General features: G+C 49.4%; 4 protein-coding genes across 7 annotated transcripts in view; 3 read left to right on the plus strand and 1 right to left on the minus strand.

Moving 5' to 3' along the window:
- Positions 1–2,696: 2,696 nt before the first annotated feature.
- Positions 2,697–37,065, minus strand: SAFB (scaffold attachment factor B). Of its 4 annotated transcripts, none has more exons than XM_065874602.1 (21): positions 36,823–37,065; positions 33,636–33,720; positions 23,806–23,870; positions 23,518–23,724; positions 20,480–20,542; positions 17,895–17,922; positions 16,442–16,952; positions 15,969–16,018; positions 15,098–15,192; positions 13,202–13,351; positions 13,042–13,124; positions 12,587–12,726; positions 12,343–12,431; positions 10,648–10,754; positions 8,478–8,765; positions 7,192–7,329; positions 6,706–6,748; positions 4,028–4,146; positions 3,612–3,712; positions 3,162–3,228; positions 2,697–2,992 (listed from the first exon to the last, which is right to left on the minus strand). In XM_065874602.1, the coding sequence occupies exons 1-21, from the start codon at positions 37,009–37,011 to the stop codon at positions 2,875–2,877; spliced, it is 2,736 nt and encodes a 911-aa protein (XP_065730674.1). In that variant the 5' UTR covers positions 37,012–37,065; the 3' UTR covers positions 2,697–2,874. The 4 variants fall into 4 exon arrangements, with proteins under 4 accessions (XP_065730674.1, XP_065730673.1, XP_065730672.1 ...); XM_065874601.1 differs by having other exon boundaries at positions 3,612–3,718; XM_065874600.1 differs by having other exon boundaries at positions 3,612–3,718; positions 12,988–13,124; positions 15,098–15,185; positions 15,956–16,018; positions 36,823–37,011.
- A 328-nt stretch (positions 37,066–37,393) lies between these two features.
- Positions 37,394–70,875, plus strand: SAFB2 (scaffold attachment factor B2). Its single transcript, XM_065874267.1, has 21 exons — positions 37,394–37,707; positions 38,856–38,943; positions 43,155–43,219; positions 43,305–43,508; positions 45,480–45,542; positions 46,390–46,417; positions 47,326–47,836; positions 48,259–48,308; positions 48,838–48,938; positions 53,686–53,835; positions 53,924–54,036; positions 58,080–58,210; positions 59,499–59,590; positions 62,345–62,481; positions 64,120–64,410; positions 65,396–65,536; positions 66,736–66,778; positions 68,124–68,254; positions 69,875–69,987; positions 70,113–70,179; positions 70,471–70,875. The coding sequence occupies exons 1-21, from the start codon at positions 37,522–37,524 to the stop codon at positions 70,619–70,621; spliced, it is 2,856 nt and encodes a 951-aa protein (XP_065730339.1). The 5' UTR covers positions 37,394–37,521; the 3' UTR covers positions 70,622–70,875.
- A 14,458-nt stretch (positions 70,876–85,333) lies between these two features.
- TINCR (TINCR ubiquitin domain containing) lies at positions 85,334–85,657 on the plus strand. The gene has a single exon (XM_065873848.1). It carries the CDS (start codon positions 85,334–85,336, stop codon positions 85,655–85,657), a length of 324 nt encoding a protein of 107 aa, XP_065729920.1.
- Positions 85,658–99,360: 13,703 nt separating this feature from the next.
- Positions 99,361–141,293, plus strand: part of ZNRF4 (zinc and ring finger 4) — a 66,097-nt gene continuing 24,164 nt past the window's right edge. The window contains 1 exon segment of the mRNA XM_065873849.1: positions 99,361–99,471. Within this exon segment, the coding sequence (XP_065729921.1) occupies positions 99,361–99,471 (111 nt within the window).

Raw genomic sequence — 141,293 nt, forward strand, 5'->3', positions numbered from 1 at the left:
GGTCTCCAGGAATGGTCTCCAGGTGGGGTCTCCCATGTCCTGTGTGTCACCTGAAAGCCACCTGGGCCCCTGTGGAGGTGGGAGCGGGTCTATGATGAGGGTGGGATGGGTGGGGCCTGGGGCCATCTTTGATGCTCTGCTGCCGAGGAGGGAGCTGGTGCTGGCCATTTCGGAGGCTGAGGGCACATCCCGAGTTCAAGGACAAGCCCTGTGAGCTGTCCCAGCCTGACTCTCGGTCCACAGAGCCCTTCCAGCAGCCTCATGGGCCCATTTTTTACAGATGGAGAATACAGGAGGGGTTTGTGCTCAGGGCGCAGGGAGCTGGGGTGGTGCCATGTGCTCCACGAGGCTCCCTAAAGCCTCACGACCCTCCCAGAAAAGCGCACAGGAAAGGAAGCCAGTCTTTGAGCTGCCCTGGGGACGTGTGTGTGTGTGTGTGTGTGTGTGTGTGTGTGTGTGTGTGCGCACGCGCGCACGTGTTTTCTAGCACTGAAACCAGCCTATGGTCACTGGCCCAGGGTTAGCCATGGGCTCTGCTTGACCCCATGGCTTTCCCACTGTCCACACAGACCAAGCTGACAGCCTGGAGACCAGTGCTGCTCTTGCCTCTGTCTCCTCATCCAGTTAGACCCCTATTCCTCTCCATCGACTTGTATTTGTTGCCAGTGATCACCTCCCTGCTGACCCCACCTCCAGGCCTGCCCCCTTCCATCTGTTCCCTAGACCATGTCTGATGACGTCACCCCCTGTTCAAACACCTGCAGCTCCCCGCCCTCCCTGTGAGCCCAGACTCCTCAGGGGCCCTGCCTCCCCTCAGTCCTTCTTGGATATGCCAGCCCAGCGGCCCTCAGTTCCCAGAACACAGCTGGCTTTCCCGCCAGCTTTTGCCCACAACTTTGCAGCCCCTCATTAGGCCATCCTTCCTCCTGGCTGACCCCTGTTCATCCTGCCCCCAGCTGAGATGCCCCCTCATTTGGGAAGCCTCCCCTGTCCCCTTCCTCGAGTGCCCTCTCTGGGCTTCCTCAGTGCCCTGTGGGTGCCCCATCACAGCGCCCAACACCTTGGGGCAGATTTCCACAGCTTGGCATCGCTGATATTGGGAAGGATAAATCCGTGTTGGGGCCACCCCAGGGACGGGGTGTTGAGCAGCATCCCTGCCTCCAACCCCCAAAATGCCAGCGGTGCCTCCTTACCCACCACGTATGACAACTGCAAATGTCTCCTGGTGCTGCCAGTTGTCTTCGCGGGACAGAATCACCTCGTGGTTGGACGTCCAACATGGGTCTCAGTGGGCTGAAACCCAGGTGTGGCCATGGCTGGTTCCTTCTGGACTCTGGGAAGAATCCGTTTCCTGCCTTTCCCAGCTCCTAGAGGCCACTGTGATCCTTGGCTGGCGTCCCTTCCTCTGTCCTTACAGCCAGCAGTGCGGTCTTCCACTGTCGTGTCCCCTTCTTGCCCTTCTCCCTATTTCCCTTACAAGGACCCACCTGGGTAACCCCAGATACCATATGAAGGTTCTTAATTTAATCCTGTCTGCAGGTCCCTCTTGCCACGTGCGGTATAAATTTACAGGGATTAGGAGGGGGATGTGCCTGGCCTGGTGGAGGAGGTGTGTTCAGCCAACAGGTGGAAAGGCCTGGTCCTGTGTCTGTCTTCCCTTGTCTGGGCCCTGGGGGGACAGGGGCCCGGTTAGCCTTGGTTGTTGGTACATCTCAGCCTTCAGACAGGGCCAGACCCTTCTTGAGTGTGAGATGGAGCCAAGAGGCAGGCCTCTGAGCACTATTCCCCTAATAGGGGGGCCTGCCCCCAGCCCCATCCATACAGACCCAGGGCCCCTAGAGACAAGGAACACAGCTGACCTGGGGAGGTGGCACTGTCCCACCGAGCCACCCCTGGAGTCCAGGCAGCCCTTGAACCCTGAACACATCTGCACCTTATGTGGGGTGAGACCCCCCGCCCCGACTCGGACTCCTCTGTCCCGGCTCCTCTTTCCTCTCCGGCCCCTGCCACTCCCCAAGGTGGACTTCATCACCTGGTGGACTTCATCACCTGGTGTCCAACAGCTCTTCTGCTCCTCTCACGGCACACGTGGTCATCTCTCCTCCCCGCGAGGATGCAGTCCCACTCACGAGGTCCCTAGAGGAGTCAGATTCAAAGACAGAAAGTAGGTGGTGGGGGCCAGGGGGCTGGGGACTGAGTGTTTGATGGGGACAGAGTTTTAGTTTGGGAAGAAAGAAAAGTTCTGGAGATGGACGGTGGGGATGGTTGTATGACGCTGAGAATGTACATAATGCCACTGAACTCTACCCTTAAATGGTTAAAATGGTCAATTTCATGTTACGTGTATTTTACCACACAAAACCCACAAAACAGCCCGTTCAGCAAGGGTGTCATACATGGAGGCAAAATGTGGGCGATTGGAACAAACATCTGAGGTATGTCACAAGGCCCCTGAGGAAGGCCAGACGGCTGAGACACACGACCCAGACGGTCCTATGAACTCTGGGCCCAGGCTCACGCAGGCTGGAAGGTGTGTGCTGCTGGCAAAGTGCTTCTGGAAAACCCAACAGTCCCCGAAAGCTGCCCCTTTCCATCCTCTTTCCCTGAAAGAAGGGCTGTGGCTTAGCACTTATGAGTATGATTTCATTTTACTTAAAGACGTGAAAATAAAAAGACACGACGCTTTAAATAAAGGGTATGTGAACAGAAACACATTTATTACAAAAAACCAAAAAAAAAACAAAAAACAAATTCACATTGTATTGAGCTACAATATGGCAGCAGATAAAAAAAAAATTATTGTACACAGTTTAAGGGAACTCTTAACAGAACATATTCTTGTTGCCACGTGACATAACACAGGAGCCCAAGCACTTAGTAGCGGCGAGTGAAGCGGGCGTCGTTGGGTCGGCTCCCCCGGTTCTGGCCCCCGAAGCCGCCACGAGGGATCACATGGCCCCGAGAGGCCCCCCCGGGGGCAAAGCTGCCACGCCTGAAACAAAGGCAAAATATTTTTATTTTTCACTCAGTGGGCTCTGCCCTGTGCCTGTGCTCTCTGAGGCCTCCTTCCTTTTAGCAGCAGTGACACCCACCCAAGCACACAGCACCTTCACTGATGCGAGCCCACAAGCAAAGACAAGACCGGTGACAATGCGCCTTACCCCGACATGCCTCCCCGGTTCATCATGTGACCTGGCCCCGAGTGACCAGACATACTTCTCTCACCGCCTGGAAAACAAGGAACAGTTTTCACACAGTGCCTCCAGGCACAGGACGTCAAGTTCAGAGGACACGGGGCTCAGACAACTCCAGTCCCTTTCTTGAGCCACAGGTCAGTCCGTGGAGGATGTGTGAGCACACGGATTGCCCACACCCACTCTCCTTGCTAAGTCACGGTGAAGAGGAGCTACGGCACCTGTGGCACACCTCCTGTGCCAGACCTCACCCATTCACCCACCCAGGCCGTAAGGAGCAAGGCCACACGCTAGGGAGAGCAGAGAAAGCTGCTCCCGCCCTCACGAGCAGTGCCCGACGTACAGCAGGGGCAACCCCAGCTTCCCGGATGCTTCTCCACCGAGACAGATGCGCCTTGGCCAAGGGCCAGTCCTCACCTTGCCACCTCCTATGGTCCCTGTCCATCATGCCTCCGTCAGCAGCGCCCTGCCACGCACGGTCATCCTCCATTCTTCGGCTGTGGTCCCCCCACTCACGTCTGCCCCTTGGAGAAAGACATCTCTGATTTGGATTGCCCCCACCTCTGCCCTCCAGGAGAGCAATGGCACTGGGTTTGAGAGGGTGCGTTTAGCACTTTGTGACCTCAGCCCTTTGAGCAACGGGTGCTGCGGGGGAACGGAAATGGCATTCGATCCGATGTTGCTCAGAGAACTCAGAGGCAGCCTGGGCCGTGGCGAGTGCACTGGGCCCGCACTCAGCTTATGCCCAAGACCAGGGGTCCTCAGCCAGACACACCAATCCTGCCAGCTGGGTGAGAGGCCCCGGCGGGCACCATGGGACGTGAGACACAAACCTGGGGGGAGGAGGCAGCCCCCGGCCCTCGCTCATCCTCTTGTCAGAGCTGTATCCGCCCCACCCATCACGGGAATCCCGTCCGTGGCGCTCTGGTCCTCCGTGGCGTTCGGGGTAATGCTGGACGTTAAAGGGTCAAAACGAAAGAAGGCCTCAGTACAACCCTGGATCCCAGGGCCTTTGGAGCAACAAGTTAATAATGACAAGGACAATGACTCAGACAGGAGCCCCTGCAGGCCCAAGACAGTGCCCGCAGGCCTTCTTTACACTGTCTGGGGCCACACAGGACCCTTCAGCTGGCACAACACAGCCGCACCCCCGAAGTCTGCTCAAGGCCTGGGGAGGAGCAGTGCTCATGGAGCCCAAGACCAAATTAGGTTCTCCCTAATCAGAAGGCAGAGATTCAGGCACCAATGAACTGAAGCGTGCTGGGGCTGAGCGACTGCCCCACACCAGGAATGGACCACGCTGTGCCAGGTGCTTGTGCGCTCAGAATATAATCAGGGAGCCACCAGAGCAGAAGAGCCACCAGGGATCCTTTGACATGATTCACTCCGGGGCCTGGCATCCTGTCCTGCTTTGTCCAGACACGACTCCTTGGCAGCCCAGCGGCTTACTCAGTGGCATGGCCACGTGAACTGCTTGGCCGGCACAGACCCCAGGAGGATGAAAGAGGACACCTCATACTCTAGCCCCTTTCCCTTCAACCCAAGCCCGTCCCTGCCGGCTGCAAGAAGGCCCAGGCTGACTTTCACGGAGCTGGCGAGGTGGCTCTGGCTCCACAGCCCTGTTCTCTTGTTCCACAAACCTGGTCTGTGGCTTTGGGGCTTTTGCCCCAGGACTATGGTCTAACTGAGAAGGAAGGAGAAAGGCGTCCTGGTAACGAAGCTCCTTGGGGTCCCGCCCCAGCGGCCCTGTCCCCGTCTGCATCCATGGGAATCTCCCGGGCCAGGGCAGGTACACGGTGGCTCCACATGGGAGCCCTGACTTCATGGCCCTCGGCGCACTAGGCAGCACCACTGCCTGCTCCCCACGGCCGCTCGTCCCCAAATGTGTGCCCACACCGCCCTAAACACAACAAAAGGGGGTCAATCTTACAAGATAGACAAAATAGAACATTGTTCCTTCAAGGGGCAAAATCACAAGCCAACGTGTCCAGGAAAGTCAGTGCTGACAAATGTAACAAGGGCTCTCAAATGGGATTCCGCAAGTCGTTCTACGAACAACCTTCAAAGTGCACTGACTTAAAAAAAATTATAGCTCATGCTTTACACAGCTTCATTTCATTTTGGACAAACATTTAAGAATGACCTTTTATCAATAGCCTTCTGAAGACTAATCAGACAAACATTTAAAGGATGGAAGTTCATCTCAGCAAGACCTAGTTATTTAAAGCCCATTCCCATCTCTCCCTGGTGTTTTAAAATTTAACCAACCTTCTCCTGTCTAACAACCCACCCACCCACGGACCAGTCCAACAAGGCCCTGAGGCCTGTGCTGGTTTTCCCTTTCTGTGTCAGATGTCACCATTTGCTGTTCGGGGCAGCAGTTGTGTCTTACTTGTGATTATGGATGTGAGAACACAAACACTCCTCTCAGTCAGGAGAGCACTATCTAATCAGATGAGAATAGCTATCCATGATCAAGAGCAACACGGCAGGACTGGGCAAACACTTGCCGCAGACACGTATGTCATCTCATTTAACCCCCCACTCCACCTCACCCTCCCTCCCCTCCTTTCACAGCTGGAGAAACAGCCTCAGCAGAAGTGGTGGCATGGCGATGTGACCCTGGTCCTGATTCTGGAGCCTGGACATTTAACCACTGTGCTCAACGTCTCCGCCAAAGGAAACCCATGACACTAGGGGTACATTTAGCTGCATGGGAGATTTATGCCTGGGAGCAGAGAAACAGGAATCCCGTGAGGGTCATGGAATTGCTCCTGAGGTGGCAGCGAACTCCTCAGATGCAGTCAAGGAGCTTAGCCATTCCCAGCCATGTTCTCAGGCATGGAGGGAGGATAGGACTGAACGTCTGTGCTGTAGTCAGGGAGAAGACCGACCCACGGGGCAGCGATTCTGCCAGAATGATGCCCTGACCACAACTTTCCCTCATCCCTCTGATTCTCCAAGGAAACCCACTAAGAAGTCAAGGCTCTTTGGGGAAGTTCTCAATCTAAATGTAAGATAGGAAAAAAGGAGAAAACTGAGCTTGTTTTCTAATGTGTTCATCCTGCAAAGAGAAAACATGTGGGCCTGACTCAGTTGTTTCCAGAGGCTCAGCGGGGGCGGGTTAACCCTGCGACCACTGACACTCCAGGTGCACTCGGGCTCCGTGACACGAGGCATCGTGTCTAGTCAGTGCTGTGGGTCACAAGGCACATCCCAACAGAGCCTGCCAGCCTCATGCAAGGCTCTCCAGCACTTTACTACCGGTGTAGTCACTAAGGTGTATAGAACCTTAGGGTCAAAGCCAAACAAGGCTTCAGAATACTTGTTTGAATTTTGGGCCAGCACAAAGCACAAGCTATTCACACGGTCATCCCACAGAACGTTGCAGGTGCCGCACTCCCTTACTCGTTCTTCCTCTAACTCAGGTGGAGGAGGAAGAAGGCAGGCAAAGGGAAGAGAACCAACTGTACAGGGAAAACTGTGGCTACAATCACAGCTTCTGACTTACCTGTCCTTCTCTTTCTCCCATGATTGACCTTGAACCTTCTCTCCTGAAAAAAGCAATTTAAATGAAAGCATAAGGAGAAAGATAGGTTGGTTAAGTCCCCGAACGGAATACATTTCCACTTGAACCCAGGTAATTCACACACACTCTGCTGGTTCAAGTGGGCTGGCTACCTAGAAGCCTAGAACCTAGAAGAGCCACTTGAGCTCTTTGTCATTAAGAATGAACCAGGACAGGGACTTCCCTGGTGGTCCAGTGGTTAAGACTTTGCCTTCCAACGAAGGGGCCTAGGGTTTGATCCTTGGTTGCGGAGCTAAGAAAGATCCCATGGCTCGGGGCCAAAAAACGAAAACGTAAAACAGAAGCAATATTGTAACAAATTCAATAAAGATTTTTAAAATGGTCCACATTAAAAAAAATTAAAAAAAAAGAAAAGAATGAACCAAGACAAAGAAAACATGCATCAAGCAAGCAGGGTCAGTGGCTGACCTGTCGACTGAGTGGTCAGGGTAGCGGCCCCGGTCCCTGTGGTCAAAGTCGTGGAAGCGGTCCTGGCGGTTGAAGTCAGAATGATAACGCTCATCCAGGGCGGCCCGCTTAGCTTCTGGCCAGTAAGCATCATCTCGCCTAGGAGAGGAAGCAAGAAAGAGGACATGCATTTCCCCCTCCAAATAGATTACCTTCGCGGAAGCTGGTAAACTTGACCCTCCCACTGCCCCTATCACTTCACAGAACGAGAAGGAACTTTATCATTAGCGCCCACATGAGCTGATAGTGCCTGGAGGGGTGACGTGGGATGTGACTGAAGGGCTCCATTCTCTCTTACCCCACATGCCCCTTGTCCCCCACAGAAAAGCTCAGGTCTCCCTGTAGGAGGGGATCAGTGAAGTGGGTGTCAGCAGATCCCCTCTGGGAACCTCTCACGGCCATGAGGGTCGGCCAGTCTACCAGGACAATTATTAGTACACTGCTGTCCTTCTATCCCAATGCAGACTTGACCCAGCAGACACCAGGTGGGGAGGACTTTCAGTAGCACTTGAAATGTACTGGTTCAAAAACATTTCTGACCATAACAGACTCTCCCCTCAGTATCTTGTAAAATGCATGAAAAGTCCTAAGACACCTTAAAGGCACTTTACAGAAGTCTCCCTGTTACATTACACAGGGACCTCTCTAACCCATGCCAGCAGAAAGATTAAAGCAAAGGAACAAGCACACACCACCAGGCAGTCTGCCCCAAGACACCACGCATGTGGAAAAGTGGACAGGGTCATTGCTAGGATTATCACCCCAGACTCCTGACAGCAAGCTCTGAGACAGGCCTGTCACTGGTGGTTAGCGTTTTACTATTTGTATGGCACATCAGCGTGTCTGGGGAATTAAAACCGATCTCATTAACAGAATGAACCAACACAAATTACTGCAATGATTACAAAACCTGGAAGGTGCCCAGAAGGAGGTGCTGGCCGCGTGCCCAGCCCCATGTGTTATGTGCTGCTCTGGGTGTCTGAACTCCTTCCTGGGGGAGGGGGCGGTGGTCTGTGCTGGGACCTGAACCTAATGATTTAATAAGCACCACTTTATCCAACCATTTCTCCATGGATTTCAAACTATCTCAGGTTCCCAGATGAAGTAATACCAAATTTGACCGTAACAAGTACCTGTGCTTCCTTTTAAGTAAAAATCGTTTTGTTAACAGGACTCTGGGGACCACAGCACAATTCTAAACACCAGGGACCACCTCAGGGGCGGCGGCTAGGAGTGGCGTGGCTTACCGCCCGTCGTCGTAGGGCCTCCGCACGGCGGGCCGCCGCTCCTGCTCATAGCGCAGCTCCTGTTGGCGCCGCAGCTCCTCGCGCTCGTGGTGGATGCGCTCCTGCTCGCGCCTGCGCTCGTGCTCCACGCGCATGCGCTCGCGCTCCAGCCGCTCCCGCTCCAGCCGCTCCCGCTCCAGGCGATGTCTGTGGAAAGCCAGCCTCTCGCGGGCGATGAGCAGCCGCTTGCGCTCCTCCCGCTCCAGCTGCGCTTGCATGCACTGCTCTCGCTCACTGCGCTCGCGCACCCTGGAGGCAAAGAGTAGAGGCTGCAAGGGCCTAGGAGCCGCAGCAGCGCCCAGTGCTGAGGGCCTCTCCCAGCAGGGGGAGCTATGGATGGAGCCACGGCTCCGCCCTGGGGTGGGATGGGGGGCCCGGGCTGCAGATACACTTAGCAACAAGGGCCAGCGGCCGCTGGGTGGTGGACGCAGCCCGGCTGTGCAGGACCCCGCCAAGGCTGAGGGCACTGACAGCCTGCTTTTGCAGGTGATACTGATGGTGCCCAGCGCGCTTCCCTCCAGTCTCCGTGTACAGCTGCCAGGTTGTCTCCTGTCTATCCTCTGCTCTGTGTTTAGACACATAATCATACCAGCAGAAATGTCTAATCTTGCCTTACTTTGTGTCTGCGTCTTAGAAAAAAATGGCTGCAGCTTCCTTGCTTTCAGGCACCATGTCCTGGACCCTGTGTGTCCCCACCTCGACAGATGTACGGCATGCTTTTGGGAAGGAGCCCACGGAGTGAGAGGCCACAGTTTACATGACCACTCGCAGACATGGGCCTTCTGGTTGTACCCAGCCTCAGGAAAATGGCCACCCCGCCCCATTTTCTTAGCACAGGTTCCTCTCAGGCAAGTTGGGGGAAGTGGCATTGCTCGGTCTGGAACACCAGGATTCAGAAGCCCATGCTACCTCGGGACCGCTCTCCAGGCTGCTGTGCCCCCGGACAGGTCACTCCCACCACTACAAGCATCCATCTCCCCCCACTGTATTTCAGATCAAAATAATGGATGGAAAACCAGTCTCACTGCAGTTTTCACCTGCATGTCGCTGATGCCTGGTGAGGCTGAACGACGTTTCATGTTTCATGACCATATGTACACAGCCCCTTCTGTCCATCTTCTATCAGGTTATTTTTTATCTATTTCAAAAACACCTTTACTACCATCTGTCACACATCTCTGCACTTTCTCTTTGGTCTTTCATTGTATAGAAATTTTAATTTAGTCTACCTCTCCTTTATAAGTTTTCAGTCCTTTCAAAAGTTCAAACTCATAAATATATTTACTTTTGCATTACACGGATAACTAATTTTTATGTTTATGTTCAGCCAGCAGTTTATGTTGACAATTTGTAGTGATGTGAGCCAGAGATCCAAAGGACTGTCCGAAGGCACAGCCAAGTGACCTGAAGCCATTCTGGGGCGAGCCCGTCCTTTTCTCACTAGTGGGAAATGTCACTTTTATCATGTTAAACTCCCACACGCACACGGGTCAGTTCTACTCATTTGCTAATTACTTCATCAAAACCGCACTTTTTCTCTGCCCACTGCCTTTCCCTTTCCAGCACAAAGTTCTGTACGGCGTACTACAGAAAACAGTGCTCCTGCCCCCTTTCTCAGTCTCATTCTGCTAGCCTTTTTACTAATGGTTCTTACTTTTTAAACTACAGTTAAAATTTTTTTTCTTGATAGGAAACATTAACTGTCACTCAACGTGATCGACGTCATTTCTGTTTAGTTTTTAAAAATTATGAGGACCTTGTCTTGGGCTTATTTAAGGATGAGGACCTCTCAGCTCTCTCACTGGGTCTGTCCTACTGTTTTTCCCTATTCACAGCTTCTGGAGCAAATTTGCTATGTTCTGTTAACTAGCACTACCGTCCCAGGAAAGCATTCCATCTCCCTGCCATTGCTACCTCCCAGAATCTTCAAAATATCTGTCTGAGAAAACAGTTTGAAAAAAGTCACAGAAGGAAGCCAGTGCACAGGAAGTCTGTGAACTAAAAGCCAAAGGAGCAGAAGTTTAAAGCAATATTCCACCCACAGGGGACTTGAAAATATCCTCCCAGGACAGAGTTATCACCAGTCAACGGCAACACCCAAACCAGTCCACATTCCTGGATTCTGACTCACCTGCGGGACTCTGAGTCTCGTGACTTCCTCGACTCTTTGACTTTATCAAAGGACACAACAGACCGCTTCTCCCTGCTAGCCGATTTGCGATCCTGGCTCTTGGAAACCTGGTTCACCAAGAAACATTGAAAAGTTAAGGTAGAAACAACAACAGGAAGAATCAGGTGTGTCCAGGTCCAAGCATCCAAGATCAGAAGAGAAGATGAACGTTTAACGAAACAATCAGATAACAAAGCCTTCTCTCCTAAGGAACTTCATGTTTGCTTATCGTAATTCAGAGTCACAGACTGTCATTACCATTTAATGCTAAAATATGACTCATCGAGTTCTTTCACTAGTCAAATGGAAACGAGTATCTTACCAGAAACTTTTTGTAAGATAAAAAAGTATTTTTTTTCACTTTGTCTTTTGCGTCCCAAACACATTCTTTAATATTAAACATGCAGCGATGCCCAATTGAGGCTGCTTCTGGTATGTTTGAGGATTCCTTATTTGTGCCAACTGCATTATTTTTTGAGATCTACCCGCCTCAGCCCTCAAATTCACACTTCCAATTTGCCATTCTACATCATTTATTATAAAGTAAGGGGAAACCGCCCTAACACAGTAAAATATTTGCACAAACACAGGCAGACTGAAATGCCATAATAGAAATGTCAGCTTGCAAATGGTCCACAACATTCAGAAGCTTAAACGGTTTATCTTCTGGGCAGCACAGGTTAACATGGCAGGCCTGAGGCTGGTGTTAGAGAACTTGGCTTTCAGAGTGTCCCTAGTCAAGAGTTAACTGGCAAAGGTGGTTCACTGTGCCCAGACCATGCAAACGATGATTTCTGCTGAAAACCTGCTCTCCTTCGGTACTTGCCTGGAGAGGGGCCTACGTGACCAGCCCCAGTAAAAACCCTGGGAGCTGAGGCTACAACGGGCCTCCCTGGGCAGAAGTATCATCCTCAAGCGGCTGCACTGTCGCTGTTGCGGGAGCCATCACGGGAGGGAGAACACAAAGGAGCCGGCAGTGTCCCCTCCAGACTCCCCACACCTGTCTTTCCCCACTTGCCCAGCTGTGTATCCTCTCTGCCATCACTGAAGCCAATCTTGACTGTGACTACAACTATGTGCTGAGTCCAGGGGGGCCCCCAGTGGATCTCAGAATGTGGGTAGCCTTGGGGACCTGGACCCACATCCATCAAAGTTGTAAGCCTGTCAAAAGTTGAACGTATGAATATCAACAGCTACCCATGACCCCAGTGGCAGGCAGAGTGAAGTGGTAAGAACCTAAGACTGGCACTCTGTGGATTCCGTGTTCTGTGGAGCATCTGCAAGTAGTTAGAGTATGGACTGGCTGTAAAGGTGGGCCGGAAGGCTGGCTGGGTCACACGGGGGTTTAGGAATGCACGATGAGAGCTGCTGAAACTTCCAGGCTGGCAAGGAAAATGGACTACTGTACCCTGATTCAGGCAAACATAGCCAACCACTCCCATAACTGAATTTGAAAATTAGTTATAAAAGATGAAAAAGCAACAATTCTTATCATACAAACTATGAAGCAAAGCTTTTAAACTTTCCCATTTTTAAAGTTCAAAAAAACCTACATTTTGAAAAGGCTGACAACTTTTCTCAAGCTCAAGAAGCCCCTAAAACACACATAGGAACGTCAGAGGAAATAAATACCCTAGGTGGGAAAGGAACACTCACTCTGTCTTTGGATCCTGATGTTTTGACACTGATAACAGGTACACCTTTAGATTTATCCATCACCACAGTCCGCTCAGTTCCTCGACTTCCTACAGGAAGAAAGGAGCAAGATAAGAAGCAGCACCTCCAAATGAGGAACAACAATCAACTCCATAGGCAACAAATGTAGTTTGTGTTGCCAACTAACCACACCAGCTAGGAACAGAACACAAGGTGAAATCTCCCATACCCATCGGTCAGCTACCTGATTTTGTGGTTCGAGATCGTTCTGAAGGGCCAGGTTTCTGATCATCCTGATCTTTGCTCTTTTCTCCACTTCCATCTTCACTCTTTTTAGCATCATCTTTTCTGTCGGGCTTCTCTTCTCTCTTAAGGTTTGCAGATCTAAAAATAACACCCCAGACACAAGTGGGTGAGAAGAGATATCGAGGGAAAAAAGCCAGTGACGATGACAGGACTCTTGCAATGAGCACCAAGTGATGAGGAGGCTGCCTCAAAGGCATCAATAGGATGGAGAACAAGGAGCCTGCAGAGGGACTGGAGTCATCTCCCAGGACTAGTGGTGAAACCGTCCTCAACGAATGCAGAAAAGTAAAGGGGGTGAGGGCCTCACAGCCTTCCCCATCCGTGGAAAACGTGAAGGACGTGAAATGAAGAAAAGGGTCACCTTGGCCACAATCCCCTCGGGAAGAGTAATACCTGTCAGCATTGCTAGACTTCTCTTTTTTCCCCTCCCCTTCTCTTTTGTCAGAAGTTTTCTTCCCAGCAGGTTCATTTTTTGCCTGAAAAAGAGAATCAGGTGGAAGTATTACCTTATTTCCTAACATGGTCACATCCCGGGAAGAAAACAGCCCCTTACTTTTTCTACTGAGATCATCTTCCCGTGGAGCTCTGTTTTGTGCAGGTGGTTAATGCATTTTGTGGCCTCTTCCGCGGTGGACATGGTAACAAAGCCGTAGCAGCGAGCTCCAGGACTCCGGGCGTTGGTCACAACCTTGGCGCCCACCACCTTGAAGGAAAGCACACAAATATGGCTCGGACACGAAGCCCGCCCACAGATCCCGACACTGCAGTTCATGCTGCGCCCCCCCCGCCCCCCACCAGAGACCCTGAGGACAGGTGGACAAGTAGCAGGTAGAGGCTGGGGAGGGTAATGCTCCTGTCTGGCTGCTCCTCCTCCATCCTGCCTGCTCCTCTAGGCACCAGGATGACAGCGTGGACGACAGAGAAAGTGAAGCAGAAGGCAGAGTCCGGCCAGCATGCCGTTAACACTATGTAAAATTTGCAAAGCAATGTTTCTGAATATGCAGTTATCTACGTGGCCAATGAAGTAGGAAAACATATCTACAGAAGGAGCGACGGGACAGGTTCATAAAGAGCGCTCTGTAATGAAGAGCCCATCCTACTACTAACAAAACAAATTCAAAGAGATGTTTCAGGCACTACAGATACATCCTTATATGCTATTTAACTCTCCCAACCACCTCAGTAAGCTGAAGTTAGGAACACCCTTTTATGGCAGAAGACACCACAGCTCAGGAGAGGTCCCACTGGAACCAGTGGCCATGGCCAGTATTCAGATTCACTGTGCCACATGGAGTCTTACCCCCAAAGGAAGGTTTCAGAGTGGTCTGGTCCCTTATTCGAGCCAGCAGTGATCCCAAGACACTGCAGGCTCCAGGCTGACACTTCCCTGCTGAGAGCAGCCATCTACTTTGAGGGCCACAGCAGAATCAAGAAAAGGGTCCCACCTTATATTATTGAGGCCCAGGGAGTTGTGAGTCATTTTGAGAAACATGTCAAGTTTAGTTTTCCTTGTTAGTTCCTGAATGTCAACAACCAAGGTAAATGACGTTGGTTTTCTCAGTTATCATTGCTGAACCCTTACTACGAACACGAGCCTGTGCTAAGTCTCACTTGGCCAAGGCTGACTGAGAGACAAGGAGGCACAGGTGCAGCGGTTTATCTGGAAGCGAGTCCAGGAAGCATAGGGAGGAAGGGGGAGAGGAAGGGGGAGAAAGAGGAGGAACTAAAGGCAACACACGGGGGACTGCAGTTGGCACTCAGGCGGGGAGGTGGCCCACCTGGGCGTCACGGCCACCCCTGCTGGGCTGAGGATGGAGGGAGACAGGCAGGGGTGGCAGAGAAGAGGGGGCCAGAGCTACCCAGCTGGGGGTGAAAGCAGGTGGGCAGAGGCAGGGCACCATCAGCTCTGCTCCAGTTACACACGCCATCGGAAGGAGGCAGCAACTTTGAGGGCCCCCAGGTGACGAGATGAGGTTCACACGGGAGAGGCGACATGCCCTGGCCACACAACTCTGAGCGGCAGAGCTGGGGCCCATAGCTGTCCACACCGGCCAGGCTCCCCAGATCTTGTTTGTAACCGTATCTACAGCTTCATTCTGTAATCACCACCATCTCACGAAAATGCTACCAGCACCTTCCCACCCTGCCCTCTGCTCCACCCTCCACAGCCCTCCCTGGATTTAAGGCCTAAAGCCAGAGAAATGGATTCAGAAAGGTATCAAGTCGTGTGGTGGCTTGGGGGCCGGGGAAAGGTGAGAAATACAAAGTGGACGTGGGCTCTGGGAACTCCCACTGGGCTTGCATCTCTCCCCGTGGAGGGGCGGACCTGCCACGAGCAATGTGAAGTCAAAGAGCGGCACGGTCACTCAAAGTCCTCACTGCATGGGGACAATAATCTGCGCGTAGAAGCCATACTGCATGGGCTTAAAAATATCATCCCCGGTCTTACCTTCCCATACTTGCTGAAAAGATTCTTCAAATCTGTAGCTCTGGTGGTAGAAGAAAGTCCACTAACCCAGAAATTCCTACCACAACTGCTACGACCTATCACAAAAAAAGTTCAGGTAAAAAACACGACAGCAACAAAATCCTGAGTCTCATTCCAAACCAGACACTTTCCCTTCTTGTCCCAGATGCCAGCAGTACCCAAAGCCGGCTGGGGTGTGGGGCCCCGCCCACTGTCCTTACACAAGCTCTGCGCACTAGGCAGACGGGACCACTGGCAACGCCATTACTATGGCGAGTCGGGGGCTGCTCAGCCCGTGGGAGAGTCCCTTAGCTACCACATGGCATCATCCAATCCAGTGAGGCGACTTTGGAATGTAAGACAGGTGCTATCAGTGTGGAACCACAGAGCACAACCTACCCCTGGTTTTTGTTCTTCTTAGAACACTGATTAAGGAGGAATCTGGACCAGCAAAACTACTTCTCAATCAGTGAATCAATAAAGGGCTCTGGTGTTGATAAATCTGTAATACCAGGGAAACTGCCCCCCACAGCCCCAAGGTATCTGAAACTCGAAGCATTTTCTCCATCTGCAAGTGTCACCATGGCTAAGGAGGTTGCAAATCAGAGGGTCAGTCAGGATGGAGGAGCTCAAAGCCCTCTGGCAAAATCAAGCATGAGCATCAAATCGATGTGTCAACTCTGCCCTGCAACCCAGAATCTGCAGTGAGGAGCAGGGGACAGAGTGGAGAAAAGGCTTCAAGACGGGCTCACAGGCACATGTGAGGCAGAAATGGGTGTGGACAGCCCAGAACCAAACACCCGCCACCGTGGGGACCAAACATGCTCTCGGGGACGATGCCACGCTGACCTACCCTTTTCCTCTTTGGAAAGCCTTTTGGTATCCAAGTCATCTTCGACAGAACTAGAGACAAAAGACAATGTCACTCCAGAAGGAAGAAGCAGACAGGAAACAAACTCAAAATTATAAAATACGTGCTGAGGTTGCATACCTACCCGAAATTTAGTTCTGAAAAAATGATACCCCGACAAACGTGTATTGGAAATCTGACCTAACCATAAGATTTCAGACCCACAGGAGTTAATTAATTCTGCTGGGCTAAAGATAATTAGGAAGAATTAAAGAAAACAACCATGATAGGTTGAGAAAAGAAAAAAGATTATGTAATCAGCTTAAAATAAACAAAGAGAAATAAAACATTCTTTAGAAGTAAACTACAATTGCATCAGTCTGGCTGGCCAATTGCAGAAACAACAGCTTATGTGTGTCATTAAACGACCAATGAAAAGGAGATAGCGTCTGGTCTAAAACTGAGAAAAAACAAACCTCATTTTCTGATCAGCGCCCTCACTGGCTGAGGACTCTTTAGGAGCCGGAGGGACTTCATTACAAGCTTCAAAAGCAAACTTCTTCACGTCTTCTTTGCTATCCCTGGGGTCTGGGCTTGAGGCTTCCGGGGGCGCTTCCGAGGCCTCCTCGCTACAGGCTTCCGTGTGCTCTGAGGCTTTACTACTCTGCTCAACTGGCTTCTCTAGCCCTACAGGCTCACAGTCCGTCCTCTCGCCATCGCCTGTCTGCTCCACGGGCTCCCTTTTCACTACCGCTAACAGGGTGTCTGCCTTGCTCGACTGAGCTTGTGCTGTTGACTCGCTGGCCAAATCTAAATCACCCTCCTCCGGATGGGCGCTGTCAAAAAGGTCCTCTTCCTCCGCAAGCTTTCTGTCTGGCCCCACGCTACTTGTTTCCTGTGCAAATGGCTGCTCCAGCTCGGAACCTTCTTCTTTTACTGGCTCAGATTTACAAGTTTCCCCCAAAATGTCGAGTATTTTCTCATTTTCTACGGATTTAACAGGAATAGAATGGCACAAGGTTTAATTACCAGGGAAATAAAGCAATCACAAATGTGGAACTGGCACGGCTGCCACACTAACACGAAGAGAACTGCTAGCTACACAGAGATTGGAAAACCCGCGGGTACACAAAGTTACACTGGTTACACTACCTGCGCTCCAACCGCCTGCGAGAGCAAGCCTCTATGCTACATGGAAGAGAAAAGCATCCCAGAGATTTAACCCCCATAACCTTCTGGCTGATTCTTGACAGTCTTCATTCTGTCGTCGTTTATATATGACTCTTCCAAATTTAGCTTCCAAAGTCCAAGTTGCTTAACTGAATGTATCACCATTCACTGAACAGCTCAATTTCCAAATTTCTTTGAATTTCTTTTAACAGAACAGTCCAACATGAAAACCAGAATCTCTTCCATCGGTGCTCTGAGATATTTGCAGTCCAGAAAGTGAACAGTTATTTGTTTGGAATTCTCATGAAGAAACTCTTTCCTCTTCTGGAATCCAGTTACGTCTCAATGTTTTAAACCGTATCTCCCTACCACTGCCTGCACTGCCTGAATTAAAAACCACAAAGTTATGATACTGCCCAATATCACAAGATCTGTTCTGTGGGGTACAGAGGTATTTGCTCTCGAGAGGCATGCAAACTCTCTCTACATACGTTTAAGTGCCATGTACATTTAAAAAGGCATGAGACAGTTTCATCTCACCAATACATTTTGCGAAATGAGAAGTTAGCCACTTTCACAGATCTGGTGATATGGCTGGGTTTCCAATCTCTATGATCCTGGTATGTTCTGGATCGTAAACCTTTAGAACAATGTATACTACAGTAAGGTAACTTTTTAAAATTAAAGAATTCAAATTAGAGAAGGTGGAAAACTAGAATGATTCCAAACCCCGCTGCTAAGTTTTTCATTTAACAGTACCTGGCTCCAAGGATGGCTCTTCAATTTCCTGCAACAAAAAATATAAATAAGATTGTGCCAGATGGATGAAACCCAGAATTTATTTACACCAAAAACTGTAATAACTAAAAAGGGAATTTTAAAAACACAGACAAGGGACCTCACAAATACAGCAGGTGGAGAACCTGCTCGTTCTGGGCAAGAGCCCACACAGCTGGCATCCCACCTCATTCACCTTGGCCCCAAGCCCCACAGCCCAGGACCCTCTCAAAGGGCCTGGTTTATTCCTGTGTTGTTTGCTTTGCTGCACTTCCCAGCTCCTGGCAACATTTTATCACTTTTAATGGTGATGAACCCATCACATGCTTGTCTGTCCCTCTAAATCGTCTTAAACACTGCCCTGGAGGGCAGTGTTTTCATTTTTTCTATCTTTAGTGCCTAGTAGAATGCCTGACACATATCAGATAATCAATTTTCACTTAATTAATATAGCATTAGTTTCCAAAAATTAAAAAGATCGAGGGAAAGAAGGCACAGGTGGCTTGACCCCTGCTCTTTGAATGGTCATACCACCCCTGCCCACCTGGTCAACTGAGCCCTCTCCAGTGTTACGGATACCTGCTTCTTTATCTCTTCTAAACAACAACCCACCAGGCAGCCCTAATTCCTAAATATCGCTCCAACCCTTCCCAGGAAGCCCTGTCAAGTCACACCATTGTTATTCCTTGCGGACAGTAGCGCTGGTTTTACCACCCCCATTCCCACCTCCCTCTCCAGCAGGGCCATCTGCACCTCACCCCACCCCTGACCAAGTCCTACACATCCCTCGGCATTTAGCTTAGGGGCCACCTCGTCATAGAGAGGCTGCCCAACTAAAGGAAGGGCCTTTTCTCAATATGTGGCCCCTGACCCCTACGTTCCCTCTGCACAAACTACAATATTCTGGAATTCCAGCCAACGCTGATAAGCACTGTCTAGGTTCCAGGCACAAATTCAAGCACCTTACTATATATATATTAACCAATCATCACACAGCCCTAGCAGGTTGGTACTATTAGTATCATCCTTCTTTTCACAGATTAGGAGACAGGCACAGAGTGGCTGACAAACTTCCTCAAGGACACACAGCAAAGCCAAGATTTAAGCAAAGGCTATGTGACTGAGAGTCTGTTTATCAGTCCAGGCCGCAACTCATCGCTCTGTTTACACAGGAAGGATGGACACCAACCTTTCTTCTCATGCATTGACACAGCACAGGTGCTTAGCATATAAGTTACATGGACGTGAATGGTTTGCAACTTCCACTGGGCACTGACCTGCCATTCTGGGGAGCCCTAGGAAACTGTTCACTTTCATAATAGTTTCATTTATTTGTAATCAACTCTTTTTCATTTCATGCTGGGAATTAAAGATTCTACACTGAAGGAAACAATCATTTTAGGCAGAACAATTCTCTCCTGACTTTCCCTAGAGAAAAACGCATATGTTTCTATTTGTCTCTGAGAGGGACTATATATAAGCGTCTGGTTAGGATAATACATACAGGAGTCTTTGACCTACAGAGACACTCAAGAAAATGACAAGACCCGCTCCTCCTTTCCCTTCTGAGTCAGGAACAGGTTGTGTCACTTTGCAGCTGGAGAGAGACATCAGCCCTAAAGATGAATGGGGTTTCACCAAGTTTCCTTGAGATTTGCACCCTCAAGGCCGGGGTTCTGGCTCGCTAATAACAAACCTTGCCCCTGCCTGGCAGAAGCAAGTGAAGATCTTGTCTGAAAGGTGATTTCCAATTAAGCAGCATAGGTGACATTATTAAAACAAACAAAAAACAAGGACTGGCATAAGGTGACTGGCAGCTTGCTTACGACTGGCCTAAGTATTTTCATTTCCTCACAAAACTTTCTACTGAAAATTAGCTACCCAGCTTTATTCCAACAGTTTACATCTATAGGCTGGCAGAAAAAGAAAAAGGAAACTCAAGATCCACATTTATGCAAACCATACCTGAAAGTTAGGCCACATCTCATTTGTTCTCATGTAAGATTTAACTTCTACACAGATGGTCGTCAAACAGCCAAGATGATGTAGTTATCAAAAGAAATCTGTGTACTTTCTGAGAAAAACTTCCCAAAGGCAGAACCAGAACCCCTGAGAATCCATCTTTCTTCCCAGCTGTGAGGTCAGCGCTCTGGTCACCCCCTTGCATCCTCATCTGTGCCCCATTCGTCTCTCCTGAGGAGGGAGTGTCCCCCTTGCTGTCTCATGTCTCATCTAATAGTCTTTCTGCAGAGGATGTCATCCAGAACAGACCCGACAGGCTGCCCTTCTCCCACCAATCAAATTAACAAGAACCCCGCAAACACACCCTCCTCTCTGCTGCAGGGACGCCACAGTGCTTGGAAGGGAAGCCAAGACGATGAGCCCTTTTCAATAGGCATGTCATATTAGGGGAAAGTGGAAAGCAAAACCCCCTCTACAGAAGCCAACAAAGGAAATAAACTTTGCAATGACTTTCAGTTGGGACTGCCATACAATATTGGAAGTGGTTCCCAGAGACTGTGGTCTAATGTTTGATTCTAAAATTACTGAGACATACAACAATTTACCTGTAATATAGTGAAGTCAGATGATGAAGTATCTAAATTGTTTATAGTTTCTTTGTCCTCTACCTGTAAAATAAATGGAGAATAAAATTTGTTACATCACTAATAAGGTAACATATTGGTACATCCGTACAGTGAAAAGCTACAGCCATGAAAAGTCATTTAAGATGAAATTCTAAACACAGTGCAGGAATCAAAAAAGCATTATACTGTGATTCCACCTCAAATAAAAGAAATGTACATAAACATATACCTGCAGACAGACTAGGAGACCCACTAAAATGGTATCAGTTTGGGTTTCAAGATGCAAGCCAAACAAAGAAAAACAAAAGTCTAAGTTAAGCAAAAAAAAAGCACAACTGGGCAGTACATGGGCTCTCCTGGTAGACTGGACCACCAAGTTTGGGGCTGTTCTTTCAGGAACACCATCTAGAATCATGCTGCAGAGTGGGTTCTTGGATTTCCATGGCCACCACAGCTTCCCGAGCCTGGATGCTATTGCCACTGGGACTGCTGCTGCTAGGGAGGCTACTGCCCACATGGGAAGGGCTTCTCCGGGAACCCTGCCACTCAGCATCATCAACTTCCAAACTGAGTGTGGGGACGGGAGCATAGGACTGGCAAAGCCCAGGTGACCCAACATTGCCCCACCTGCAGGGCAAGAGTAACTGGTATGTTGAGCTTCTACTCTATGAGGTGGGCTCTGTCCATAAGGCAAGGGATTCCCCAAATATAGAAAGGGGGTTCATAAAATCATTGTTGTGTGACCTAACATAATTTAGATTGTTTGTTATAAAGCCCTGAATGTTGGTTTATTTTTTGGGGGGGGAGATAGTTTCAAAATATTTTATAATTAGCATGTATTGTTATTAGCTTTACTTGACTAGGAAACTACCTTGCACCACTCCTTCCTTCCCGACACAGCCATCTCAAGACATTCTACACATGCTCACAAGAGCATGGGCACACACGCACGTGAAAGACCGTCTCTCCTTTCTCTGTCTCCATGATTAGTAGCACATTATTCTGTTTCCTGCCTTACTTTTGCTGCCATCTTGGAGATTATTCTAGTTCATATAAATAAGTTTAGTTCATTGAGATTGTATATAAAAGTAGTAACTGTATCACCAGAAGGAGTAATAAATGTTATAGTAACAGTAGCAATAACCTTACTGCCGCTTGCTATACAATAGGTGCTGCTCTAAGCTGGGGTCAAGGGCCAGATAGTGAATATTTTAGGCTTTGTAGGCCAGACTGTCTCTGTCATGACTATTCTACTCTGCTGTTGTATCCAGAAATCAGCCACAGACAATTGTCACAAATAGGTGTGGCTGTGTTCCAATAAATCTTTGGCCAGCTTGATGACTTTTGCTCTAAATTAGCAATAAGCATTCATCTATTTAGTCCTCCTCAAACCTACTAGTTTTGCAAATGAGGCCCAGAAAGATTAAGTAAATTAGCCAAGGTCACACAGCAAGTTAAGTGGCAGACCTCTAGTCAATGCTGTTAACTCTTTTTTTTTTTTTTTTAATGCTGTTAACTCTTAAACAACTGCTTCCACTAAACCATGGTTATTTAACAATTACTGATAGACATTTAGGCGTTTCCAAGCTTTTGTTACTGAATATATTATTTTCTAATCACAGGGAATAAAACAGCCTTAAGGAAAAGCAGCCAATAAGGAAGGGTTTCACTGCTCTTGTGTTTCTGGTACTCCTTTTTAGGAAGCCAGTGAATGAGACTCATCAAAAGATGAAACAATTGCATACCCTATTTGTGTCAAAATGACCCAATCATTTCTCAAAACCACCCCACACCCCTTTCAAAGATGACAATCTGCTACCTCTAAGGGTATCGAGGATCAGTTCCAAAAGAAAATGCAAACACATTCCAAGGAATGGCGTGGGTGGACCAGCAGAGAACAGGGCTTCCTTCCCCCGGGAGTACTGGAGTACTTGGGAGACACTCCACAAAAGATCTGAGGAGGACTACGAAAACAAGGTGCCTCCTAGGACCAAGCCCTAGGATTTCCTACAAAGACGCCTCATGGCTTCTATTTTTCATTGCCTCTTCTGGCTACCCGAGAAACGTTCATCCTCACGGAAATGACACAATCCAGTAAATTTAACGGCACTGAGATAATGTGGTGTATGAGTTAAGTACATGGACTCTGGAATTAGACTGGTCAATTCTTATTCTCATATGACCTATATATTGTCTGGAGATATTACTTTACCTTTTTACTTCCCAATTTCCCCAACTGGAAAATGGGCATAACAGCATCTATATATCACACTGTTGTTCAAAGGATTAAATGAAATAATGCCTAATGTCTGGCAGACAAAGTTCAATAAATAATGCCCACCATAACTGCATCTAACAAGAAAAAAACCCTAAGGCTTTAAAAACATCATCAAAGTTAGTGTTAAAGATTGACTAGGCGAGGGCTTCCCTGGTGGCGCAGAGGTTGAGAGTTCGCCTGCCAATGCAGGGGACACGGGTTCGTGGCCCGGTCCGGGAAGATCCCACATGCCGCAGAGCGGCTGGGCCTGTGAGCCATGGCTGCTGCGCCTGCGCGTCCAGAGCCTGTGCTCTGCAACGGGACAGGCCACAACAGTGAGAGGCCCGCGTACCGCAAAAAAAAAAAAAAAAAGATTGACTAGGCGAGTACCAATTGGTTGACAGCAAAAGACCAACTCTGAACCTCTGTTTTGGTACTTTCAAGGCATCCCAGGTGTTACACCACAGACCAATCTCCTATAATAAACAGGAAGATCTACAATAGTATCCTCAAAAGGCTTAACACCGCATGATACAAATGGAGAGCATATACTCGCGTTCCTCACAAGACACCATTTTTCAATGAAGCAAAGTGTGTTTTTCAGACTCATCTGATTTTTACATGTGAATGGATTAGCCACCATTCTACTCAACTGGCATTAAAAGAACTTAAGTCCAAATATAAAACTTATCATCTATTAAGCTATTTGAGGAATTGTTACGTTTAGGGTACACTGTAGAGACACTGCCGAGTTACCTACAGCATGTTCTTGAAGCGGCTCAGGAAGCTCCTTCATTTCTCCCTCGACTAGCTCTCTACTATCAGACAGGGACTCCGGGAGATTATCAGCATCGTCGTCGTCCACACAATCTGCAACACTTCCATTATCGATTTCTGCTTCATCCAACACACTGATATCCATCATGTCGATGTCCTGCAAGTTCTCCAAAGTGGTCTCAACATCCTCCTGTGACAAACAAAATACCACCATCAGATGACTGTCATGGGTCCACGCACGGAGCTGATTCACTGACAAGGCTGCACATACCTGTCCATCCCCAGAATTTTCCTCTAGCCCGTTATCTTCCACACCCTCTTCTTCTGGTTTGCGCCCTGGAGGAATAATTTACAGCATGAGATCATCGATATGCACTTTCCAGATGTGACAACTTGCACTTTTATAGCCCCTAAGCACTACAGAAATAAGACAACCTAAAACACCCGTGGCACTTCTCCATTTAGGAACACCATAATCCAGGAATGGTAAGGCCATTCTGCAAAAGGCAGTCCCTCTACTACCCCCAAATAGAAGTGGTTCTGTTCTTATCAACTGGCTGTGGAAGTATGAGGAGCCTGAAATGGATTCTTAATAAGATGGAGATAGACTAGACCTTTTCCAGGCCTGCCCTTCTTGTTAAGTGGCTTTGGTTATGGGGAGAAGAGTATCTTATACAAATGTGCTGCTTTGGGGACTTCCCTAGCAGTCAGGTGGTTAGGATTCCGCACTTTCACTGCCACGGCCTGGGTTCAATCCCTGGTCGAGGAACTAAGACCCCGCAAGCTGTGTGCTGTGGCAAAAAGAAAAAAAAAGAAAAAGAAAAAAAAAAGGGGTGGGGAGAGAAAAAGTGCTGCTTAAAAAAAAAAAAATCTATCTATCTATTTACATGGCTGTGTTGGGTCTCAGTTGCAGCACGCAGGACCTTCGTTGCTGCGTGTAGGACCTTCGTTGCAGCATGCAGGATCTTTAGCTGCGGCAGGAGAACTCTTAGTGGCAGCATGTGGGATCTAGTTTCCTGAACAGGGATCGAACCCGGGCCACCTGCATTGGGAGCACGGAGTCTTAGCCACTGCACCACCAGGGACGTTCCTGTGCTGCTTTCTAGTTAAGGAACGTGGAACATGTTTTCCCACAGAGACAATGACATAAAAGGAAAACATAAAAAAAGCAAACAGAAAGTAAAAGCCTTTCACAATTTTACCATCTAGAGTTAGCCCTCGAGCTATCATACAGTGGCATATATTGATAAGATATCCTCCCATACTGTGCTATGTATATACGTGTACTTCGCTTTTAAAAATGGCACTGTACTGTCATTTTATAATCTTTTCACTTAATGTATTGTGAACATCTTTCTATACTTTCGTAGCATTATATGGAGACACCGTCATTGAAGTAAGTAATACCTACGGATGGAGATTTAAGAAAATGCTTATAAAATGAACATTCTGGTAATTCTTTTTTTGCATCCAGGTAATTGTCGTATTAGGACATATTTCTATAAATGGCATAGTTGGGACAAAGAGTATGTACATTTTAAAGTCTTTTATTAAAAAGAAACACCCCACATATTATCGTGATACCCCAGAGGAAGAGTATTACAATCCATAGTTCCATCAACAGTGAATCAAAGTACCAATTTTTCTGAATCTTTATTAAAATCAGCTTTTCTGAATCTTTAATAAAATCAGCTATTTCACACACCAATGTGCTAGGCAAAAAAGGAATACTTGTTTTAACCTGAATTTATCTGATCACTGCTTAGGTTGCATTTTTTGGTCAATCATTCGCACATTTGTAAAAATTTCTCATTTATATCCTTTCCCCAATTAAAAAACCTCTGTTCCATTTCTCCTCATTTTTAATTTGCATGTCATAAACACAACACATTTTCTCCCAGCTCTTCACCAATCTTTTAGTTTTGTTTTTGGGTTCTGGGTAAATTTTACTTTCATGCAGCCAAAGCTATTAATCGGTTTTTATGTGTAAATGGTTTTTACCTTCATGTTTAGAAGCCCATCTCCACACCAAGACCACACAAATATTCACCTATATTTAGTTCTTTTCTGATTTCATTTTAACATTTGATTCTTTCACTTTCCTGCTGAGTAAGACTATTTTACAAATGCCTCTTCCATCTGGAAACTGATTTCCCAACACCATTCACTAATCTTTCCCCCACTAATCTGAAATGTTGGTCTACGGAAAGAGGTGCTAATCAGCCACCTGTCCTTAGCTGCACAACCTCAGGAGGACTCACTTCCTGCGACGACTATTTCCCCAAAGCAAAGATCAATTTCTTAAGACTACCAAGTATTTTTCAAGTAATATAAAAGAACTAGACATTAATTTGCCTATATTTAATGATTAATCTCGTAAGTATATATAGAATCTGTGTGTGCAGGGAGCTCAACCCTAATCATTTATACCATCATTCAGACGTTAAAAAAACCTCTCTCAAGGGTGAGAATTTTCTTATAACATGTGTTACTTAATTCTTCCACATTCTAATTTCACTCATGTTCTCAGGAATATCTTATTTAGGAACACAGGGAATTGTGACACTAATACTAGAATGCAATACATTACGTGCAAGTAGCCTTGGTGGCTGACTGGGAACCCCAATACCATTTTATAATATTCCTATGGCAAAACATGCCTTGAGCTTCAAAAATGTCTGGAACTCAACCCAGTGGTCTTTGTAAATATGCCAGGAAGATACACCAGCAACATTTCCACAGACTTACTGTATTTGATAAAACTGGTTACCATTCTAGAACATGCACATTGGTTTTTGTCCAATTCCACTGAATTACTACTAGGACAAAAAAATCTAAGTAGACTACCACAAACTTGCCACCCTTTATACTGTCTTTCTCCCTTTCACAAGAAAGGCAGCAGGTTTTCGACTGGCAGACTCAGATCTCACAACCTACTGTTCTCCTGAGCAATAAGCACAGTTACACTGCAGCTCAAATCCCTTCCACAGGAGAACTCTCCCAGCTAAATGACCTGACCAGAAACGTCAAGAGAATATGCAGTTCTAAGAACGTTTAATCTTCAATATAGAAAGCACACCTCTACTGGGATGCTTATCAACAATCGCCTACTTTGGGGGGAAGTAGGTTTGGGGAAAGATACCCTACTTTCCAAAGATGAAAAACAGTGTGTCTAAACGAATCCAAAATTAATGCGAATGAAAAATATTACTCTGGCAAAAACTAAAGCGACTGTTTTTGGTACTAAGGGAAAAGGTACCCCTCAAAGCCTTCTTCTGCAGAGTAAAACGCCTCCAATGTTCGCAGTCTCCAAACTACAGGCCTCGCTCAGTGCTTGTCTCCATAACCTGCTCCCAGCCCCCTCGCCTGGGATTCCGGTTTCTTCTCCCTGTTAAGCTTCTGCTTTGGCAATTACGTCCAACTCACCTGTTAGACCACCTCCCTGGACTTCTGCTGGGATATCCCCCCAGTATCCCGTGTGGCCTGCTGCATGTGCAAAGGTCAGTATTTTTTAAAATTTGCTTGACTACATAAATACATCCACACAATTACACAAATACACTCATTAAAAGATTCACACCATTGGGATGTCCTTGGTGGCACAGTGGTTAAGAACCCGCCTGCCAATGCAGGGGACATGGGTTCGAGCCCTGGTCCGGGAAGATCCCACATGCCACGGAGCAGCCAAGCCCGTGCGCCACAACTACTTAGCCTGCGTGCTACAACTACTGAAGCCTGTGTGCCCAGAGCCTGCGCTCTGAAACAAGAGAAGCCACTGCAATGTGAAGGCTGTGCACCACAACGAAGAGTAACCCCTGCTCGACGCAACTAGAGAAAGCCCGTGCGCAACAACGAAGACCCAACGCAGCCAAAAATAAATAAATTCACACCATTTATTAATAAAAGATCCACCCTCATAAATACATGAAAAAAGCTAGTCTCCCTTCTCCCCACTGCACTTCTAAGAGGTAACCATTGTTACCAGCTTGGTGGTCCTTCAAAACATTTTCTTGGGGACTTACACACACATATCATTCAAATGGAAATAAACTTGTTATGTAATGGAATCATATTGTATATACATTCTATAACTTGCTTTTGTTACTCAATAAAGGCCTTGGAATAGTTTCTTGTGCTATATATTGACTCACTTCCATCTTTTATTCCATATTATGGAGTTCCTTGGTTTAGTTAACCTCCCAAAGCAGCTTTATTAATTTACCATCTCCAATAACTACCCATTTCCTCACACCCTTGCCAATGTGGGATATTGAGAATTGTGTAAATTTTTACCAGTGTAACAGGCAAAAATCATATCTCATTATTTTTATTTGCTTTCCTTCAGTTACCAGCAAGGGAATTTTTTTCCCTTGTATATAGGCCTTGTTTGTTTTTTCTTTCATCTGTGAACTGCCTATTCATAATCTCTGTTGTTCTTTGTCAACTGGATTGTCTATTTTATTAATTTGTAGGAATATTTAATGCTTTCTGGATGCTTACATGCTGTAATATTTTCTCCCAGTTGTTGTATCTTACTTATGGTATCTTTTATTAAGAGAGACTTAAAATTTTCAAGTAGCCAAATTTATTTTTCTTTATAGTTTCTGTTTTTTAAGTCTCATTTCAGGCCTTTGTTACCACTATATTACAAAAATACTATTCTAGTTGGAATTTCTATTTTGCATAGAAGAAGGTTAATAGAGATTTTCCCTACCACCAGATAGCCGACTGTTCCAACATTGTTTACTGAAAAATCCTTAGTGCTTCCTTTATAATGAACAAATACTTAAACTCCCCACTCTGTTTCAATGTCTTACCGTTAAAATGAGAGCAAGTATGCAACACTGTTTTTCAATTTTAGCTATTCTTGTGTATTTTCTTTTTTTTTTCTTTTTTTGGTGTATTTTCTTTTTGATTAATTTTAGAACAGACAAATCTCAAAGCTTCTTTTAGGTTACTTTGGGGGGAATTGAGAACTTTATGATATCAAGTCATCACATCTAGGAAAACCTTCTCAAAATTAGTCATGTCACGCTACTAGAATATTTCCTTTTAGCTTTACTTACTATTTAAGAACAGTATATCTATTTTTAATGGCTTCTGGCAATAACTTGCTTAAGTCTTTGACTTGTGGATGATCTATCAATTGCCACCTCAAAAACGCAAGAGAATCAAGTGATGAACAATTATAACTAGCTAGTGAGTTTTTCACATGCACTGTTCATATTAGCCAGAGCTTTATTTTTTTGTGGCCACGTTGTTCAGCGTGCGGGATCTTAGTCCCCCGACCAGGGATCGAACCCCAGCCCTTGGCAGTGAGAGCGCAGAGTCCTAACCACTGGACCGCCAGTGAATTCCCATATTTTTTTCTCATTTCTTAAGCTGTCATTGGCTTATTTCAGATTGCTTTACCATTACTTAATTTCATGAGGCACACTGAGACCAAAAGACCTTACAGACCCAGCACTGGCCAAGGAGTTGACATCCCAGTAGCAAAGAGTACAACAGCATGCTCCACAAAAAGGAAGGAGGGCACCTGGAAGAAATGCCTGATTCCCAGTGTGGGGCAGGGAAAGCAACAAACACTGGAACACTGTCTTGTGCCAGAAAGTAAGTGTTCAAATAATGAAGTGATCATGTCAAAAAGACACAGGAGCCAGCCTGAAGGACTCTCATTGGGACAATCTGAACATCAAAATAAATAATAATCATAAAGGCTTACTTATCACCTACTGAATAAAATAGGAATCTCTAAGTTCACACTGATAAGTGGGGGAGAAGGGTAAGCTACCTCTTATGGCAGAAAACCAACTACCAGAGATGGAATGATAAATTTAGAAAATCACCACTGGACGAGACTCAGTGAATGCTGACACTAGTGGAGGGTGAAACAGATATTTGTAAGTCACAAAGTATGTTCCCCATAGATACAATTACAAAGAGTGAAACAGTTAACTTTCCAGTGGAGAAACCCAACCAATATCACCTCAAGTCACTTACACGAATGGTCAGGATGCGCCTCTAGGGAGGTTAACGGAGAAAAATAACACTTCCGGTGGTATTTCTGACAAAAGTGTATAATTTGAACCTAATCACGAGGGGGAAAAAAAACAAACCAAACCAAAAAAACCTAAATTGAAAAACAGGCTTCAAAATAAGTGGTCTGTGCTCTTCAAAAAATGGTAATGTCACAAATACAAAGAAAGTCTTAGGAACTGTTGCAGATTAAAGGAAACTGAAAAGACGTGACAACTGAAGGCTATGAAAAGACCCTAGATTTTTTCTTCGAGTTATGAAGAACATTATTGGAACAAATGGCTAAATCTAAATAAGGTCTAAGCTTAGATTACAGTATTATATTAACATTAATTTCTTGATTTTGGTAATTATGTATGATTATGTAATGTCCCTGCTTTTAGAAAATACTGCGGTCTCTAGGGGCAAAGGGGCACATACATGCAACTTATTCTCAAACAGTTCAGGGGGAAAAAATATATATATACATATTACATTTATTTTCTCTCTCTCTTTCTTTCTCTCTTTCTCCTTCTTTCTCTCTCTCCCTCTCCACCCCCCTCTTTCTTTCTTTCTCTCTCTCTCCCCGCTCCTTACCTGTCCTGAGAAAGAAAAGGATAAAACAAATGTAATAAAATGCTAACATTTGGGGAATCTGGATGAGGATATATGAGAATTCCTTGTATTATTCTTGCATCTTTTCTAAGTATGAAATTATGTCTCCTAAAAAAAAGATACGTTGTACATTCATTTTCAAGTTTTTGTGTGGATCTATGCTTTCATTTATTTTGGCTAAAGAAACAGGAGTGGAATAATTGGGTTGTATTTTAGTTGAAGTTTCAATTTTGTAAGTATGTGCCGATTTTTTTCCCCAAATAGCATCATTTTACATACTCTACAGCAGTGTATGGGAGTTTGTTTTTCTATCTTTGCTATTTTAATAGTTGTTTTCTAGCATTTCTAGTCATTTTAATTTTATTTTCTTTGATAGCTAATGACAAGTATTTTTTGATGTGGTCACTGGCCATTTATTTATATTCTCTTGTGAAGTATCTGTTCAAAATTTTGCCAACTATGAAAATGCATTTGATGGTTATTCTAAAAAAAAGAAAGAAATTATATCAAAAGAAACAAAGACAACCCAGCAACACAGAATCAGGCAACAGCTTAAAAAGCAAACATGCTGACTTTGCTTTTCTAGTTAAATTATTTTGCTGATAATTATTTTAAAAGATTCTGCTAAACAAAGTATTGGTGTGAAACTACTTTGGAGGGATGCTGAGATTACTTGAGGTATGCTTTCTAGGATTCTGATTAAAATAATCAGATTTCAAACCATTTTGAGTTTGTTCAAACAGGGCAGATGAAAAAACTATTTTCAGTTAAAATCATGATAAAATCTAATAAGATAGTTGTAAATAATTCAGAACTTATAGACTTGCCCTATTAAATATCAATATGTACTGTGTAAAACTCCAGAATAGAATCACACCAAGCATAAGAAACCAGACACAAAAGAGTTTGTATTGGGAATTCCCTGGCAGTCCAGTGGTTATGACTCCATGGTCTCACTGCTGAGGGCCTGGGTTCAATCCCTGGTCAGGGAACTAAGACCCCACAAGCCGTGCGGTGCTGCCAACAAAATAAAAAAATTTGTATTAAATGGGTCTATTTCACTTGAAGCTCTAGAACAGGCAAAACTAATCTATGGTTAAAGTAATCACATATTTTCCCCCCCTTCGAGGGACAGGCAGGGACTATGACTGGGCAAGGGCACGAGGAGTCTGATAGGAATGTTCCATATTTTGATCCCTCATTATCTCACATCATATGCAAAAATAAACTCCAAACGAACTCAAAATAAAACCATAAATACCACTCCAAAATGCAGAATGATTTAAAAAATAATAATTTTAAAGCAAAGGACAGCCTTTTAAAATACAACATAAAATCTAGAACCTGTATAAAATAAGTTGACTGCGTTGCCTGTGTTAAAGATTGAAACTTTAAAGACCAAAACACCACAAACTAGTTAAGTCAAATGAGAGACAGGGAAAAAGCAACTGTGACATTTTATAGAGAGAGCGCCCTCAAGAGTCAATAAGACCAACAACCCAGCAGAAAAACGGGCAAAGGGCATGAAAAGGCAATTCAGAAAATACAGATGGCCAATCATCAGAAACTGTCTAATCTGTGAAGAAATGTAAATGGAAACTTTACCTGTGGAGAAATTCAAATAAATACAATGAAATACTTTTCTTCTATATATAAGACAACATTAAAAAAAAGATAATATTCAGCATTGAGAATTTAAAGAAATTGGCACCCTCTCCCACCCCTATGTTGCCAGATATTAACCAGTACAGCCTGTTGGAGAGCTATTTGTTAGTAGCTATTTTTAAAATAAAATGCACATATCTTTTGACCCCGGAATTCTACTTCCAATAAGTTAACAAAAACATATTCCTTCAGCAGAGATAGCTCTGGTTCATGGCTGTGCTGAAAACTGGAACAAACCCCAACCGTCTAGTAATAAGACTGACGAGCTCAACTGTGGTACAATCATATGAAGGACTACTCAGCTGTTAAAAGAATGAGTTTTTTTTATTTTCAGCACTATTGAAAAATGTCCTCAACGTGCTAAATGAAAAAAAAACAAATTAGAGAATATGGTGTGTAGCAGAACCAATTTTTTTAAAGGAAAGACAAAGGCACACAGGTGTGTGCACATCTTTCTGCATTTTTAGATGACTGCAGACACATAGATAAGTCTGGGAAAATATGCCCACACTTTTAATAACGGGTTGCCTCCTGAATGGAAAGGAATTTCAACACTTTACTTAATGCACATTTGTATTTCCAAAGACCTTAACACAAGCATTTCTTCTTCTGTTAAAAAGAAAAAGAAAGCAAAAAGGATATCCACAGGCTCTACTTTTTCCCAATCTATAATTTTCTTTCTCTGTTGATTTTTCAGCACTCTTTGCCTTGGCAAAAACACTGACTTGGGCAAAACCAAAAATGCTCGATGAACTGTGGACCACAGAGGTGACTTCATTCCAAAGTGAGGTCACTGACTGCTGTTCTCCCAGAGCTTATATACCCCAGAGCATGGTTGATATTGGTGCCAGACATTTCACACCCAATTCTTCACCACTGACCAGGTAAAAATATTTTGTTTTGTTTTGGGGCCTGAGCAATAAAACCTCCAATTACCAAGAGAACTTTCAGGACAGCCCAAATGGCCAGTTTTAGCTAATTCTTTCTTAAAACAGTAGTTGAATGTCACTGAATTCCATTAGTAACTCAATGAATAAATACTAAGCAGGAAGAAAGACAAGGAAGACGCAGCCCCTGTCCTCAACAACCTGATTGTGACACAAGGCAGAATGAGACGTAAGCATTAAAACTCAGGCCATGGCAGCACGGAGGACATAAGGAGAGAAGACCTGCTGTTGGTGGGATCAGAAGCTGTCTCTTGACGAACTAGGACTTGAATGCAGACAAATGGGGAAGAGGAGTGGGTAGAACATATAAGCTAAGGCCCAGAGAGCCAAGAGAGTAAACCACATGTTCGGGACCTGATTAAAGGTATATGTAACAGAGGAAGGTGGTGTGGGAGGAAGCGGGGAAGGGAAGATTTGGGGCAGACGGTGAAGGTCATTAATGCCACGTGGAATCTGGCTTTTATGCGGTATGCAGTTTTCGAAAGCAATGTCTGTAAAAGTGACAACTCTGTTTTGGCCAGGCAGTATTTAAAAGGGAAGTTATTTTGCACAAGTCAGGTCAATAGGAGACTCAAGTAATTCTAAACACTCTCTACTTAAAGAAGGTTAAGAGTCTGGATAAGCAACGGCTGCTGAGAAACCTACAGAGGAAAATAAGTAGAGGTGTAAGTACCTCTTCCACCCTCTGAATTCCCAAGAACCATGGAAACAAAAATACAGTGGAGGGATCTTGAAAGAAAATGCAAACCTTCATTCAAGGTCCTTCTGATTCACAGGGCAGTCCACAAGCACATTAGCAAAAGAAGTCAGTTCTGAAAAACGTTCCTAACATTAGCAATGCTTATAAAATCCTCCATACCTTTGCTGGATCTCTTTGATGTCTTCTTATTTCCTTCAGAGGTAATTTCAATTTCATCAGGATTACCCCCCTCATCTTCAATTGCCTAGAGAGAAGGTAAAAAAAGGTCACCCAAAAAGGCAGCACACAGATTTGACTTTCACAGAAGCTTCAGGGTGCTGATCTGGAAAGGGCCTCTCCCCACCTGTTCATTCGTTCTTTCTTTTTCTACGTTGGAGCAAGCAAGGGCTCCGGATTTAGACGGATTCTACCAGATCTTAGCTGTGTGGTCTCAGGCAGGCTTATTTAATCCCTGTGAGTTTATTTTTTACTCTGGAACAAGGGGCTAATAAATGTTCTTACCCTGGAAAGCTGTCATGAGAATTCGTATTATCCATGTAAAGCAAGCACTCACCAAACATTAGGGTTATTTTTAACATTATCACCAAAATCTGATTGATCCTATTCCTGGGCCCGAAAGAACTCAAAAAAGGGAAAGGCACACTCTCTAGTTACCTATGACTTCACTCAACAATGGGCTGTTCGACCCTCCCTGATCCCCTCTCCACGCCACACCTGTACTAGGCACCGTCTGTACAGAATACTAACACTCACTGCCTGAGTTCCTGCTGTGTGTGGCACGGTATGGGATGTGACACGTACTACCTCATCCCTTCACAATCATCTCTGACTGACTCCAGAGGCCTTGCCGTCAACCACTAGGGGGCCTGCTTCATCGGATACAGAATTATAAGGATCTCTTGGCAAGTCCCGCCCCCCCGTCCCAAGAGCCTGTCCTTCACTTGAGCAGCCCCCACTTATGCTCTGCACTGTGCCAGGCACCAAGGAGGCACTCAGGAGAAAAAACAACAACAACAAAACAAACAGGACTGAGCGTGTCAATACTGATATCCATAGACACTGGGCTTCACGTTTAGGTTTTACTGAAAACCCTGTTTTTACTGGACTCTCAAACTCTGTTTAAACCCATTTCAAATGTTGTTTTATTTGTAAACAGCTTCAGAAGTCTCGAAGATTATGAGGAGTTTCCTAGCTTGGAAAAGTCTAAATTCAGAATGCAGCGTGGAGGCTCCACACCTAACCTGTACCAGGAACAAAGAAATCTCTCTCTCTTCTCTCTGAAGCCAGAACCAGAAGGAAAAATTGGAGTTATGCCCTGGCATCAAGGAAAGCACAAACATAAAGTCTTTCACTCTCTTCCTGGAGACAGAAGATTCTGGAACATCACCAGGAGAATACAAAAACTACCCCAGACAGAAGGTGTACCAGTTTGCCCCTCAGTGTGTCTCCTCTAGGTGCAGTGTTCACAGGGTCATCCCTAGGGGGGACTGTAGGCTACGAGTCACCCTTACAGGCCTTGCCAAATTACACTTTGTGTTTTGCCTCCCCCTTTCCCTCCTTTGCCCTTCCTAAAAAAAAAAAAAACTAGATAACGGAAGTACAAGAGAAGAACATCAGTACTTCCAGACTTGCTTGGGCAGGGTAGCAGATGGGTATATATGCTAATGGTATTTATGTATTTTGAGCACATCACTAAGAAACTGAAAAGAAGGAAGAAGGGATGGGTTTGTCCCCTCAGAGACGTTAGTGATGGAAGTTCACACCAGTCTCAACCCCCGCCTGACGGGAAGGTTCAATACCATCCTATCAGCATTGCAGGCTTGTGGACTATCTGGGGGAAAAAAGGCTAAAGCCCCCCAATTTGACTTTGTTGATAGGAGGCCTTGTGGCTACTAACAACATGGATCACAGGTCCCCGGGTGCCAACCCTCACCCTCCTTGCATCTTCTCCAGGTAAACATCTCAGTGGATGAACCGCCTGCCCCGTCTGGGTCAAGGAAGTTAGTAACCATAGTGAAAGAAAACAGACTCAAGTTAGAAAGGCCCAACTGACTCGGAGCAAATAACTCACTACTCTCAAGCCTGAGTTTCCTCATCCAGATAATAGGAAATAATCCTTACTTCCTCTAAACAGCAATTAATAAGTAAAACTCTGATCCTCTGTTGTTAGGGAGGCCGGAGGGTAGAATGAGTGACAAACCGCACTGTCTCGGGGGTGGGGTGGGGGGGGTGGGGGATAGGTTAACAAGGCTTAGCGAGTACACAGGAGAAGTCCCCATACAAGAGTCACTAGGCAGCAAAAAGAAAGAAGCCACCAGAACAAGGCAAGCACAGGGGAAGCAGAAGAGCACAAACACTTACTTAACTCCCTGCTTTTCGCACAACCCTCGAGGTAGGGGGTTAAAACCCCCTGTTTGCAAATACCAAGCGGTGGCACAGAGAAAAAAGTGAAACGTGACAGCGATCGCACCTCGAGTGTTTACATGCGCTGGGCAACACACCAAGCCCGTTTCATGCCATTTTACTTAATCCTAACGCGAAAACACTATTATTTTCTTCTACTGGACACAAGGAGAAATAGGCCCAGAAGGGATTAAATGTCTTCCACACTCAAGATCATGCAGATCTGACGGAGCCTTTAGAACCTCCCCAAGTCTGTTTCATTTCTGGTGGTTATTACAAATAGCACTTTTCCCTCCAGGCTAAATCCCCAAGCCCGTACTGGCAAATCCCTAAGCCGTTTCCCCATTCCCCCCCCGCCCTTTGAGTATTCCCTCGATATGATTACTTTAAAAATTAATCCCGTATTCAAGACTTCTGGGCCCTAACGGATCAAGCAGCATCTCTCTTCCCAGAGGACGCCCCCGCGGCCGACACGGGCTCAGAAAATCGACCGGCCTCGGTTCAAATCCCGACCTCCTCACCCCGGCCGAGTGACCTTGGCCGAGTCCCCTAACGCGGCGGAGGAAGCGAGGATTTCAGGGTTCCGCGTCCACTTTCAGAGGCCGGAATGCAACCAGCCGAAGAAATCCCTTGAAAAGCAGGAGCTGATGCGGATAACACAAGCACTCGGCCGATGTACCCGTCACCCCCAACCTCCCCCGTTCGCGTCGAGATTTTCTTTTTCTTGTTCTCGCCCCGATGCGGCGCTGGGCTTTGAACCTGGGCCCGGCGGGGCTCGAAGCTCCCGCCGGGGCCTGGGAGGAGCCGGGAGAAGCCCGGGGCGCCAGGCCCGGCGCAGGCCGCAAACGGGGCCGGGGGCGGACCCCGACGCCAGAAGGCCCCCGTCGTGGCCGCGAGGGTCCCCCGACCCACCTCCTGCCCACCCCCAGAGCCCCGGCTCTACCTTTTTAAGCCGCTCCATCAAAACGCTCTTGTTGCCGCTCGAATCCAGGTTCCGTTTCCTCAGCTCCGCCCGCAGATCGATCACCCTCAAGTCGCTGAGGCGCCGCGTCCCGGTCTCCGACGAGGCGGAGCTCAGAGCCGCTGCGCCCGCCACACCCGAATCGCCTAGGCCTGACAGAGTCTCCGCCATTCCAGGGACCCTGGCTCCGCCACCCACTTCACAGAAAACCGGGCCGGATTTATCTCAGCTCCCAGCACAAAATGGCGCCGCTTGCGAAGGAACCGCTCCAGCCGCCCCGGCGCGCCTCGCTTCTGCGCAGGCGTACCTGGCGTGGGTTCGACGCTCCCGGTCGCGTCTGCCCATGCGTGGTGAGAGCCTTGGGCGGGAGGGAGCGGTGTGTGTGGTGAGGGGGGATATGCGCAGGCGCGTGTCGTCTCGCCGGCCTCCCGCCGCGAACTGCCTGGACACATGCGTACTGCGGTTACGGCGCCTGCGCGTTGTGGCTGGACACGTGCGGTTGGTTGGCGCGCGAGCTCGCTTGCTGCTAAGAGCCGTGATCCGGCTGGCGCGCATGCGCGGCCGGAAAACGGGGCGGGAGGAAGGGAGTGCGTTTTCCTCTCAGGCGGCGCCATTTTGTGCTCAGAGAAGCTACAGCCGCCGGCGGTGTGTGGAATAGGTGGCAGAGACGGGAAACCCGGGATGGCGGAGACTCTGGCAGGGTCCGGCGACTCGGGTTCTGGCACAGCCGCTGTCGTCTCGGGCGCCTCAGAGGTCGGGACGCGGCGGCTCAGTGACTTGCGGGTGATCGATTTGCGGGCGGAGCTGAAGAAGCGGAACCTGGACACGGGCGGCAACAAGAGCGTCCTGATGGAGCGGCTGAAGAAGGTGAGGCGGCCCGGGGCCCCGGGGTGGCGCCTGAGGCCGAGGCACGCCCCCGCGCGGGCCTGTCACCATGACTCCCCCGGGCGGGGCGCCCCCGGTCCGCCTCTCTCGTGGCCGATCCCGGCCCGAGCTGTCAGGCCCCTGGGGCTCCGGCTGTGTGACCTTGGCCCGTCACCGCCCCTCGCTGTGCTTCGCCTCCCCCTTTCCCTCCCGTCGGTCGCCTCCGGTGCGCTGAAAGCCCGTTTTAGCCGCAGGGTGGCCCCTGGACTCTTCCCGGGGCTGTGTGACCTTGGACAAGTGCCGTCCCCTCCCCGCGCCTCAGTTTTGTCCCCTGAGGAGCGGATGATTGAAGAGCCTTTGATGTTTCCCAGGAAGGGGGGGGGGCTGTGCTTGTTTTTGCCTCAGGACCTTTGCTCTTAGCGTGCCTTCCACCTGGCTGCTCGTCTCCCAGGTCTCCATCTGGCTGGGGCTTTGTTGTCATTTTGGGTCTGTCTGAGATGTCGCCACCCTGCCCACCCTTCCTAAGTGTTGTTCCACCTCCGTGACTCCCTGTGTCGTACCATTCTCTGTTTCTTGTCTCGCCTCGTAGCACTTAACACAGAGTTGGGTACCGGGAGTTGGGGGGAGGTGTCATCTCCTTGATGGGAACAGGCTCTTGAGGGTAGGGCCCTTGTGAGTTGAGCGCCGAGTCCCCAAGCACGCGAAAGGCACTGTCGCCTGGAACCACCATCTGCCCTCTACCCAGTTCGTTCAGTGTTCTTCCTCCGCCGAGGTCAAAGGTGGCCTGTCGAACAGCACGCAGCCCTCTCTGCCCATGCCAGACCAAGTGCAGCCTCTCTTGTGTGTTACATCGTTGACTTAAAGTGGAGGTAGTTTGGAGGTTAGGGACCATTTCGGGACTCGTCACAGACTCTGTGGAGCCCCATCTCACACATCTCTTTGTCTTTTGGGTGGGGGGGCCTCTGCGGAGAGAACCGAGTGACGCTGGGTTCTTCCTGTGGCTTTGGGGCTGGCAGCCCAGATAACCAAAATCAGAGTTGCTCTTTGCACGAAAAGGTTTGCGCTTGTTCGCCGGGAAGTTGTTACCTAGGAAGAACAGTGTCTGTCCTGCAGCTCTTAGCCACGTTGTAAAATTTGTCTCTTCCCAATAGGCGGTTAAGGAGGAAGGTCAAGATCCTGATGAAATTGGCGTCGCGTTGGAAGCCACAAGCAAGAGGACGACAAAGAAATGCGTTAAAGGTATCCGCTTGAACTTGTTGCTGCTTGAGGCCTCTGCCTTGAGAGGACTTCTGTAGAGGATTGGTGGTTTAGCATTCTTCCTGCCCTCCAGGTCGGGAGAGCGGCCCTTATTGTTCTCCGTCTAACAGTTAGGCTTGCTTTTCCACCACCTAACGTGTAAGGATGTCAGGGTGCTGGGCAGGAGTAAAGAGATTTGTAAGTGCCAGGTAAAATTGAAATACGTACTGAAAACCTCACGGTTCTTGTCGTTGGGATTAAAAAAGAACTAGAGTAAGGCACTCTCTGGAAGCTGCCCCAACTGGACTGAGCAACCAAATGCACCTGCTTGGCTTCCTTCCTAGTTCAAAAAACTACGCCTTAAACCAAGGAAAATGACACCAACCAGAGATGCAACAGAACCCAACTTCTCTGGGGTCCAGAATAGATTGTTGGAGTATTTGCACCCAGCCCATTTTAACACTGATTTTTTTTTTTAATCAAGATATAATTCACATACTATAAAATTCTCATATTATTTAAAGTGTATAATGCTGTGTTTTTCAGTATATTTACAAGGCTATGCAACCATCACCACTCTCTAATTCTAGAATATTTTCATCACCCCAAGAGAAATCCCCCATGCCCATTAGCAGTCAGTTCCCATATCCGCCGCCCCCCCCCCCCCCCCGCCCGCTCCCCCCTGGCAATATCTAATTGAGGTTTTTTCCTCTAAGGATTTGCCTATTCTGGACATTTCATATAAATAGAATCATATAACATGTGGCTTCTTGTGTCTGGTATCTTTCACTGAGCATAATGTTTTTAAGGTTTATCCATGGTGTAATATACATCAGTGCTCCATTATTTATGGCTGATAGCACTTATTTTGGGGAGGTTTACTTCCATAAAACTTCGGAACCTCATTAGCTGTCGCTCTCATTATCAGATTTTATTGTGGTAAGGACAGTGTAATTTGAAACTCCCATATTACAGGCTTATTTTCTTGAAGGTTGCTGCACAAAAATTCTCACAGCTGTATGTGTCCCATTCATCTAAAGAAGTGCTCAATTCAGGCAATGGGAGACAGCTGCTTAGAAAGTAAAACGAAATGACCTTGTAGCATTTTCAACCACTTCAGTTTATGTTTTTAACAGCTGTTTTAGCAGAACAACTTTTCCAGAACTCATCTAACTGTTTAAATCTTGTGCACGTGTTTTGAAAGGTTAAATTTTTGAGTTAGGTTACATAAGGAATTGAAGTCTAAAACATTGGTGTGTGTTTACTGCTTGTGAAACTGTCCGTATTTCAGCTATAAACACTGACCGTCCAAACAAATACAGATTGTGAGGGATGGGTCTGTAGCAGGAAACATACAAATACCTTTTGTACTTTGCCATCAAGTTACCAGTGATCTGAAAGTTTGGTTTTGAATAGTTGACACAACTTGATAATCGTTTAGAACTTTTTTTGTGTAGATGCTCATTTAAAACCGTGAGGTTCAAGCCCTACTAATCAAAACGTTCTTGCCTTCTATGGGGATCTTTGAATCATTAGAAAAACTAAACCTGAGCTGAGTGCTTCAAATAGACGTCTGAATGTCTGGGTTAAAGCATAAGTCAAATCAGAGCTACTTGGAGTTAGCATTTTGTCAGAAAAGCCTCGATAATAGTTACTTCCATTGGTGTAAAGAGAGTGTTTGTACCAGTACAGGTAGCTGTTGCTGGGATTTCAGATTTAAAAGGCACTGGTCCCTTCCCCTTCAAGGAAGAAACAGGTGGGTGAGGTCCTGGGGCAGAGGATAGCTCCTGCAAATTGTAGAGTTGGTGTGTCCTTTGGAGGCGTGTGGGCACATGGTTAATTATATGAAGTGCTAGGTCCTCATGGTGGCCTGGTTGAAATTAGGTCCTTGAGATTAATAGAAATCAACCAGTTGGTTTCCAGAGTCTGCCACAAAGTTGGACTAAATCTGGGAATTCATGAGTAACCACTGCCTTTCAAAAGTGAAAAGTAGCTGAACTTTTTAAGTTTCATTGTAAGTAGGAACAAGGGTCCTTTACCCAGCTCATCTAAATGCGCAAAATTGCTGAAAACTGTGGGTGCGTTTTGAAAGATTAAAATTTTGAATTAGGTTACGTTTGGGGTTAAAATTTGATTTTCTGGTGTCTGTGCCTGTCTGCTGTCCCGTTCCCCTCCACCCTTCAGCTTTTAGTCAGCCAAGAGCAGGCCCTTGGGATTTGGGTGTAGCCTGTCTGCCCAGCATTTGTCTCATTGTCACTCCCACTTAGGGTGCTTTTTGGTGAGGCTTTTTGGGCTGCCTCTCTTCTATTTACATTCTTTGTGGGTACTCCAGGCTACTATTTGAGGCCTAGAAATTGGGTGCAATTATCAAACATTTTTAAACAGCGTATTTTAAAAGGATATTCAGGGTTTAGATATAATGGGAGGTGGTACAGCTGAGTTTTTGAGTCGCAGCTTTGGAGCAGAGCGAAATTCTTGCATCAAATGCAGATAATAAACCTGCTAGCATTGTGGGGAGTATTAAATAATGCGAAGAGCACGGTGCCCAATGTGTAATAAAACTATATTTTTTGAGTAATCACTGATAATAATGGCAAACGAGAGATAACTTAAGTGTAGACATTGCAGTTGGCATCTTTAATCAAAGTTTGAGGTTTCTTCAGACTCACAGAGAGAACAGTCTTGTGGTTGGGGGGGCGGGGGAGGTTACGGGAGGGATGGAATGGGAGTTTGGGGTTAACAGATGCAGTGTATTATATACAGGATGGATGAACAACAAACAGGTCCTACCGTATAGCCCAGGGAGCTGTATGCAATGTCCTGTGATAAACTATAATGGAAAAGAATATGAAAAAGAAGGTATATGTGTAACTGAATCACTTTGCTGTTACAGCAAAATCAATAAATCAACTAAACTTCAGTAAAGTGAAGATTGAGGTTTCTTGCATTTAATTTTCTCTTTTTAAAAAATTATAGAAGTGAAAATGAAAGTAGCTCTTATTGCTCAGTGTTTTAAGCACGGTTGATGGATTGCCTTAGCCATATCCATTTGTATGTTCTACCGCTGCATCTTCACACTTGCGTGTATAAAGTATCCACGTGCATTTTAATGAGTAGATCTATGTGGTAACTTTGTGGACATTTTTCCATATCATTAAATAGTCTTTAAAGGCATAATTTTTTCTTTTTCAAGTTGCAAAGCGTGTGGTATGCCACAGGGTTTTGCAGACTCGGCACTGTTGGCAATTTGAATTGAGTGCTTTGTGGTAGGGTGCTGTCCTGTGTGTTACCGTGTGCTGCACAGCATCCCTGGCCACTGTCCACTACATGCTAGTGGCACTGCCAGTCATAACACCAAAATGTCTTCAAACATTGCCGCATCACAGCCCATGCCCGCCCTGACTCCCCATACTGGCATCCCACATTTGAGCATAACATGCCATAATTTGCTTCCCTTTGGGATATTTAGTCTGTATGCACTCCATAGGATAAGTAACCTTTGTTTTGAGTTCCTTGTCAGACATTTTAGTGCACATCCTAAGGGGAATTCCAGGATAAAGGTATGTATATTTTTAAGGCTGTTGTTACATAGGGAGCCCAAAGATTTTACTTCCTTTCTGAGTCTAGAAGTTTCCACTCTCCTTCCCTTCCAGCCCCATTAAGAATACCTAACATAACTCTCAATAGTCCCTCTGCGTTCACAGAACTCAGGGTGAAAATTGACTTTATGGTAGCCTTTGCCTTTTTGCCTTGAGGAAAAAAAGTTCCTGGGCTGAAGAATGACGGAAGGCAGGGGGCCTGCTTACAGTGGGTGGAGTGAAGGGGAACCAACAGGTCCGTCGTTGGGCTCGCTCTCTTAGGTTGCAGTTCTTTGGGTGCTATATGGACATTACATTTTTTAATTTACTCATTGGGAAATGCCTATGTTTATCCTTTGCTCATTTTTCTTTAGGGATGTTAGTCTTAGTTTGGAGTGGTTTTGATATCTTTTGAAGCTTTTGGATATTTTGTGCAAAGTCAAAATACTTTGATAGTGTTACAGAAATCCTAGATTTTTATGTTCCAGTTGAGACAAAACTACATGATAGAAGAACAGGCACATTTAGCTTCCCTGTAACATGTTCTCACCAAGATTGAGCTGTGTCATCCTGCATAAACTAATTATGAGGCCAGAACCTGAATGTTATCTGATTAAAAAATTATTCTGTAACTAGGACAAAAGACGGAGGAGGAAGGCACAGAAGACAATGGCCTGGAAGAAGATTCCAGAGACGGGCAGGTATGTGGCATCACAGCCGAGATGGCGGCAGGAGCTCCGCATTCTGGTCCACCTGGTCGCTGACACCTTTCGTTCCTCATTACAGGAGGACATGGAAGCAAGTTTGGAGAGTTTGCAGAATATTGACATGATGGACGTTAACGTGTTAGAAGAAACCGAAGTCGAGAATAGCGGTGCTCCAGACTTCGGGGAGGATGGCGCTGACAGCATTCTCGAGTCCCTATGCGAGAGCAAAGACTACGTGGCTGTGCAGCTGAGGGAGCTCCCAGCTCAGTTCACAGGACACTCTGTAGGTAACGCAGATGCGGTACAGCGCGCTGCAGCCCTGGGGCTCCTCGCTGCTTATGTGCTCTTTGTCAGAGCCAGAGTACGCAGCTGAATCACCAGTCACCATAAACAAACACTTAATTCGGTGTCTAAACCTTGAGGTAAATTATATCCATTTAAACTCCACATAGGTCAGATGTTAATTAACAAATAACTTTTCTGTATTGTTGGAGGATATTTTTATAATTGGGTAGGAGACGCTTTTCTTAGCATAAGTTACAGAATGAAAGGTTGACACTGTTGATAAAAAGTATTTTCCTTAAAAAGAAAAAAGGTTTTAAAAAAACTATAGAAAGGTAAGAAAAAAACAGTTCATAATCTCGCCATCCAGATAATCCTGTTGATATTTTAAAGATGTATTCCATGTATAAATTTAGACAGTTATATTAAAAGATGTGAAATACACATCTTCACTGTATGTGAAATACAGTGAAGAAAAGTATTTGTCCCCCCAGAAGAACCCCTCCAATTAAAGGAATCCACTATTAACTTCTTGTGTATAAGGGAGGGCTTTAATTCTGTTGCCGGTGTCGCTTTCCCAGCTTCTCACTTGTCATCTGTTGCCATAGAGCTCTCTCGTAGCCTTCCTAGAACTTATTGCCAGTTTAATCTCACCACCTTGGCGTGCCCAGCCATCTTAGTTTGGTTTTATTTAAGGCATTCTAGCTTTAAACTGGAAGGAAAAGTGCCCTTGTAGGACTGAACTTTAAACCTTAAAGGTCAAAAGTCACAAATTTCACGTTATCACCACAGCTCAGCCTAGGCTAGGCAGTGAGCTTTGATTTGTCCTCTCAGTGAGATTCTGTTGTGTGTGAATTATTTCCATAGAATGGACTTGGCTTCTAACTTCTTGGTTAATGGAAACATCCAAACCTAGAAAAAGAAAAAAGTACGTGGGGAGGAGTATTTTTATATTTCACTTAAAAAGTTAAAAGGTTTTCTAACTTAATAACCTTTAGGATACCAGATTTTTTTGTATAGTAGATAATAAAAAGAGAAAACAGTCAAGTTAAATGTTTGTTTTATACAAAGTACTCTAGAAGAAAGTGCCCAGTTATTGTTACTTTATCTTTTTTTTTTTTTTTTTGGCCAAGCTGCGTGGTTTGCGGGATCTTAGTTCCCTGACCAGGGATCAAACCCGTGCCCTTGGCACTGAAAGTGTGGAGTCCTAACCACTGGACTGCCAGGGAATTCCCTATTGTTATTTGAAAAGCATTGCTACCAAGTGAAATCGGAGGAGTGCAAAAGTTGATTTTCCTTTTGAGTTCAGCTTTGGAAATTCTGTGGCTGGGTGGTGTATGCTGACCACCAGTGTGTGGAAACTGCCTGGGAAATGAATTTGCTCGTTCATTCATTTGGCCAGTGTGGACAGAGCGCCAGCCCTCTGTGAGCCTCTGTCAGAGTTGCTGGTGCCACCTAGTCCTGGAGTGGGCCTGGGGGCCGGGAGGCAGGTGATAAACTGAATACTGTAGCCCCGCCGCCCCCCCCCCGCCCTTACCCATGGATTTGCTTTCTGAGGTTTCAGTTACCCACAGTCAACCAGGTCTAAAAACATTAAATGAAATAAACAATTCCTAAGTTTTTAATCGCATACCGTTCTGAGTAGCATGTGAAACCTTGCGCCATCCTGCCGGGACGGGAATTATCCCTTTGTCCGGTTATCCACGCTATATACGTTACCTGCCTGCCAGTGTAGGAAAAAACACAGTGTATGTGGGGTCTGGTGCTGGCTGAAGTTTTAGACATCCATTGGGGCTTTGGGAGCATATCCCTTGTGGGTAAGGGGGGCTGCTGTGATTCAGCAGTGGGCTTGCAGATGGCGGTAGGCATTGTGCAGGAAATAGATGTGTAGGTGGCCTGGAAACTGGTGAGGTGTAGGCCTTGGCATTCATAATTCTGTCTCCACAAAGTAGTCTTGCATTTTGTCTTTCAGGTAGATGGGGAGGGCTTCGAGAACACTTTGGATGCTTCATCATTGGACTTCAAAGTGCCTCCGGTAGGTTACTACCCGGTTCTGTGGCTGGAAAGCTGACATGAGTGGTTAATTTTCCATAGTGGAAAAGAGTGTGGGTGTGGGTGTGTGAACAAGTCATTGAGCATCGGTCCTGAGCTGGGTGCTGGGGATAAGAGGTTGAGCCAAATTGTCAGTGTCAGGGTTTGCAGCCTAGTGGGCGTGGTGTTTATGACCAGTGAGTGTAACTAGAAAGTAGAAGTTTGGGTGATTGAGTTACAAAACCATGAGAGGGCTTCCCAGAGGAAGTCCTTTGTGTTCAAATTGAGGTCTGACAGGCCAGTCGAGGTAGCCAGGTGAAGGGGAAGAAGACTCTGGGGCAGGAGGGGCTGGTGCGTTGTAGGGATGGAGAACGCAGGGCGGGGGTGGGGCTGCAGAGACAGGTGGGTCTGACTGCCAGAGTCCAGGAGCCTTTGTCTTCCGTCCAGGGGGAGTTAGGGAGAGGTGTTCAGCAGGGTGGAGAAAGTCTTTTGTTGACACAGTTCTGCGTTGGGAGAAATACATTTTTTTCAAATCCGGTGTGATGTGTAAAGCAGCAGCCATGTGTGTGACCTCTGCCTGGACCGTGGGAGTCGTTGCCAGCTGCAGAGCCCAACTCCAAGGGGGGAATAGGACGGGCTAATATTATTGCTACTGTCTGCTTTTGCTGGGGAGAAACCAACACAGTGAACTTGTCATTGAATTATTGTAGAATGGAATACTTTGTTTTGAGTGGAGAAACTTGTTTGGAACAAGCATTTATTCATACTTGATTGAAAGTTGTATCTGCTAGGGGAATCTGTCCGATTTTTAAAGTGCTTTGTGGATTTTCTTTGTCTTTCCTTTTCAATAGGATATTGAAGAACCTCTATTGGAGCCAGGTACTGATAAGAGAGACACAACAGTTATGGTTTGAAAGTTTTCCCACTGTATTTTTTAAGCTATCTATATATTTTAAGTTGTTTATGGTGTCGTAAATTATTTTAATGGTGGACAATCCAGATCGTACAAGGATCAGAGATTGGAAACCCATTCATATCACCAGATCTGTGGAAGTACCGTTCTGGTTTCTGGAGGTCAAATACATTTGGTGAGATGTAGTGATTACTTTCATCTCTCTAACCACGTACAGTGGCATTTAAGTAATTCCCCCCAACCCCATGATTCTTCCATGTGTTTCTACACATGAAACAGATCTTGTGATATTTGCTGCAGTCATTTTGATTAATGCAGTTAAGGCAGGATAAAGCGGTGGTCAGGGCACTTATAGCCTGAGAAGTGACTGGATTCCAGAAGAGGAAACAATTTTCTTCATGAAAATTTCCAACGTGTTGTTCCCCTTCTGGACTGCGTTTATCTCCTGCCGGCGGAAGTTTCTGGTTTTCCTGTTGGACTGTTCCGTTCAAAGAATTTCAAAGAAATTTGGAAATTGAGCTGTCCTTGAATGGTGATTGCGTTCGATTGAACACCTTGGACATTGGAAAAATAAGTCGAAGACCCAGACTTGAACAGAAGCATGAAGACTGTCGAGAAGCAGCCACACGGTTGTAGGTGTTTAAACCTGTGGGGCCTTTTCTCTTCCATGTAGCATAGAGGCTTGCTCTCGCAGGCGGTTGGAGCGCAGGTAGTGTAACCAGTGTAACTTTGTGTACCCGCGGGTTTTCCAATCTCTGTGTAGCTAGCAGTTCTCTTCGTGTTAGTGTGGCAGCCGTGCCAGTTCCACATTTGTGATTGCTTTATTTCCCTGGTAATTAAACCTTGTGCCATTCTATTCCTGTTAAATCCGTAGAAAATGAGAAAATACTCGACATTTTGGGGGAAACTTGTAAATCTGAGCCAGTAAAAGAAGAAGGTTCCGAGCTGGAGCAGCCATTTGCACAGGAAACAAGTAGCGTGGGGCCAGACAGAAAGCTTGCGGAGGAAGAGGACCTTTTTGACAGCGCCCATCCGGAGGAGGGTGATTTAGATTTGGCCAGCGAGTCAACAGCACAAGCTCAGTCGAGCAAGGCAGACACCCTGTTAGCGGTAGTGAAAAGGGAGCCCGTGGAGCAGACAGGCGATGGCGAGAGGACGGACTGTGAGCCTGTAGGGCTAGAGAAGCCAGTTGAGCAGAGTAGTAAAGCCTCAGAGCACACGGAAGCCTGTAGCGAGGAGGCCTCGGAAGCGCCCCCGGAAGCCTCAAGCCCAGACCCCAGGGATAGCAAAGAAGACGTGAAGAAGTTTGCTTTTGAAGCTTGTAATGAAGTCCCTCCGGCTCCTAAAGAGTCCTCAGCCAGTGAGGGCGCTGATCAGAAAATGAGGTTTGTTTTTTCTCAGTTTTAGACCAGACGCTATCTCCTTTTCATTGGTCGTTTAATGACACACATAAGCTGTTGTTTCTGCAATTGGCCAGCCAGACTGATGCAATTGTAGTTTACTTCTAAAGTTTTATTTCTCTTTGTGTATTTTTAATGGGTGATTTCAATTCCTTTTGTTTTTCTCAACCTACTCTGGTTGTGCTCTTAAATTGTTAAGTGTTATCTTCAGCTAAATCGAATTGACTTTTAAGAATCTGCCATTGTATTTGGGGGGTCAGATTTCCAATATAAGCTTGTAAAGGTGCTGTTAAAATTTTATTTCAGACTAATTTTCTGGTAGGTATTCAGTTTTAGCACATATCATACTTTGATTTAGTTGTCTTTCATTTTATTCCTGTACGAGTAACATTAACTTTTGTCTCTAGCTCTTTTAAGGAAGAAAAAGATATAAAGCCAATCATTAAAGATGAAAAAGGTATGATTTAATTTACATGGCAGGGAGCCATCTACGGATCCCTTATTTTGGGAGGGAGGGGCCTGCAAGTATCCACAATTCGGATACAGTAGTTGGTTTTATTATGGATTACTGGAATTAATAATCTAATGGTATCTTGAGAGACTAGTTTTAAATGTTGATGAGCTTCTGTATTTTATGCCTTTGTTGTGATTATTGCTAATGGAATAGTGAAAGTCCTATTACAGGACAGGTCCACCTATGGAATAATAGAATTTTAGAAAATGCTGTCTTGGTTGAGAGCTGATCATTGAAGCCATTTCAGTTTGTAACTGACAAGACGTGATGATTCCTCGAGTAAGAAAACTCAGTTTCTGTGATCCAGATTTTTCGTCTTCTGTCCAGTTTGTTGGTGGTAATTAAATTCTTGACTCAGAGGAGTCGAGACTGGATTTAATCAGGGTTTAAGAGAGGGCTACATCTTAGGAGGAGTGGTCGAGCTTACTGTTATGCCTTGAGGTAAAGCATAATCATCTCCCTCCTGCTTCAGGTCGAATCAGCAGTAGTTCTGGAAGGAATCTGTGGGTCAGTGGACTGTCTTCCACAACTCGAGCGACAGATCTGAAGAACCTTTTCAGCAAATATGGAAAGGTACACTCCCTTTGACCTTCTGTCATTGTGCCTTGATTTGGCATTAAAATATAATAAATTTAAGAGTTTAGAAACTTCATACTCGCTGTTAATTGTATTGGTTCTTGTTTCTGGTTGGGGGAAAACAAATAAGAACCAAAACTCCAAGGTGGGGGACCCAGCCAGTGGTGGGTAGTAAGCCTTGTTTCCTGGTTGAGAGTGGATGGCAGGCAGAGTAGACAGCTTGTAGAACGCTGCTCAGAGAAGGTATGTAAAAGCTACAGTCTGCATGTCCCTGCTGTGCTTCCAACTTCTCTTGAACAAACTATCTTTTAGCCAATACAAAACTTGAAGCTGGCATGATGAGGTTTATTCCCTTAACAGTAAGTGAAGAGTTGGTCTCCGTGTATCGTCTACCATCTAAAGTATATAGTTTGAGAATTGGAACAGGACAGTGGCTTAAAAATGAATCAACTGGGGACTTCCATGGCGGTCCAGTGGTTAGGACTCCATCGCTTTCACTGCCGTGGGCGTGGGTTTGATCCCTGGCTGGGGAACTAAGATCCCACAAGCCACGTGACCAAAAATTAAAAAAAAATAAAGTTAATTAAAAAAAATTTTTTTAAATATATCAACTGATATATTGGTCACAGGAGCAGGAGGAAAGTAATACAGTTCAGAAGCCTTCTGAGGAACATTTAAGAATGATCCTGTTGTCTTGGAACTAGGTAGTGAAATAGTCTTATCAGAAGCCGTAACGACTGCCCTGGTCTGCTGGGGGCCTGTGGGGAGTGACCCTCGGGAGAGAAGTAGGCGAGGTACCGCTCAGCAGCAGCAAGTTGCAGGGATTCCAGGCAGAGGTTTGGCATCTGTGTCATCCTGGCTGCCCAGGTCATTCCTTGGCTCAGGTCCTTGTTCCCCAATTAAGTGTTAGTGAAGGGGTTAGGGAATGAGCAGACAGGACCCAGAAGAAGCATTCCAAAGGGTGTAGAACACTATTAAGCCCTAACCTATTCACTCACTTATTTAGAATCAGGCACTGATTGTAAAGCCAAAGCAAACAGATACAAGGGCATTGACATCATAGATCTTACATTGGTGGAAGATCGCGTAAGAAATAAATACATAACAACGTGTTATGATAAGTATATTGAAGATTACGGTGTGCCATCAGTGTGTGGTAGGAAGGCCTAATTTAGATTTGGGAAGTAGGTTCGGCAGTCATCACTGAGGAAGTGACATTTAGGCCAAGGGCTGCGTGATTAGTTTGCCTGGCCCTCGGAGCTCAGCTCTGGACCAGAGCAACAGGACCTAGGAAGGCCCCGCAGCGGGACAAGGCTCTGGAAGTGGATGAGCAGACAAAGGCTTCTGTGAGGAGCTTGATAGCAGGGGACGGGAAGCAGGGAAAGGACACAGACAGGAACATGGGAGCTTTTTGTGGTATCTGCTCTCACTTAGGTTTATCTGTCATCGGAAGTGATGCCCTTGTAAGGATAATGGAAAGGTCAAATGACCCCTTGATTAGCTCAGCCCTCTCATTGAGGAGAGGGAAGTAGGCAAAGCTTCGTCTCTGATATGGGAACTGACATCTGTATCCATCTCAGCAGAGGCTCTGGCCCTGTATGGGGTGCTTTGGACAGATCGGGGCTTTCTTCAAGCAGAAGTGCAAATGTCAAGGTCTGCAGGGATCCTAGGGAGCATGTATCCCTCTCACCATCTCACAGTCGGGTACACTGAGGTCCAGAGAGAGGAGAGCACTTGTTCACGTTGACCCACTGAGTTCAGAGGAGGTCACAGCCAGAAGCCATGGCTCCTGTGTCTCAGGCTTTTTGTATATCCCAACTCTCACGTCTTTGAATGTCCTCTGGGAACGTTTACACTTAACGGAAGCACTGGTATGGTAGGGTTTAAATCTGTGCTCTTGCTCTGTGTTTTGTATATGTCCTGTTTCTTCTTGGATTCCTTGTACCTGATTGCTTTTTTCTTTTTGATATGCACCATTTTTAAAGTCTTCACTGAATTTGTTACTGTATTGTTTCTGTTTTATGTTTTGGTTTTTTGGCTGCGAGGCATGTGGGATTTTAGCTCCCTGACCAGGGATCGAACCCACACCCTCGAATTGGAAGGTGAAGTCTTTTTTTTAAAACATTTAAAATTTTTTAAATGTTTTTAAATTTATTTTTGGCTGTGTTGGGTCTTCGTTGCTGCGCGTGGGCTTTTCTCTAGTTGTGGCAAGTGGGGGCTACTCTTCATTGTGGTGTGTGGGCTTATTGTGGTGACTTCTCTTGTTGCAGAGCACAGGCTCTAGGTGCGCAGGCTTCAGTAGTTGCAGCACGCAGGCTTAGTTGCTCCGCGGCTTGTGGGATCTTCTCAGACCAGCAATCAAATCTGTGTCCCCGGCGTTGGCAGGTGGATTCTTAACCACGGAGCCAGCAGGGGAGTCCCTTGAAGGCGAAGTCTTAACCACTGGACTGCCAGGGAAGTCCCTGTTTATCTGCTTGATTTTGCATTGCATAGTTTTTTTTATGATTTGTGCCTTACTAGCTATATCTGGTCTATGTAACTAGTTTCTGTTTTAGCTCCTTGAGGTGTAAACTTGGGTTGTTTATTGGAGATTTTTCTTGTTTCTTGATGTAGGCATTTATTTCTGTGAACTTTCCCCTTAGATTGCTTTTGCTGCATCTCATAAATTTTGGTTATGTTGTATTTCCAGGTTCATTTGTCTCGAGGTGTTGTTTGATTTATCACAGTTTATCTCCCAGTGACTTTATACCAGTTCCCAAGTAGTATGAGAGCCTTACAGCAGTGTGCTGCCATTTTCCCCTCCAGCCTTTGTGACGTTATCTTACGTTTTACTTCTATTTAACAAAGCACACAGTGCATTATTGGCTTTTTTTGGTGAGTTGTTTTGTTTTTAAAGAAAAGTGGGTTTTTAGTTACTCGTGTGTATTTACCATTTTGGGGTGCTCTTTTCTTCCTTTTTGTCCACGTTCCCCCTGGATAGTGTTTTCCTTCCTCCTTAAACATGTCTTGTAGTGTAGCATTGTGGACGGTGAATTCTCATGGCATATGCATGCCTGAGAAAGCTGTTGCTTTGCCTTTGTCTTGCTGGGTATAGAATTCAAGGTTGACTGCTCTCCTCCAGGTGGCACAGCCACTCTGCTCCTTCTTGCTTGCGTCCTCTCCAGCCAGCCGGCTGTCATTCTCACCTTTGCTCCTTAGTGTCCGTGCATCTTGTCTTCCTCTGGCTGCCTTCACGATTTCTCTTTACCACCGGTTAAGTTTGCTGCTGCTGCGCTTCGGTTTCATTGGGGAAGCTTTTTTCCTGTGCTCCGTGCCCATGAGGACATGCTGCTGTTGCTCTGGTTCATTTTTTTTTTTCTATCTTTTTTCTCAGTTTCATTTCAAATGGTTTTTCATACTACCTCTTCAAGTTCCCTCATTTTTTCTTTTGTCATGTCTGTCCTCAGGCCCATCTGGTGTAGTCTTTTTCAGAAATTCGGTTTGGGTATTTTTAAACATCTTCCATGTGCTTACCTGACATGTTCAGTTGTTGCTCTGCCTTCTGGAACATACAGGATATGGCCCTCCTTGTTCACTAGTTCTGTCATTGTGACATTTCTATTGACTTTGTCCTTTTCTGTGCTAGAGCCCTGTTTTCCTGCTCCTTGGCTAGCTAGCCTCGTCTTTGATGCCACGTGATAACTTTCACCTTGTTGGGTGCTGGTCCTTCCTGTGTCCCCATAAATGTCTTTGCGTGTTTGCTGGGTCACAGTTCATTCACTTGCTCCTTCTGAGGCTTGTTGTTAGGCTTCACCAGTCAGGCTAGGGCAGCCTTTAACTCTGGCCAGCTTTGTCCACTCCTGAGGCTGGACCCTTCTGAGTACTCAGTCTCATGTCCCCGGGAATTACAGGCTCTTCCACTCTGGCTGGTGGAGTCTCTCCAGTAACAGTGAACCGTTTATGGTCCTGAGTGAGCCCAGGGGATTGTTCCCTCTGCCCGTTACTGGTGGGTGTCTGTCTAGCCTGGGTGGTCACCTCATACAAGTGCACGGTTGTGGGCAGCCCTCTCCTCTGTGGTATTCTGATTGCTTGCTGCCTTCATCTCCTCTGACTCTGAGCTCTGTCTGTTCAGGGATGCTGCCCCTCACTCCCTCCTCCCTGTTGCTGGCTGGAACTTCTAGGTGGTGTGCCAGGGCAGTCATAGGAGACACCCCTCGGGCGTTACCCCCTCGCAGGGGTCGCCATCCTATGCGGCCTGAAGTCCAGTGTCTGAAAACCCTTGTTGCCCACATTTCCTCCGGGTTTTTAGTTTCAGGTGGCAGGAGGGTAACTGCTTGGTACTCTGTCCTGGCTGGAAGCGGAAGCCCTCTCTGCATCACGTCAGAGCTGTTCTCAGCCCGGACCTGCACGAATTGGGGTGCATTTCTGAGTCAGCATCCCCGTAGCTTTCCATGGGAACAGTCGAATTGGAGAAAAAGGTCTGAGTGGGAAGGACTTTTGATTAATTAACAGGTCGTGGTTAATGAAGTCTAACTGTCTTTAGCTTTTCTTGTTTGTATTTTGTCACTGTGAGGGCTAATCTTAGAAGCAGTTGTATTTTGATAGGTCAGGATTTATTAGAGGCACTTTAATAAAGAAGAACAACAATTTCCAGAGCAGTAAAAACAAGTGGAAATGATTCTGATGATCAGTTAACTGCTAGCAGTTCTTGATACGTAGTGTGGTTATTTGCATGAGAAAATAAGAGTACCCTTTTCTCACAAAGGTTGTTGGAGCCAAAGTGGTGACCAATGCCCGCAGTCCCGGGGCCCGGTGCTACGGGTTTGTCACCATGTCAACGTCCGATGAGGCCACAAAGTGTATCAGCCATCTCCACAGAACTGAGCTTCATGGAAGAATGATCTCTGTTGAGAAGGTGAGGCTGTTCTTGCTGCTGTAACTCACAGAGCTCGCAGGCCAGAAGACCTGGTCCCTAACCTGTTTCTGTCTGTGTTGTATTTTAGGCCAAAAACGAACCTGCTGGGAAAAAGCTGTCTGACAGAAAAGAATGTGAAGTGAAGAAGGAAAAATTGTCTAATGTTGACAGACATCATTCTGTGGAGATCAAAGTTGAAAAGTAAAGTGCTTTTTTAAAACCTTTCTCTTCAGAGGAGGGCAGGTGGCAGCCACAGGGTCACCAGCTCCTTATTTACATCTTGGGCGGTTTTTGGCATCTTGCTGCCGCTTAGTATTTATGTCCAAGCAAGTTAGTAATCTGTTGAAAAAATAACACAGACTGAAAGATGTTTGAACAACACGGGTTTGAACTGCTCAGGTCCGCTCACACGGGCAGTTTTTTTCAGGAGTAAATACTACAGTACTACAGGTGCAGAGTTGGTTGAACCTGCAGGTGTGGAACCGCGGATAGGGAGAGCCAATTATGAAGTTACATGTGGATTTTCGACTGTGGAGGGTCGGCACCCCAATCCCCATGCTTTTCAAGGGTCAGCTGTATTTTTACTTCATTCTTGACATTCTGAGCTCTTGCATGGCCTCTCAAACCTTGGAATCATTTCCTGGTCCACATTGATCCTTGTGCATCTTGTATTTTATCATAGCAACTGCAGAAGCCCAGGTTTGCAAAGACAGTTTCATCCAAAGGAATGTAGCCTGATCTAATATCGAAACGAGTGACCACAAGCTAGTAGTTCACGTGTTATCTGGCAGATAGTATTTCTTTATTTTCCCTCAGAAATCTAAAATATCCCAGGGCAGTTGTGAGTTCACCCGTCCTGGTGTACCTTGGCACCATAGTTTGGGAACCACAGGTCTGAGAGACTACCTTTATAAAGGAGGTGATTTGCATCTTTAATCAAGATGAAAACAGGGACAGATCATTCAAAAGCAAGCATTCCCTATTGATACTTTTATCAAAATTGTCAGTTTATCTTTTTTGAGAAGGTAGACTTTGTTGATGGGCTTGACAGGGTGCTATTCTCAGAATGCACAGTTTATGTTGAGTTTATATTGTCAGCACAGGTTATTTTCATTTCTAGGTCCACTCACACCCTAAAAATTGAATCTTGCTGAGAATGTCAGTCTCACTGTAATTCAGTTTTTCTGTTTTTTTTTTAATGTAAGAAAATTTATAGTTAAATAAACATGACTATGGGCATTACATTCATAAGTTAAACTTGGTTTTTGTTTTTGTTTTTGTTTTGTGCGGTATGTGGGCCTTTCACTGTTGTGGCCTCTCCCACTGCGGAGCACAGGCTCCGGACGCGCAGGCTAAGCGGCCATGGCTCACGGGCCCAGCCGCTCCGCGGCATGTGGGATCGTCCTGGACCGGGGCACGAATCCGTGTCCCCTGCATCGGCAGGGGGACTCTCAACCACTGCGCCATCAGGGAAGCCCTAAACTTGGTTTTTAAAGATGTACTTATCCATCTTCGTTGTAGCCAAATTGGAATTTGTAAACCTAGGAGAAATGCATGTCAGATTAGCTTTTTCGTATTTAGGGGTGAGATCGTAATTTTATTGGCAACTTCTCCAAAGAGACACATCCTGTGGTAGTGCTAAAAACCTGTACTGGGGGAACATGGGGAGCTCTTGGGAGTTCTTGGTATTCTTAGCACCTCGAGATGCATTTCATATGTTGATTTTCTGATCACAAAAGTGAGATATGTTTATGGGGAAAGGAAGGGGGTGTAATCACTAGTTAGCGTGTGTGGTTTCCACAGCCCCTGGAACGATGCTGTGAGGTCTGTGCTCTGTGTGGAAGGAGAGACAGCTCAGAAAGGAGCAGCGCCGGGCCTGAGGCGAGCAGGGGTGACTACCCCCAGCGCAGGGCTGCTTAACTGGGTGATGAGCTTAAAATGAAACCAAACTGCTTTCAAGTGGTTTGTGTAGGAGGCTGAGCATTTTAAAGTTCGTTTTTAATCTTATTCTCTTCTTCATTGAACACCCTCATTTGACCTTTTGTGGGTTTTTTTTTTTTTTTGGCTGCATTGGGTCTTCGTTGCTGCGTGGGCTTTCTCCAGTTGCGGAGAGTGGGGGCTACCCTTTGTTGTGGTGTGTGGGTTTCTCATTGCGGTGGCTTCTCTTATTGCGGAGCACAGGCTCTAGGCGCACGGGCTTCAGTAGTTGTGGCACGTGGGCTCAGTAGTTATGGCTCACAGGCTCTAGAGCTCAAGGCTCAGTAGTTGTGGCGCACGGGCTTACTTGCTCCGCGGCATGTGGGATCTTCTTGGACCAGGGCTCGAACCTGTGTCCCCTGCATTGGCAGGGGGATTCTTAACCATTGCGCCACTGGGGATGTCCCTGACCTTTCGTTTTTAAGAATTTCTAGGTTTGGTAGTCAGCTTAAGTGACATAGAGAAGCTTTTCCTAAAGAGGTTGCTTGTCTTGGATGAGTTTTTATGTAATCGCCATTTGGAAAACACACACAGATGTCAAGCATAATCCCACTACCCAGGGCTGACACTTTTGGTATCTATTCCTCTGGTCTTTTTTTCCCTATGTATATATTTTCTAGAAATTGCTTTTTAGGGAATTCCCTGGCAGTCTAGTGGTTAGGACTCTGTGCTTTCACTGCTGAGGGCCCAGGTTCAAACGCTGGTTGGGGAATTAAGATCCTATAAGCTGCATGGCGCAGCAAAAAAAAAAAAAGAAAGAAATTGGTTTTTAACTTAATTAGTGTTATCAAGAAGTCCATTTGTGTCTAGGAGGTGCCGTGTGAGTCCAGAACAAGTAGGAAGGGTCTCCTTTCAAGACATTTTGTAAGGCTACTGGGAGGGAGAGGGTGCTGCCCCGGAACAGTGGAAAAGGCACATCAGAGATGGTTCCTGGGGTTTATTTGCAGTCAGGTAGTGACTGGAAGCAGTCTCTAATCTGTCAGAAGAGAACTGGGTAAATAACAGTGGGCTGTGGTGCAGCAGTCGAAAGGACCCAGATCTGTGCATGTGTCCACACAGCCCAACCAGCAGGGCATGCGGTGAAAAGCATTGTAGAGCAGCACACGAGGACCATCTCACCGTGTCAGTCTTAAGAAACCTAGAGCATCAGTGTAGGGCATGATGGTTACAGGAATATGCGAGTGAAGCCGGGAGAGGTGGAGCCACACAATTGACAGTAAAGGCACTGGTGGTGGCTGTCACAGGGATGGAGACTGTCACAGGGGTGGCTGTGTCCAGAGTGTTTTGTGTTGTAAAGGGAAAGCAGTATGTTACAAACATTTACAGTTTTCAGTTCTGATAGACACCATCAGTTACTATTTTGTTTCATTTTGAAATTGAATATTTCTCAAAATAGATACAGTTTTAAAGCTTCATGCTGTGGAAGTTTAGGAGGGAGGAAGTGTGAGCTGAGGGGCATCTGGGAGAGGTTTCCTCGGCCATCCCGAGCTCTGCCTGGGTGGTGGGAAGAGAGGGCAGGTGGTGCTTGTTAGCGGACCCCATAGGGCCTGGATTTCCCATCCTGGACCCTGGCACGCAATGGGCATTTTGCAAGTGTGGAGTTTAACTCCGGGGACAAGCAGCCGTAGGGAATGTGGGAGACACGTTTGAATGGCAGCGACGATTTGTTTGACTGCTTCGCGTGAAACTGCCTTCAGCTGAAATGGCACCAGCAGTTTCCATATTTGCTGGCACCTCACGTGCCATTTTGCCTCCCCCAAAGCGTGCAGAAATTGCCAGGTGCGGTGAGGGGATGGTCTGGGTGGGGGGCCCAGGGCTTCCTGCAGCAGGCACCGCCCCTCCTTGTACTGTACCTCCATTCTGTTTTATACTCTGCTTTTTGGAAAAAGTGTTTTTGCCTATAAAACTTAAAAGTAATATTCTACACATACAAGATGAAACATTTGAAGTTAGTTTTTAACAAGCTTTCCTGTATAATTGGAGTGTTTCTCATGTCTCCTTTGGGCCTGCTTACACACTGGTACATCTGGCATTTTGGAGAGACATCCCATGAGCCTGTAGTTTCATCCGGCATGTTTTTAGATGTGGCAGGTAACTTAAGTGGGAAGGGGCTGTATCTAAAGAGGGTATTATCATTACCACAGTTTTCAAATAATTTTTTCCCTCCAACTGGCAGCGGGCGGGTTTGCTTTGTGTGGAAGTCTGAGTGTGAGCTACTCCTGTGAGAATCTCAGGACCTCAAGTGTGATCACCATGTTTCTAAACAGAACTGTAATTAAGAAGGAAGAGAAGATGGAGAAGAAGGAGGAAAGAAAGCCTGAAAACATTAAAAAGGAAGAAAAAGATGAAGATGAGCTGAAACCAGGAGCAGCCAATCGGTCCCGAGTCACCAGATCAGGTGATGAGAGTCTGTGGAGTGTTCACGAGAAGGGAAGAAGCGGCGAGGGCGGCAGGCGGGTTGCATGGAGTGAGGGCCCAGCAGGCTTGGTGCCTTTTGCTGAGCTGTTCTGTGTGCAGGAAGCTCTTAGAGGACAGCCTCCGGTGATGAAATGGCCAAAAGGGGTTTCTCCACATCAGAAATCTGTAGTTTTTCTGGTCGGGATCTGTGTTTATTGGTGGCTCAGTGACCTGGGTGTTGGCTTTTCCTGAGTCTCCAGTAGAATAGAATGTGGGATTTGCAAGAGCGAGGTGTCCTGGTTCCTGTGACTAATTCCATGGAGTTCTGCACATATGTCATCGAGATTTTCCTGCATTTGTGTTAAAACCAGATATAGTAAAAAAAAAAAAAAAAAAAAGAAAAGAAAAGAAAAAAATGTAGAGAAAACTAAAGCCTCAGAGCATCTATACCCATTATAAAAGTTTATTGTACAATGCACCTTCAGGTTTGCATGAGACTCCACAGAAAGTTTTGTGGGGAAAAGTGAAGTCAGTGCACTCCCCCCCGACACACACATGCCCTCCACCCCCTTTAAAACAGAAACAACCCAACCATCTGGAACCTTGGAATTTGGTACGGCACATTACAAGTTACATCTCAAGTGTTCGGAGTAATTTACCAGCAGTCTCGAGCACCGTGTTTTTAAAATGTTCCTTCAGTATTGTAAATCTCCGTAAATCAGTAATTGTTCCGGTGGTTAGAGCCTGCTTACTGTTTCATTGAGGGGAAAATCAGTTTGGAAGCCTTTATTGCAGTAGATGAATGAGGAGAGCCCACCTGTCTCGCAGGGCCCTCCAGGCTGGCAGGCCGTGTCTGACTCAGCACAGGGGCCTGGGTTCTGCAGAGCTCTCCAGAACCTGTGGGAGGAATGCATGTCGAAGTGCATGATCCCTGGAGCCACTGGGGTTTAGCGTGGGGGTGAAGGAGGCCCGAGTGTGGGACGTGTTTGTGCCCACGTTGCAGAATGCAGTTTAATTCCCGTTTACGCTGTAAGGTGTGAACAGATCACTTCATTCCAGACGAGCAAAGGCCTGTTGGGGTGCCCCGTCCACCTCAGACCTGCTGTTGCCATGTGGGCGTCACTGACCTCACGTCACAGAGGGGAGAGAGATGGGGCGCCGAGGCTCCAGAGCTTATCAGCAGTCATTGGAGGGCGTGTCCAGAGCCCCCGGTTGGTGGGGCTGCTGCCTGTGGTCAGGAGCTGGGGGGGTCAGCATGATTTTGTAAGTGGCTGTGTTTTCTCCTGAAGGAAGCAGAGGCATGGAACGAACAGTTGTGATGGATAAGTCGAAAGGGGAGCCTGTCATTAGTGTGAAAACCACAAGCAGGTCAAAGGAGAGAGTAAGTATCGCTTCTGCCCTCTCAAGTCCAGCTGGTTCTGATGGTGGTTTAACAACCACTCTGATTTGCAGTATAAGAACAACGTTGTTTCACCTTTGAAGTGTTAAGAAAAAGAACTCAAAAGGCGTATTAACTACTTAGAGTATATGTACAGGCACGAACTAGGTTCTGAAACTTACTTCAAAACAATACTTAACTGTGTTTGCTCCCCATAAATGTGTTGACCCTTTGCCGGTCCTGTTAGGTTATAGGTTATACTGTTTTCTAGAAGGAGAATTGATTCACAAGTTGGATGGAATGGGCAAGACCCAGGGTTTGTCAAGTTGGAAGGCAGGTTCTACTCTTTGGTTAATCTAATAGTACTTTATTTTCTTTAGTTTTTCTAGTCTCCTATTAAATTAACCAAAAAGAAAAGTAGAGTCCACCCTAAAACTGTCTTCCATGTTATGGAAGCTCCATCGCTTCTGTGGGCCATGCTGCTGGACAAGCTAGTTGCTTGTCCATTTTGCTTCTACTCTGGAAAACAAAACCCTCTGCATCCAGCTGAAGGTTCTAACTAAAAGGTTAATGAGGAGAGTAATGCTGTGTTAGTGAGTGCAGAGCTAACAGTATTCATCCAAGAACACTTTGTGGTCTTGAGACTTAATTTTGAAATGAACATTTGGGTTCTATAAAGCAGCAGTTCCTAATGCTGTTTTTCCTCTGGGCTATAGGAAAATCATAAAATACAGAGAAATCTAGAGAAGAAAACCCAAAAAGGCCTATAATTTTACCACCCAAATAACTCTGATGTTAAAAAAGTAACTAATAACGGCAGGCCTGATTAGAACATACACGTAGTATAGAAAGATACAAGGTAAGCGAAGCAGAAGCCTGTGCTCTGCATGGGCTCCCCTCAAAGGGCATTACACATGCAGCACATGTGTCTACACTCTGAAACACCATGGGGAAAGGGTCTTCCCATAACTTGGCTGCTGTACACCTCTTTGTATGTGATGTCTTGGAGAGCTTTATGTATTGAGACATACAGTTCTGCTTTTTCTACTTTTAAAAAAATATTTTTAAAATTTGAAATAATTACAGATTCACAGGAAATTGAGGCCCAGGAACCCGTCACCTGGTTTCATCCAGTGGTTCCATCTCGTGTAACTGTGTAGCACAGTCACAGAGCCAGGAGGGTGGCATAGGGGGTGTGAACAGTGCTAGGACATTTTGTCACCCGTGTAGATTTGTGTCCCATCACCAGAGTCCAGATGCAGAACTAGTCCATCAGCACAAAGATCTCCTCCTTGGTATCCCTTTATTGTCACACCCACCCCACCAGCCCATCCCCAGCGCCGGGAAACCTCTAACCTGTCTTACATCACCAGCATGTTGTCGTTGTGAGGAAGTGTATAAATGGAATCATGCAACCGTGACCTTGAGATTGGCCTTTTCTCTCAGCGTGATGTCCCTGAAATCCATCCAGGTGGTGGTGTGTGTCCTTTTCCTTGTAAAGCTCGTATCATTTCAGCTTACGGATGCACCTTGATCATTTTTAACCAGTCCCCTGGTGACGGACATTTGGCTGTTTCCACATCCCCTATTGAAAATGGCTGTAGTGCAACATTTGCGTGCACACCTCTTGGCGTTGTTGGTCCAAAGCCGCCAGGATGTTGTTCATTGTGATAGATTCTATCAGAGTGCCCTTCAGAAAGGTTATGGAGGATACTTAGGTTCACTGAGTGTGTAGCGTGTGCTGGGCTGCTAGGAAGTGGCCGAGGCCAGGCTTGAACTTGGAGTCGGATTCGGCACGTCCACTGCCATGCTGGCCTCCCCAGAAGATCACATCCGTACCTTGGAACATAGGGCATTTGCCCTTCCTCACTCCAGCCTGCAGTGTGTTTGATCAGACTCTCAACTCTGCCCATCTTGAGGGTAATGGAGATGTTTTGGGTTGCAGATCTGTCCCTGTAATGAGGGTGTCCTCTGTGTCCCCCTCCTTTGTCTTTAATTGATTTTTTTGCCCCTTAGCGAGCGAATTAAGAAAATAAGCTGAGGAGCTTTTGAATAGTGTCTCCCAGGCCCCCCTTCCCTGGAGATTCTGAGGTGGCGGGTCTGCAGGAGGCCCTGGGTTCTGAGCTACATAAAAACTTCCTGAGAGAGTCTGCTTGTGGCCAGTTTGGGAGTCCGAGCCTTTGAGAGCCTCAGAAATGGGTATTGGCTGTCATTGTTTCCTGCCTTCTCCCAGAAATGTAAGAGCATAGAAGTTGCCCACTGGTACTTTCTGCCTTACCAGCAGTGCTGTTTTACATTCAAGTGCCTTTGGTTGGTTCTGTTTTGAGGCCACCTGCCTGATGCCTGAGCCAATAGCTGAGAACTGAAAAACGCAGCCCCTCCTCCAGCTGTCTGTCTAGACAGCTGCTTCGACAGCTTCCCCAGTGAACGAAGGGGTCGCTGAGGGCATCGAGTGCACATGCCCTGTGCCTCTGGGGAGCCTCGTTTTGCTTTAGATAATGCAGAGCGCTTGGCTCTGCTGCTGCAGAAAAACTGCTGAGGTTTCACACCACCTTTTCTCTGCCATTAATGCCCTTTGAAAGCAAGACTCTAGCAGCGTAACTCAGATGGCGGTGTGAGGCGGCCTGTGCTGGGGCCTCCCTGTAAACTACATGGGATTGAAGGATCTTAGTCTAGTCCAGATGTGCATACTCCATTTGCGTCGTGCATCTGTTGTCAGCATTTTCCTAACATTAATAAACCAACTTTGGTAAACAGAGCTCAAAGAGTCAGGATCGCAAATCGGAAAGCAAAGAGAAGAGAGACATCTTGTCCTTTGACAAAATCAAAGAGCAAAGGGAACGAGAGCGCCAGAGGCAGCGGGAACGGGAAATCCGAGAGACAGAGAGGCGGCGGTGAGTGGGGGCCGAGCGAGGCCAGCGGGTCCGTGGTCTCCTCTTGGGAGGGTTGCTCTTCCTCCTAAGCGAGTCGCCTGTGTGGCTGTGGCTCACTGGCCTCCTAGTGTGTTTCCTCTGAGAGCGAAAGGCGGGGGCGTTCACACTGGCCCATGGTAGTCCCGTGACATTTCATCAGAGCCCGTTTCTGCTCAGCAGCATCTCCTCTGGCTGAAGTTGCACCCTGGACCAGGTAGCAAGCGGACCCACGCTGCCTATGGCTTTGGTAGAAGGGTCTCCAGGGTTGAGGCCTCAGTTTTCGCCACCAAACCCTTCCACGTGAATTAGATCAACATGGAAGCCCAGGAACAGGCTGGCCTGTTTGAGCTGTGATTCACATCTTTGCTCCTGAGACGTCTGCGTTTCGTGGCGTTTTCAGGCAGCAGCGGTCCCACAGCGATTCTGTGCCCCTTTGCTGAGGAGATGGTTTGTTGAAGCAGGCTTGTCATTTCCATTTTCGCTTTCTGCCATTTCACACCAGGTTGTCTAGAGCTCCCTCGTCATTTTCCCTCAAACATCACCCAGTGAAGTTGTGATGCTGCAGTGTTCGGGAAACTTTCTTGAGCTAAAGCAGATCATGTAGAAACTTCTCCAGTTTGCTTTTCCAAAACTGTGATTTCAGCCTCTGCATATGGGGTTTAGCAATTAAAAATTTCTTGATCATTTGGAGATGTTTTGCTTCCAGCTGGCTTGCCCTTGGTTTGGACCCTTCCCAGGCACCGAGGGAGGGTGTGAAGAGAGCAGAACGGGTTTCCCCAGTCCCGGCTCAGCTCCTGGTGTGCGGTGGCTGATAAATGAGACCACTGTCCCCTTCGCTGGTGACTGGCCTTCTCCTGTCTCCACACCCTCTTAGGTCCCTTCAAGATGACGTGCTTATTAAAAATACAGCCTTGGGCTTCCCTGGTGGCGCAGTGGTTGAGAGTCCGCCTGCTGATGCAGGGGACGCGGGTTTGTGCCCCAGTCCGGGAAGATCCCACATGCTGCGGAGCGGCTGGGCCCGTGAGCCATGGCCGCTGAGCCTGCGCGTCCGGAGCCTGTGCTCCACAACGGGAGAGGCCACAACAGTGAGAGGCCTGCATACCGCAAAAAAAAAAAAAAAAAAAAAATACAGCCTTGTAGAGGGGAGGGGTGACAAAAAGACAGTGTTGATTGTCCCTCTTCAGGGAAAGCTACTGTCATCCGTATCTCCAGGGTTTTCTCCGTGCCCAGCAGCTTCAGAGTGGCAATTACCCTTTGCATTTCTTACATTCCTGATCTTTATTTAGCTATGGCTTTGTCTTGGTGCTCTTTGAGCCAGGTCCTCCTGGTCTGGACTTGAAGCTCTGTGTCTGCTCGTCATCACCCCCTCCCTCCCAGCTCACCCCAGCTTTGCTGTTTGGAGAAAGGGAAAGTGTGGAGATTGGGGTTTCTGGCCGATGGAGCAGCTTAGGGAGCCGGTTAGTGCCTGCCGCCTAGTAGCTGGCAGGGGGCAGCCAGGCCCGGGGCGAGCCAGTTCCCATCCGGGAGCTGGAAGGTTCCAGACTCCTTCAGAGGACGACGTCTCGATGGCCGGACGCCACCACGTCGGGAAGTCAGGGCGGCCTTCCTGTGTTCCCCCAGAGAGCGTGAGCAGCGTGAGAGGGAGCAGCGCCTCGACGCCCTCCACGAGGGGAAGGAGAAGGCTCGGCTGCAGCGGGAGCGCCTGCAGCTCGAGCGCCAGCGGCAGCGGTTGGAGCGGGAGCGGCTGGAACGGGAGCGGCTGGAACGGGAGCGCGAGCGCGTGGAGCGGGAGCGCCGGAAGGAGCAGGAGCGCATCCAGCGGGAGCGCGAGGAGCTGCGGCACCAGCAGGAGCAGTTGCGCTACGAGCAGGAGCGGCGGTCGGTGCTCAGGAGGCCCTACGACGTTGGGCGGTAAGGCCCCCGGCCCGGAGCGGGGGGACGGGGCGCTTCCCCTGACGTTGAAAGAGCCACCCCGCTCCTGTCCACCTTAGCGTAGGGAGTCGGAGGTGTTTCAGACAGAATCTGGGCCTCGACGCTTGGGCAGGGCTCCTTGCTGCCACCTCTGTGGCCAGTGCAGCGTTTTTTCCCCACCCGAGTTATTCTTCAGAGAATCTTGATTGTTGCCACTTGCTGAAGGGTTTGATGCTTTCGCCTAGGCCGTCCCGTTATTCGCACTGTGGCTCCTGGTGGAGCATGACCACTGTCCAGTGGGTAGGAGACAACCAAGCATGCGTTACGCCGCATTCGCTGCCGTCTCCGTCAGGCTCGTGTGTCCTCCTAGAGGGAGAGGCTGGGTGCTGTGGAGAAGGAGATTGCCTTCCCACTCAGAAAGTGGGTTTATTGCTCTCCAGCTTCTCTGAGCGGCTTAATTGATGGTCACCCATCACCCCACCACCTGTGAGCCTAATTTTCTGGTAAAAATCAGGAAGAAGATAATTGGATACCATCCCGAGTTGTATATAGTTTGCCATCACCCGATCTAATTCCCTTCGCTTCTGCAAAAGCTCAGAGGGAGGTTCAGGTTAGCATAGCAGACGAGGAGGTGAGAACGTGGTGACTCGGAACCTCATTCCAGGAGAATCAAAGATTTCATTGCACTTGCATCTGAGCTCATGTGGGGATCAAGGTATAACAGCCTTGTGACACAATTAGCTCACAGCGGTTCTTTTTTCAGGATTGTTAGATGAGAATGCCAGTATGCCTTTTGGCAGTTTGGGGGATTTTAATTTATCAGATCAAAGCGATAATGATTGAATGTTTAGATTTTAGCCCTGCGGGACATTTTAAATGATACTGGGTCTGGAGAGAGCTCCCCTCCCCAGTTCTGCCCTTTTTCTTTTTATTCTCATTCTCTTTCATAAATGAAATTTGCATTCTTTTTAAAATAAAAAAACAGGCGAGATGACGCCTATTGGCCAGAGGGAAAGCGCATGGCCATGGAGGACAGATACCGCCCAGACTTCCCTCGGCCCGATCACCGTTTCCACGACTTTGACCACCGTGACCGGGGCCAGTACCAGGAGCACGTGGCTGACAGGTCAGTGCCCTGCCCCACTCCTGCAGCAGAGATCGGTCTCCGTCTGTTCTCTTAATGTCTGGTGCACTCGTGGGCTTCCTAGTGGGTGCCTCTGACCGTCACACGTGGGATTTAGAAACAGACCTTGAGCAGGACGTTGGGATCGGTGGTCATGTACGGCATCCTGGCTTTGTCTAGGGGGAAGGCACCTCGGAGCACGTTTCATGCACTGTCCTCTTAGGACAGACGGGCCCTGGGCAGGACCTGAACCTCAGCTTCCCCCATGCTCAGCTCTCTTGGGGGTGGCCCCGGGCTCTGGGTTTCACAGCTCCCTGTGGGGTCTCCACGGCCACACTTCCTCCCTGTCCCTCCCACTGGCACAAGCTGCTCTGGAGCACCGGGCTTTGAGGAGGGTGTGGCCCGGCCTCCTTGTTCACACAGATGAGAAAGCAGTTTAGAGAAAGGCCATGACCCGCCTGAGCCATCTGCGGGGGTCACTGACTGGCATGGGGTTGTGCCAGCCCACGTGAAGAGAGCTGACTGCGGAATGTGGCAGAGGTCCTGTTAGGCCTACTTTGTGTTTCCAGGGTCTGGGTGGGTTATTTTTCTTTTGCCAGTGCCTTTTTAATGAAGACTAGATCTCGTTTTTTAGAAAAGCAGCCCTCGATTTTTCCAGTTTAAGAATTCTCTCTTTAGGTTTTTCATCATGCTCCCCTGAGCTGCATATCTTTGAGCCATTTCCCTGCTCATTAGCTCTGGGAAGGAAGAGTGGGGGGTGGGGTGGGGGGTGGGGTAGGGGAAGACAGGCTGAGAAGCCGCTCGTTTAATTAATTATGGCTGGAATTGGTTTCAGATGTGGCGTGAGTCATGCGTGTTGGGTCAGACTAGAGGTTAGGGACCTGCCGAAGCTTATTACCTGACTTGTCATCAGGCCACAGACAGAATTATAGGCATTAGCTTCATGGTGTGGGTCTCTACTTCTGAGACCCCTCTAAAGGATTTTAGTTCAGTAAAACCTTCGTTCCCACCTTCTTAGGATCCCACCTCACTCCTACCCCCAGAGAAAGCTGCGAGGCAGTTTTTTTTCAGGCCAGTAAATTACAGTTCTCATGTGGTAAAAGGGGATAAGTACTCTAATTGTGGAACTCTTCTGTGTGGTCTGCAGCAGTGTTGTATAGAGCCATCAGCTGCCTTTGGAATGAGACATTTCTTTTTTGCAGGAGGGAAGGTTCAAGGTCAGTGATGGGAGAGCGAGATGGGCAGGTGAGTAAAAGCCAGATAGCAGGCCAGGGGCGTGCCTGCTTCTGTGGGGTGGGCGGGGCGTGGAGATGTCAGTTCTGGCCGGTGAGTAGATGTGCACAGAAATGACTGGTTAGTGAGTCTGTGTTTTGTATTTTATTTATTTATTTATTTATTTAATTTTTTTTGTCTGCATTGGGTCTTCATTGCTGTGAAGTAGCGGGGGCTACTCTTCATTGCGGTGCACGGGCTTCTCATTGCGGTGGCTTCTCTTGTTGTGGAGCATGGGCTCTAGGCACGCGGGCTTCAGTAGTTATGGTGCGTGGGCTCAGCTGTGGCTCGCAGGCTCTAGAACGCAGGCTCAGTAGTTGTGGCACACAGGCTTAATTGCTCCATAGCATGTGGGATCTTCCCGGACCAGGGCTCGAACCCATGTCCCATGCATTAGCAGGCAGATTCTTAACCACTGCGCCACTAGGGAAGTCTCGAGTCTGGAGTCTGTGTTTTTTAACACAGGTAGGGCTTGTTTTTCGTTTTATTCAGTAGAAACTAATTGAAGAGATATTTGGTGGCCTACATGTTCGGAGTGCCTTGAGTCTAGGCACTGTGGGATGCCCCAACGGGGGCTTAGCAGCCTGGTAGGGGGTCATTTAGGTCATGTTTTGGGGCATTCCTCTGTGTCGGCTACTGGGATGGGTCCCCGTGTCTGATAGTCTGCAGGTTCCCTGTGAGAGGTGCCTAGGGTGTCAGCTCAGAGAACAGAGGAGGCCTCCACGAGAAAGGTGGGGGACAGCATCAGAGTCATGGCTTTTTAAAATAGGGGTGTGTGTTTTGAGAGAGTGCTATATTCTCTCTTGCTCCCCAGGTGTGCTGGCTTCCTGAGCACTGACTTGGTTGGCCAGGGGTACTAAGCCGTTCCTGCCTTCAGTACTTGCCTCCAGGCCTCCACAGTAGTATGAGCAGAGAGGGCTCTGAGGGTGCTGGCCTGCCCTAGGGATGTGGGGAGGGCCCTCCTGTCTCCAGCAAGGAGCAGGTGCCCTGACTCTTCAGGGAAGGCGGGTCTGAGTGACTCTTCTCAGTGGACCCCGAAGCGTGGGGCTCTCCACGCTCATGGGTGGGAGGGCCCGCTGCTGGCCCTTCGTGTGGCACCAGTGATGGAGCTTTAGTGGCGCTTGGGGTTCTCAAGGAGGGGGTCAGGAAGTGCCCGAAGGGGCCTGGGCAGGTCCTCGTGGGTGGCTGGGGTACTGAGCCACACCCCAGCGCGCTGAGGCAGGGTCTGCAGGTTTCCGAGACCCAGAAGGTAGGCCTGCCGCGAGCTTGTCTGGGGGCCATGTGACTGGAGTTGCCCTGTCCCTCTTGTGCCTTCCAGCACTACTCAGACGACCGCCACGGCCACGGAGGACCACCAGAGCGCCATGGCCGCGACTCCCGAGACGGCTGGGGTGGCTATGGCTCCGACAAGAGGATGAGCGAGGGCCGGGGGCTGCCTCTTCCCCCCAGGTTAGCGGGCAGGCCACAGAGGGGCTGGGCATCACTGTCCTCACCGGGTGACAGGTTGGCTTCTCTGAAAGTGAACTGGGCATGTGTACCTGCCAGGTCACCTGGAACAGCTCCTCCTGGCCCTGTGTGGGCTCTGCCTGCTGAAGGCGGCAGCCCTGAAGCCGTCTAAGGCTTGTCCCCATCAGTAGTAGAGAAGCTTTACCCCACCCCACCCCTGAAGTTGTCTTTAGGTGTTTGTAAGGCCGGTGTCACAGCTACCACAAGTTTCTGCTGCACCTCTAGGTGGGTTTTCGGGTGTTGATCAAAGACTGGAGCGCCAGTGTGACAGATGAGAGTGTTCTTTCCTGAGCGACCTACTTAGCACTGGGTCGTTTCGTGTCGTTTAGTCCTATTTGTGTTAAGTTTAAATGGGCGAGCTCCTGCACTGACCACAGGCTGACTGTGCGGCGTCACCGTGTGACTGGGGGGCTGTCACCTGAGACCATAGGCGTTGCACGCACTGAGGTGCACTCACCCTTGCAGACAGGTGTGGGGGGTCTGCTGGCTTCCTGGTCCTGGGCCTCGGAGTGGTGGTCGCCGGCGGGCAGTGCCCTCGTCCTTCCACACCCAGCCTGGGGCCGGGAGGCTTTCCTGTAGGCCTCCAGGGGCTGTTGGCACCTGCACGTGGGTACCGTGTTTGGATTTTCATCTCCCGGGGTTTCTGTCTGAAACCGTTTTTAAACAGCTTTTTTGAGATATAATTCACATGCTGTGCGGTTCACTCATTTAAAGTGTGCAATTTGATGGCTTTCAGTTAATTTATAGAGCTGTGCATCCATCACCACAATCCATTTCAGAGCATTTCTATCACCCCCAAAAGAAACCCCCATTAGCAGTCACTCCCCATCCCCCTGGCAACCACTAACCCACTTTCTTTCCCTGTGGATTTGCCTGTTCTGGATGTTTCACATGAGTTGGAATCACACAGTGTGTTGTGTTGCCTTTTATGTCTGGCTTCGCTCACTGAGCATCGTGTTCTCAAGGTGCATCCTTGTTGTAGCGAGTGTCAGTGCTTCATCCCTTTTCAAGGCTGATTAATATTCCAGTATGTGGATGGACCACATTTTGTTTAGATGGACACTTTGGTGGTTTCCACTTCGGGGCTGTTACGGAATCATGCTGCTAAGAACACTGGTGTATGAGTTTTCGTGTTAACGCATGTTTACCGGTCTCTTGGTTAGACACGTCGGAGTGGAATCTCTGGGTCATACGGTCGCTCTGTGTTTAAGCTTTTAAGGAACCACTACACTGTTCTCCAACTAGGCTGCACCATTTTACATTCCCACCAGCCCAGTGTGAGAATCCCTGTTTCTGCACACCTTCACCAACACTCGTCCTTGTCTTTTAGATAATAGCCGCCCTAATGAGGGTGAGGTGGTTGTGAAGGTATCTGTGCTGAACACCTACTTGTGTGCTTACTGGCCAAGTGTGTATCTTTGGGGAAGTGTCTGTTGCCATTCTTTGCCCACTTCTCTCAGAAACCCTTGACAGTGGGGCACGAGCCCCCAGAGCCCCCATGTCACAGCCTCACATTAGAGGCACAGTGGGACCATTGTGTATCTGCCTTTCGTTTTGGCAAAGGGGTGGCCGTGACTGGGCGGAGCACAGCCAGAGGCTGGAGGAGCATCAGGAGCGCGCCTGGCCGGGCACAGTGGATGCGGGCACGGCGGGCCGGGAGCACTTGCGGTGGCAAGGTATGGGTTCACCCCTGCCTGAGGGTCAGGGGGGCCTCCCGGGGAGGGCCAGCCACAGTCCCAGCATGCTCCAGAGGGCCAGCTTTTCCAGGGCTTCCAAGTGCAGACTCTTTCTTCTCTTCCAGGTGGTGAGAGGGGCCTGTCTGGGCCCTCGGGGCCAGGGCATGTGGCAAGTCGGGGTGGAATATCGGGGTAAGAAGTACTGTCCGCGGATAAAATTGATTTGTTCCCACTTCTCACTTCCTCTCCCTTTTTCTGCATGCTTGATCCACTTTCGGGGTCGAATGCTTTGAGAACAAACCCCCAAAGCAGCTCTTGGCAACTTACGCAGCTAACGCTCTTCCCCGGAATGCAACCCGTGGTTATGATTTTCCTCACCTGGAAAAAGCCAAGGGGCTCTAAAGGCCACAGAGCCCTATGCTGCAGCGTGACACAGTGAGAACACAGGTGCTTCCGGGGCCAAACGTGTGCCTTTGTTCCTAGGCGAGGCGGCTTTGCACACGGCGGGCACGCCCAGGCTCACGTGGTGCCCTCCGGAGGCCTCGAGGGTGGAGGAGTGGCCGGCCAGGACCGGGGCAGCAGAGGTCCGCACCCCGCCCCCCACCCATACCCCCACTTCACCCGCCGCTACTAGAGCCCACCCACCCTGCGTGTCCTGGTAGGCAGGCAGACGTACTGTCGAGTCTATTAGCCAGAGTTACCTTGAACTTGTGGAATCTTTTAAGAAACAGAAGCAAATCCTGCCACCGTGTTGTAGCTTAATACAATGTGAATCCACTTATTTTTTCTTTTTTTTAAAATAAATGTGTTCTTGTTCTGCCATTTGTAAGACAAGGTTTCTGTTAACGAGGCATTCCATTTTCCGTTAATAAAAGTTTATGGTTCGCAGCTGTGTGTGTGTCTCAGTGATGACAGCAGAGAGCGGTGTCAGCCCTCAGCGGCACCGCTTTTGTTTGCGTAGCAGAGGCCGGTTCGTGTTCCTGAATTCTCACAGCTGTCAATGAAGTGGGGCTGTGCACCTCCCCATCTTACAGGTGAGGAAATGGCTGCGGGGTCAGATCATTTGTCCAGAGTCCGAGAGCTTGTAGGTGGCAGAGCTGGGATGGGAATTAGGAATTCTTCCCTGAGGGGAGGTGTGTGTGCATCGGGGGGCCCTGGGACCAGCACTTCGCCTCTTCTGCTGGGGTGCCTGGGGGTGTCCAGCCAGTGGTGGTGTGCAGTTTGGGGGCCTGGCTGAGGGCTGGGGATGGGGCAGACCCTGCCTGGTATGAGCCCAGCTATATCCCATCCGCCTGTTTTTCTGGAAATGCAAATTCATAGGTGAAATCTCATTTGTGATTATAAGCAGCAGCAATCTTTTTCATTAAAGACCCCTGTCTGGCCACAGGGGCCATCTCTGTTCCTCTGGAAGGATCATGGCTGCCCACGCAGAGCTGATGTCGGGACACGGAATGGGTGACTGCAGGCTTGTTGGGGCAGGAGAGGGGTCCAGCCCATCTCATGAATGAGGTGGCCTGGTGGCCACAAGACTGATCTGGGACCTGTGCAGGGCCTGGGGTCAAGAGGGATGCTGGTTTCCCGCAAATCTCAGCCCTGGACCAGCGTGGTCTGGATTGGCATGTGAAGAGTTAACCCATGTGCCGCCTGCTGGCAACCTGATTCCCTCCCTCCCCTACGTAACTAGGACAGCCACCCCACCGGCCCCAGAACAATTGCCAATTCTCCTGGAGTTCCCTGTGTTCCTGCTGGGGTGTTTAGTTTGAAAAGAGCAATCTGAAAACCCTGCCCAGCTTGCCGAGGAAGGAAGCCCGAGCGTGAAAGGCAGGCTGGCGCTGGCCCTCCAGTCCTGTCTGCTTGAATTGCCCAAATAAACACCTCATGCGCTTCCTTCACCGCAGGGGCTTTTAGAGTCATTTTCCAATGACAGGTTGACAGGACGATGTCTCCATGGTGCAGTCGGGGCCAGTGTGGCATGTTTTCTCCTGCATGGAGAGCTTCATCTCCCCACCCCGCAAGCTAGTCTAGAAATTGGGGTCCGGGTGTCCCAAGTTGGCCAAGAGAAGCCAGATTCGACTTGGGGTTGAGGGTGAGACCGGTTGTCAGATCTTGTCACAAGATAGGAGCACGTCCTGAAGCGCAGAGCCAGGGCTTGACCAGGGCACTGCCGCCCAGCTGGCCCGAGGGGACCCCGGGAAGCGTGGGGAGTGTGGGCCAGTCCTCCCGGACAGCCTGTGGGGAGAGACAAGCCCTTTCCTCATTAGCTGGGCCTAACACCAGTCTCTGTTTTACATGGATACATAGGACAACATTGATTGGCCATGGCTGCCGTAACTACGCACGACAGACTGGGTGATATAAACAAGGGAAATTTATCCTCTCCCAGTTCTGGAGGCCAGGAATGCTTGATCAGGTGTCAGCAGGGCTAGTTCCTTCTGAGGCTGGGGGGCGGGGGTGGGGGCGGAGGGTAGGGAGGGGGATCTGTTCTAGGCCCGCTCCCAAACTCTGGTGGCAGCTGGCAGTCTTTGGCATCCCTTGACTTGTACGTCCATCACCCCGTCTCTACCTCCTTCACCCAGCCTTCTCCCTGTGTGTGTGTGTGTCTGCGTCTGAATTTCAGACTGGATTTAGGGCCCACCCTACTGACCTCATTTGAACTTGATTACCTCTGTACAGGCCTTGTCTTCAAATACAGTCACATCCCAAGGCCCTGGGGGCCAGGACCTCAACGTGTGAATTTGGAGGGGGGACACAGTTTACAGTTTTCACACATACAGATTTTTCAGGAGTGCAACTTCTGGATAAATTGAGGGAAAACGGCTTGTCATTTAGTCCAGAACCTTACCAAGAGTTGTTCACCGTTTCTGTGAACAGACCTGCGGGGTCTAAACACCTCCCCTGCTGCTTCTGTCTGAGGTGAAACGTCTGAATAGACCCATGCGTCTGAGCACTTCATCTTGTACATGATATAACCGGGGCTTGTGCCCCAGCGTTGACAGGCTAAATTAGACAGCACTTATCAGACATTATTTTCTTTTTATTTCTTCTGCTTGTATCTGATAGAGCATTATATGGTTGGGTTGCTGGTTGTTTTTTTTTTTTAACTGTCATTAGGTTATATTCAGATTTTTATTTCAGGAGAGAAAAGGGAGGTGGAAGAAAAGATTTGTTATAAAAAGTATCTGCTAATGGACACTTGGGTGGTTTCCACCTTTTGGCTCCTATGAATCATGCTGCTATAAAGACAAGTTTGCCTGTAGGTCTTTGCACAGCTGTTTTCTATTCTCCTGGGTGTATACCTGGGAGTGAAATTCCTGGCTTATATGGTAATTCTATGTTGAACTTTTGAGGAACCACCAGGCTGTTTTCCACAGCGGCTGCCCCATCTTACATTCCCACCAGCCCTGCACGAGGGTTCCAAGTGTCTCTACATCTTCACCAACACTTGTCTTCTGGGTGTGTTTGTTTTCTTAAATAATAGCCATCCTAATGGGTGTGTAGTAGTATGGATAAACAAATTGTGGTCCAACCATACAGTGGAATATTAGCCTTCAAAAGGAAGGAGATTCTGACACCTGCTATAACAGGAATGAACCTTGACATGGTGCTCAGTGAGAGAAACCAGAAACAAGGACAAATACTGATTCCATCCATAGGAGGTCCCTAGAGGAGTCACATCCTTAGAGACAGCAGGTAGATGGTGGGGGCTGGGGGAGGGTATGGGGAGTCAGTGTTCAATGGGGACAGAGTTTCAGTTTGGGGAGATGAGAAAGTTCTGGAGATGATGGTGGGAATGGTTGCAGGACCATGTGAATGTGCTTAATGCCACTGAGTTGTGCCCTTAAAAATGGTTAAGATGATAAATTTTCTAAAAAATGTTATTGAAGTATAGTTGACTTACAATGCTGTGTTAATTTCTGCTGTACAGCAAAGTGATTCAGTTATGTATATCCCTTTTCATATTCTTTTCCATTATGGTTTGCCACGGGATATTGAGTGTAGTCCCTGTGCTATACGGTAGGACCTTGATGTTTATCCATCCTACATACAATAGTTTGCATCTGCTAACCCCAACTCCCAGCCCACCCCTCCTCCCCTTGGCAACCACAAGTCTGTCCTCTATGTCTGTGAGTCTGTTTCTGTTTCGCAGATAGGTTCAGGTGTGGCATATTTTAGATTCCACATACAAGCGATGTCATATATTTGTCTTTCTTTTTCTGACTTACTTCACTCAGTGTGATAGTCTTTAGGTCCATCCATGTTGTTGCTGCAGATGGCATTATTTCATTCTTTTTTATGGTTGAGTAATACTCCTTTGTGTGTATAGGTACCACATCTTCTTTATCCATTCATCTGTCGATGGGCATTTAGGTAGTTTCCATGTCTTGGCTATTGTGAATTGTGCTGCCGTGAACAAATGTAGGGGTGCATGTATAAGATGGCAAATTTTTATGTTACGTGTATTTTGCCACAATTTAAAAAAAATGTTTTAAAGGTTGAGGTGGGGGCTGTTCGGTGTCAGGAGTGAGAGCCACTGGAGTAGCCTCGGGAGATGGCTTGGAATCCAACCTACCTATCTGCCCATGGGGAGTTAATAGTTCCTCCCTGCTTTGGCTTCCTTAACTGGAAATATGATAGTATTTTACCATAGAGGGTCTTTGCAAAGATTAAATTAGCTGATATACATAAAAAAGCTCAGAATTGCTCCTGGCATACAGTAAGTGCTCAATACGTGTTGGCAGGCCCTGGGAGGCCTGCAGGAAGAGGGCCTAGGGTGCTCGTGCTTTCCGGGAGACCTGTAAGATGTTTTGAGGCCTGGGGAGGAAGAGCTAAGAAACGATCGGCTCCAAAAATACAAAGAGAAAACTGCAACATCAGAATGAATACCGTATCCAATGTCTCCACATTTACAAAAAATGTGTCAGCTTCGTCAACTGCTAAATTTTGTATTCATAAAGATTTCATTACATTTCAAAACAGTTTCTAGGTTAAATTTTCTCACTATGCAGGAATTCCCAAGCCTGCATGGTGATTGCCAGTCTCAAATTGCATGCGTTAACTCTTAGTTAAATAATTTCAAATGCAAGGGTCTAAAAAGACTTTCGAGTTTTTTAAAGTACAGCCACAGAGTTGTCAGTTCGTGGGGATGTGGTGCTTTTTAACTGGTTTGCAGGTTGAGGGACGGGGTCTCTACTGAGTTCTCCCAGTGCTGCCCCACCCCCATCCTCCAGAGGTTAGACCATCCCTACTTCCGTCACACGGTTCACAGGATCAAAAAACCAGAAAATCGAGACATGGTTGGTTAATACACCTGGAATGTGGGAGACACATAGTAAATGCTTATCGAATCTACGGGAAGGAGAAAGAGAGAAAGAACACAAAAATTCTGTATCTTCAAGTTTTCAGAACACTTTATTCCTCGTCTGGCCTATTGGGTCTTACAGGGCCTGGCAGAAAATTCCCCTAGTTTAGAATGTCTGACGGGACACCAAATCTTGTAGTGCCTTCAGTAAACACCAGGTGGCAGATGATCCCTGCTGAGATTGAGAGGGAGCGCTGCAAAAGCTGGGACGTGTGCAGTAGTAAGGCTGCTGTTCCTGAGGAAGGACAAAGGAACACCTCTAGCAAGAGTTACCTGGGGGTGGAGGGAGGTGCTTGTTTATTTTTAATTTTTAAAAAAAATTTTGGCCGTGCCACGCAGCTTCCGGGATCTTAGTTCCCTGACCACGGATTGAACCCGGGCCCTGGCAATGAAAGCGCTGAGTCCTAACCACCAGGGAATTCCCCAGGAGGTCCTTGTTTAAAATTCAGGTTCCCAGGCCCCAATTCTGATCTACTGATCTGATTCAGGCCCTGCCTCCAGTCACTCCTGGGATGCTGACTGTTGAGAAGAGGTTTCCAGGGGATCTTCACCGTGGCCCTGTCGGGGAGGCCCCCATGCGGGCCAGGTGATTTATGTGAGATCAAGCCAGGCTGGAGAATAAATAATCCCAGCTCAGCCCTTTGCCACCTGGATGACGTTGAGCCAGTTACTTTGAACACCTGAGTTTTCTCATTGTAAAATGGGCAGGGGGATTTCTGAGGACCCAAGGAGATGATGCATTTAAAGCGCTTTGCGGGACTTCCCTCGTGGTCCAGTGGTTAAGACTCCGTGCTTCACTGCAGGGGGCAATGGTTCGATCCCTGGTCAGGGAACTAAGACCCCACACGCTGCGAGACATGGCCAGCAAATAAATAAAATTTGAAGTGCTTTGTACAGTACCCAGCATCTAGTGGGTCCTTAGCCAATGATTGTGGTTGCCGTTCATTCTCCTAGAAGAGCCAGGTCTAAACTGGGGCCTTCCGCCTCCTTGCAGACTTGGGGAAGGGGTCGGATCGGCCCCCATTCCCACCACAGATGTGATCTATAATGTTGCATTAACAGTTTTTCAAACAAGAGGCGCTGTTTGGGCCTCTGCAAAGCTGCAAGCTGCGGGGTTAAGTGCCAGCAGCCACTGATGGTGCCTCGCAGCTGCTTCCAATCCTGCAGTCAGACCCACCTCGTGCCAACCAGCCGTGAAACTGTCGGGCGCCCCACATACTCAGCCACAGAAACCTCACATTGGCCCCCCGTGGGGAGGCTCGTAAAACGCACTGAAGCTTTCTCTGCTTGGATGCTGCCAGCCATGGTGGACCAAATATTTACAGACCTGGCTGAAATGAGACCCAGCAGGGCAGGTTTCACAGGTGGCCCAGAAAAAGTCCCCTCACCCCCTGTCCTTGGGAAAACAGGGCACAGAGTGACAAGCAGCCCATTAGGCCAAGGCCCACACCCCCAGCAAGGCAAGATGGGAGAGCTGGGCTCAAGAGAACTTACCTGTTTAGAGCCAAAGGCATTTCCTGTGTGTCAGGTTCTGTGCCAGGGACACAGCAGTGACCATGACTGAGACAGATCTGCTCTTTGGAGCCCAAGGGAGGGTTTCGAGCAGGAGGTGGAGTGAGCCTGGCTTCCTGAAGGAGGTGACTGGAAAGGCATTCCAGGAGAGGGAACAGAATGTGCAGGAGCCCCCAGGAAGGAACAGGTGCAGCACCTTGGAGGAACTCAGCAAGCAGGAATGTGGGTGACTTGGGGTCAGAGTGGTCTCCGAAGTCCTGGGCAGGTCAGGGATCAGGCCACCAGCCCACAGGCCATGGCATGTTTCAGCAGGGTTCAAGGGTGTCCATCACTGTCTCTCCCTGGACCCTTCCTTGCTTGGGGGTCCAAATATTCACTGTTCCTGCCCCCCACCCCCCATGCAACCAGCACTTTCTGCCTCTGGGGAGCCAGCAGCCGCCAGCCCTGTGGAAGGTGAGCTCATGGCCAGGTTATCTGGACAAAGATAACAGCAGGGGAACCCCATGCAGCCTGCAGGCATGGGGTCCCCTCCACAAGGACCAGAATATAGGAAGTAGGAGCAGGCAGGCTACAAAGCTGATGAAGTTGGTCATCACTCTCCACCTGGACTGAGTCATGAATGGCAGGAAGTGCCAAGATGCCATGGGGGGACAGGGCACAGGGGATGTCGCTAATGGGGGGGTAGCTCAGTTATAGACGAAGAGGTGGGGGGAAGGGTGGGAGAGAGAGGGAGACAAAGAGACGGAGATACAAAAGAGCTGTAGAGAGACAGACACAGAAGCAAAAAGAGGCAGCAACGCATAGAGAAGAGAGACAGAGACTGAAACACAGAGAAATAGAGACACACAGACTCAGAGAGAGATAAAGCTGACACCGATGGATACCCCAGGACCCACAGACCCGCAGAGATGTTGAGCCACGGGGGCTGGTATGCCCCCTGTGCCCACCGGGTGGCGCCAGAGAGACACGCTGCACCGCAGCCGTCCCTGCCTGGCGCGTCCTGCAGCCCGAGTCCCTTTCTCTCTGCCTGCGGTTGCTCTATTGCTGCACTGCCGCCTTAGCGGGAGGCCCTGGACCCCAGAGTGGAGACGGAGGTGGAGGTTGGAATAGGGGCTTCCGCAGGGATCGAGGGTGTCCACAGCCCCCATAACCTGGACACCCCCCGCCAAGGCTCTGTGCGTGTCTCCTGTGCGTATGTGTTTGTCTTGGAGTGTGTTTGCATTGGTCTTGTGTGTGTGTGTGTGTGTGTGTCTTGGGGTGTGTATCTAGATGGTCTCTGTGTGTGTCTTGTTTTGTCTCAAGGTGTGTGTGGTGTTTGTGTGTGGGGGGGTGCTGTGGGCGTCTCTGTGTGTCTGGTATCTCCATGCCCCCAGAAACGTGACACTCTCTTCTCTCACCTTCCCTGGCAGCTCTGCATGGAGTCACCCAAGAAATTTGAGAACCAAAACATTTATGGAGACTTACTGGTGTCCAGAGTCTCTACTGGGATGCCAGAGGAAGTGCTCCCTGGAGCGACAAGGATGGGTGTTCATGAAGCTGACTAAGCAAAATTTAGGTTCTGCTAAACCCAAGCACCTACTTTGTGCTACTTTCATGCTGTGGACTCAGTTTCCTCATCTGTGAAATGAGCCTGAAATTAATACCAGCCTCATAGCATTGCTGTGAAGTGATTAAGTGTGTGAGGCTGGCACACAGCCTAAGGACTTAGTAATTATCAGAAATCAGTAATTATCAGAAATCAGTAATTATCAGAAATCAGTAATTATCAGAAATCATCTCTTTTGATCATTTTAGCTACAAACACATCCATTAACCCATGGGTCAGTGGGAGCCCCTGAGAACTCTCCACTCACCACTACGGATCTGAGGGTTGTCTTAAAGACCCAAATAAGTGGATACTCAGATATCTGCCTCCACACAAACTTCCCTTTTGGTCTAGTCCACTGGTTCTCAAACTTCACTGTACAGAAAAATGAGAAAATTAGATCATGCTGGGTATATAAATCAAAGCCAGTTGCTGTCCCATACACCAGGGACTCAGCAGTGAACAAAACAGACAAGGATGCCTGCCTTAGCGGACTTTGTGTTCTAGTGGGAAAAACATAATAAATGAAGTTCATTTGTCACTCAACAATGGTGAGTCATGATAATTAGTTACTATCCATCAATTTGCTTTTGATAATTTTGCCATCTTACCTTCCAGAAAGATAGTACTAACACAGTAACAGAGGTGAATGTCAATTGCCTTGTAGCCTCACAGAATCTAATATCAGATATCTTTTTTGACTATTATAGTGAGAATTCTAGAGTGGTTAAACACATTTTCATGTAAAAGTCTTCGTCTTTTTTTTTGTTTCACTTTTTTTTTTTACAATGTCCCATCTGTGTCTTTTGTGTGTTCAAAGTGGCATCCATGTTCTTTGCATGTCTCTTATTTATTTCTCACAACTCTTTATATATAAAGGATGCCACTTTAAAAATGTTAGTGGCAAATAGCCTTTGTTTCTAATAGAGCTAAACTGGAATAACACAATTTATCAACAGGGACCACGAAGAATCCTCATTTGTCAGACATCCTAGCAGTGAATTCCTTATGAAAACCCAGTGGAGGGGGACAGATGGGTCCAAGAAATAGTAGCTAGGAAGAGAGCATTTTGACCTGAGACAAAGCCCTTCTCAGATCCTTAGCTGAGAGAATGTATCCATCTTCTGAACTGGATTCAGCACTGTCAGGGACAATTCTTTTTCTTTTTTTTTTTTTGGCTGTACAGAGCAGCATGTGGAACTTCCCTGACCAGGGATCGAACCTATGTCCCCTGCACTGGAAGCACGGAGTCTTAACCACTGGACCACCAGGGAAGTCCTGTTAGGGACATTTCTAACATATAAATTAGATTATGCCACTCCCTTGCTTCAAACACTCCCATGGCTCCTCATTGCCTTTAGACGGAAATCCAATCTCCTCTCCACACCCTTCCCAAAGCCACCCCCAAGCACCACATTTTCCTTTTTGCACCACCTCCAGATAGAGAGGCACCCTGAGCCTTTCCATTAACTCACTCCTGCCATGTTCCAGGAGCTCTACCTTCAGGTGTGGCTTTGGGAAAGTGATTTCCCTCTCCAAGACTCAGTGTTGTCATCTGAGAAATGGGATAACAAGTACAGACCTCATAGGATTGGTGGCAGGGACCCCATGGGATAACTATTTGTAAAGCTTGATGGGATGTCCATTCGCTTTTTCCAAAGCCTTTTCAGCTTCTCCCTGGGAGGTGGGGGACCTTGGCAAACAGATGCTCCTGGGACTCACTTTCTTGATCTTAAAAGGAGGATATAAAGTTAGTACCATCACTGTCTAGGGAGAGCAAACTCACTCAAGGAGTGAGTTGGACCTAGGGTTATAGGGAATTCACATCCCTATAATCCCTGGAGGGTCCACAGATGCCACTCGGATTGGGGGCCCAATGGAGCGTCTTTTAAAAAAATTTTTTTTATTGATGTATAGTTGATTTACAATGTTGTGTTAATTTCTGCTGTACAGCAAAGTGACTCACTTATATGCATATATACATTCTTCTTTATATTCTTTTCCATTATGGTTTATCCCAGGATATTGAACATAGTTCCCTGTGCTATTCAGTAGGACCTTGTTGTTTATCCATTCTATATAGAATAGTTTGCATCTGCTAACCCCAAACTCCTAATCCATCCCTCCCCCATCCCCCCACCCCCTTGCCAACCACAAGTTTGTTCCCTATGTCTGTGAGTCAGTTTCTGTTTCGTAGACAGGTTCATCTGTGGCATGTTTTAGATTCCACATACAAGTGATGTCATATGGTATTTGTCTTTCTCTGTCTGACTTACTTCACTTAGTATGATAATCTCTAGTTGCATCCATGTTGCTGCAAATGGCATTATTTCCTTCTTTTTTTTTTTTAATGGCTGAGTAGTATTGTACTGTATCCAGTGGAGCTCCTTATATGGAAAAACTCATTCACAAGTTCTTCTTGTAAACATTATGTGGGCCTCCAGCCCCAGAAAAACAAAAACCAAAAACACATTCAGCCCCTGGGCTTCCAGTTTGAGAAACCTCTGATCCAAGGGGACAAGTCTAGGTAAGAAGCCTGTGTCACAAGAGGCTATCTGTGATTCGAGAATTGGGCAATGCCAAATTCAGTGGGTATGTCACAGATAGGGGCAAGTTAGCACAGCGCCGACCCTCCCTTCCTATCTGCCTGCAGTATTGGTGGGATGCAGGCCCCCATCCACACATATGCCTTCTGCCTCTGACGATCCATGCATTCTCTTCCCTGCAAGACAGCCAGAAGTGATGTGTTGAATGCCATTCAGGACGCCTGCTCTAGGATTCTTTTTTTTTTTTTTTTTTTTTTTGCCATGCCGCATGGGTTGGGGGATCTTAGTTCCCTGATCAGGGATCGAACCTGGGCCCCGACAGTAAAGGTGCTGAGTTCTAACCACTGGACCACCAGGGAATTCCCTTTAGGATTCTAAAATGTTCGGGAGGAGGGGAGACTGTTTTGAGGATCTAGAATGCCGGGCACTCCAAGATTCTGGGAGTCCATGATTTTGGAGATCCCATGATTCTGAGCCTCCCAGGTCCCAGAACTCAGAGATTCACCGAGCTTGTCACTGCCCGCTTGGGTCTTCCATAATCGCCCATGACAGATAATACAGTGTCTCGAGGCAGAAACCATGAACCCTCTAATCCAGCGGCCTAGGCAGAGGGCCTACTGCCCGGAGCCACCTGGCTTTTCCTAACGGCTTAATGAGAAAGTCAGAATTAATTGGAACTGGCACCCAGCACTCACAGAGCTCAGCGCGGCTAGCTTGGCCTCCATATGTTAAAGCCGAGCGTCTCTGGGTCTTGCTCTGACCTGTTCTAAACACCAGCAGGTGTGTTGCCTGAAACCTGAAGCTTAGCCTGACAAGGGAGGTGGCTGGGACCGTGGTGACCCAGTGCCACAGGTAGAGCCAGCCGGCCCACTCTCCCTGACACAGTGTACACCAGCCTGGGCCCTCATTCTGTCCCTCGTCTGGGCCTCAGTTTCCCTCCTCTGTTCAGTGAGATAAGCCTCAGGTTTCCTTGTGGATTACATGTAAATTGCTCAGCGTGTGTGTTGTACTGTAATCCATCCTTGGGCACCTGGGTAGAGTCCCAGAAGGGATATAGCGACTTCTCATTTCAATAGCTATTATCAGAGAGATTATGCCATTTCACACTCCAAACCCCAATGCATAATATTGCTCTTTTCCCCAAACCCCAGCAACATGGTGAATTATCAAACTTTTTCATCCTTAGGAACCTGGTAGATTTTTTAAAAGTATTTCATGGTAGTTTTATTTTATATTGACCTTACCATACGTGAGAATGAACTCCCTTTCATATGCTTGGAAGACATTTGTATTTCCTTTTCAGAAACTGTTCATGTCCTTTGCCTCTTTTTCTATTGAATTGTTGGCCCTTATTGATACCTGGAAGATTTTTACATATTAAGGAAATCAGTCTTTTGTCTGTCATGTCTTGGAAAAGTTTTCCTTTGTTGATTGACCTTCTAGTATTTGTGTGTGTTTGTGTGTGTATAGGAATTTTACATTTGTATGTAGTCAGTTATTAATCTTTTTAAAAATATTTATTTATTTATTTTTGGCTGCGTTGGGTCTTCATTGCTGTGCGCAGGCTTTCTCTGGTTGCGGCGAGTGGGGGCTGCTCTTCATTGCGGTGCACAGGCTTCTCGTTGTGGTGGCTTCTCTTGTTCCGGAGCACGGGCTCTAGACGCACGGGCTTCAGTAGTTGTGGCACACGGGCTCAGTAGTTGTGGTGCATGGGCTTTGTTGCTCCGCATCATGTGGGATCTTCCTGGACCAGGGCTCAAACCCGTGTCCCCTGGATTGGCACGCAGATTCTTAACCACTGCACCACCAGGGATGTCCTGTGGTCAGTTATTAATCTTTTTTAAAAAATTTATTTTATTTATTTATTTATTTTTGGCTGTGTTGGGTCTTTGTTGCTGCGCGTGGGCTTTCTCTAGTTGTGGTGAGCGGGGGCTACTCTTTGTTGTGGTGTGCGGGCTTCTCATTGCCATGGCTTCTCTTGTTGCAGAGCACGGGCTCTAGGCGCACGGGCTTCAGTAGTTGTGGCTCGCAAGCTCTAGAGCTCAGGCTTAGTAGTTGTGGCGCATGGGCTTAGTTGCTCCACGGCATGTGGGATCTTCCCGGACCAGGGCTCGAACCCGTGCCCTCTGCCTTGGCAGGCGGATTCTTAACTACTGCGCCACCAGGGAAGTCCTGTAGTCAGTTATTAATCTTTTAAATCATCAAAGGTGTCATGTCATGCTTCAACACACTGGGATTATTATTTTTAACTTGTACATTTTCTTCTAGTAGTTTAATAGTTTCTCTCTCTCTCTCTTTTTTTTTGTTTGGTTGGTGGGTGATCCATCTGAAATTAATTTTGCTCTTAGCTACCTTTAAAATCTCCATCTGAAATCTGATGGTTGTCTAAGAAGCTGTGTAGTAAGTGGACAATAGCATGATGACTGAAACCAGGTGGCTAGGCTTCAAATCCTGGCTCTGCCATTTTTCACTGTGTATCCTCAGGGAAGTCACTCTCTCTGAGCCTCACGTTACTCATCTGTAAAATGGGAGATAATAGTGTCATGTGAGAATTAAAGGAAGCTTTTATTATTATTTTTTTAAATCATGTACCTAGAAGGCCATCTGGCACTTAGCCCATATTTTTTTTTTCCTGCTTGCTATTTTTGTTTTTATTTGCTTTTCAATGGCACTTGACTCTCAGTGTAGCCAATTAGCCAGCGACTATGCTTCAGGAACATTTCTAAGTGCTTATGTGCAGTAATTTACTCTCATAACAACCCCATTGGACAGATGGTAATATCGAGGCCCAGGGAGGTTAAGTTCCTTCCTGAGGAACTTCCAAGGGTCAGGGTTGGCATTAGAGCCCTTGATTTGCCCACTGCCCTGTTCTGGCCTCAGCCTCCCTCCCCCAGTCTTGGCCACTCCTGGAGGAGGAGTTCCCACTGGGCTCCATCGTAACTAGCTTCTAAGTACAGACTAAATCTCTGAGGTCAAGTCAACATTCTGGATACCCAGAACTGGTCAGTCCTGTCCTGGTAGGTATGGCTGTGGAGAGGGGCAGGCAGCAGTCAAGGAAGGCTTTCAGGAAGAGGGTCATTAGATAAGTAAGACTGGAGAGGCTGGCGGGGCCTGAAAAAGGGGTTGCAAGGGGAGGGGAGGACAGCATGGAAGCCTCCCCTGACTGTCACTGACCACAAGCCTTGACTCTTGCTTCTCCCCACTAGGCACACAGTGAACTATATAGTTGGTGATCATGGGCAGGTACCTCCTTGGTGGGAGTGTTGAACTTCTACTCAACCGTCAAAGCCCCAGGGCTCCAATGCCTACTCATCTGGAAAGCCATCTCCCCACTACTGGCCTTTCCCAGCCTGGGGTCTCTCCTACTACTCAAACCCTGACCACATAGGACTGGGAATGTCTGTGTCCAGCTCTGTGTCCTTCACCCTCAACTGGGTGACCGTTGAGGGCAGGGCCTTAGGTTGGGATTTCTCTGGTTCCCAGCATCGCCCAGCCCAGCCCGGACACAGAATAAGTACTGGTTGAATAAGTCTTGAAGGAAATAAGGGAGTAAATGAGAGTCAAATATGTGAGTGACAAATACAAACCACAGACACTTCCTTCCAGGGCTTCCACCTCCCTTGGGATAAAAGCCCAGGTCCTCCCTGTGGCCCACAAGGTCCTACATGACCTGCCCCATCCCCTCCCTGACCCCCCCCTCCTCCCTGTCTCCCCCTCGCTCACTCTGCTCCAGCCACACAGGCCTCCTCGCTGTTCCTCCAACAGGCAGGCTCTGTCCTGCCCCAGGACCTTTGCACAGGCTGTTCCCATCTCAGCCTGCAGTAAGTACTCTTGATCATGACTCTGCGTGGTTGGCTCATTCCTCCTTCAGATCTCCATTCAAATGCCACCTCCACAGAGAAGCCTCCCTTGACCTTGATCCCTAAAATAGCCGGCCAGTCTCGAGCTCTCTTCCTCTTCTGGTCCCTCCCTGGCACTTCCCACGATCGATGCACTGTGCATTTACATATTTATCTTTATGATGCGGCTCCTTTTCGTGGGTTTTGTCCCGGGTCACCCGGGGCGCCTCCATCCGCCTGGCTCGCAGTAGGCACTTAATACAGGTCGACGGAAACTAAGGGGCGTCTGCGGGTGGGGGCCAGGGGCCCGCAGATCCACCCGCCGCGCCCCGCCCTCGTGGGGCCTCCAGTCTGCGAGCTGGGCGTGCCCGGGCAGGCTGGGCGCGGGCGCGGGCGCGGGCGCGGCGGGAGCGGGCGGCCGGGCCGGTTGGGCGGGTGCGGAGGGCGCACGGGGCCCGGGCCGGGTCCGCGGGCCCGGGCCGGGTCCGAGTGTCCGGCGGGGACCATGGAGGGGCTGCGGCGGGGCCTGTCGCGCTGGAAGCGCTACCACATCCAGGTGCACCTAGCGGACGAGGCGCTGCTGCTGCCGCTCACGGTGCGGCCGCGGGACACGCTCAGCGACCTGCGCGCCCAGCTCGTGGGCCAGGGCGTGAGCTCCTGGAAGCGCACCTTCTACTACAACGCGCGGCGGCTGGACGACCACCAGACAGTGCGCGACGTGCGCCTGCAGGACGGCTCGGTGCTGCTGCTCGTCAGCGACCCCAGGTGGCCGGGGGAGGGGACTGGGGGGCGACCTGGGATCGGGGGCCCTGGCTGGGATCCCCAGTGAGGGGTGAGTCAGGGCTGGGGGGAGACGGCGGGGCACAGGAGGGCCTGGCTGGCGTCCCCGGTGGGGTGGGAGGTGGGTCAGGATGGGCGGGGCCTGGGGGGCACAGGAGGGCCTGGCTGGGGTCCTGGATGGGGAATGCGTGGGGGGAGACGGTGGGGCACAGGAGTGCCTGGCTGGCGTCCCCGGTGGATTGGGAAGTGGGTCAGGGACGGGGGGGAGGCCAGGAGGGCCTAGCTGGGGTCAGGGTGGAGTGCGTGGGATGGTTGCAGAAGGGTGGACTGGGGATCCTTCTCGTCCTTGTGGACTCCTTGGACAGCGCCCGGCACTGAGAAAGGCCAGGAGCCTGGCTCGATTCCCCCTGCAGGCTTCCTTCTTTTCTCTCGCTCTGTCTGCCTCTCTCCAGCCTCGCCGGTCCTTCTCACGAACTCTCTTTGTCTCCTGTCTCTCCCTCTCTCTGTGACACTGTCCCTGTTTATTTCCTTTCCTTCTTTCTGTCTCTGTCTCTCTATATCTCTCTGTCTCTCTGCGTCTCTGCCCATTTCTGTCTCTGCTGTTTTTCTCTCTGTGTGTGTCTCTCTTCCTTTTCTGTTCATCCATCTCCCCCACTACCTCTGCCTTACCCACAATCCCATCCTGACCCTTGCTGTCCACACTCTGACCTGGCCGTCTGGGGTTTCCAAAGATGTCCCCTGGCCAAGATGACCCGAGAAGAGTGGGTCTCCCAACCAAAGGAGGGGTCTGCAGAGAAGGGCAGCTGGGCTGCGGGAACAGCACATGTAGAGCCCTGGGGCAGTTTTGGGAAATGGTGGAGGCTGGTGCTTGGCGAGATTGGCAGTGGATGGAGGCGCTGGGCAGGGTAGGGACTGGAGCTGTCTGTGTAACACTGGAGTTTATGGGGGTCATGCTCGCTGGGCCCCTAGAGGCTTGGTCCACCAAGTCTGGGTGACATTTTGAGAGTAGGAGCCTTAGACGCCAGTCCTGGAGGCTCAAGATGTGGTGGGAGGGCCTGCCTCTCCAGGCCCTCTCGAGGGAGGGTCTCACTTGGGGCTGGTAGAGGGTGTTCCTGGCAGTGGCCAAACAAAGTCTAGCAGCTGGACGATCCACAGACGTCTACACAGTCAATATTCAATATACAGTACGCATTTATTGGGTGCCTACTGTGTGCCGGGTCATGTGCTGGGCGGCACTGGAACCCAGCAGGGACCCAGACAGACCAGGCCTGCCCTCACGGAGCCCACAGTCAGTCCAGTGGAAGAGACAGACAAGGAACCAAATAAACATACGTTTGAATGTCAGGTTGTAATAAGTGCTATGGAAAGATGCAGGGAGGTTGAGAGTGATGGAGGTGTTGCTACCCTATCAACAGTGGCCAGGGGAGGTCTGTCAGAGAAGGTGACATTTCACAGTACAATGTGAAGGAGCTGATTAAACAAAGAGAACAAGAGTGGGCAGGAGGGTATTCCAGGAAGAGGAAACAAAATGTGCAAAAGCCCTGGGGCAGAACCATGCCTGATGTGTTGGAGGAACAGCGAGGAGGCCTGTGTTTCTGGAGCAGAGTGAGTGAGGGGGAGAGAGGGAGGAGGGGAGGGCAGGGAGGGGACAGGGAAGGTCGTGCAGGGCCTTGTGGGCTGTGGGGAAGACTTGGGCTTTTACCCTCAGGGAGGTGAGAGCCCTGGAGGGCTGTGGGCAGAGGAGGGGCAGGACCTGCCTCAGGTGCTCACAGGTGCCCTCTGGCTGATACAGGGAAGACATATTGTGGAGGGAGCAGGGAGGGCTAGGGGTGGGGATCAGGGGACCAGGGTGGAGGTCTAGTGATGGTGAGTGATGGTGGAGGCTGAACTAGGATAGAGTCAGCTCACTGTTCCTCCTACTCTCTAGGCATGGTCCTACCTCAGGGCCTTTGCACTGCTGTTCCTTCCTCCTGCAATGCTTTCTACTTCCCTTCCTCAGCTCCTTCAGGCTTTTGTTCAGATCCTACCTCCTCAGTGTAATCTTCCCTGACCACCTGTTTAAAATGCCATCCCACCAACACCATACCCTAACCCTGCTTTACCTTTCTCTATACTTCCTTGATTATTTTTACTAATATTTTACTAATTTTTTTGCCCCATCTCCCCCACTAGACTGTAAGCTCTGTGAGGGCATTGTTGTCCATCCTATTCACTGCTGTTTCCCCAGTTCAGTGCCTGGCACATAGTAGGTGCTCAATAAATGTTCGTTGAATGTATGATCTCTGGAGGTGAAGAAGGGGATGCTCAGAACATTTTCCTGGAGCTCTAGTGTTTCCTGGAAGCAAGAGAGAGGGTCTCGTGGGTGGAGGCGAGTCTGGGCAGATGCAGCCATATGCATTGGCTGGACACCGAGCAGACCAGGAGGCTTTAAGTGCCAAGGTGAGGGCTGCACAGGCCTGCAACCTGTATCTTTCTGTCCCCCTCCTGCAGGTAATCTGTGTTGGAGGATGCAGAGCCATGACCGAGGGGACCAGAGGTGCTGGCTGAAGAAGCAGGCTGAGGGTGGCGGGGGACATCTCCTGGGAGCCTTGACCTCACTCTGGGTAAGTCACTCCAGTATTTGGGACACAGAAGGGACCTTAGAGATTGTGGAGACCACAGATGGGTAAACTGAGGCTCAGAGAGGAGAAGAGAGTCATCTCTGATGACCATCACCCTTCTCCACACCCATATGCTTCTGGCCCCTGGGGCAGGGTCACTGGCCTTACCTTCTCACCTTTGAACTAACACATGGGCCTGAGTAATGCTGCCCTGAATTTCTGTGTGCCCTTGGGCAAATTGCTCCTCCTCTCTGGGCTCTGTTACCCCTCTTCCTTAACAATCAAAGAGTGGGCTTTGGTTGGCAGGTTTGGTTTAATTGCACTCTTTGCCTGCAATTTCTGTGACTGCCACCAGGTGGCTTCAAGTGCCAAGCTCCCCACAGGCTAAGGGCTATCCCTGCCCCTCCTGGAGGACACCAGGGCCATGTCAAAGGAGGAGCTGGCTGCAGGTGTTTCTGCCCATGGGGCTGTTAGGGAAAAGGGAAGAAGGAAAAGTGGCCAGAGAGCTGGTGTTTCACCCTGCGAGGGGGCCTGGATTGAAGTTGTCTTATCCCCTCCCTCCTGCTGTTCTAAGGTTCTGGGCTTCCAGCATAGATGGTGAAACACTGGCCTGCCCAGCTGCTGCCCACTGCCTGGGACATTCCTGATGGAGCCCCAGTCCCTGACACTGACCTAGGATGTTGCTACTCCGGGCCAGCCAGCCTTCCAGCTGTGCTGTGTGATCCTGAGGAGGTGGCGCCCGTCTTGGGGCTTCAAGTGCCCAGTCTGCAGTGGGAACCACGTGCCATCTGGGGAGGCAGCTGGAGGAGGTCACATGAAGAAAAGCACAGAGGGGAGAGGAGCTTGGGGGGGGGCATCACCCCCACCTGCCTGGTACATTCTCTCTGCCACGCCTCTACCCAAGCTGTGCCCCCAGCCTGAAGCACCTTTCACACCCCTCTCTTCAGCTCCAGTCCACCCAGCATTCCAGCCTCCTCCAGGAAGTCTTCTCAGATTCCCTCCTCCCCAGCCAGTGAGCACCTTGTCCTCTTTTGGGCCCCCTCAAGCCTCCTCTACTGTGAACAGCTTTGGCTGGGGGCAGGGGGTGTGTGGCCAGACACTCATGACATCTCAAATGACTAAAGGTGGAGACTGGGGGGCCCCAGCCCTCTCCCAACGCTCCAGTGTCACCCTGCACCCCTCCCCCAAACCCAAACCCCTCCCCACGTTGCACCCGTGTCCACCCCCGTGGCGGTGTCCTTCCTGTTCAATATCACTGCTTTGCCCCCTGCACGGGGTCTTCTGGTTGTGTCTGAAGGGCTCTGGTTAAGTGGGCAGGGATTTGGTGGGGGGCGGTGGCTGTGCCTGGCAGAGCACTGAGACATTGACGGTAATCATGGGGGTACTCCGGGCTATTCCAGGCAGTGTGTTGTAGGAATTCTGGGTATAAGACCCTCTGAGTAGGGAATTCCATGGTGATCCAGAGGTTAGGACCCTGCACTTCCACTGCTGGGGTTCGATCCCTGGTCGGGGAACTAAGATTCCGCGTGGCGCAGCCAAAAAAAAAAAAAGTAGAACGTTGGGACTCAGTTGGATCTCTGATCTGCGGCCATGAGGCGTCGGGTCCACTGTGCAGACCCCCTCAGCTTGGGGGGATGCTGGCATGCGGGCCCTCGAGGGCCGTGTTCACGCTCTGGGTGCTGGCATCACAGGGCAGAGGCTCGGGAGCCTGGGAAGACATAATGTTTTAATTAAGAGTCGTGTTGGCCGCAGGGCCCAGAGCAGGGACAGGTGGATAATAAATCGTGGCCGTGGGGAGAGTAGTGCTCAGATGTGCGTTTGTCCATCAGGGGATGGGGACGGCCCCAGGCTTATGGGGCTTTTCTCACTTCCCCCTCCGGGGCTGGCATCACTCCTCCTGGGGCCAGGCAGCCCACGCCCCTGCTCCTTCCTGGTTTTGGTCTCGGTGGGTCACGCACACACTGGGGGACCTGCTCCCCAGGGCCCAGCAGGAAAGTGGGGCTTTTAATAGCCACCCCAGCTCCATTCCTCGGCTCCCACTACATGCCAGGGTTTGTGCCACATCCTTGTCTGGCCTCCACTTACCCTAGTCTGTGAAGTGTGAGGTTCGGTGGTGGTGGTGATGATTATGGCCCATTTTACAGATGGGACATCCAAGGTCACCCTGCCCCCTCTAGTCTGCTGCCCTGGCAACCCTTGAACTGAGGGGTCCCCAGCCCATGAGCAGGTCCCTGATAGAGGAAGGGGGAGGGTTTCCCACATCTTGGCTGAGGTGAGGGTGGGAGAAAGCATTTTCAGGCTTTTTTGACATTTAACAAACAGTATGCAAATCACATGCAAATCGCATGCAAATCACCACCCATTTCTTAAGCCTCAACAGCTTTGGTGTGTTCTGAAATAATAATGTTGGACTTGTCCCTTGGTATTGGCTTGGAGGAGGGGTGCAAAGTTTTTCCCTTCCTCCCTTCCTTCCCCTTCCCTTCTGTTTTCTTTCCTTCCTCCCTCCCTTTCTTCCCTCCTCCCTTCCTTTCTTCCTGTTATCTCTTTGCTCCCTTCACATTGTTTTTTGGAGGCTTCCCAGTTCCAAGATGAATACAAACAGCAAAAGTGGCTTCCAGCGTTCCCATTTTCCAGATGGGGAAACTGAGGCACTGAGAGGCACAAGCCTGGACTGAGATACCAGAGACACATTGTGGAAGGCATCCGCCACCAAGTGTCATCATGGACCAAAGTGGACAGTACCTGTGACCCAAGGAGGAGAGATGACAGTGGCTGGAGCAGGCCTAACAGGGCTTGGAGGAGCCAAGGTGTCCTTGGGTTTCTTGGCCTAGAATGGCAGGCTGCCATGCTTGGATCTGGAGAAATCTGACACTGAGTGATCTTACTCCTCAAGTCCTTCTTTGTCTTGCTACTCCATCATGTTCTTTGAATTTGGGCCACAGCCTCTGCTCAGTTTGCATGCCCTACCTTTTCTGTTTGCAAACTCCTATTCATCCTTCCAAGCCCCAGCTCCAGTGCCCCCTTCTTCAATGCAGACATTTCTGATCCTCCAGAAGAGCTTCCACTTCCCTCTGGGCTTCTGTTGCCCCAGATCTCTCTCTCTCTCTCTTTCTCTCTCTGGTCCAACCCTGACCCTTTTGGAGACAGCAGCATTACTGGTCACTCTGGCTTGTTTCCAGCACTTGTCTGATTATCACACACCTCCAGACTTTCATGTTCTCTGCCCAGAATGTCCTTTTGGGTCTTTTTCACCTGGAATAGTCCTACATTTTCAAGGTCCTGGCACTAATACCCCACCTCCATGTGGGCTCGACAGCTCTCTCCCAGTTGGCCTCTGGGTCCTGCAGCCTCCATCCCTTCATCCCTGACCCACAGAACAGGGAGGTCTGTGTGTCCTCCCAGTCTTAGGAGTTGCCTCTGGGGCTCCAGCATCACCTAGGCTGGGATTACAGGGTGATCCTGTAGTACCGTACAAATTCAGTACAGAGGGACTGAATTTGAGTAGGTACGGAATAAAAGACTAAGTGTTTGGAAACAACGCCAAGTTCAAACTCCCTCACTTAGCCTTGGGCTTCACTCTCCATAGACAGTTCAGTCCTAAGCACATCCTTCGCCCTTCTCTCTCGTTCACCTCCAGAACTCTGCACAAGCCATTCCCTCTGCCAGGAATGCTTTTCCCTTGACTCCTATTCTGGGTGACCCCAAGCCAGGCCCCTCCCATCTCTGCGCTGTGAAAATGGGGGAAGTCCGGTCCCCCCAGGGCCTCTCAGGCTCCTGGCTCCACCCCAGGAGCAAGTCCGGGCTGCAAGGAGTTTCGGGTGAGACCTGGCAGCCACCATCTCTCCCTGGGGCCCGTGGCGTCCCAGGGAGGGGCCACCTCCTGCCTTGGCTGCCCACTCACTTTGTGCTCCCAGAAGTTCGAGGGGAAATTTCCTGGGTGGCAAGTAAATCCAGGTGGTTCCCAGAGGAGGCATCTGTGGCTCAGCCAGAAACTGCCGGCACTTGGACTTTCTGCTTTAGTTCAGTTGTGCCCCTCTCTCTCTCTCTCTCTCTCTCTTTCTCTTTCTGTGTGACTCCAGGCCAGATTCTGGCATTCTCTAACTCTGCCCATTAGTTCAACGGGCATTTATCGAGTGAGCTCTGTGTGCCTGGCCCTGTGCTGGCTGCTGGAGATACCAAGACAGACTTTGCTTCGGCTGCTGTAGACAGTGGGGCAGGTTGTTCACTGCACAAAAACATCCAGCTGGGCCTCAGGAAGGGAAATCTTTTCATAATTCACACAGAGTCTCCTATACAGGTTAGTGGTGGTCCTGACCTGACCCTGATGCCTCCCCCACCCCCCATGTCTCCATCTGTCTCTGTGTCTCATTCAATCTCTTCTCTATGTATCTGCCCCCATTTGTCACTCTTTCTCTCTGTATCTCTTTTTTTTTTTGTATCTCTTGATCTCTGCTCTCCACTCTCTCTATCTGAGCCTCTCTGTCTGTCTCCATCTCCGTCTCTGTCTCCTTCCATGTCTCTGGCATTTTATTTCTGTCTCTCTCTCTCCATACCCCTGTATCTGTCTCTCATATCCCCTCTCAAAAGGGACATCCTTTCCCCCTGATGCTCTGAGCATGACCTCTGGGTGTTTTCAAAAGTTGGTGGGAGGGCTTCCCTGGTGGCGCAGTGGTTGAGAGTCCGCCTGCCGATGCAGGGGATGCGGGTTCGTGCCCCAGTCCGGGAAGATCCCACATGCCGCGGAGCGGCTGGGCCCGTGAGCCATGGCCACTGAGCCTGCGCGTCCGGAGCCTGTGCTCCGCAACGGGAGAGGCCGCAACAGTGAAAGGCCCGCGTACCGCAAAAAAAAAAAAAAAAAAAAAAAGTTGCTGGGTCCATGCATTCTGTAATCACTGATGAAGCACCTCCAATTTTCAGGGCACTGAGGACAGCGTGGTGACTAGGACACCCAGCTGTTGGCCCTCATGGGGCTTGAGGTCCAGCAGAAGAGACAGAAGCTGCAGGGTGGGGGGCTGCTCCTAGGATCCTGGAAACCCCTCCTCTGAGCTTGGCCCACACTCTTCTGAATGACCTCGGGTGGTCCTTGTCCCTCTCTGGGCCTCAGTTTCCGCACCTACCCAAGGAGGGAGGTGTTTAAGGTGGCTGGGCCAGAAGCTGCTTGCAAGGCCTAGGCAGTTTGTTGGCAGAGAAATCCTGGCTCATCCCAACACCCAAATGGGTTTGAAGGAATCCTCCGAGGGGAAAACAGTTGTAAGAAAAAAGAAAACAAAAAATCAGAGTCGGGCTTCCCTGGTGGCGCAGTGGTTAAGAATCCGCCTGCCAGTTCAGGGCACACGGGTTCGAGCCCTGGTCCGGGAAGATCCCACATGCTGCGGAACAACTAAGCCCGTGCGCCACAACTATTGAGCCTGCGCTCTGGAGCCCGCGTGCCACAACTACTGAAGCCTGCGTGCCTAGAGCCCATGCTCCGCAACAAGAGAAGACACCGCAATGAGAAGCCCACACACCGCAACGAAGAGTAGCCCCCGCTCACCGCAATTAGAGAAAGCCCACGTGCAGCAACGAAGATCCAATGCAGCCAAAAAAAAAAAAAAAAAAATTGGAGTCACCTGCTCAGGCTGCTGTCTGACTCACCTTGGGTGGAAGCAGCCTCACTGCCATCCCCCAGGTCATCAGAGAAACTTCCTGCCTCTTCCCCTGATGGCCCCTGGCTATCCACTGAAGGCTGCTGGCCTCACCATGATGGCTCTAGGCCTGGCACTGACTTCACACTTGTGCTCTGAGCTCCAGACCCACTTAACCCCTTGCCGGGCCCCAAGTGGGAGAAACTCGTTCCAACCATAGGGCCTTTGCATGTGCTGTGTCTACATTTGGAGGACCCTCTCCCTACCCCTTATCTTTCATCCTCCGATTTGCAGGTTCAGTGTCACTTCCTTGGGGAGGCTCTAAACAACCACGTTCCCTCTTTTTTTTTTTTTCATTCCCTCCATCTTGCATTCACACAGTATCCTGTTCTATTCCTTTGTAGCATTAATTATTTATATTATTATTCATTCAATGTATTATTTTCCCCACTAGCCTCTGGGCACCGTGAAGGCTGGGGTGAGGTCTGGTCTGATCACTGATGGATCGCACAGTATTTAATAACCCAGAGTAAGGGAGTGGGAGCCAGGGATTCCCTCCCTTCCCAGACTCCCTCAGGGTCCCCCGCCCCAGTTTCTGTCACCACTGTGTCCAGCTCCAGGTGGCCACGGGGCACAGAGCCTCGGAATTGGGATTCCAGGCACTCTGGCTCCTGCCGCTTTGATAAATGGGGGAAATTCAGAATTAATTATTGACTGCTGCGCCGAGCTGGCCTGATCCGCACAGATAAAGAGCGTCCTCACTGCCACGTCTGCCCAGCACTTCTCAGGAGTTTATTAGAGGTTGGGAGGCAGCTGGCTGAGGGGAGAAGCCCAGAAGGCACTGGAGCCAGATGGAGCTGAGTTCAAAGCCTGGCTCTGCTGGGCCACTTTGGAAGGCCACAGCCTTCCATGGATCTCACTGCCCGCGGGGGCAGGTCGCGCAGGACCTTGTGGGCGGAGGGGAGGGCTTGGGCTTTTACCGCGAGGGAGGTGGGAGCCCTGGAGGGCTGTGGGCAGAGGAGGGGCGGGGCCTGACTCAGGCGCTCACGGGCGCTCTCTGGTGGCCGCTTCTTGGAGGGCAGGCTGTGGGGGGTGAGTTTGGGAGCCAGGGGACCAAGGGTAGAGGCAACTGCGCTGGTCCAGGTGAGTGATGATGGGGGAAGAGAGTTCCAGGCAGAGGGAACATCCAGTGCAAAGGCCCTGAGGCAGGGTCGTGCCTGGCGTGTTGGAGGAACAGTGAGGAGGCCCACGTGTCTGGAGCAGAGTGAGGCGGTGGGGAGAGGGAGGAGGGCAGGGCAGGAAGGGGATAGGGGCAGGTCGTGCAGGACCTTGTGGGGAGGACATGGGCTTTTCCTCCTAGACGGATGGAATGTGGTGGGTTTTTGCAAGAGCGAAAGCTCTGAGGGGAAGGCTGGTCGCACGGTTTCTGGATCCCAGACAGGCGATGACCCCACCCAGGAGTCGAGGATTTGAATCATGCCTCCGCCTACCCTTAGCTGAGTGAACTGAGGCTAATGACTTGCCCTTCTGGGCCTCAGTTTCTCATCTGTAAAATCGGTGCAATAGTAGACCACTCTCTCACAGTGGTGAGCCTCACATGAGCTCAGGATGGGTAGGAGCTGCTGGCTCCATGCAACAGTCACGATTGGGATTAGGGTGAGGAGAGCAAGGCAATGGCCTTCGCACAAAACTTAGGGGGCTTGGAGGAAGGTGGTCAGAAGATACAAACTTCCGGTTATAAGAAAAATAAGTACCAGGGATGTAATGTACATGATGACTGCAGCTAACACTGCTGTAGAATACTTAGGAAAGCTGTTAAGAGAGTAAAAGCTAGAACTTCCCTAGCGGTCTAGTGGTTAAGACTCCATGCTTCCACTGAGGGGGCCCGGGTTCGATTCCTGGTCAGGGAACTAAGATCCCACAAGCTGTGCAGAACAGTTGGAAAAAAAAGAGAGAGAGAGAGAGAGTAAATCCTAGAAGAGTTCTCATCACAAGGAGAAAAAATGTTTCCCCTTTATTCTTTTCCTTTTATTGTATCTATACGAGAATATGGATGTGAGCTGAACCTATTGCAATAATCCTTTTACAGTATGTGTAAATCAAACCATCATGGCCTTAAACGTATGCATGGATGTATGTCAATTATTTCTCAGTAAAACTGGGGGAAAAAAAAACTTTGGAGGCACTGCCAAATTCAGTCATTCGGATAAATACTATTTTAATGCAACATTTGAAAAAACTCCCAATGAATGCAAAAACATCTGCAATGAACAAAGTATCTAAGTGTTAAATATTGACAGGCTCTGACCCCTGCACTGGCTCCACCCTCACCTCACCCTATTTCAGGCGCTGCTGCACCTGGGAGGCCGTTCCTCCTGCCCAGCCTCCCCTCCCTGCAGTAAAGGCCTCTGATTAAACCTTCATTCCAGATAATTAAGCCCAGGGATCTGGGGGCCTAGCAGTGATGCAGGAGGGAGACCCTGGCAGGGGTGGGCCAAGCTGGGCCTCCACCCGGGGAGAGGGAAGGCCAGGAGGGAGATCACTGAGTGGCTGGAGCAGAAGCCCGAACTTAATTAGCCCCTCAGGATTAATTACTAGGCCCAGGAACAGGCTGAGAAATCTATTACCCGAGTGGCTCCTGGCTCCAGGCTTCCCTCATTCTCTCCCTCATTTTTCTCTAAACCTCCTCCTCATTCTTTTCCAACAAAATATATTTATTAAAAAAATGCAACTTTATATCCTACCATGAAAGCCCAGATACATATTTTCTGCGCAGAGTAGATGGTATATAAATTTGGGGAGCTATACACTGAAGTAACTATATAACTGTTAAAAAATGATCTCCGTGGTTCTGTTTGGAACCATGGCAACAGCTGTGAGCAATGAGTATGTGCTGAGCATTTACGCACTCTTCTTAGCTCATCTTCTCACAACATCTCTGGGGGGGTGCAAGCTATCAGCACCCCCATTTTGCAAGAGCTTTCTGACACTAGGATCTGTGCTCTGGGACCCCACAGAACAACCCAGAGTGGGTTCTGACTTGAGATCTTGTCCTGCAAAGCCCCGACAGGCTCTTCTGTGAGCCACTTTGGGTTCCAGTTGAGCCCCAGATCTTGTTACTTTTTGCTTTCTGCCTCCAAACATTTACCTTGGCTTTTTTTTTACCCTCCCACCAGAAACGCCCCTCCTTCATGCCCCTCCTTCGTATGTGTGAATCCGCTTCAGTTTTCAAAACTCAGGGGCACAAGTCTGCAGGAGGTTTTCTTTGTGAACCCCTAAATTGAGGTTTCACCCACCCATCCCACCCCAGGCTCCCCTGAGCCTGATTGCTCGGGCTGGAAGGTCTCTGTGTCTCCCAGCTTGGGGGCATCTCCAGCACTGGCTCTTTGGATCCTGCATAGCCCAGCTCGGGTAGGATATCGGTCACGGGAGGACACTCATGGGCTCTTCGGTTTCTCCTCTCACCTCCAAGCACTAGTATTATCCTCCCATTTTACAGGGGAGGAAACTGAGGCTGGGAGAGAGCCAGTGACCTGAGTCACACAGCAGAGAGGGGACAAACTCCAATGCTCTGTCATGAACTGCTTCCTGTGTCCACTGCCCCACACTGTGCAGATGGGAAACTGAGTCACCAAGGGGCGAACTGGCCTTGCCGAGGTCATATGGCTGGTCCTGGCGGTGGAGCTGGGGATGGGCCCCTCATCAAAATGGAAGATGAATCTGGATGGAAGGTGGGAAGGGCCAGATCATGGCAGGGCTGGTGGGGGAACCCATTCTGGGGTATTCCGTGGGGCCCCAGAGCACAGATCCTAGTGTCAAAAAGCTCTTGCAAAATGGGAGTGCTGATAGCTCACACCCCACCCCCCACCCCAGAGCTATTGTGAGGAGAAGATGAGCTAAGAAGAGTATGTAAACACTCAGTACGTACTCAGTGCTCACAGCTGTTGCCATGGCCCAGGCAAAGGTGGGCAGGCTGGAATGAGTGGATGGGGGGCGAGGGGGCAGAGAGATGGGGCACAGTGGGACTTCCCTGGCGGTCTAGTGGTTAAGATTCTGCACTTCCACTGCAGGGGGCATGGGTTCGATCCCTGGTCAGGGAACTAAGATCTGGCATGCCATGCGGTGAGGAAAAAAAAAAAAAAGGAGAGAGTGATGGGGCACAGTGGGGTAGAGGGAGGGTGTGTCCTCAGACTGGGGACACTGAGGCTCCTACCCCTTCTGTCTTGTCCCCATCACCCACCTCCCTCTCCTGCTGCAGAAATACTTAAAGGAGCCCGTGTTTTTTTGGCTGGCCTTTGGGGACAATTCACCATTTCCTGGGGTCCAGGGTCTAAGGAATTAATTTAACTGGTGCAAGGCTGAGGCTAGGAGAGGCGAACCCCAAAGTGAGAGCCTGACACCCATTCCCCTACCCCAAGGCGTCCTCTGGCTACCATAGGTCCATTACACAGATGGGAAGACTGGGGTCCAGAGAGGAAGGAGCGGGCCTGAGGTCTCTCGACCTCATAAGGCTCACATCCAGGTAAGTCTCCCCTCCTTCCAGAGTTCTGCCCTGGGGAGCTTTTCATGCTCATGAAGACGTGAGTGGTTGATAGAAGTCTTAATGGTGGAAACTCAGGTGTGTTAACAGGAAACTGGAGTAATGACTCCCAGGAAGGCACAATGCCAGGCGGCAGCTTTAATGATCCAGGCCTGACAGCTTCACCCCTTCAGCTGGGTCTCCTGAGCCTCCAGCCTTCTTGAGACCCAAGGGCCACCGCTGCCCTCAGTCTGGTGAGCACTCAGGACACGCTCGTGGGCACACACACACCTGCGGCTGACACCGCACACCCCGTGGACCACAGCCGGTGCTTGTGGGTGGGATGTGTCTCCCCCCACCCCCCAGCTTCACACAGCAGCCCAGCCCTCTGCCTGCTGCCTGGGAACAATTATAGAGTCAGAGGGATGCCGGGCCCAAGATGGGCCGGCCTCATGTTTAATTCATCTTGGGGCTAATTATAGCCAGGCTGGGGGAGGGGCGTGGTAACCTTGGCCTACCCTCCCCAGCCCTTCCTGCCAGCCAGGGTGACCGGGGAAGGGTGGGGGGACGGGGGCTTATGACCCGCTGTTGGCCCCAGCTCTAGGCAGCTGAGCCAGCCCTCTTGAACCTCCTGCTAGGGTGCATGCTTGGAGGAGGACGGAGGCGGCGCTCATGGCAGAAAGGCGGGCACAGGGCCTGGCAGGGCGGTGGGAAGAATGCAGATTCCAGCTCAGGGCAGCTGTGAGCAAGCATCAGGATGGTTCCTTCCCTCCCTCCTCCTTCAGTCCCACGGATCAGGATTGATACTACTATCTGGGTTGATACAGGCTGTTACATCACCTTGCAGGTGGACCCACCAAAGCCTAAGGTCCCAGGACAGAGCCGGCTGGTACCTAACGATAGGTAATAACCCACACTGAGATCATGTGACATTCCGCACTGTTTGTAGCATTCGGCCCTCCGTAAACGTTAGCCACATTCTTTGCCAGTGTCCTTGGGTGCTTACCATATGCCCGGAACAGTTCTGAGCAACTTGCACGATTGTCACCGGACGGAGATTAACGCCTCGCTCGCCTCCGATACAAAACCTGAGGAGGCGCCCACAGATGCAGCCAAAGAGGTAAATACCATTTTAAGTCATATTTTAAAATGTTTTTTTATTGTGGTAAAAATCACATAATATAAAACATACTATTTTAACCCTATTTAACCGCACAGCTCAGGGGCACTAAGTACATTCACATTGTTGTGCAACTCTCACCATCCTCCACCTCCCGAGTTTTTCACTTTTCTAAACTGAAACTCTGTCCCCGTTAAACACTGTTCCCATTCTCCTCCCCCCCACACCCACCAATGTATTTTCTTTTTTTAAAAAAAACTAATTAATTTATTTTTATTTTTGGCTGTGTTGGGTCTTCCTTGCTGCGTGCGGGCTTTCTCTAGTTGCGGAGAGCGGGGGCTACTCTTCGTTGTGGTGCACAGGCTTTAGGCACTTGGGCTTCAGTAGTTGTGGCTCACGGGCTCTAGAGTGCAGTCTCAGTAGTTGTAGCGCGTGGGTTTAGTTGTTCCGCGGCATGTGGGATCTTCCCGGACCAGGGCTCGAACCCATGTACCCTGCATTGGCAGGCAGATTCTTAACCACTGCGCCACCAGGGAAGTCCTACCAATGTACTTTCTGACTGTGAATTTGACTATTCTACGTACCTTGTATAAGTGGAGTCAAATAGTATTTGCCTGCACCTACTGTATATTTGAATGCATTTCTAAGGTTGTCACATTTTAAAGAATCCAAACTGGGACTTCCCTGTGGTCCAGTGGTAAAGAATCCGCCTTACAATGCAGGGGACGTGGGTTCGATCCCTGGTCAGGGAACTAAGATCCCACATGCTGTGGAGCAACTAGGCCCATGTGCCACAACTACAGAGCCCACGTGCCCTGGAGCCTGTGCACCACAACTAGAGAAGAGAAAAGCCACAACTAGAGAGAAGCCCATGCGCCACAACAAAAGATCCCACATGCCTCAACGAAGGTCCCGCGTACTGCAACTAAGACCCGATGCAGCCAAAAATAAATAAAATAAAATAAATAATAAATCTTAAAAAAAAAAAAGAATCCAAACCAATGTAAAAAATAATCCACATGGAAGAAGACGTCCAAATATTAAATACAGATGGATGGGGCCCTGCACTGTATGATCTGATCATCCTGACAGCCCCTAGGAGGTGGGGATTGTGATGGTCAATGCCTATTTTACAGATGGGGACACTGAAGCATGGAGAGGCCAGGCGGCATGCCCTTGTCCACTCTCCCGCTCCCCCACTTCATCCCCCCGTCCTGGCCCAGGTCGGGGCTTTGTTCTCCCCTCCCCAGCTTGGACACCTCCTTCCTGACACCCAGCCAATCCCCAACAACTTGTCTGAGCTACATGGCCCGAAATAGCTTTGGGTGTCAGTCGCTGGCAGGCTGCCCTGGGCCACATGCCCACAATCCTCCAAAAAAATCTCTTCCCGGTGGGTGGGAGACACCTGGGCTCCAGGGCTCAGCATCCGACCACCTGCTGCCCCCGCCTGTGCCACAGTGTCCCCATTTGTCCCCTGGGAGAGTGAAGCCTCTCACCCCTGGCTTCCCATCCAGCAAGGTTGGTGGTGAAACCAGGTCCCCCCACTGCTTGAGAAGCCACCATTCATGAAGCCTTCCTTGGGGGATAAGCACGACCCCCTCCACATTCCAGTTTAAATATATGTGCATTTCGACGAGGGGTTCAGCACTGGAATTCCAGAGCCAACTAGCCTGGGTTCAAATCCTGGCTCCACCATATGCATGCTGTGTAACCTTAGGCAGACCACTTAACCTCTCTGTAGCAACTGGCCCCATCTGCAAAAGGCAATCTAGGGGCTTCCCTGGTGGCGCAGTGGTTGACAGATCGCCTGCTGATGCAGGGGACGCGGGTTCGTGCCCCGGTCCGGGAGGATCCCACGTGCCACGGAGCGGCTGGGCCCGTGAGCCATGGCCGCTGAGCCTGCGTGTCCGGAACCTGTGCTCCGCAACGCGAGAGGCCACAACAGTGAGAGGCCCGCGTACCGCAAAAAAAAAAAAAAAAAAAAAGGCAATCTACAAAATGCCTCTGGATTAAATACATAAAATGAGTGCATGGAAAGCTTAGGGCAATGCCTGGCATACAGTAGGTGCTCAATGCGTTGCTGAAGGCACTGGGGCCAGGCGCTGAGCTTCAAGCTCCAGGCATCCCAGTCCCCGCAGTCATATGAGGGGGGACCCGTTTTAAACATGAGAAGCCAAGGTTGCAAGATAAGCCTGAGGTCGCGCCTTGCACCGCTGGCTCAGCGGGGATTTGAACCTGGGGCTCAGCCTCCAGAGCCCGCGCTGACCCCCTCACCCTCTAAGGCCCAGGGACGGGCAGAGGTGTCCCCGGGTCACACAGCGGCAGTGCGGGAGGGCAGGCAGGGCCCCTCCCGGCGGTGGCAGCGCCAGCGTCCTGGGCCGCGGCTGGGGGCGGGCAGCGCAGTCCGGGATCTGGGACCGAGCTCCCCGCTGCGGCGCTGTGCGTTTCCATGGCAGCCAGGCTGGAGCCGGCCAGAGCGATTAGGCGTCCAGAGGAGCGGCTGCTAAAAATAGCCCGCGCAGCACCGGGTTCATTAGCCGCTGGGCTTTTGGCTGCCAGGTACCCCCTCCCGACTCTCCTTCCTGCTCGAGTCCAGGCGTAGAGAGGCTGCTGGGGGATGTGGTGGGGGAGGGGCGGCCGGTCCTGCATCCCCTCCGGCCTGGACCGGCCACCGGGCTTGGCCCCTCCTGGCCCTCCTCCCTGGGACCTTCGTCAAAGGCAAATCTGATTTCACTCCTCCCCTGCTCTAAACCCTTCCTTGGCTCCCCATTGCCCTTGGCCTGAAGTCCCCAGCCTTTCACCCCCATTGCCTCCCTGACTTTATCTCCCCCTGCTCTGGATGCTCCCAAGGGACTCAAACCCAGCACACCCCGACTCTGAGCCTTTGTTTCTGCTGTTTCCTTCATGTGGGTCACTCTGCCTTCCCCTGTTCATCTTTCAGATCTCAGCTTACACGTCACCTCCTCCAGGAAGCCTGAGGCTCCAGCCCAGCTCAGGGGCCTCTTCTGAGCTCCTCCATCACAGCTCTGACACTAACCTGTGAGTGCTGAGAGGGAGAGGATGAGCGTGTTTTGGTCTCGGTATCTGAAATAGGACCTGGCAGGCAGCAGTTGCCCGGTAAGTGTTTGTGGAATAAATGGGGGAATGAGATTAGCCAGCTCTGATAGAGGCGTTTCCTGGGTGAACAACTCAGTGGGTTCCCACTGTCCTCTCTTCCCAGGCCAGAAGGTCAGTGGTCCATCCTCTCTCATTCTTCTGTTTCCTTTGGAAACATATCCAGGCTGTGTGATCCAGCCAGGTCACTCACACTCTCTGGTCTCCTTTTTCTTTCTTTCTTTTTTTTTTTTGCGGTACGCGGGCCTCTCACTGCTGTGGCCTCTTCCGCTGCAGAGCACAGGCTCCGGACGCACAGGCTCAGCGGCCATGGCTCACGGGCCCAGCCACTCCGCGGCATGTGGGATCTTCCCGGACCAGGGCACGAACCCATGTCCCCTGCATCGGCAGGCGGACTCCCAACTACTGAGCCACCAGGGAAGCCCCTGATCTCCTTTTGCCTTACAAAATTGCCATACACATGGGACTTAGAGGTCAAAAGCTCTGGTGGCGTTGCCATAATTTGGAAGAGAGAGGGAGATAGAAGGGGAGGAGGATGTGGGGGAAGATAAGACATCCATGAAAATATCTTGGAATAAAACTAAGTCTATTGGAGAGCCAGTGGGCAGCCTCAGATGGGCAGGATTTCCAGAGCCAAGAAAGACAGTTTTCAGGCTGGCCACAAGGTGGCTCATTTGTTGTGGCACAGCTTGGTTGTAGCAAGAGCAGTGAGGCCAAGAGCAGAGTCAGAGGGAAATGGGGAGGAGGAGGGGGAGTGAAGGGCAGCAGAGGAGTGTTAGCAGAGAAGAGAGGAAGTCTGGGGAATGCAATGTGGGTAGTGACAGTGCTCAAAACTTGCGATTATTTGAGACCTATGGAACCATGACTATGACTTAAAAGAGGAAGCCATGGCTTAAATGATGCCTGTCCGCACAGTCTGGGCATCAGCCCAGGTTGCAGTGGTGGCTCCACAATCACTAGGGATCCAGGCTTCTATTGGTGTTCTACCTCCTCAGCCAAACTTCCATCTTTTGGAACATAATGGCTGCTCTAGCCCCTGCCATCACAGCCACCTTCCAGATGAGGGCAGAGGGGGAAGGGGAGAAGGGGTAGAGGAGGGCCTATCCTTGTCTTCTGAGGTTACAACCTGGAAGTTACATGCATCATTTATGCTCACATCCTATTGTCCATCACATAATCAGATGGTCACATTGAGCTTCAAGGGCAGCTGGGAAATGTAGTCTTTACCTGGGCAGGTTCTATTTCTTTTTTTTTTAATTTTTTTTTATTTTGGGGGTAGGAGTTTATTAATTAATTAATTTATTTTTGCTGTGTTGGGTCTTTGTTTCTGTGCGAGGGCTTTCTCTAGTTGTGGCAAGCGGGGGGCCGCTCTTCATCACGGTGCACGGGCCTCTCACTATCGCGGCCTCTCTTGTCGTGGAGCACAGGCTCCAGACGCGCAGGATCAGTAGTTGTGGCTCACGGGCCTAGTTGCTCCGTGGCATGTGGGATCCTCCCAGACCAGGGCTCGGACCTGTGTCCCCTGCATTAGCAGGCAGATTCTCAACCACTGTGCCACCAGGGAAGCCCTAGGTTCTATTTCTAAAGGAGAAAATAGAGCATGAAATTTGGGGACCAGCCCATAACCTCTTCCACCAAATGGGTTGGGAAGAAGGAGTGAACATTTGTCACTGTTGAGGCAACCCTAGCAGGGAGATGCCCTTTGGACAAGGAGACCTTCAGGACCCTCCCCCTTTCCCTCCCTGCCCTCACCTCCTCCCTCTGTCCCCCTCACTTACTGTGCTCCAGACACACAGATATCGCTGTTCCTCCAACACGCCAGGCACAGTCCTGCCCCAGGGCCTTTGCACGTGCCGTTCCCTCTGCTTGGAATGCTCTTCCCCCAGGTCTCTCCCTCCCTCCCCCCCATTCAGATTTCTGCTTAAATCTCACCTTCTCAGAGGCTTTCCTTGAACACCTTGTTTAAAATTGCAACCTGCCCTCCCTCCTCAATTGTTGTTCCTTCCCAATACCTTCCCTGCCCTAATTTCCTTTCTAGCACTTAGCACTCTATAAAGCCCTATAGACTTTACTGATTTATTTGCTCGTTGCCTGTCTCCCTCATTAGGCTTTGAGCTCAACCAGGGCAGAGATTTCTGCCTGTTTTGCTTGCAGCTGCATTCCTGGTGCCTAGGACAGTGCAGGGTGCTCATTCAGGGCTCAGGAAATATTTTGAATGACTACATTGAATAAATAAAGCAGGCACAATGATTCCCTCTTTTAGAGCTCTGGAAACTGAGGTCTCAAGGAGGAAAGGTGATTCACCCAAGGTCACAAGCTAGTGGGTGGCAAAATATGGTTGTGTCACCTGCCGAGTTTCCGTTTCCTCTCTATCTGACTGACCCTCTTTCTCCAACTTTCCCTTCCACCCGGAGAGTTATCTATAAATTTCAGTTCTGCTTATGTTTCCTGCAGCACATTTTCGTTGCTTGCAGCCAGGAGCCCAGGATGACCAGAGGGGCACCCCCATCATTCCAGGCACAGTGCCCGGTCCATTAGCAGCTGTGCCACATTTAATTGCCCACACAAGTACAAAAATATTTGCAAATTAAAAATCACACATAAAATTCTCTCAGCCCCAAATTTAGAGGTGTGGAAAGACTGAGGCACAGGTCGGGGGAAGGGATGGTCCTCGTTACACAGCCAAGAGGCAGCAGAGGAGGGGTCCACCCTCTCTCTTCCTTTCCACTGTGAGATGAGGCTCACTGCCACCTGGGACAGTGCAAAGCTGGTCTTGGGATTGAATCCTGCCTTGCGCAGCCTTGGACCTCAGTTTTCTCTACTGGGACATGGGATCCTGATAACTATCCTGGCTATATCCCATTGTGCCCAGAGCCTGACATACAGAATGTGCTCCCACGAGGCAGGAAGTCGAGGGCGTCAGTTAGCCGCCCCGGGCTGCAGGTCGCCCACCCCAGACCCCTTCCACCTTCCCCGCCTCGCTCCCTATTCCCTTGGCTGCCCCGTGCCAGGTTTCTGTTTAGTTTAATAATCTCCTGAAAGTTTAATTGTTGTTTTATTCATCCATGACCTTTCTCTCTCATCTGGAGACATATTATTGCTAATCTACAAATTTCAAGAACCAGATTTATTTGCAAAACCAATTACCTGCCTATGCAAATGACCTCGTTCGGCGCCTGCCTCCGTGGCCAGCTGGCTGGTCCGGGGAGAGGAAGAGCCGCTGTCCGCCCCGTTAGAGCCGCTGCTCAAACACTTGGATGGAAACTTATCTATAATTCCTCTGAGCAGGGCGACCCTCTCGGCCCCGGAGTTAATTAGAATCTCAGTAATGGAGGGAGGCTCTGACCCCACATCTCTCAGCTCTGACCTCCTAAAGGGGCCTCTTGAAGTGGACGGAGCCTCTAATTGCCTTCCCATCTGGCCCTTCCAATGGGAATGATGCCTGTTCATTCATTCATTCATTCACAATCTCACATTGAGCGTCTGGGACTGTTCTAGGCTCTGGAAGCAGAGCAGGGAACAGGGAGCCCAGAAGGAAAGAAGTCCCCATCTTTATAAAGCTAACAGTTGGAGAGAGAGAAAACAGGCAAGATAAATATAAAAAATGAATAGCATGGCACACAGTATGGATCACAATGGAGGAGAAGCAAGCAGTGCCAGGGATGGGTGATCAGGGGTCATGGATCCCATTCTCTCTCCCTCCCTTCACTCCAGCCACAAAAACGGAGCTGATTCCTAAAATGCCAAACCTGGTCCTGCCTCAGGACCCTTGCACTTGCTATTCCTGCTGTCTGGAATGCTTTTGCCAAAACTCTTGGCCAGACTCACACTTCCCCACACAGTCTCGGCTCACATGTCACCTCCTCAGGGAAGCCTTCCCTGCCTACTCCAGAGATAAGGCATCTCCCCGCGACCATTTCTGTCCTCTTTCCCTGCTTTAGAATTCTTACTGCTTCCTGAAATTAGATTAGTCATTGGTGTGTTATTCTCTGTCTTACTCTCCTTTTTTTTTTTTTTTTTTGGCTGCGCTGCATGGCATGAGGGATCTTAATTCCCCGACCAGGGATCAAACCTGTGCCCCTGCAGTGGAAGCGCGAGTCTTAACCACTGGACCGCCAGGGAAGTCCAAGTCTTACTTTAATATCAGCACCTTGAGGACAGAGGAACCGTGTCTGTTTTGTTCACAGCTGTATCCTCAGTACCCAGAACAGTGTTTGGGTACTCAATATATATTTGTTGAATGAATGAATGAATGAATGATGCAGGAGCAAGGAGGCCATGCTAATCATGGTGTAGAGGACACAATAACTTCTAGCTGGGGTCATCTTGACCTCAGCACTTTCCCATAGCCTGGTGCAGTGGCTGAAATGTACCCATTTCACAGATGAGACCGTGGAGGCTGCTAGATTAGGTGTGTGGCTTGGCCAGTGAGGGCTGGTGGGGCTGGGCTCAGAAAGCAGCTATTGAAGGTCTCCCTTAGTGGTCCTCAGGGCCTCTGTGACTGTCCAACGCTAGGAAGGGACATAGCAGTTATTGGTGGAGCCTGGGCGGAAGGTGGGACTCCACGATCCCTGGACCTTAAGTTCTCAATCTGGGCAAAGTGGCTTTGGGATTCCACCACCCCTGGCTTCTCTCTCACCTCTCTGGCTGTGCCTTCTCATCTCCTTTGCCTTCCTGTCCCCTATTTTTTTTTAAATTTATTTTTGGCTGCGTTGGGTCTTTGTTGCTGCACACAGGCTTTCTCTAGTTGCGGCAAGTGGGGGCTACTCTTCATTGTGGTGCGCGAGCTTCTCATTGCGGTGGCTTCTTGTTGCAGAGCATGGACTCTAGGTGTGCGGGCTTCAGCAGTTGTATCACGTGGGCTTCAGTAGTTGTGGCTCGTGGGCTCTAGAGCGCAGTCTCAGTAGTTGTGGCACACGGGCTTAGTTGCTCCGAGGCATGTGGGATCTTCCCAGACCAGGGATCGAACCCGTGTCCCCTGCATTGGCAGGCGGATTCTTAACCACTGCGCCACCAGGGAAGTCCCTGTCCCCTTTTTTTTTTTTTTTTTTTTTGCGGTACGCGGGCCTCTCACTGTTGTGGCCTCTCCCGTTGCGGAGCACAGGCTCCGGACGTGCAGGCTCAGCGGCCATGGCTCACGGGCCCAGCCGCTCCGCGGCATGTGGGATCTTCCCGGACCGGGGCATGAACCCGTGTCCCTGCATCAGCAGGCGGACTCTCAATCACTGCACCACCAAGGAAGCCCCTTGTCCCCTATTTTTATCTTTATTTTTTTAAAAAATGTTTAGCCGCACTGCTCAGCATGTGGGATCTTAGTTCCCCAACCAGGGATGGAAACAGCACCACTTACAGTGGAAGTGTGGAGTCTTAACCACTGGGCCGCCAGGGAAGTCCCATTTATGTCCCCTATTTTTTTTTAATAAGTTTCTTTCTTTAAAAAAAATTTTATTTATTTATTTTTTGGCTGTGTTGGGTCTGGTTGCGCACAGGCTTTCTCTAGTTGCAGCAAGCGGGGGGCTACTCTTCTTTGTCGTGCACGGGCTTCTCATTGCGGTGGCTTCTCTTGTTGCAGAGCCCAGGTTCTAGGCACGTGGGCTTCAGTAGTTGTGGCTCGCAGGTTCTAGAGCATAGGCTCAGTAGTTGTGGCACACCTGCTTAGTTGCTCCATGGCATGTGGGATCTTCCCGGACCAGGGCTCAAACCTACGTCCCCTGCATTGGCAGGCGGATTCTTAACCACTGCACCACCAGGGAAGTCCCTCCTCACCCCTATTTTTTTTTTAATTAATTAATTTACTTTTGGCTGCATTGAGTCTTTGTTACTGCGCACGGGCTTTCTCTAGTTGCAGCAAGCAGTAGCTACTCTTCATTGCGGTGCGCGGGCTTCTCATTGTGGTGGCTTCTCTTGTTGCTGAGCACAGGCTCTAGGCGCACGGACTTCAGTAGTTGTGGCACATGGGCTCAGTAGTTGTGGCTCGCGGGCTCTAGAGCACAGGCTCAGTAGTTGTGGCGCACCCGCTTCGTTGCTCCATGGCATGTGAGATCTTCCCGGCAGGGCTCAAACCCCTGTCCCCTGCATTGGCAGGCGGATTTTTAACCACTGCGCCACCAGGGAAGTCCCTCCTGTCCCCTATTTTTGAATCCTGCCCATCTGCCCTGGACAAGCCCCAAGAGCCCTTTCTCTGCAGTCAGCAACTTCCCTCCAACCTGCTTCTCATCCAGTGTCCCTACTTCCTATCCAGGGTCAACTTCACGTGCCCTGCCCTTGAACCAGACACTGGACATCGGCCTCTCCATTGCTTATGCTGTTCCCTCTGCCCGTCACATTCTTCCCCCTGGAAGCCTTTCCATGGCCCCCCAACCTAATTAGTCTCATCCCCAGCCCCACACCCCTATCCTATATCCCAGGGCAGCCTGGGCATGGCTTCAGGAACTGTCGCCATTTCCGTGATGGAGTGGTTTGTTCAACTGTCTGTTAACATTTCTCTTCCCAGCTAGACGCTAATCTCCCCAGTTCAGCAGGGGCCTTGGCTGTCATTTTTATCCCGGTGTCTCCAGGACCCAGCACAGAAAGGAGAGCTCTGCAGGAGCTTAATAAGTGCTTGTTGAATGGTTGACCTGTGGGTTGGGTGTTGGGTGGGGGAATGGATGGCTGCATGGGTGAGTGGGTGAGTGGGGCATTTAGGTTTGGAGATGGGAGGATGGCTGGGTGGGTGGGTGGATAGAAGGATAGGTGCGTGGGTGGGGATGAGAAAATCTGTGGATGAATGAATGAACGGTAACGAACCTGGCTTAGATGGGGGTGGACTGCCCCTGGCAGTGGACCTGGGTGAAACCCCCCATCCCAGCCCGGCCAAGTGGCTCTGAGAATTCAGCAGGCTCTGTGTGTTGAGGGGGTACCTAGACACAGACCTCTAGCTCTTTCTGCAGGGCTCAGATTGTCTGGGGGGGCCAGTGGTTTTGGGGGGGACCAGGCTTGCTCGTGAGATTTCATGGCCCCTCTCCAGCCTACACGGCTGCACTCCCACTGCCCAGAGCTAAGCTCGTCTGCCACAGCCCTGCCCCAGCTTCCCCCCTTCACCCCTGCACACTTGATTCAATCCTGGCCGCCCACCGGTTCAGTTATTCTGCTGCTGGGGCGGCTGGCAATTTTCTTCCGGGGCTGAGAAACTGCTTCGGTATCTGTGTATCTGGGTGATTCTGAGCAGCACGGGGACCCAGAGATGGAAACACAGAGACAAAAAAGAGAAAAGGAAGGCTTCCCTGGTGGCGCAGTGGTTGAGAGTCCGCCTGCCGATGCAGGGGACGCGAGTTCGTGCCCCGGTCCGGGAAGATCCCACATGCTGCGGAGCGGCTGGGCCCGTGAGCCACGGCCGCTGAGCCTGCGCGTCCGGAGCCTGTGCCCCACAACGGGAGAGGCCACAACACTGAGAGGCCCGCGTACCGCAAAAAACAAAACAAAACAAAACAAAACAAAACAAAAAGAGAAAAGGAGAGAGATGAATAGAGACAGACAAATTCTGTGTGTGAGAGAGAGAGAGTCAGTCTGGACCAACCTCACCCCCAGGGCTTTAGGGGAAGGCTTTCCAAGGATTCAAAACAGTGACCATCCTGCAAAGATTCCAGAATTTCTGCTCATGACCTCATGTCACTCCCCCATCCCTCAAAACACACACACACACACACACACACACACACACACACACACACACACACGGGCACAAAACTCAGCCCAGATTTTGCAGAGGACCTTGCTAATGACCAGAACAGCTCAGAGATGAAGTGGGAACCTTGGGACGTAGTGAGCTCCTCATCCAGAGAGGAGTCCAAGCAGAGGCTGTGGGCTAGAAGTTCCTTTCAGAGCCCAGATGTGCTCCAGTTGCCCATTTATTCTTTATTGGGTCCTTTCATTTTTTTCTGAGCATTTGCTAGGTGCCGGGGGCTGGGCTGGAGGGAGCCGGGGGACAGAGGGAGGAGGTGAGGGCAGGTCGTGCAGGGCCTTGTGGCCCACGGGGAGGACTTGGGCTTTAACCCGAGGGAGGTGGGAGCCCTGGAGGGCTGTGGGCAGAGGGGGGACGTGACCTGACTCTGGTTTGTGTGGCTATGACGGAGTATGTTGCCTCTGTCTGGCTGTGTGACCTTGGACGGGTTCCCCCTTCTCTGTCTCCTTGAGCCCCTTCCTCTGCCTTAAGGTGATGGATGGGGCCGTTTTCAAGCACCTTCCTGGCCCCAACACCTTGGCCCCAACTTCCGAGCAGGCTCAGTCTTCCCTGATGACTCCAGCGCCCTGTATCACGGGTAATTATCTGTAAGCGCCAACCCTCCCGAGAGCTTCGCAGACAATAATGAAATCACCTAATCTTGTGATCGGAGACTTACCAGGGATGTCCTCACCAGCCAGCACCTCTCCCCAGGGAGGGATTCCCATGGCTCCCGCAAGGAAAAAAATCTTCCTTCTCATTTGGCCTCCCCGCCGCCCCCCTAGAAGCTTGAGCAAAATCAGCCACTCCCTGGAGAGGGATTGTGTGGGACTGTCTTATGCATTTGGGTTCCGTTGGAGTTTCTTATGTTCTGGCCATGCGTCCTCCTTACTGTGTGGTTCTGGGCAACTCCCCACCCTCTCTGGGTCTCAGTTTCTCTAAACTGGCTCCTGATACTTCTAAGCCTACCGTGAGGGGCTGCAGGGTAACAGACACAGGATGGGGTCACAAAGGTTTTGAGAGACAAAACCTTTACCTCTGCCCCCGACCCTGATTTTCAATTGTGGCCAAACATCCCTGACATAAAATTTACCATCTGAACCATGGTTAAGTGCACAGCTGAATGGCTTTACATAATTCACATTGCTGTGCAGTCACCACCACCATCCATCCACCGAAATGTGTGGGGGTTTTTTTGGGTTTTTTTTTTTGCGTTATGCGGGCCTCTCACTGTTGTGGCCTCTCCCGTTGAGGAGCGCAGGCTCCGGACGCGCAGGCTCAGTGGCCATGGCTCACGGGCCCAGCCGCTCCGCGGCACGTGAGATCCTCCCGGACCGGGGCACGAACCCGCGTCCCCTGCATCAGCAGATGGACTCTCAACCACTGTGCCACCAGGGCAGCCCTGTGTTTTTGTTTTGATCACCCCAAACAGAAACTCTGTATCCATTACTCTTGCTTTTTAATCTTAAAGTATCTTGGCGATCCTTCCATGGGAGTCCTCATTATTTTATACAGTTGCATAGGACTTCGTGGTGTGGAAGGATCATCGTTCCATCCTTTATTTACTTCTTTCACTGTTTCTAAGCTTTATACATGGGTCTAATTCTAGAGTTTCTGCCCTTGATCACTGAGCTATTCAGCTGAGAACTCTTGCTTTTTGGGGTGATATTAACTATATTTAGCTACAGGTATGGCTGTGGCATTGACCAATGAGAATGGACTTGCTGGGTCCAGGTCTCAGCAGTGCTGTCAGTGGCCAGATCTTGGAGGAGGTCCAGGGGACTTAGGGATGGGTCAGGGGAGTGGTCAGGAGATATCACCTATTTACCGAGTGTTTCTGGACAGTGACAAGTTCAAGGTCACAGCCAAGTTTGGAACACTGCTTGTGTTGTTCCCGGTCTGCCAGTGCTGGGGTCTGAGGCTTCCCGAAGCCAGTTCTGTCATCCTCCACCTCACATGGATTCTTCTTCGCCTTCTCTTTCTTCTTTAACGTAATAGACTTTATTTCTTTGGCTGCACCACATGGCATGCAGAATCTCAGTTCCCTGACCAGGGATCGAACCCGTGCCCCCTGCAGTGGAAACACGGAGTCTCGACTACTGGACCACCAGGAAGTCCCTCTTCCTTCGTCTTGAGAAGGTCTGGGGTGTTGGAAAGAAAAGGCCAACAGATCCTTAGGGAATCTCTGTAGCAAGCGCCCCGGACTAGGATGGCAGGGAGGGGTCCCATTTAGGGCAGCCAAAGGGTCCTGAGAGCCCCTGGCCAGCCCCTGGTCCAGCCTGCAAGCCTGGAAGAGCATCCCCTCCCTCCTGAGCCTCCCTGGGAAGGTGGACGGAAAAGGAGGGTATTGTGATGCCTGGTGAGGTGGAACTTCACATTTTTTAATCAGGAGAAGCTGCCAGCCACATTTCCTTTGTTGAGTCGAGACAGCTAAACTCTGTGAAGTAGAACTTCTTTATTTAGAGAGAGTCCATTGAATGGTTCCTCCTAGTTTTATTCGTATTTAAGTGGATGCCCATCGTCATGGGGGAATGGTGATGATGATGCTGTAGCAGATTGGATCTGTGAACCCAGCCCCCAATCTAATGGCTGAAAGTGCTAAGTATTTATTTTGGTTCACGAGTCTGCAGATCAGCCAGGTGACTCTTCTAATCTCAACCAGGCTCATTCCTGCCTCTGCACTCAGCTTGGGGTTGCAGGCAGCTCTGCAAATCTTGGCTGGGTCCCTCATTTGGGGGTCAGCTGGCCGTTGGATGGGACAACTGGGCTTTCTTCCATGGATTTCTTCCATGAAGAGCAGGGATGCTCTTCTGGCAGACCAGCCTGGGGTTATTTGCATGGCAGCTGGGCTCTAGGAGAGTGAGCAGAAGCCTGCAAGGCCTCTTGAACTTGGAAACAGACCCTGCTCCAGGTTCCAGTCAAACCTGGAGATGACTGTGGCCTCAGCTGACACCTTGATTGCAGCCTTGCAGGAAACCCTAGAGTACAGGGCCAGCTAAGCTGTGCCTGGACTCTTGACCCTCAGAAACAATAAAGGAGTGTTGGTTTAATCTGCTGCATTTGTGACAACTTGTTATGCAGCAATAGCTGACTGATACATACATCTCTCCTCAAACTCCTACCGCTGGACCACCAGGGAATTCCTGAGGTGGAATTCTTGGGAGCGATGGGATTGATGTTCCTTTTCCTTCCCTTCTGTCGTTCACTCTGATGGGTTGAGGTGGCCCCGAGGGAGATGGAAAGGCAGAAAAGGATACTCAGTGGTGTCCCAGTGGGGACTTAGTTATAACGGAAGTGGGAGGGGGGTTGGGGGAAGAAGCTGGTTGGTTCTAATACAGAGTGTGATGGGGGCTGGAAGTCCTGCTTCATTCATTTCCCCTGTCCTGGTGTGTCTGGTGTGTCATTTCCCTGTCCAAGTGTCTAGCTTGGTGATTGAGGCCTGAACGGATTCATGAGTGTAAGCCATTTGGCTCTAACCTTGGGGACCCAAGTTGGGGTTCCACTGGGGTCCGTGCAAGGATCTGTCTGGCTTAGGACACGCAAGGGAAAAACAGACAAGGCTGTGCAAGACCGTTGTTCAACAGTGACACCTTATGGCAGTCACAGAAGTAACAGCGGGAATGGCCCCATCCATCCCGTCCCCTGCTCCTCTGTCTAATGTTTGAGAGAGAGAGTCCCTTTGGACTGATAAGGGGCTCGAGGGTCTTGGAAAATTTGAGGGAAATGTAAAGGTGCAGTCAGTGGGAACATAGAGATTCATGGGAAGAATGAAGGAAAACTGGCTTCAGTTAGACCATTTTTGGCTTTTTAGCGTCTTCTGCATCCTTTCTTCTTCTGGAACAGTGCCTTGGATTTTCCTGGGGGGGGCCTCCCCTGTCTTGCTTTTGGTTCATGAAGTTCAGGCAAGGCTCCATGGAGGGAGGCTGCGACCCAGTGCAGCAGCCCCATGGATATCCTCTTGGGCTCACATCATGCAAAGCCTACTTCCTGTGAACATCTGAAACCGTTTCTCTGAAGGTATTTTTTAAGACTGTTGGATCTCACTTAGCCACAGGCAGGCCAAGCCAGAAGACAGGAGAGTTATTGCAGCCCTCAGCCTTTACAGATGGGAAGTTGGTGGATAAATACTGCAGCTCCCTTTTGCTTCTGTTGAGAAAACTCCAAGGCATGCTCTACACAGTGTCCTGGAGGCCCCCAGTGGGTCACAGTAGCCTACACAGTAATCCCCCCATCCTTGCCTCAGGGTCTCTTTCTGGGGGAGCCCAATCAAAAAACACCCAGGGCTGGCCAATCAGGATTCTGAACCTCTGGCTTCAGTGATTGGCTCAGGGCCACCCACCATGACCCAAGTTAGCCCAATCAGAGTGAGCTCCTGAACAATTAGCTGGATTTAGGGGGACAAATGATACTCTTTTCCTCAGGGGTTGCTGAGCTTATAGGAACCTGGTCTTCTTAGGAGCTCTCTGGTCTCCATGTGGGAAGCACCTCCGTGTGAGTGGAACTAACAGAGAGGAAAGCAGATGATCTTGTCATGATTTGAGCACCTGGATCAAACTGTGCCTGAAGCTATATATTTTGTTATATATTGGCTGTTGCTTAAGCCAATCCAAATCAAGTGTGTGTTTGTTTTGTTTTGTCATTTTCAGACCAAAGAGCCCTAACTATTGGAGACATGGGCAGTGTATGAGTTTTCTGGGGCCGCCATAACAAAGTAGCACAGACTGGGGGACTTCAACAACAGAAATTTATTTTCTCACACTTCTGGAGGCTGGAGACAAGTCTGAGACAAGGTGTTGGCAGGATTGGTTTCTTCTCCTTGGCTTGCAGACGGCTGTCTTCTCCCCGTGTCCTTACATGCTCTCCCTCTGTGTGTGTCTGTGTCCTAATTTCTTCTTATAAGGACACCAGTCATATTGGATTAAGGGCTGCCCTAATGACCTCATTTTAACTTAATTACCTGTTTAAAGACCCTGTCTCCAAATACAGTCACATTCTGAGGTCCTGGGGGCAACTGCAGAACTGCTTTGGCTGGAGCCAGACTGCCTGGGTTCAAATCCCAGCCCTGGAACTTGCCTGTCCTGTGGCTCTGGGAGAGTTAGTAACCCTCTCTGTGCCTTGGTTTCCCCTATGAGCACCCATGTGTTTATCTTCTTCCTCCACCTCAGGTGCCTGAATCACTGCCCAGTCCCAGGCACCCCAGTGGGGGGATGAGGGAAGCCTGATGGGCTCTGCTTTGGAGGTTAGGTCTTTAGACCCACTCTGACATGCTGCTGGGCTCATCGCCCTAAAAATCATAGCTGGACTGATGCTCTCACCATCCTGCTGGAGAACTTTCTAAGGCTCCCTATTACCTGTAGCAAAGTCCCAACTCTTTCGTCCACCCACCAGATCTTCCCTCTCCCTTCTGCCAGTCCCTCCAAATTCTCCTCATATTTTAAGGCCCAAATCAAATGTTGCCCCTTCCAGGAAGCCTTCCCAGACTACCTTGAAATCTCCTCTGGCCTCACACAGGATTTATCTACTGTCAATATCCAAAGTGCTTGTCATAGTTAACATAACCCTCACGTCAGTCCTACAGTGTAGATTCTTTTTCTCAAACCCATTTTGCAGACAAGGAAACTGAGGCTAGCAAGATGAATTAGCTGGCCCAGCATTAGAGGAGGAGCTGAAGTGGGGACCTGGTCCGCGGACCCCATGACTTGTGCCCCTACCCTCTACTCTCTCTCCGACTGGTGAATCCTGCCTCTGAGCGTTTCCATGATGGGGGGCTGCCCTTCCTTCCCTGGGTGGTCTTGGAATGATGCCTCCCCCAGGATGCAGGAAGCTGGGCAGAGACCGGGAGAGGGAGAGACAGAGGGCGCCAGGGTGGAGGTAGGATGGTAGCAGCCAGCGAGAGGGATGGGGGGAGATTGATCATCCCCAGAGCCGTGGGCCTCCGTGGCCACGTGGCTGGTGGCTTTTGCGGAGACATGTCAACGTTGCAGACTCAGCACTTGGCTTGCTTCCCCCCTGACTGCTGCTGCCCCAGCCTCTGCCAGAAAGAGAAAGGGCTTAGTGAGCCCCTGGTGCTGCCAGAAAACCCTAGCTGGGTCCTCTGTGGCCTCTGTTAGGCAATAGCTTTCTCCCCAGAGGTGGGGACGACAGTGGTCTGTAGCCAGGAGGACTTGGGCACGTTCTGGCTTTGCCACCCACTGGGTGACCTTGGAGTGCCCTTCAATCTCCCTGTGCCTCTGTGCTCACCTTTGTAACTCCCTTCTCTAGAGGGTCAGCGTGAACCCTGTAGGCTGGTGCAGGCATAGCAGGCACTCACGGAATGATAGCCCTAATAATAGCAATGACAGACCACAGCTGCGGTTACAAACAGCATCGTTGAAGGAGGCACGGGCTTTGCAATCACTCGCACCTGGGTTCAAGTTCCAGTTTTTGGAATTTAGGAGCCTTAAGGGGACCATGGGCAAGCTGTTCAATCTCCGGGGGCCTCAATGTTCTGATCTGGACAATGGGTACCGTGGTGTTTTCTCCTTCATGGAGGCTGTGAAGAGGATTGGGGAGGCACAGGAGGGTGAAATTTGTAATTCCCACAGCTCAGCAAATCCCTGTTACATGGCAAAGAGGAATTAAGGTTGTCGATGGCATGAAGGTTGCTGGTCTTCCTTTAAGAGACTTTAAGAGAGAGAGGGTCCAGGTGGGCCCAATGTAAGCCTTAAATATGGAAGAGGGAGGCAGGAAAGGGAGAAGCAGAGAGAGGCAGTGTGAGAAGGACTTGACCTGCCATTGCTGGCTGTGAAGGTGGCGTAAGGGGCCAGGAGTCAGGGAATGCAGGGAGCCTCTTGAAGCTGGAAAACGCAAGACGTGGGTTCTCCCTTCTAGCAGGAACCAGCCCTGGCGACACCTTGATTTTAGCCCAGTGAGACCCGCGTGAGACTTCTGACCTACAGAACTGTAAGATAATACATTTGTGTTCTTTTACTGTGTTTCATTAAGTTTGTGGTAACTGGATAAATTACAGCAGCCAGAGAAAACTAATACAGGTGGTCACTGGCATTGGCAGAGGTAAAGGGTCAGGGGTATGTTCATTGTTCCCTGCCTCCTAACTTCCATCCTCCTGTCCTTCCTCACACAGGTTGCTAGATTTTGGGAGAGGTGGAATGGCACTCTGTTAAAGACTCCATTTCCCAGATTCCCTCGCAGCTAGCTAGCTAGGTGTGGCCATGTGACTGAGTCCTGGCCAATGAGACTTGGGGAGGGGTTTCTTGGAAGGCTCTGTATAGGAGACAGTCCGCTGGAGAAAGCCTCCTTTGTCCTTCCACGCTTCTTCCTTCCTGCTGCTGGAACAAGGGTGTGATGGTTGGTGCTTTGGCAAGCATTTTGGACCATGAGGAGCAACATGGTAGATATCCTGAGGAAGACACAGGACTCTGTTCTTAAATAACTGAATCATCCTTGGATGAAGAAGTCATCCATTTATTTAACAAGCGTTTAATGAGCACCCTCTGTGTGCCATGGGGAACGTGTGAACAAAACAGATAAAAATTCCTGTCCTTGGGGAGCTGACATTTGGAGGAAGAGAGAGCAGAAAATGGACAAATACATATTCTCAGGAAATGATTAGTACTAGGGAGAAAAATAAAGGAGGGTATTCAAAGCGAGCACAGGAATTGATCAGTGAAGGCTTTTGGAAGAGGTACCTTTTGAGTAAAGATCTTAATGATTCATTGTATAAGATGAAAAATGGTTCCTAATGTTGGATTAAGTTAAGTTGGCTTTTCCTGTTACTTGCAGCCAAAAGCATGGACACCACTGTTATTTCTTTGAGTTCTCGCCGTATCCGCGGGGTGGGAAAGTCCTATGATGATCCTGTTTTACAGATTAGGAGATTGAGGCTGGGAGGGGGAGGTGATACACCCAAGATCACATGGCAAATAAGAGGGAGAGCCGGGATTTGAACCCTGAGGTGGGGTGGGTAGCTGGGAGCCGTGGAAGGTCTGAAGCTGGGATTAATGCATTGAGATCAGGTAGGAGTAAGAAGATGTATGAAGAGACATATCCAACCTCCACACCTTTGCTTCTGCAGTCTCCCCTGCCTGGGTTGCCTTCTCTTTCCAATCCCAGCAGCAGGCACACCTCCTCCAGGAAGTCCCCCTGGCCCTCACTGTCCCCGTGGCCCCATCATGCCCTGCAGCTGAGAGCTTAGAGGGTTTGGGGACAGTCTCAGGTCCCTTCCCCTTTCCCAGCTGCTGTGCCATCATGTTTATTCATCCCTCTGGAAAAAAATGATTACATTCCAGCCTGACCTTCTCCCGGTCGGTGGGGCCATCACCATGTCTGTCACATGGCTCAGAGGGGGCAAAATTATTTTATCTTTAATGATACTTAAAACTGCTCAACAGGGCTGTCATGGAGACTGGGCACTGGTAGCTGCCGGCCCCTGAGCTCTGGATCCTGCAATCCTCCGGCTCCTGCTTTGCTCTCTCCTCCCCTTACAGAAACTGCTAGAACCTGTTGATTTGCAGACTTAATTCCCACCCTCTGGGTCCACCCCATCTCCAAATGGGGTGCACCCCTCTCTCTGTCACTGTCTTTCTTTGTCTCTCTGCCTTGACTCTTTCTGACTTTCTGTCTCTGACTCCCTCTATTGCTATCTCTCTCTTTGTCTCTCTGTCTCTTTCTGTCTTTATTAGTACATGGGGAGACCCAAGTTACCCCTCCTGTGTCTTGGGTGCTCATCCAGTGTGGTCACCCACAAATCGCTTTCTCCTTCCCAGCACCCGATGATGGAGACCCCATGATCACGCCCATTTTCCTGTGCTGGAGACTGATGCCCAGAGAGACCAAGCTCTTTTCAAGGTCACACAGCAATAACAAGGCAGACCTGCTACCAGGATAATCTATCACTGCATAGAAAGAAAATCTGTTGTCCCTTCCCTCTGAAAGCAATGTGGGATCTCGGAAGCTTTGCAAGGCTCAGACCTCAGGGTTGGGTTTGAATCTTTTTTTTTTTTTTTTGCTGTACGCGGGCCCCTCACTGCTGTGGCCTTTCCCTTTGCGGAGCACAGGCTCCGGACGCGCAGGCTCAGCGGCCATGGCTCACGGGCCCAGCTGCTCCGCGGCATGTGGGATCTTCCCAGACCGGGGCACGAACCCGTGTCCCCTGCATCGACAGGCGGACTCTCAACCACTGCGCCACCAGGGAAGCCCTGGGTTTGAATCTTAAGTCAGCCACCACGTGATCTCGGGCAGACACTGAATATCCTCTTGCCTCAAAATCTCCTCATCAGGTGAATGGGCCCATATTTTTTTCCTTTTTCTAAATTGAAGTATAGTTGATTTACAATGTTGTGTTAGTTTCTGGTGTACAAAAAAGTGATTTATATATATATATATATATATATATATATATATATATATATACTTTTTCATATTCTTTTCCATTATTGTTTATTACAGGATATTGAATATAGCTTGCTGTGCTATACAGTAGGACCTTGTTGTTTATCTACTTTATATATAGTAGTGTGTATATGTTAATCCCATACTCCTAATTTATCCCTCCCCCCCCCCTTTCCCCTTTGGTAACCATACGTTTGTCTTCTATGTCTGTGAGTCTATTTCTGTTTGGTAAATAAGTTCATTTATATCATTTTTTTAGATTCCACATGGAAGTGACATCATATGGTATTTGTCTCTCTCTGGCTTCCTTCACTCAGTATGACCATCTCCAGGTCCATCCATGTTGCTGCAAATGGCATTATTTCATTCTTTTCTATGGCTGAGTAGTACTCCATTGTATACATGCACCCCATCTTCTTTATCCATTCCTCTGTGGACATTTAGGGTGCTTCCATGTCTTGGCTGTTGTGAACAGTGCTGCTATGAACACTGGGGTGCACGTATCTTTTCGACCCTGTGGGGATCTTGAGAGTTGGGGTCTTGAATGTCACCATAGGTTTGTCAGATAAAATACAAAACTCCCAGTTAAGCTGGAATTGCAGATGACACTTATACTAATACTCTAGTATAAGTATATCCCAACTCTGGTATGGGATATACTTATGCTAAAATTCACTTGCTGTTGGTCTGAAACTCAGATTTCACTGGGCCTCTTGTCTTTTTACTGGCCGAATGTGGCAGTCTTAGCATAGGGCTCTGGAGGAAGAGAAGGTTCTGGACATTGTGGGGCAGATTCATTTACATACACAGTGCCAGGCTCTCATGGCCACCGTATATACTACTGAGGAAGTCTCCGAACACAGAACACGCTGAGAGATTTGTGGGCAATGTGGCACACGTCCCTTTGCTGGAGCCAGGGCCCGCCTCGGTCATTTGGAAATGGTGGCCGTCCATCGGGGCTTGAATATCTCAGGCAAAGCTGAGCAGAAACCCCAAACTTCAAGGGGTGGCAAGGAACGCAGTCAGACTCAGGCCACCATCTCCCCGTTCCATCCTCCTACCGGACCCGCCAGCCATCCTATCACGGCCCATCCCCAAGGCCGGTGGCCCTCCACTCAAGGTGTCAATATCTCCCATTCTAAACTTCGCCCCAGAAATCAATTAGGGCCCTGGACAAGTTGATTATAAATCAGCTGTATTCATCATTGTTATGTCTTTAATAAATCAAAGCTGCACAAGTCGCCAGCACAATGGAGCTGTCCTCCGGGGGTCGTCGATCACCCCGGGGGGAGCACAGGCCCGCGTTCACATTCTCTCATCCTCCACCCAATCCGGAGAGGCTGCCGGCCGGCCAGGGAGTTCCATTACGGAAGTGCTTAAGCAGCGTTTTAAATAACAAAAAGGGATATCATGTAATATTTTTGCCACCTGGAGATCAATACGCCGTCCTTCAGATGGCATGACGGATTGTCTTGGCGAGCTTCTCCGAGTTAATCCAATTTCCCTGGGTCTGGAAGGGACTGGGCGGGCTGGGTAAGGCCTCCCGCCTGCGAGACAGAGCCCAGCCTGGAATGTGCGGTCTCCCACCCCGCCTGTAAGCGCTGTGGGAACATATAGAGAGCAGTGGGGGAGGCGGGCAAGGAGCCAGTTCTGCAAGGCAGTGGTTCCAACCAGAGATGATTCTGCCCAGCCAGGGGACACTGGGCAGTGTCTGGGGACATTGGTGGAGGTCACACTGGGGGCTGCACCTGGCATTGAGTGGGTGGGGGCCAGGGAGGGTGCTCCACACCCCATAGTGTGCTGGATGGCCCTCTACAGAGAATGACCAGGACCCGCCGCCTTCCCCATCTTCACTTCCGAGCTCTGTGTCCTTGTTATTCTAAAGCTCGGAGGGACCAGGCCTGCTGTGGCAGCACAGAGACCCGGGTTCAAGTTCTGGGTCTGTGGCTGACAGTGTAATAGTCCAGGGAAAAGTCGTTCCATTTAGTTTCTGCCACCATCACATGGGCCTCTGGGTCCCTCACCTGCCTCCCCGCAGGGCTGTACAGATCCTGGAGCCAGTGATTCGATCCAGCCAGCATATATTGAGCACTTACTGTATACCAAGCACCGTTGTAGGTATTGGGGATCCAGCCACCAAGATGGAGAAAACGCCTGCCCCCAGGTGATTTAAATTCTAGTTGGGGAAGAGAAAGAATTAATAAAGAGTTAATAAATAAAGAAGGCAGTTTCAGAGGTTGGTTTCTCCAGAGAAACAGAACCAATAGGATGTCTATACATCTAGAAAGAGATTTACTATAAGCATTTGGCTCACGTGATTCTGGAAACTAGAAGTCATATGATTGGCTGTCCATAAACTGGAGACCCAGTCCAAGGGCAGGAGAAGATGGATGTCCGGCTCATGCAGTCAGGCAGAGAGAGTGGATTCTCCCTTCTTCCACCTTTTTGTTCTATTCAGGCCCTCCACGGATTGGATGAGGTCCACCCACACACACTGCGGAGGACCATCTGCTGTACGCAGTCTACAGATTCAAATGCTTCTCTCTTCCGAAAACATTCTCACAGACACACCCAGAAATAACGTTTAACCAAAGATCTGGGCACCGCCCCCGCCCCACCCCAGTCAAACTGACACCTAAAATTAACCATAGGGGGCTTCAGTGAGGAGGCGACATTGGAGTAGGCGCTCTCTGGTGGCTGCTGCAGGAAGGACAGGCTGTGGGTGGCGAGGGTGGGAGCCCAGGAACCAGGGAGGAGGCAACTACCCTGGTCCAGGCAGCTGAAGATGGGGTGAACCAGGTGGAGGCAGAGGAGGAGAGAGGTTCTGCATGGGTTTTGAAGGCAGAGGGGACAGGATTTACTGAAAGACTAGATGTTAGACCAAAAAAAAAAAGAAGACCTTAAGGTTATAAGGTGAGACCACATATGGAAGCCAGGAGGCCTGTGGCAGTGCCCCTCTCAGGCCCTCAGCCTTCCAATTTCTAAAATCAGGCTGATATAACCTGTCTCACAAATTTGTTTTATTCTTTCCCATTATGGTTTAATCCCAGGATATTGAATATAGTTCCCTGTGCTATATAGTAGGACCTTGTTGTTTATCCTTTCAATATATAATAGTTTGCATCTGCTAATCCCAAACTCCTAATCCTTCCCTCCCCCACCTCCCCTCCTCCCCGGCAAACACAAGCCTGTTCTCTATGTCTGTGAGTCTGTTTCTGTTTTGTAGGTAAGTTGATTTGTGTCATATTTTAGATTCCACATATAAGCGATATGACATGGTATTTGTCTTTCTCTTTCTGACTTACTTTGCTTAGTATGATAATCTCTAGGTCCATCTATGTTGCCGCAAATGGCATTATTTCATTCTTTTTTATGGCTGAGTAGTATTCCGTTGTATTTGTATACATCTTCTTATTCATTCATCTGTTGATGGACATTTAGATTGCTTCCGTGTCTTTGCTATTGTAAACAGTGCTGCTGTGAACATAAGGGTACATGTATCTTTTCGAATTAGTTTTATCTGGGTATATGCCCAGGAGTGGGATTGCTGGATCATATGGCAACTCTATTTTTAGTTTTTTAAGGAACCTCCGTACTGTTCTCCATAGTGGCTGCACCAGTTTACATTCCCACCAACAGTGTAGGTGGGTTCCCTTTTCTCCACACCTTCTCCAGCATTTATTATTTGTAGACTTTTTAACGATGGCCATTCTGACCGGTGTGAGGTGGTACCTCATTGTAGTTTTGATTTGCATTTCTCTAGTAATTAGTGATGTTGAGCATCTCTTCATGTGCCTCTTGGCCATCTGTATGTCATCTTTGGAGAAATGTCTATTTAGGTCTTCTGCCCATTTTTTGATTGGGTTGGTTCTTTTTGTTATTGAGTTGTATGTGCTATTTGTATATTTTAGAAATTAATCCCTTGTCGGTCACATCATTTGCAAATATTTTCTCCCAGTCTGTAAGTTGTCTTTTCATTTTGTTTGCAGTTTCCTTTGCTGTGTCTCACACATTTAGAATCAACAACCATGAAGGGCCCAGCTCCATGAGCCCATGCCTTGTAAACCTCAATACTGAGGTCTCCCTGACTTCTTGGGGTTTTTTTCTTTTTCCTTTTCTCGTTTCCTTTTTTTGGCCGCACCACATGTGGGATCTTAGTTCCCCAGGATCGAACCTGTGCCACTTGCAGTGGAAGCACCAAGTCCCAACCACTGGACCGTCTGGGAAGTCCCTCCCTCACTTCTAGAGGATCACATACACAGTTTCAAGTTTCACAGTTTCACCCCACTGCAAACCAGGGCGGGGATGCATGTGTAGTTGGAGGATAGAAGTGTATGCATGTGCCTGTGTGAGAGAGAAAGAGAGAGACCTCTTCTGGTGAAAGGTGACACTGCAACCTTGCTCTCTTAGACACCATGCCAAGATAAAGCCGAGAGGAGAAAAAGGTGAAATCTAGAAGTTCCTTACGTAAGGAATAGACCAATTTGATTTTCTGGGCTCTGGGCATCTATGGGGAGGGTTGGAGTTGGGAGAATCCTAGGTAACAGGCAGTCAGGAAGAGAAGTGAAAGGCAGAAGCCTGGTGTATTTGTTTCCTGGGACTGTTGTAGCGAAGTATCACGAAAAAGCAGAAATGTATTCTCTCGCAGTTCTGGAGGGTAGAAGTCCAGAATCTAGGTGTCGGCAGGGCCATGCTCCTTCTGAATCTTCGAGAGGAGGATCCTTTCTTACTTCTTCCAGCCTCTGGTGGCCCCAGGCCTTCCTTGGCTTGGGCTGGCAAATCTCCCCCCCATCTCTATCTGTCTTCACGTGGCCGCCTTCCCCCTGGGCCTGTGTCCTCACATGGTGCTGTCCACTCTGTGTGTGGATCTGGGTCTAAATTTCCCTCTTCTTATAAGGACACTAGTCATATTTGGGTCTGACCGCTCTAGTGACCTCATCTTTTTTCGTTTGTTTTCTTTTTGGATTTTGACTTTAAGGTGTTTCTGCTATATAGATGTTTTTAGAATTCATACGGTGAAACATCAGTATTTTTTTTATGGTTTCCAGATTTTACCTCATTTCGTGAGGCTTTCGTCAATCCCAAATAAAGTGAACAATTTTCCATTCTTATTTTTTGTTTGTTTGTTTCCTGTCTCTCCTTTTTTAACTTATTTTTTTATTTAAGTTTTTAAAAATTTTTTATCAGAATATAGTTGCTTTTCAATATCATGTTAGTTTATACTGTACAGAAAAGTGAATCAGCTATATGTATACATATATCTGGATTTCTTTCTCATTTAGCCATCACAGAGCACTGAGTAGAGTTGCCTGCGCTACACAGTAGGTTCTCATTAGTTATCTATTTTATACATGGTATCAACAGCGTATGTATGTCAATCCCAATCTCCCACTTCATCCCACCCACCCACCCCTTTTCCACTTGGTTTTCATCCATTTGTTCTCTACATCTGTCTCTATTTCTGCTTTGTAGATAAGATCGTCTATACCAATTTTTTCAGATTCCACATATATGTGTTAATATATGATATTTGTTTTTCTCTTTCTGACTTACTTCACTCTGTATGACAGTCTCTAGGTCCATCCATGTCTCTACAAATGACCCAATTTTGTTCCTTTTTATGACTGAGTAATATTCCATTGTATATGTGTACCATATCTTCTTTATCCATTCCTCTGTTGATGGACATTTAGGTTGCTTCCATGTCCTGGTGCAATGAACATTACTGCTGCAATGAACGTTGGGGTACATTTCTCTCTTTTTTTTTCATACGTTTATTTATTTTATTTATTTATTTTTGGCTGCATTGGATCTTCGTTCCTGTGCACGGGCTTTCTCTAGCTGCGGTGAGTGGGGGCTACTCTTCGTTGTGGTGTGCGGGCTTCTCGTTGTGGTGGCTTCTCTTGTTGTGGAACACGGGCTCTAGGTGCATGGACTTCAGTAGTTGTGGCTCGTGGGCTCAGTAGTTGTGGCTCACGGGCTCTAGAGCACAGGCTCAGTAGCTGTGGTGCGTGGGCTTCATTGCTCTGCAGCATGTGGGATCTTCCCGGACCAGGGCTCGAACCTGTGTGCCCTGCGTTGGCAGACAGGTTCTTAACCACTGTGCCACCAGGGAAGCCCACATGTCTCGTTTTGAATTATGGTTTTCTCTGGGTTTATGCCCAGTAGTGGGATTGCTGGGTCATCTGATGACCTCATCTTAATGCAATTATATTTGCAAAGACCCTATTTCCAAATAGGTCACATTCCCAGGTACCAGGTGTTAGGATCCCAAGGTATCTTCTGTGGGACACACAATTCTACACATAACGCTTGGCTTTGGGACTTACCACCGCCATGGGCAACATACTTTGACCTCTCTGAGCCTCAGTTTCCTCATCTCTAAAAAGAGATTGATAACGTCCATGAGGCTTCAATGACACCACATGGGAAAAGCAGATAGGATGAAACCTGGCAGTGTATATTCTGAGCACGTGGAGCTTCTGCTGGTGTAGACACTCCCTTTTATCTCTGCTTGCATTCACTAGGCTCTTTTGTGACTTGGAGAGGGTGGAGGAGGGTGGAGTTTGATGAGCCTAGGGGCAGCAAGTGGAAAGGTGGAGAGATATAGGGTCCAGCAGCACATAGCTGGCCCGCCCAAATTTGGGTAATTTGTAGCAAGTTGAATAAAGGTACTATTTTTGGAAGTGTGGTGAGGTTAAAGGATATTCCTAAGGGAAGATGCAGCACCTAGGCTAGCGACAGTGGGGAGCCCCTACCACCCCTTGATCTGAAGGAGGAAGGGGAGGACCCTGGAGAGAGCTGTATGGGAAGGGCCACCTACCCAGACTTGAGCCTTTGGGAAAGGGCCGCAGCAACACTGCAGAGAGAAAGCCAGGGAAATATATGCCCAGCCCCCTGTTATCCTACCTAACAGAACCCCCAGTTTGCTTGGCCATAAGCTTCATGCCTCCAGGGAGGCCGACCCAAACTTCAGTCCCAGGAGAGAAGTGTGATTTGTCTAAGCAGGATCCTGAGTTTTTAATTCGTTCACTGGATCTTTACTGAGTACCTGTTATGTGCCAGGCACTGTTCTGAGCACTTAAGATACAGTACAGAGCCAGTCAAATATCTCTGTCCTCATGAGCTGACTGTCCAGTGGTGGGGGGGAGGGGAGAAAGAGACGTAAAACTGTGAGCATGATAAATTAATATCGGGCATAGATGATGAGTATGACAAAAACAAGTAGAGCAGGGTAGCTTCAAATGCAGCCTAGCTCATGAATCTGCTCTCTCTCCCTCTTTCTCCCTCTCTCTCTCCCTTACCGCCCCCCACCCCAACCCTAGCTGTCACTGTCAACAGCCTCCATTCTACCCCAACGGAACCAGATTTAGGATGGATGTGGCAGAGGAAAGAGAGAATAAACCTGTATTCTGGCTGACCTGTTGCAATGTTGGATCAAACCCTCCCTGAAGTCCACTCTACTTCCGCATTAAATCCAAGCATGGCCCCACTTTACCTTGTAGGCTACTGAGGCTGGAGGAAATTCAGGAAACCCACAAACTCTGTGGGAAGAAAGATGGTGAGCTGGTGGAACAGACTTCTCTCTGGTACTGCCTCTGATTTGCTGTGTGACATTAGGCAAGTGTCTTGTGATCTCTGAGATCAGTTTCCTCAACGATAAAATGAGATGAGACTATCTCTTTGGGAGGGTTGTTGAGCGATGGATAAGAAAGCATATGTGGGGAGCCTGGTAAAGGATTTAGCACAAAGTAGGTGCTCAATAAATGGATGTGTCGTGGTTACTAGGGCTGTTTGCCGGATTCCAGTTCTCCTCCTGCCAGGGACATGATACAGTTGCACTTCCCTGCTGTTACAGATTGGATTCTGTCCCCTCAAATTCATGTGTTGAAGTCCTAACCCCCAGTACCACAGCAGGTGATTTTATTTGGAAATAAGGTCACTGCAGATGTAATTAATTAAGATGAGGTCATCCCGGAGTAGGGTGGGTCCTTAATTCCCTATAAATTATGTCCTCATAAAAAGGGTACATTCAGATACAGAGACACACGCACAGAGGGAAAATGCCACGTGAAGATGGGGGCTATGCAGCCAAAAGCCAAGAGGGAGGCCTGGAACAGGTCTTTCCCTAGAGCCTTCAGAGGGAGCATGGCCCTGCCAGCACCTTGATCTCGAACTTCTGGCCTCCAGAACTGTGAGATAATAAATTTCTGTTGTTTGTGTCACTTTGTTGGTGGTACTTCATTATGGCAGCCCCCTAGCAACCTAATACACATGACTTTTGAAGTGAGCCGTGGCTCCATGGGTTGCTATGGCCAAGAAAACATGAACAGAATTGCTGTGCATCACTTCCAGGTGGGATCCTTTTAAAAGCAAGTGTGCAATTCCCTGTCCTCTCCCCGCCTTGGAGACCACCTTGTTCCACCCATCTGCCTTGATGCCTGCATACAGTAGACTCACAGGCTCCCTGCTAACCTGTGTTGGGAATACAGTGTGAGTGATAAATAAGCCTTAGCTGTCTTTTTTTTTTTCTTAACATTAAAAAAATATATTTATTTATTTATTTGGCTGTGCCAGGTCTTAGTCAAGGCATGCGGGTTCTTTTTATTTGCATCATGCAGGCTCTTACTTGTGGCATGCAGGCTCCTACTTACAGCATGCAGGATCTAGTTCCCTGACCAGGGATCAGACCTGGGCCCCCTGCATTGGGAGCATGGAGTCTTAGCCACTGGACCACCAGGGAAGCCCCAAGCCTTAGTTGTCTTAAGGCCAGTACGATTCTGGGATTTGCTCCAGCTGCTATGGTTGTATAGATTCCTTGAAAATTTAGTGGCTCAAAAATAACGATTTGTTACTTACTGCTCATGGTTTTGTGGGTCAGGAATTTGGGAACAGCTTAACCAGGCAATTCTGGTTCAGAATCTCTCACAAGGTTGCAGTCTAGCTGTTGGCTGGGGCTGCATCATCTGAAAGCTCGACTGGGGCTGGAGGAGCCACCACCAAGCTGGCCCCCTCTTGGGGCTGTTGGTGGGAGGCCTCAGTTTCCCTCCGCAGCACTGCTTGAGCCTTCTCACAACATGGTAGCTGGCTTCTCCCATAGTGAGTGATCCCAGAGAGAGCAAAGTGGAAGTTGGAGAGTCTTTTATGACTTGGCCCTCAGAACTTCCACTGACCACATGGGTCACCCCTGACTCAGGGTGTGAGAAACTCCACAAGGGCACGAGTACCAGGAGGTGAGGCTCAGGGGGCCATCTTGGAGGCTGGCTGTCTGCATAAGGTTGCTGTAACCACGCAACAAGCCCATCCTGCCTGATATAAGACACCATAGCGCTGTCTGGCTGGGAGACCCTAGGAGAATTGCTTCTCCTTTCTGAACCTGAGTTTTCCACAGGTTCAGAAAGAGGGAGTTTCTTTTGTCAGCAATGTGGAAAGGGGGACTTCCTAGGAGGTAAACCGAGTCCATTGACTCTCTTACAAACCTGGAGATGCATTCATGGGTGAAAAGGTCTCCTTCTACCCACCTTCTTGTTGCCTGAATTGAAGATTTGAACCCAGAAATCTTGGCCAGGAGATCCAAAGGTGCTGTAGCATGGGAGCTAAGGTTGTAGAGTCTGGAATGAGATTCACAGGTACCAAATTTTGGTTCTACCACCTACCAGCTGTGTGACTTTTGGCAAGATGCTGGATCTCTCTGGGCCTCAATTTTCTTACCTGTAAAATGGAGCTAACACTAACCCGTACTTCATACAGGAGGTGAGGACTAAAACCTCACCTCAGGGATTTCCCTGGTGGTCCAGTGGTTAAGACTTCGCCTTCTAATGCAGGGGTGCGAGTTTGATCTCTGGTCGGGGAGCTAAGATCCCACATGCCTCGTGGCCAAAAAATGAAAACATAAAACAGAAGCAATATTGTAACAAATTCAATAAAGACTTTAAAAATGATTCACATCAAAAAATCCTTAAAACAAACAAACAAACTCACCTCATCACAGACCAAAGGACCTAGCATGGTCCTTACCCATAGGAAGCATGTACTAATGTTGGCTGTTATTACCATGACTAAAATAGCCACTGAGAGGACTAATCCCTGTTGAGCACCTCCTATGGGGGCCCCAGACTCACTGAACCTCAGAGCTGAAAGAGATTCTAAGGATCCTTGAATTCAAGCCTCTCTTATCCCAGGTGGGGAACTGAGGCCTTGAGAAGGGCAGAGAATTCTTTGCTTGGGTAGCAGCTGACCTCCTGACCTTCATTTCCAGGGACTGCACTGCTGTGCTGCCTATAGGCATGACATTTGGGCTGTGGAATGGGTGGGGGGTTGGTTAGGAGGGGTGAAACAGGCCAGCCAGGTGTGAGCAAAAACCTGGGGCTGGAAGAGCTTGAGGAATTTGGGGAAGAGATTGGGACTAGATGTCAGAAGACAGAGTACACTTCGATTCTTGATGCAAGTTCAAATGCTGGATCAAACCATTCCTGAAGTCCACCCTACTTCTAAATAAAATGTAAAACAAGCCCAACTTTGCCTCTTGAGCCACAGAGGCTGGAGGATATTCAGGGAACCCACAAACTTGGTGGGAAGAAATAGGGAGAAATAGGGAGAGCTGGGTGCTGCCAATACTTGTTATTTATCAAGTTGGACCATCTAGACTGAAATTTTGGCAGCTGGGAGCCATCAAAGGTGGTGGAGCAGAGAAGCGACTCCCTTAAAACTCCCGGTGGTTGCACTCTTCTTTCCCTGGCTGGCTTGGAGAAGGCCTTGGGCTGCAGCCGGCCGGCTGGGATCCCCCAATCCTCCTGTGTCCCCCTGCCCAGACCTGCTGCTGGGCTATCATCACTGCAGGAGAGCCTGGGAACCAGAGACGAGAATGACCCATGATTGTCGCAGAGGCCTCTGCTCTAATTTCCCTCAAATAGATTTTGAGCGGCTAATGCGGCCCCCACTGGGCTGAAGATGGAGTGCCCGGCAGGACCTCCAAGAGTAGAGAGGTTTGAGGCCTATCCACTACCAGGGCCTTAACCCTCACCTGCTCACTCGCTGCCCTGGGTCCCAGGAAACTTCCAGTCTTGGGGGCTCTGAAGGGTGAGGGTGCGTCAGGAGCCCTGCTCTATGGATCCGGCCAGGCTGCTGTGGGTCGGCCAGGCCCTGCAGTGGGACATTAGGGTTGGGTTTAGGATTTAGTGTCAGGACTGCAAGGAGTCCAGCCTCTTCCAAGGATGCATATGGAAATTGAGGCTCAGAGTGGGGTAGAATCTAGCATCCCAGCCTGGATTGGGGCTCAGCCTGGTTTAGACTAATCTTTTTTTTTTTTTTTTTGGCTGCGTCGGGACCTTTGTTGCTGCACGGGGGCTTTCTCTAGTTGTGGCGAGCGGAGGCTACTCTTCCTTGCGGTGCACAGGCTTCTCATTGAAGTGGCTTCTCTTGTTGAGGAGCACGGGCTCTAGGCGCGTGGCTTTCAGTAGTTGCAGCACGCAGGCTCAGTAGTTGTGGCGCACGGGCTTAGTTGCTCCGCGGCATGTGGGATCTTCCCAGACCAGGGCTCAAACCCGTGTCCCCTGCATTGGCAGGCAGATTCTTAACCACTGCGCCACCAGGGAAGTCCTAGACTAATCTTAAAGGGGGCACCAAGCCAGTGTTTGTTGAATAAATAAAGGAATCCCCAGGGACATCTACAAGGCCAGCAGGGGTGGAATCCAGACACGGTGACAATCACCGTAGTTCTCCTTGCATATTTAGTGGATGTGGTCATGACCTTTCTCCCCCTAGGTGTCCAGAAACTCAGTGGGGGCACCACGGATATGTGGTTTCTCTCCCAGACCCCCCACTCCAGTCCTGGCAGGTGGGAGATGGTGGAGATAGCTGTGGGTGTTGGGAGGGAACACTGGGTAGCTCTGGCTGGAGCTTTCAATGTGTGGAGCAGAAGTGAGGACAAGGGTGGGACAGCTTGGGGGTGCAGCCAGGAGATGCTTGGAAGGTGGGGGGGCGCCATCCTTGGGCTCAGGGTAGGGGTTTGGTCAAGAAGGCGGTGCCAGGGTCTGGCCGGGGCCATGTAGGAGGTGAGGATCATTTGGTCTTCCCAGAGCGCCTCAAAGGTCTTCTTTTCAGATTCTTTCCATATGGGGTTGTGGGTGTGACAGTAACAAATGCTCAGGAGGGATGGAATATTCCTCCAACATGTCAGGCCTGGTCCTGCCTCAGGGCCTTTGCATATGCTGTGCCCTCTGCCCAGATATCCACATGGCTGGCTCCATCTCAACTTTCAACTCTCTTGGCTCAAATATCACCTCCTCCCAGAGGCCCTCCCTGATTTCCCTGGGTTAAATAGCACCCCTGGGTTTCTCGACCCCACCATTCTATTTATTTTGGCTCTGACCTTACCAGAGTCTGAAATTTTCTTGTTTATTTGCCAATGCGTTTCTTATCTGTCTCTCTCACTGAACTGTGCGAGGGCTGGGAGTGGGACTGTCTTGGTCATCCTGTCACCGTGCCTAGAATACTACCTGGTACGTAGTGGGTGCTCAGTTCGTACCTGTCAGTGGATGGGCAAGTCTCGCCTCTGGTGTGCCTTGAATTATTAATTCAAAATAAATCGTGTCATGACCTTGTGAAGAGCGTAATTACATGCACCGGATTGTGTGTGGCATGCAGCAGAAGCATCTACTCGTGATTAACATTCTCTGTTAAAATAAACCAGTGCTTTGGGTATTTCTTTAGTTTTTGCTTTCTTCTGGGGCCTTGGCAGCTAGAAGTGGCCTGGGTCTCATTTGCCTCTGAGATGCCTTGAGTGTTGGGCCTCAAAGAAGAACCTCATGGGATTGGATGATTGGCAGGGGAGTTACCCGAAGGGCCCGACCACGTGCCAGAAGCACTGTTGGGTGCCAGGCACGTAATGGCGAAAATGACAGACCCACTTGTTCCTGTAACACACAGGTTGAGGGCTCTGACTGGGTGCTGGGGACACAGCGGAACTAAGACGGACCCAGCCCCGCCTTTACAGGGCTCACTGTGACCAGGCAGTGACAGCAAAGCACGCTCCCAGCTGTTAAGGGGGAGGCACGGGCATTGTGGGAACCTAGAAGGGCTTCCAGGTGGAGGTAGCTTCCAGGCTGTAGTTGGATGGAGGCTGCAGGGAAGCGTGTTCTAGGCAAGGGGAACAGCAGCTCTGCATGGATGCCAGACATTCAGACTCTAGTCCAGCCCCCTCCCTGCAGGACCAGCTGCCACCCTGGGCTTCTCCCTGGATGTCCCCCAGTGCCTCCCTCCTCAGAGGCCAATTTGGCCTCAGCGTCTTCCCTGCAAACCTGCCTCTCCTCTTGGGTCCTTATCTCTGAGGTAGCCCCACCATGCCCCCATCCCCAAGTTGGAGACCCAGATGTCAGCCTCCTGCCCTGCCTCACTTTCACTCCCACCACAGCCTGTGAGTCCCTAGGTTCTGCCTGCTCTCCCTCCAAAGCCTCTCTTCCATCTGTCCTCTCCTTTCTGCCCCATGGCTCTGCCTTGACTGTAGCCCCCCACTCCCACCTACTCCTTGGTCCCCCAGCACCCCTCATGCACCCTCCAATTGCCTGAAGGAGCCATAGTTTCCCCACCCCACACGCCTTTGCTGCACCGGATATCCCTTCTTTTAGCTCCTCCCATCTCATCCTTCAGGTTTTTTGCTCAGAGTCACCTCCTCCAGGATGTCTTCCAGGATGCCCCCCCACCACTGGGTCAGGTACCCTCACCCTGAGCACCTCCCAAATAACTCCCATCACTCTGTTTTTCAGCCTGCCCAAATCCTTCCACAAGGGTAAACTTAAAAAAAATATCTATTTTGGGCTGCTCTGTGTCCCCAGCACCCAGCACAGGCTCAGACACACAGTAGGTGCTCAGTAAATATTTATTGAAGGAAGAAGTACCCGAGTGACAGCATGGAGTCAGACTCCCCACCTCAAGCTTCTCCCTGGCCCCTTGCAGCAACTCAGTTCCATTGAACCAGCATTTCTGTGTCCCTACTGCACACAAGGCAGACTCCGAGGGGAAACTAGAGGGATGACCCGTGTGTGATGGCAGAACACAAGACCTGGGAAGTACCTTAAAGAGAGAAAACCTCTGTGACTTGGAGGGTGGGTGGGTGGATTTGAGGACCCCACCTAAAGAGACATCCTTTCCTTAGAGCGCTTCTGTCTGGTTTGAACCCAGGACCAGGGCCCCAAAACAACAGGATTATATTGTGCCCTTTTCCTTAAAGTAAGAAACAAAATTCTGATGTGAATTGCCTCCCTCTAATTCCCAGGGCAGCAGTACACTATTTTTTTCCTGTTATTAAATCATTTGCAATGACCGAGGTGCCTCCCACCAATGGTACCATGATTAATTCTGCCCCCTCTTCGGGGCTTCTGCATCCCACCCCCGACTGCCCCCATTGTGAGTGGATCCTGGGTGGGGGCGGGGTAGGGGGTTCCCTGCCCAGGGACACGGGCACATGTGTCATCAAAGAAAATAAAAACCTGAGACTGGGACAAAAGCGGCTGCAGGATCTTTAGGGGTGAGTTTTTCCTCGAAGTAAATGAGCCTTTGGCCTCTGCCTTCTTGTGCTCCAAGCCCAGAGCTTATCATTGATTTATTCATTTCACCTTCACACAGTTCTGTGATGTTGGCATTACCATTATCCCCATTTGACAGATGGGGAGACAAGGCCCAGTGAGGGAAAGTGACTTGCCCAAGGTCACACAGCATGAGACTGGCAGAGCTGGGATTCGAACACAGGCAGGGTGGCTGGCTCTTTTTTTTTAATTTTTTTTTTTTTTTGTACTGGCTGGCTCTTAAACACCAGGCTGGGTGCCGGGCCCTGGCAGTTCCCTTCCCTCTCACAACCCTCCTGGGGTTTCCCTTGGGCTCCCAGGGCAAAGTCAAGGCTCCGAATGCTGGAGCTTTCTGAACCGACCTCTGTACCTTCCATTCTGTTCACCAGCTGCCCTTGGCCTTCTCCATTCCCTCCCTCTAGGCTCGTCAGACTCCTGATTTTTGCCCATGCTGCAGCCCCACATCTTCCAGGAAACCCACTCCAATCTCTCCTTTCTCCTCTTTGATTCTCACAGATAGCAGGCACCAACCTGCCTCAGGGCTTTTGCACTTGCTATTTCCACTTCCTGAAACCCCCTCCCCTACTTCTCTATATGGTGCTTTGCTCGCAGGTCCCCTCCTCAGAGAAGCCTTCCCTAGCCCCCCACTGTGCTCCCTTCCATCAATGTTTTGCTGATTTTCCCCCATGCTTAATATCCACCATCATGCCCATGGGTCCAGGAGCCATGCTTAGTCTTGGCCGCTGCTGAGTATTTGGTGTTAAATGCCTGAGCCAAACTTTCCAACCCTCAGAATCAAGGCCTGTGATTTTTTTTCTTTTTAAATAAGGAAATTTTGTTTTTTAAATTTATTTTGTCTGTGCCAGGTCTTAGTTGTGGCACGTGGACTTCTTAGTTGCAGCACGTGGACTTCTTAGTTGCGGCATGCTGGACTTCTTAGTTGCAGCATGCGGACTGTTAGTTGCGGCATGCATTTGGGATCCGGTTCCCCAACCAGGGGTCGAACCCGGGCCCCCTGCATTGGGAGTGGAGAGTCCTACCCACTGGACCACCAGGGAAGTCCCTCAAGGCCTGTGATTGATCCCCAGTTGACAGATGGGGAAACTGAGATCCCCCCAATGCCAAGACTTTGCCCAGATCCTCTATTCTGACCCCTCTGGGCCATGACCCCCAGGGGATGGGTGTGGTAGGCAGAATCCTGGTTCCCCTGGAACCTGTGACTATGATACCTTCCGTGGCAAAAGGGACTCTGCAGATGGGATTAAGTTAAGGACCCTGAGATACAGGATGATTCTGGATTATCCGAGTGACCCAGCGTCATCCCAAGCGTCTTTATAAAAAGAAGGCAGAGCGTTAGAGCCAGAGAAGGAGACGTGACAACAGAAGCAGAGGTTGGAGTGAAGCTTTTTGAAGATGGATGGTGGGGCCACGAACGAAAAAATGCGAGCGCCTCTAGAAGCTGGAAAAGACAGGAAAGAGGTTCTCCCCTGGAGCCTCCGGAAGGATCAGCTCTGCCCATGCCTTGATTTTCACCCAGTGAGACCCATGCGGGACATCTGACTTCCAGAACTGTCAGGCAATAAATTTGTGCGGCTTTACTAAGTGCTTCACTAAGTTTGTGGTCATCGGTTACACCAGCCCAGGAGACTCATACATCGGGCAGCTCCAAACAGCCTCTCCATGGATACAAGCCCTTTTGCTTGGTAACATCACTGAAGGCTCGCTTCTTTTATTTTGACACGTCTCAGTGTAAAACTCGTGTGTGTGTGTGTGTGTGTGTGTGTGGAAGGGCAGTGGGTGCTGGTCACCTGATCTGCTCTGATCCCAACCCTGCCCTACTCGGCCTGTGACCTTGGCCCGACCATGCTCACCACTGAGCAGCCTCCGTTTTCTCATCTGAGAAATGGGAATAAATGCGATTGCCCATCCTTCTGGGATGGTGGAGAGCCTCAGAGACAGAAACAACCTCAGCCAGGCTTGGCTACGTGTCCTGTGATGCGGCTAATGTGGGCTTTGAGTCCAGCCACCTACAGCCTTCAGAAGACCTGGCAGGACAGACACCTCCTGCTCCAAGAAACGGTCTCTGATTACTCAGGTTACTCTGGGTGCATCCAACAGCACTCATCACCCTGGGACCGGAGCTGCCTTGTCATGTGACCATCTGTGAGCCCTGGGAGGGCTGAGCGCACCTGCTGTGTCCCCAGCGCCCCACGCACAAACCATCACATAGTAGGAGCTCAGTCAATATTTTGGTCTGAATTAAACAACATACCTAAGATGGATTATTATTACAGAAAAGGCCCAGAATGGAGAGGGGAGGCTCCCGAGGCCATCTGGGGATTTGCCTTGGGATGATGTTGGAATGGTGGCTAGGGTCCTCCCTCTGGATACCCTGACTAGCCTCTGAGGCTCTCCTCTCCTCTCAGCTAATGGAGAGGACCCCTGTACTAGGAGCTTGCCTCCCGACGGCTGGGTGACTTTCGGCAAGCACCTTCCACCCCCTGAGCAACTCCCAGATCCTACATTCCACCACGGAGGGAACCTAAAGGTCTGATTACTGACAAGGCACAGAGACAGCAAGTGGATTCCTCAAGGTCACACAGCAAGGCAAAGAGAGAGGGGCCCCTGGCTACCAGGTGGTCTCTGCTTCCCACTTCCCACTTCAACTTTGGGATCATACCAACCCCTTCCCCAGCCTCCCTTCTTTCTCTGGGCCTGAGCAGGGAGTGCTGAAGGTAATCACCCTGGCACGGGTTAATGGACGTCTGGCAGCCAGACCATTACAAAGACAGTCCCGATGAATTTGTATTTGTGAATATCTCAATGCGGCTGCCCTGGCCAAGCGAGCCCGCCTAGGGCCCCGCCCGTCTTTGTCAACATCTCAAAGCGCCAGGCGAGAATCTCCTTCAATGCAAACCTCCGAACACTTGGCAAATCTCTTTTATTTTTCCCTCTCTTTATTCTCGCCCTCCCTTTTCCCTCCTCTCAGCTCAGGGAAGAAGCGATGAAGGGCAGAGGAGGCCAAGAAATGATGAACAAAGCCACTGCGTTCCAGGCCGGCCGGGCAGAATGGGAGATTTTCAGGCGGATTGTGGAATTCAGCGGGTTGAATGGAGGCCGGTTCGAGCGAGGATTCTACCAGCTCAGATCACAAAGACGGCCGAGCGGGGCCTCCTCGGCAAAGCTGCCAACACCTGCTCCCTTTTCAGTGCCACAATAGGGAAGTTAAGCTTCAGCCACGGCCTCCTGGATCCCGAAGGGACCTAGCCCGTGGGGCTCAGCTGCCCTGGGAGCTTCAGGGACATGAGGAGGACAGCAGAGGGGTCTCTCGGCGGCTCCCTGGCCCCCACCCACTTGGTGCCAGGAGCACCCGCAGTTGTGATAACCACGGATGTATCTGTGAGAATGCCCGTTTGATCTCAGGCAGCCTCGGCCTACAGCAGCTTGAAGCAGGGTTTTGGTTTCTGGCCGGTGACAGGTCACAGCGGTGAGAGCACCGAATCCTAGCCACTAGACCAGTGGTCAGTGACAAGGCCCTGGCGCTATGGCTTTGCAGAAGAAGAATTCCCACAAAGACGGAAAGTAGTGAAACAAGTAAAGTGTTTATTAAAGGAAAAGAAGAGTACAGTATGTGTGGCTAGACACACGGGCGGGCTCAGAGAGAGAGTCGCACCCTCTTGGTAGTTTGAATCACTTTTATGAGGCATTTCTTCCGGGTTTCCTTTGGCCAATCATTTTGATTTGCCTGGTTCAAAGTCCGTATTTGGTATATCTCAGGATTTTCCCATGTGTGAGTGCGCATCTCTTAGCCAAGATGGATTCTACCGAAGAGGCCTATGGGTAGTGAGCATTAGTTACCATCACTTAGCATCACTCCCCTTTTGACCTCCAAGGAGCCTTTCTGTGCATGTGTAGTCGGGATGTCTCCTGACTTCAAGAATGAGGAATATGTGGTCTCTTATCTTCTATCTGGGCAGGGCCCAGCCCCCTCTCTCAATTGTCCTGTTATTCCCATCTGAGTATCAGTCCACAAGGAACGAACTCAAACCATTTGCCCTGGGGGCCCATCTGTCTCCTGCCTCACAGTGTCCCCTGGGTGCAGGATCGCCCCCAGATGAAAACCACTGCTTTCCATTATTTTTTTTTTCACATCTTTATTGGAGTATAAGTGCTTTACAATGGTGTGTTAGTTTCTGCTGTATAACAAAGTGAATCAGCTGTATGCATACATATATCCCCACATCCCCTCCCTCTTGAGCCTCCCTCCCACCCTCCCTATCCCATCCCTCTAGGTCATCACAAAGCACCAAGCTGACCTCCCTGTGCTATGCAGCAACTTCCCACTAGCCATCATCCATTTTGCATTTGGTAGCGTGTATATGTCAGTGCACCACCCTGCGCCCTCTAGTCTGTTCTCTTCGTCGGCGTCTTTATTCCTGCCTTGCCACTAGGTTCATCAGTACTATTATTATTATTTTAATTTTTTTTTTTTTTTTTTTTTTTGGCTGTGCGGCTTGTAGGATCTTAGTTCCCCGACCAGGGATCGAACCCATGCCCCTAGCGATGGAAGCACGGACTCCTAACTACTGGACCGCCAGGGAGGTCCCTGCTTTCCATTATTATTAATTCTTAGAAGTGACTTGGTTAGGCCAAAGCACGTGCCCATGGTTTGAAAACACTGACAGATGTTGTCCGCTGGTCCTCTGAATTTTATGGCAGTATTGTCAAGTTGTATCTATGACCCTCCCGGTAGCTGGACACATCATGACCTATGAGACCAGACACTTCCCGGCCCAAGGTGAGACTGCAGGAGGGACTTCCCATCGGAGCTCTGACCCCTCCTTGGCTGGAACTTCACTCCCCACCCCTGCCATCAGCCTCTGCAGAAGGGGAGCCCCCACCCCTCCCTTACCCTGGGGGTGGATGGAAAATTCCCACCTGCTGTGACCTGGACTGAGGAGCTGGCCCTTCCTTTGATGGAGGAATAACAGGGAAGCAATCAGCTTCCAGCTGAGGCTCTGAGGGGAGATCCCATCTGGTCCCTGGTTGGCGAAGGAGGGACCAAAGCAAGGAGAGTGAGGGCTCCAGGCCTGCGGGATGGTGAGCTTCAGGGCAGAGACAGGGGCTGTCTGAGGGCCTGATGTCTTGAGATCCACAGGGTCCCTAGCACCTCTTGCCCCAATGCATGCATGCGTTCATTCATTCAGTATCTACCTCCCAGCTCAGTGCCCTGACCTGAGTGCTGGGGACACAGCAGTGACCAAGACAGACCCTGCCCTGTCCTCCTAGAGCTCACAGTCCAGAGATGGACATATGACTGGGTAGTCACCACTGGGTGAAGAGAGCTCTGATGGGAATCATGCAGGCAGCTGAAAGAGCCTGAGGAAGCCCCTGAGCCGGCCTGGAGGTCGGGGTGACTTCTAAGCTGACTCTCAAAGGGTCCAGGGGGTTTAGCTGGGTGAAGATGGAGAGTGAGTAGCCGGATCAGATTTTAGGAGCTTTTTAGGGGAGGATGGATGGGAAGGCTTGGGATTGGAGGCAGGGAGACCAGGGAGGAGCAGAGGCTGGGATTCAGGCAGACAGGGTAAGGCCTGTGATGGGCAGTGGGGACAGGCAAACCGAGGGGTGCCCCTGAGATGGGGGCAGGTTTGGGGGCAACATCCAGAGCTGTCCAGGTCCCACTGGGCTTGATGCCTTGACAGGGGTCCCTCCAGGCTTGGGTGCCAGGATTGGTGGAGTGACGGCTGTAAACAGCAGTGGAGAGCCATGCAAATGCGTCTAGAGCAGGCCGACAGCCCGAGTGACGAGTGATGGGCCGTTATTAGCTCGAGAGCGCGTGGGTTTAAAATAGCATCGTGGCAGCAACAAAAGCAATTTGCCTCCTGAATTTTCATTCTGAGTGGATGATCTGCTTTATAATCAAGCAAGGCGTCCCAAAATGCTCTTAATTACCTCAAGTCAAGGGCTCGGCAGTAATTTCGATGTCGACTTTCGGGTGGGCGTGATTAGGTTTTCATAAAAGAGGTTGCAGGGAAGATTAGAAGGATGTTAGGGTGAAGTCGGACCCGAGCTGCCCTGGATGGCCCAATGGGGAATCAGGGGGCAGGGGCCTGTGGGCCAGAGCCAGGCCTCGGAGCGGGAAGGTCAATCTCAGGCTTGACTGTATGGCTTTGGCAGGTCATCATCCCTTTGGGGGCCTTGGTTTCCTTTCTCCATTAAATGCAGAGGTTGGTGATGGCTTCCTGATGAGGATAAAATGAGAGCGTGCTTGAAAACTTCTTAGCATCAGATCAATCAGGTCATTCATTCGTTTATTCACTCAACCAGTATTTACTGAGCACCTCCTGTGTGCCAGGCCCTGTTAAAACAGGGCACCGGAAACTCAGCAACAACCATGACAAGCGACATCCTGCCTCTTGGGTCTAGCAGAAGAGACAGTCACCAAACAATGAACTCATCACATTTCACTGATTCTAAGATGCTCAATTTTCCTGTTTTAACATCTCTGAGATTGGGATGTGTCTTCTTCCCCTGTGCCATGACTTAATCGGCAGGGATGTTTTCATCCTTAGCAGGATATAAAACAAGGGTGGGTTTTCTCTTTGATGGCATCTCAGAGTCCATGGGATACAGTAATAAGTAAGTATGTGGCAGGGGGTGTTTGAAGGTGAGGAAAGCTATGGAGGGAAGAAATGAAAGATGGTGTTTTCCAAAGTCCTTGACACCAGCCGAGAAACTCTTTTGCTCACGTCACACCTAAGGGTCGGGGCCATGGAAACATCCAAGTCTTCTGCAGCTGGTCACGTATCACGTGGTTACAATGCAGTTAGAAGAGGACCGACCATATTTAGCGTCTCACCAGAGAGGGAGTCCCAGGTATTTGGGGTAGGACCGTGGTGAGATGGTGGAAGGAGCTGGAAGCATTGGGCAGTGGCTCCAGGGGTTGCCCTGGCAAAGGTACTGGGTTTTGTTGATTTGTGGAAGTTGGAGCAACTTTCTGGCCTGTGGACATGTGGTTTCTATTGTGGCCTCAAGTCTCCTTGATGGGGTGATAAACC

Source organism: Phocoena phocoena, chromosome 3 (assembly GCF_963924675.1).
Source record: "Phocoena phocoena chromosome 3, mPhoPho1.1, whole genome shotgun sequence".
NCBI classification, from domain to species: domain Eukaryota; kingdom Metazoa; phylum Chordata; class Mammalia; order Artiodactyla; family Phocoenidae; genus Phocoena; species Phocoena phocoena.

Excerpts from the sequence above, each read along its gene's own strand:
- SAFB (XM_065874600.1), bottom strand. The coding sequence starts at position 37,011 with ATGGCGGAGACTCTGTCAGGCCTAGGCGATTCGGGTGTGGCGGGCGCA. Across the intron at positions 17,923-20,479 it reads CTGACTTCACTATATTACAG|GAAATTGAAGAGCCATCCTT; the intron begins GTAAATTGTTGT and ends TTTTTGTTGCAG. Across the intron at positions 6,749-7,191 it reads CCTGACCACTCAGTCGACAG|GAGAGAAGGTTCAAGGTCAA; the intron begins GTCAGCCACTGA and ends TGCTTTTTTCAG.
- SAFB2 (XM_065874267.1), top strand. The coding sequence starts at position 37,522 with ATGGCGGAGACTCTGGCAGGGTCCGGCGACTCGGGTTCTGGCACAGCC. Across the intron at positions 43,220-43,304 it reads AAGATTCCAGAGACGGGCAG|GAGGACATGGAAGCAAGTTT; the intron begins GTATGTGGCATC and ends TCCTCATTACAG. Across the intron at positions 48,309-48,837 it reads AATCATTAAAGATGAAAAAG|GTCGAATCAGCAGTAGTTCT; the intron begins GTATGATTTAAT and ends CTCCTGCTTCAG.
- TINCR (XM_065873848.1), top strand. The coding sequence starts at position 85,334 with ATGGAGGGGCTGCGGCGGGGCCTGTCGCGCTGGAAGCGCTACCACATC.